The 134,908-nt window shown below is 39.7% G+C and overlaps 28 protein-coding genes across 28 annotated transcripts; 15 read left to right on the top strand and 13 right to left on the bottom strand.

Annotated features, from left to right (window-relative positions):
- Positions 1-35,278: 35,278 nt before the first annotated feature.
- GCK72_017877 (uncharacterized protein) lies at positions 35,279-37,367 on the bottom strand (the record flags this gene model as incomplete). The annotated part of the gene is made up of 7 exons (XM_003112403.2): positions 35,279-35,460; positions 35,504-36,095; positions 36,143-36,316; positions 36,366-36,485; positions 36,534-36,647; positions 36,706-36,994; positions 37,243-37,367. The coding sequence occupies 7 exons, from the start codon at positions 37,365-37,367 to the stop codon at positions 35,279-35,281; spliced, it is 1,596 nt and encodes a 531-aa protein (XP_003112451.1).
- A 10,781-nt stretch (positions 37,368-48,148) lies between these two features.
- Positions 48,149-59,405, top strand: GCK72_017876 (uncharacterized protein; the record flags this gene model as incomplete). Its single annotated transcript, XM_053732290.1, has 20 exons — positions 48,149-48,283; positions 49,534-49,668; positions 49,807-50,889; positions 50,938-50,982; positions 51,067-51,238; positions 51,288-56,701; positions 56,748-56,831; positions 56,885-56,995; positions 57,047-57,153; positions 57,196-57,313; positions 57,359-57,420; positions 57,471-57,633; positions 57,682-57,790; positions 57,860-58,032; positions 58,078-58,217; positions 58,273-58,338; positions 58,424-58,503; positions 58,553-58,699; positions 59,222-59,292; positions 59,346-59,405. 20 exons carry the CDS (start codon positions 48,149-48,151, stop codon positions 59,403-59,405), a joined length of 8,475 nt encoding a protein of 2,824 aa, XP_053581203.1.
- Positions 59,406-59,906: 501 nt separating this feature from the next.
- On the bottom strand, positions 59,907-67,098 carry GCK72_017873 (uncharacterized protein; the record flags this gene model as incomplete). Its single annotated transcript, XM_003112658.2, has 12 exons — positions 59,907-60,167; positions 60,221-60,385; positions 60,433-60,683; positions 64,674-64,792; positions 64,839-65,436; positions 65,485-65,599; positions 65,650-65,742; positions 66,150-66,314; positions 66,365-66,586; positions 66,636-66,740; positions 66,789-66,854; positions 66,937-67,098. 12 exons carry the CDS (start codon positions 67,096-67,098, stop codon positions 59,907-59,909), a joined length of 2,322 nt encoding a protein of 773 aa, XP_003112706.2.
- Positions 61,071-62,622, top strand: GCK72_017875 (uncharacterized protein; the record flags this gene model as incomplete). Its single annotated transcript, XM_003112325.2, has 4 exons — positions 61,071-61,322; positions 61,367-62,053; positions 62,159-62,436; positions 62,484-62,622. 4 exons carry the CDS (start codon positions 61,071-61,073, stop codon positions 62,620-62,622), a joined length of 1,356 nt encoding a protein of 451 aa, XP_003112373.2.
- GCK72_017874 (uncharacterized protein) lies at positions 63,068-64,599 on the top strand (the record flags this gene model as incomplete). Its single annotated transcript, XM_003112335.2, has 4 exons — positions 63,068-63,319; positions 63,375-64,061; positions 64,120-64,397; positions 64,443-64,599. 4 exons carry the CDS (start codon positions 63,068-63,070, stop codon positions 64,597-64,599), a joined length of 1,374 nt encoding a protein of 457 aa, XP_003112383.2.
- Positions 67,099-69,915: 2,817 nt separating the features above from the next.
- On the top strand, positions 69,916-70,597 carry GCK72_017872 (uncharacterized protein; the record flags this gene model as incomplete). Its single annotated transcript, XM_003112487.2, has 4 exons — positions 69,916-70,034; positions 70,084-70,257; positions 70,389-70,494; positions 70,538-70,597. The coding sequence occupies 4 exons, from the start codon at positions 69,916-69,918 to the stop codon at positions 70,595-70,597; spliced, it is 459 nt and encodes a 152-aa protein (XP_003112535.2).
- A 1,294-nt stretch (positions 70,598-71,891) lies between these two features.
- GCK72_017871 (uncharacterized protein) lies at positions 71,892-73,184 on the top strand (the record flags this gene model as incomplete). The annotated part of the gene is made up of 3 exons (XM_003112435.2): positions 71,892-72,212; positions 72,264-72,887; positions 72,939-73,184. 3 exons carry the CDS (start codon positions 71,892-71,894, stop codon positions 73,182-73,184), a joined length of 1,191 nt encoding a protein of 396 aa, XP_003112483.2.
- Positions 73,185-73,892: 708 nt separating this feature from the next.
- GCK72_017870 (uncharacterized protein) lies at positions 73,893-75,663 on the bottom strand (the record flags this gene model as incomplete). The annotated part of the gene is made up of 4 exons (XM_003112391.2): positions 73,893-74,135; positions 74,184-74,854; positions 74,904-75,431; positions 75,528-75,663. The coding sequence occupies 4 exons, from the start codon at positions 75,661-75,663 to the stop codon at positions 73,893-73,895; spliced, it is 1,578 nt and encodes a 525-aa protein (XP_003112439.2).
- Positions 75,664-76,036: 373 nt separating this feature from the next.
- Positions 76,037-76,730, bottom strand: GCK72_017869 (uncharacterized protein; the record flags this gene model as incomplete). The annotated part of the gene is made up of 3 exons (XM_003112613.2): positions 76,037-76,193; positions 76,239-76,577; positions 76,630-76,730. 3 exons carry the CDS (start codon positions 76,728-76,730, stop codon positions 76,037-76,039), a joined length of 597 nt encoding a protein of 198 aa, XP_003112661.2.
- Positions 76,731-77,051: 321 nt separating this feature from the next.
- Positions 77,052-78,340, bottom strand: GCK72_017868 (uncharacterized protein; the record flags this gene model as incomplete). Its single annotated transcript, XM_053732289.1, has 5 exons — positions 77,052-77,119; positions 77,165-77,395; positions 77,443-77,749; positions 77,796-78,031; positions 78,079-78,340. The coding sequence occupies 5 exons, from the start codon at positions 78,338-78,340 to the stop codon at positions 77,052-77,054; spliced, it is 1,104 nt and encodes a 367-aa protein (XP_053581202.1).
- A 607-nt stretch (positions 78,341-78,947) lies between these two features.
- GCK72_017867 (uncharacterized protein) lies at positions 78,948-80,220 on the top strand (the record flags this gene model as incomplete). Its single annotated transcript, XM_053732288.1, has 4 exons — positions 78,948-79,183; positions 79,236-79,590; positions 79,637-79,964; positions 80,015-80,220. 4 exons carry the CDS (start codon positions 78,948-78,950, stop codon positions 80,218-80,220), a joined length of 1,125 nt encoding a protein of 374 aa, XP_053581201.1.
- A 491-nt stretch (positions 80,221-80,711) lies between these two features.
- On the bottom strand, positions 80,712-81,939 carry GCK72_017866 (uncharacterized protein; the record flags this gene model as incomplete). The annotated part of the gene is made up of 3 exons (XM_003112585.2): positions 80,712-80,862; positions 80,912-81,472; positions 81,590-81,939. The coding sequence occupies 3 exons, from the start codon at positions 81,937-81,939 to the stop codon at positions 80,712-80,714; spliced, it is 1,062 nt and encodes a 353-aa protein (XP_003112633.2).
- A 1,743-nt stretch (positions 81,940-83,682) lies between these two features.
- On the top strand, positions 83,683-88,970 carry GCK72_017865 (uncharacterized protein; the record flags this gene model as incomplete). The annotated part of the gene is made up of 13 exons (XM_053732287.1): positions 83,683-83,815; positions 83,994-84,081; positions 86,821-86,913; positions 86,973-87,186; positions 87,233-87,440; positions 87,487-87,599; positions 87,654-87,778; positions 87,911-87,994; positions 88,042-88,280; positions 88,326-88,449; positions 88,499-88,712; positions 88,761-88,882; positions 88,928-88,970. The coding sequence occupies 13 exons, from the start codon at positions 83,683-83,685 to the stop codon at positions 88,968-88,970; spliced, it is 1,800 nt and encodes a 599-aa protein (XP_053581200.1).
- Positions 88,971-90,108: 1,138 nt separating this feature from the next.
- GCK72_017864 (uncharacterized protein) lies at positions 90,109-91,825 on the top strand (the record flags this gene model as incomplete). Its single annotated transcript, XM_003112302.2, has 5 exons — positions 90,109-90,200; positions 90,710-90,830; positions 90,903-91,085; positions 91,132-91,281; positions 91,490-91,825. The coding sequence occupies 5 exons, from the start codon at positions 90,109-90,111 to the stop codon at positions 91,823-91,825; spliced, it is 882 nt and encodes a 293-aa protein (XP_003112350.2).
- Positions 91,826-92,057: 232 nt separating this feature from the next.
- GCK72_017863 (uncharacterized protein) lies at positions 92,058-92,330 on the bottom strand (the record flags this gene model as incomplete). Its single annotated transcript, XM_053732286.1, has 1 exon — positions 92,058-92,330. One exon carries the CDS (start codon positions 92,328-92,330, stop codon positions 92,058-92,060), a length of 273 nt encoding a protein of 90 aa, XP_053581199.1.
- GCK72_017862 (uncharacterized protein) lies at positions 92,158-93,532 on the top strand (the record flags this gene model as incomplete). The annotated part of the gene is made up of 6 exons (XM_003112394.2): positions 92,158-92,441; positions 92,489-92,707; positions 92,756-92,915; positions 92,968-93,076; positions 93,128-93,218; positions 93,424-93,532. 6 exons carry the CDS (start codon positions 92,158-92,160, stop codon positions 93,530-93,532), a joined length of 972 nt encoding a protein of 323 aa, XP_003112442.2.
- A 589-nt stretch (positions 93,533-94,121) lies between these two features.
- Positions 94,122-95,291, top strand: GCK72_017861 (uncharacterized protein; the record flags this gene model as incomplete). Its single annotated transcript, XM_003112716.2, has 5 exons — positions 94,122-94,195; positions 94,248-94,391; positions 94,438-94,861; positions 94,911-94,999; positions 95,048-95,291. The coding sequence occupies 5 exons, from the start codon at positions 94,122-94,124 to the stop codon at positions 95,289-95,291; spliced, it is 975 nt and encodes a 324-aa protein (XP_003112764.2).
- Positions 95,292-95,610: 319 nt separating this feature from the next.
- Positions 95,611-97,052, bottom strand: GCK72_017859 (uncharacterized protein; the record flags this gene model as incomplete). Its single annotated transcript, XM_003112286.2, has 3 exons — positions 95,611-95,853; positions 96,650-96,727; positions 96,942-97,052. 3 exons carry the CDS (start codon positions 97,050-97,052, stop codon positions 95,611-95,613), a joined length of 432 nt encoding a protein of 143 aa, XP_003112334.1.
- Positions 96,108-96,482, top strand: GCK72_017860 (uncharacterized protein; the record flags this gene model as incomplete). Its single annotated transcript, XM_053732285.1, has 3 exons — positions 96,108-96,173; positions 96,218-96,300; positions 96,347-96,482. 3 exons carry the CDS (start codon positions 96,108-96,110, stop codon positions 96,480-96,482), a joined length of 285 nt encoding a protein of 94 aa, XP_053581198.1.
- A 1,265-nt stretch (positions 97,053-98,317) lies between the features above and the next one.
- On the bottom strand, positions 98,318-98,934 carry GCK72_017858 (uncharacterized protein; the record flags this gene model as incomplete). Its single annotated transcript, XM_003112498.2, has 3 exons — positions 98,318-98,518; positions 98,571-98,782; positions 98,829-98,934. The coding sequence occupies 3 exons, from the start codon at positions 98,932-98,934 to the stop codon at positions 98,318-98,320; spliced, it is 519 nt and encodes a 172-aa protein (XP_003112546.2).
- A 1,705-nt stretch (positions 98,935-100,639) lies between these two features.
- Positions 100,640-101,249, bottom strand: GCK72_017857 (uncharacterized protein; the record flags this gene model as incomplete). The annotated part of the gene is made up of 3 exons (XM_003112618.2): positions 100,640-100,840; positions 100,893-101,098; positions 101,147-101,249. The coding sequence occupies 3 exons, from the start codon at positions 101,247-101,249 to the stop codon at positions 100,640-100,642; spliced, it is 510 nt and encodes a 169-aa protein (XP_003112666.2).
- A 4,871-nt stretch (positions 101,250-106,120) lies between these two features.
- GCK72_017856 (uncharacterized protein) lies at positions 106,121-109,679 on the top strand (the record flags this gene model as incomplete). Its single annotated transcript, XM_003112751.2, has 8 exons — positions 106,121-106,255; positions 106,500-106,583; positions 106,776-106,898; positions 107,316-107,416; positions 109,113-109,223; positions 109,280-109,360; positions 109,411-109,551; positions 109,598-109,679. 8 exons carry the CDS (start codon positions 106,121-106,123, stop codon positions 109,677-109,679), a joined length of 858 nt encoding a protein of 285 aa, XP_003112799.2.
- Positions 109,680-113,971: 4,292 nt separating this feature from the next.
- Positions 113,972-116,950, top strand: GCK72_017855 (uncharacterized protein; the record flags this gene model as incomplete). The annotated part of the gene is made up of 2 exons (XM_053732284.1): positions 113,972-114,127; positions 116,678-116,950. The coding sequence occupies 2 exons, from the start codon at positions 113,972-113,974 to the stop codon at positions 116,948-116,950; spliced, it is 429 nt and encodes a 142-aa protein (XP_053581197.1).
- GCK72_017854 (uncharacterized protein) lies at positions 116,669-117,338 on the bottom strand (the record flags this gene model as incomplete). The annotated part of the gene is made up of 3 exons (XM_003112702.2): positions 116,669-116,960; positions 117,110-117,213; positions 117,261-117,338. 3 exons carry the CDS (start codon positions 117,336-117,338, stop codon positions 116,669-116,671), a joined length of 474 nt encoding a protein of 157 aa, XP_003112750.1.
- Positions 117,339-117,631: 293 nt separating this feature from the next.
- On the top strand, positions 117,632-119,103 carry GCK72_017853 (uncharacterized protein; the record flags this gene model as incomplete). The annotated part of the gene is made up of 4 exons (XM_003112588.2): positions 117,632-117,794; positions 117,841-118,061; positions 118,106-118,828; positions 118,879-119,103. The coding sequence occupies 4 exons, from the start codon at positions 117,632-117,634 to the stop codon at positions 119,101-119,103; spliced, it is 1,332 nt and encodes a 443-aa protein (XP_003112636.1).
- A 381-nt stretch (positions 119,104-119,484) lies between these two features.
- GCK72_017852 (uncharacterized protein) lies at positions 119,485-120,435 on the bottom strand (the record flags this gene model as incomplete). Its single annotated transcript, XM_053732283.1, has 3 exons — positions 119,485-119,676; positions 120,066-120,277; positions 120,330-120,435. 3 exons carry the CDS (start codon positions 120,433-120,435, stop codon positions 119,485-119,487), a joined length of 510 nt encoding a protein of 169 aa, XP_053581196.1.
- Positions 120,436-121,884: 1,449 nt separating this feature from the next.
- GCK72_017851 (uncharacterized protein) lies at positions 121,885-127,592 on the bottom strand (the record flags this gene model as incomplete). The annotated part of the gene is made up of 7 exons (XM_003112281.2): positions 121,885-122,003; positions 122,056-122,254; positions 122,309-122,818; positions 122,881-122,994; positions 125,057-125,196; positions 125,247-125,316; positions 127,326-127,592. 7 exons carry the CDS (start codon positions 127,590-127,592, stop codon positions 121,885-121,887), a joined length of 1,419 nt encoding a protein of 472 aa, XP_003112329.1.
- GCK72_017850 (uncharacterized protein) lies at positions 127,352-127,772 on the top strand (the record flags this gene model as incomplete). Its single annotated transcript, XM_053732282.1, has 2 exons — positions 127,352-127,523; positions 127,744-127,772. The coding sequence occupies 2 exons, from the start codon at positions 127,352-127,354 to the stop codon at positions 127,770-127,772; spliced, it is 201 nt and encodes a 66-aa protein (XP_053581195.1).
- Between the last annotated feature and the right edge of the window lie 7,136 nt (positions 127,773-134,908).

Raw genomic sequence — 134,908 nt, 5'->3', positions numbered from 1 at the left:
AAGACAAAGAAGGAAGCTGACGATTAAAGCCAAGAAGGAGGCTGATGACAAGGCTAAGAAGGATCTTGAAGCCAAGACAAAGAAGGACGCTGACGATAAGGCCAAGAAGGAGGCTGATGACAAGGCTAAGAAGGATCTTGAAGCCAAGACAAAGAAGGAAGCTGACGATAAGGCCAAGAAGGAGGCTGATGACAAGGCTAAGAAGGATCTTGAAGCCAAGACCAAGAAGGAAGCTGATGAGAAGGCCAAGAAGGAGGCTGATGACAAGGCTAAGAAGGATCTTGAAGCCAAGACCAAGAAGGAAGCAGACGAGAAGGCCAAGAACGAGGCTGATGACAAGGCTAAGAAGGATCTTGAAGCCAAGTCCAAGAAGGAAGCTGACGATAAGGCCAAGAAGGAGGCTGATGACAAGGCTAAGAAGGATCTTGAAGCCAAGACCAAGAAGGAAGCTGACGATAAGGCCAAGAAGGAGGCTGATGACAAGGCTAAGAAGGATCTTGAAGCCAAGACAAAGAAGGAAGCTGACGATAAGGCCAAGAAGGAGGCTGATGACAAGGCTAAGAAGGATCTTGAAGCCAAGACCAAGAAGGAAGCTGACGATAAGGCCAAGAAGGAGGCTGATGACAAGGCTAAGAAGGATCTTGAAGCCAAGACAAAGAAGGAAGCTGACGATAAAGCCAAGAAGGAGGCTGATGATAAGGCTAAGAAGGATCTTGAAGCCAAGACCAAGAAGGAAGAAGACGAGAAGGCAAAGAAGGAGGCTGATGACAAGGCTAAGAAGGATCTTGAAGCCAAGACCAAGAAGGAAGCTGACGATAAGGCCAAGAAGGAGGCTGATGACAAGGCTAAGAAGGATCTTGAAGCCAAGACAAAGAAGGAAGCTGACGATAAGGCCAAGAAGGAGGCTGATGACAAGGCTAAGAAGGATCTTGAAGCCAAGACCAAGAAGGAAGCTGACGATAAGGCCAAGAAGGAGGCTGATGACAAGGCTAAGAAGGATCTTGAAGCCAAGACAAAGAAGGAAGCTGACGATAAAGCCAAGAAGGAGGCTGATGACAAGGCTAAGAAGGATCTTGAAGCCAAGGCCAAGAAGGAAGCAGACGAGAAGGCCAAGAAGGAAGCTGATGACAAGGCTAAGAAGGATCTTGAAGCCAAGACCAAGAAGGAAGCAGACGAGAAGGCCAAGAACGAGGCTGATGACAAGGCTAAGAAGGATCTTGAAGCCAAGGCCAAGAAGGAATCTGACGAGAAGGCCAAGAAGGAGGCTGACGAGAAAGCTAAGGAGGATCTTGAAGCCAAGACCAAGAAGGAAGCTGACGATAAGGCCAAGAAGGATCTTGAAGCCAAGACGAAGAAGGAAGCTGACGATAAGGCCAAGAAGGAGGCTGATGACAAGGCTAAGAAGGATCTTGAAGCCAAGGCCAAGAAGGAAGCTGACGAGAAGGCCAAGAAGGAGGCTGATGACAAGGCTAAGAAGGATCTTGAAGCCAAGACCAAGAAGGAAGCTGACGAGAAGGCCAAGAAGGACGCTGATGACAAGGCTAAGAAGGATCTTGAAGCCAAGGCCAAGAAGGAAGCTGACGAGAAGGCCAAGAAGGAGGCTGGCGAGAAAGCTAAGAAGGATCTTGAAGCCAAGACCAAGAAGGAAGCTGACGGTAAGGCCAAAAAAGATCTTGAAGCCAAGACCAAGAAGGAAGCTGACGATAAGGCCAAGAAGGATCTTGAAGCCAAGACCAAGAAGGAAGCTGACGATAAGGCCAAAAAGGATCTTGAAGCCAAGACCAAGAAGGAAGCTGACGATAAGGCCAAGAAGGAGGCTGATGACAAGGCTAAGAAGGATCTTGAAGCCAAGACCAAGAAGGAAGCTGACGATAAGGCCAAGAAGGAGGCTGATGACAAGGCTAAGAAGGATCTTGAAGCCAAGACCAAGAAGGAAGCTGACGATAAGGCCAAGAAGGAGGCTGATGACAAGGCTAAGAAGGATCTTGAAGCCAAGACCAAGAAGGAAGCTGACGATAAGGCCAAGAAGGAGGCTGATGACAAGGCTAAGAAGGATCTTGAAGCCAAGACCAAGAAGAAAGCAGACGAGAAGGCCAAGAAGGAGGCTGATGACAAGGCTAAGAAGGATCTTGAAGCCAAGACAAAGAAGGAAGCTGACGATAAGGCCAAGAAGGAGGCTGATGACAAGGCTAAGAAGGATCTTGAAGCCAAGACCAAGAAGGAAGCTGACGATAAGGCCAAGAAGGAGGCTGATGACAAGGCCAAAAAGGATCTTGAAGCCAAGACCAAGAAGGAAGCTGACGATAAGGCCAAGAAGGAGGCTGATGACAAGGCTAAGAAGGATCTTGAAGCCAAGACCAAGAAGGAAGCTGACGATAAGGCCAAGAAGGAGGCTGATGACAAGGCTAAGAAGGATCTTGAAGCCAAGACAAAGAAGGAAGCTGACGATAAAGCCAAGAAGGAGGCTGATGACAAGGCTAAGAAGGATCTTGAAGCCAAGTCCAAGAAGGAAGCAGACGAGAAGGCCAAGAAGGAGGCTGATGACAAGGCTAAGAAGGATCTTGAAGCCAAGACCAAGAAGGAAGCAGACGAGAAGGCCAAGAAGGAGGCTGATGACAAGGCTAAGAAGGATCTTGAAGCCAAGACCAAGAAGGAAGCAGACGAGAAGGCCAAGAAGGAGGCTGATGACAAGGCTAAGAAGGATCTTGAAGCCAAGACCAAGAAGGAAGCAGACGAGAAGGCCAAGAACGAGGCTGATGACAAGGCTAAGAAGGATCTTGAAGCCAAGGCCAAGAAGGAATCTGACGAGAAGGCCAAGAAGGAGGCTGACGAGAAAGCTAAGAAGGATCTTGAAGCCAAGACCAAGAAGGAAGCTGACGATAAGGCCAAGAAGGTTCTTGAAGCCAAGACCAAGAAGGAAGCTGACGATAAGGCCAAGAAGGATCTTGAAGCCAAGACGAAGAAGGAAGCTGACGATAAGGCCAAGAAGGAGGCTGATGACAAGGCTAAGAAGGATCTTGAAGCCAAGGCCAAGAAGGAAGCTGACGAGAAGGCCAAGAAGGAGGCTGATGACAAGTCTAAGAAGGATCTTGAAGCCAAGACCAAGAAGGAAGCTGACGAGAAGGCCAAGAAGGACGCTGATGACAAGGCTAAGAAGGACCTTGAAGCCAAGGCCAAGAAGGAAGCTGACGATAAGGCCAAGAAGGAGGCTGATGACAAGTCTAAGAAGGATCTTGAAGCCAAGGCCAAGAAGGAAGCTGACGATAAGGCTAAGAAGGAGGCTGATGACAAGTCTAAGAAGGATCTTGAAGCCAAGGCCAAGAAGGAAGCTGACGAGAAGGCCAAGAAGGAGGCTGATGACAAGTCTAAGAAGGATCTTGAAGCCAAGGCCAAGAAGGAAGCTGACGATAAGGCTAAGAAGGAGGCTGATGACAAGTCTAAGAAGGATCTTGAAGCCAAGGCCAAGAAGGAAGCTGACGAGAAGGCCAAGAAGGAGGCTGATGACAAGTCTAAGAAGGATCTTGAAGCCAAGACCAAGAAGGAAGCTGACGATAAGGCCAAGAAGGAGGCTGATGACAAGGCTAAGAAGGATCTTGAAGCCAAGGCCAAGAAGGAAGCTGACGATAAGGCCAAGAAGGAGGCTGATGACAAGTCTAAGAAGGATCTTGAAGCCAAGGCCAAGAAGGAAGCTGACGAGAAGGCCAAGAAGGAGGCTGGCGAGAAAGCTAAGAAGGATCTTGAAGCCAAGACCAAGAAGGAAGCTGACGATAAGGCCAAAAAAGATCTTGAAGCCAAGACCAAGAAGGAAGCTGACGATAAGGCCAAGAAGGATCTTGAAGCCAAGACCAAGAAGGAAGCTGACGATAAGGCCAAGAAGGATCTTGAAGCCAAGACCAAGAAGGAAGCTGACGATAAGGCCAAAAAGGATCTTGAAGCCAAGACCAAGAAGGAAGCTGACGATAAGGCCAAGAAGGAGGCTGATGACAAGGCTAAGAAGGATCTTGAAGCCAAGACCAAGAAGGAAGCTGACGAGAAGGCCAAGAAGGACGCTGATGACAAGGCTAAGAAGGATCTTGAAGCCAAGGCCAAGAAGGAAGCTGACGAGAAGGCCAAGAAGGAGGCTGGCGAGAAAGCTAAGAAGGATCTTGAAGCCAAGACCAAGAAGGAAGCTGACGATAAGGCCAAGAAGGATCTTGAAGCCAAGACCAAGAAGGAAGCTGACGATAAGGCCAAGAAGGATCTTGAAGCCAAGACCAAGAAGGAAGCTGACGATAAGGCCAAAAAGGATCTTGAAGCCAAGACCAAGAAGGAAGCTGACGATAAGGCCAAGAAGGAGGCTGATGACAAGGCTAAGAAGGATCTTGAAGCCAAGACCAAGAAGGAAGCTGACGATAAGGCCAAGAAGAATCTTGAAGCCAAGACCAAGAAGGAAGCTGACGATAAGGCCAAGAAGGAGGCTGATGACAAGGCTAAGAAGAATCTTGAAGCCAAGACCAAGAAGGAAGCTGACGATAAGGCCAAGAAGGAGGCTGATGACAAGGCTAAGAAGGATCTTGAAGCCAAGACCAAGAAGGAAGCTGACGATAAGGCCAAGAAGGAGGCTGATGACAAGGCTAAGAAGGATCTTGAAGCCAAGACCAAAAAGGAAGCTGACGATAAGGCCAAGAAGGATCTTGAAGCCAAGACGAAGAAGGAAGCTGACGATAAATCCAAGAAGGAGGCTGATGACAAGGCTAAGAAGGATCTTGAAGCCAAGTCCAAGAAGGAAGCTGACGATAAGGCCAAGAAGGAGGCTGATGACAAGGCTAAGAAGGATCTTGAAGCCAAGGCCAAGAAGGAAGCAGACGAGAAGGCCAAGAAGGAGGCTGACGACAAGGCTAAGAAGGATCTTGAAGCCAAGACCAAGAAGGAAGCTGACGAGAAGGCCAAGAAGGAGGCTGATGACAAGGCTAAGAAGGATCTTGAAGCCAAGGCCAAGAAGGAAGCAGACGAGAAGGCCAAGAAGGAAGCTGATGACAAGGCTAAGAAGGATCTTGAAGCCAAGACCAAGAAGGAAGCTGACGAGAAGGCCAAGAAGGATCTTGAAGCCAAGACCAAGAAGGAAGCTGACGATAAGGCCAAGAAGGATCTTGAAGCCAAGACGAAGAAGGAAGCTGACGATAAGGCCAAGAAGGAGGCTGATGACAAGGCTAAGAAGGAACTTGAAGCCAAGATCAAGAAGGAAGCTGACGATAAGGCCAAGAAGGAGGCTGACGAGAAGGCTAAGAAGGATCTTGAAGCCAAGACCAAGAAGGAAGCTGACGATAAGGCCAAGAAGGAGGCTGATGACAAGGCTAAGAAAGATCTTGAAGCCAAGACGAAGAAGGAAGCTGACGATAAGGCCAAGAAGGAGGCTGATGACAAGGCTAAGAAGGATCTTGAAGCCAAGACCAAGAAGGAAGCTGACGATAAGGCTAAGAAGGATCTTGAAGCCAAGACCAAGAAGGAAACTGACGATAAGGCTAAGAAGGATCTTGAAGCCAAGACCAAGAAGGAAGCTGACGATAAGGCCAAGAAGGAGGCTGATGACAAGGCTAAGAAGGATCTTGAAGCCAAGACCAAGAAGGAAGCTGACGATAAGGCCAAGAAGGAGGCTGATGACAAGGCTAAGAAGGATCTTGAAGCCAAGTCCAAGAAGGAAGCTGACGATAAGGCCAAGAAGGAGGCTGATGACAAGGCTAAGAAGGATCTTGAAGCCAAGACCAAGAAGGAAGCTGATGACAAGGCTAAGAAGGATCTTGAAGCCAAGACCAAGAAGGAAGCTGACGATAAGGCCAAGAAGGAGGCTGATGACAAGGCTAAGAAAGATCTTGAAGCCAAGACCAAGAAGGAAGCTGACGATAAGGCCAAGAAGGAGGCTGATGACAAGGCTAAGAAGGATCTTGAAGCCAAGACCAAGAAGGAGGCTAATGACAAGGCTAAGAAGGATCTTGAAGCCAAGACCAAGAAGGAAGCTGACGATAAGGCCAAGAAGGAGGCTGATGACAAGGCTAAGAAGGATCTTGAAGCCAAGTCCAAGAAGGAAGCTGACGATAAGGCCAAGAAGGAGGCTGATGACAAGGCTAAGAAGGATCTTGAAGCCAAGATCAAGAAGGAAGCTGATGACAAGGCTAAGAAGGATCTTGAAGCCAAGACCAAGAAGGAAGCTGACGATAAGGCCAAGAAGGAAGCTGATGACAAGGCTAAGAAGGAGCTTGAAGCCAAGACCAAGAAGGAAGCTGACGATAAGGCTAAGAAGGATCTTGAAGCCAAGACCAAGAAGGAAGCTGACGATAAGGCCAAGAAGGAGGCTGATGACAAGGCTAAGAAGGATCTTGAAGCCAAGTCCAAGAAGGAAGCTGACGATAAGGCCAAGAAGGAGGCTGATGACAAGGCTAAGAAGGATCTTGAAGCCAAGACCAAGAAGGAAGCTGATGACAAGGCTAAGAAGGATCTTGAAGCCAAGACCAAGAAGGAAGCTGACGATAAGGCCAAGAAGGAGGCTGATGACAAGGCTAAGAAAGATCTTGAAGCCAAGACCAAGAAGGAAGCTGACGATAAGGCCAAGAAGGAGGCTGATGACAAGGCTAAGAAGGATCTTGAAGCCAAGACCAAGAAGGAGGCTAATGACAAGGCTAAGAAGGATCTTGAAGCCAAGACCAAGAAGGAAGCTGACGATAAGGCCAAGAAGGAGGCTGATGACAAGGCTAAGAAGGATCTTGAAGCCAAGTCCAAGAAGGAAGCTGACGATAAGGCCAAGAAGGAGGCTGATGACAAGGCTAAGAAGGATCTTGAAGCCAAGATCAAGAAGGAAGCTGATGACAAGGCTAAGAAGGATCTTGAAGCCAAGACCAAGAAGGAAGCTGACGATAAGGCCAAGAAGGAAGCTGATGACAAGGCTAAGAAGGAGCTTGAAGCCAAGACCAAGAAGGAAGCTGACGATAAGGCTAAGAAGGATCTTGAAGCCAAGACCAAGAAGGAAACTGACGATAAGGCTAAGAAGGATCTTGAAGCCAAGACCAAGAAGGAAGCTGACGATAAGGCCAAGAAGGAGGCTGATGACAAGGCTAAGAAGGATCTTGAAGCCAAGACCAAGAAGGAAGCTGACGATAAGGCTAAGAAGGATCTTGAAGCCAAGACCAAGAAGGAAACTGACGATAAGGCTAAGAAGGATCTTGAAGCTAAGACCAAGAAGGAAGCTGACGATAAGGCCAAGAAGGATCTTGAAGCCAAGACCAAGAAGGAAACTGACGATAAGGCTAAGAAGGATCTTGAAGCTAAGACCAAGAAGGAAGCTGACGATAAGGCTAAGAAGGATCTTGAAGCCAAGACCAAGAAGGAAACTGACGATAAGGCTAAGAAGGATCTTGAAGCTAAGACCAAGAAGGAAACTGACGATAAGGCTAAGAAGGATCTTGAAGCCAAGACCAAGAAGGAAGCTGACGATAAGGCCAAGAAGGAGGCTGATGACAAGGCTGAGAAGGATCTTGAAGCCAAGACGAAGAAGGAAGCTGACGATAAGGCCAAGAAGGAGGCTGATGACAAGGCTAAGAAGGATCTTGAAGCCAAGACCAAGAAGGAAGCTGACGATAAGGCCAAGAAGGAGGCTGATGACAAGGCTAAGAAGGATCTTGAAGCCAAGACGAAGAAGGAAGCTGACGATAAGGCCAAGAAGGAGGCTGATGACAAGGCTAAGAAGGATCTTGAAGCCAAGACCAAGAAGGAAGCTGACGATGAGGCCAAGAAGGAGGCTGATGACAAGGCTAAGAAGGATCTTGAAGCCAAGACCAAGAAGGAAACTGACGATAAGGCCAAGAAGGAGGCTGATGACAAGGCTAAGAAGGATCTTGAAGCCAAGACCAAGAAGGAAGCTGACGATAAAGCCAAGAAGGAGGCTGATGACAAGGCTAAGAAGGATCTTGAAGCCAAGACCAAGAAGGAAGCTGACGATAAGGCCAAGAAGGATCTTGAAGCCAAGACCAAGAAGGAAGCTGACGATAAGGCCAAGAAGGAACTTGAAGCCAAGACCAAGAAGGAAGCTGACGATAAGGCCAAGAAGGATCTTGAAGCCAAGACCAAGAAGGAAACTGACGATAAGGCTAAGAAGGAGGCTGACGATAAGGCCAAGAAGGATCTTGAAGCCAAGTCCAAGAAGGAAGCTGACGATAAGGCCAAGAAGGATCTTGAAGCCAAGACCAAGAAGGAAACTGACGATAAGGCTAAGAAGGAGGCTGACGATAAGGCCAAGAAGGATCTTGAAGCCAAGTCCAAGAAGGAAGCTGACGATAAGGCCAAGAAGGATCTTGAAGCCAAGACCAAGAAGGAAACTGACGATAAGGCCAAGAAGGATCTTGAAGCCAAGACCAAGAAGGAAACTGACGATAAGGCCAAGAAGGATCTTGAAGCCAAGACCAAGAAGGAGGCTGATGACAAGGCCAAGAAGGAAGCTGACGATAAGGCCAAGAAGGATCTTGAAGCCAAGACCAAGAAGGAGGCTGATGACAAGGCTAAGAAGGATCTTGAAGCCAAGACCAAGAAGGAAGCTGACGATAAGGCCAAGAAGGAGGCTGACGATAAGGCCAAGAAGGATCTTGAAGCCAAGTCCAAGAAGGAAGCTGACGATAAGGCCAAGAAGGAGGCTGATGACAAGGCTAAGAAGGATCTTGAAGCCAAGACCAAGAAGGAAGCTGACGATAAGGCCAAGAAGGAGGCTGATGACAAGGCTAAGAAGGATCTTGAAGCCAAGACCAAGAAGGAAGCTGACGATAAGGCCAAGAAGGAGGCTGATGACAAGGCTAAGAAGGATCTTGAAGCCAAGTCCAAGAAGGAAGCTGACGATAAGGCCAAGAAGGAGGCTGATGACAAGGCTAAGAAGGATCTTGAAGCCAAGTCCAAGAAGGAAGCTGACGAGAAAGCTAAGAAAGATTCCGAAAAACAAGTGGAGATCACTTCTCTCTTGAAATGCAAGCAGCAGTCTATAATCGTCTCCAGAAACTTTGCACCACTAGAACGATGTTCTTTCACTGCAGAGGAGCCGTACACTCTGGAAGTATCTGTTGATGCGGTGAGTAAAATTAAATCTGTCTTTTGTCATTCATTCTCATTCCAGGCATTCGTAAAACAGCGAACAGATAAGATTGGAATCGGAATTATTTGGGAGCGGTCTGGAACTGTCAAGAAAGATAAAACTAGACCAGATAAACTTGATGATAGTAAGGTTAACATTCAAAAATGTTGTAGCATAAATTTTGTTCAGATTGTCTGCTGACTGATGTAACAGATGGATTGTCGATTCTGAGTCCACCTCCGAAAGCAAAGAAACACCTAAAGAAGAAGAAGAAACATCACAAGAAAGAGAAGATTGCTGTTAAGGAAACCGATCAAGATGAGAAACCAGTTGCACATCTCAAACCAGAAGTCAGTGGAATGGAGAGGAAACGTAGCAATTCCGGCTCCAGTGACATTTTCGTTGATGTCGACATCGAAGCCGGTGAAGAATCGATCCACACTGATGCACTTGTTGATCTCAATTTCTACGACTACGATCAAATGGAGCTGAGCATTTTCGAAGATTACGATTTTGATGAGGACAGTGCTTCAATTGATTGTGACGTCAGTCTTAGCAATGTGCCAGCTGATGATGGAATAAATGTATTCCCATCGGATGAGGATTCACAAGAAGTTCAACAGAAAGTATTACTTCCGAAGAATAAACAGGAAGCTGATGAAGACATCATCCGAAAGGAAGAAGAGAGTTTGGATACATCTATCAGCTATGGAAGTACGGAAGAAACTGTTTCCTTCACTATTGGCACTAGCCAGACAATTATCGAACATCCGAAATCTCAAGCAATTGAACAAATGGATTCGGAAGTCATTCTGAAATGCAAAACTTCTCTTCCTATATCAGATGCAAGATGGTTCTGTAATGGAATGACCCTATTATCTGATGATCAGATGTCGATAGAGATAGTACAATGTTTTACAACTCTTCGGTTGACCAAGTTCTTGCCACAAAACAAAGGAAATTATCACGTTGTGATTGATGGTTCGATCGGAAGTCAACCTGCAATATTATCCGGGCCAGTGCCACCTGTAATCCTAAACAAGTGAGTTTTTGTTGTTGTTTTCACGAACTTAGTTAATGATTTAATATTTTTTCAAAGTATTCCCACCAAATTTCAATTGATTAGGATTTTTTGAACATTTGATTCCTCATTCCATTTCTTTGCAGATTGACAAAACCAATCACTCATCAAGCTGGAAAGTCATTCACCTACAAGTTCAACTTTATCGGTGCTCCTGCTCCAAGACTCCGTGTTCTTCTGAATGGAGAGCCAGTTTCGTTTGATGTGAAGTATGAAATCTACGACAATATCGCATCGCTTTACATTCCAAATATGAGTAAACGAGATGGTGGTGAATACACTGTTGTTTTGGAGAACAAGTACGGAAAAGACGAGTCAGACTTGCATATTTCAATGGTGGACACTCCATTGAAACCACGAAAAGCACAACTTGTCACTCTCACCGATACTTCAGCTACTTTCAAATGGCTTCCACCGCACACTGGGGAATCCGATGTCCTTCATTATATCATTCAGAGAAGATCTACTGAAAGTAGACGCTGGAGAAATATAGGTCATGTCCAAGATAAGGTTTTCACTGCTGTTGAACTAGTTCCAAATGAGTTCTATGCTTTCCGTGTTGTCGCCGTAAATGGATTCGGAGAAGGAGCTCCAAGTGATATTATTGAAGTAAACACTTTGGATTACGATCAAGAGGAAAGCTTTGATTTTATCGGAGAAGAAGAAACTACCGCCACAGTGGATATTCCAGATTCTGAACCAACTGTTGAAGTCACTTATGAAGAATCTGAGGAAGTTGTCACTGTTGAAAAGAAAAAGACCAAGAAGAAATCAAAGAAATCGAAAGAAAGTGAAAGTGAGCCTAAAGCTGTTCTGGAAATTACATCTGAAGTCATGAGTTCCGTTGATGTCACCAAGGATGCAGCCGCATCAGTTATTGAGGGAGCACCAGACGCGTCGAAATCGACTTCAGATGTTACCACTGCTTCTGGAACCATTTCCTTAGAAGCCACTGCTGAAATAGTTGAAGAAATTGTGGAGATCAAGCACAAGAAGAAGGTAATGAAAAAGAAAATGGAGAAATCAGATTCTTCAATTAGTCAAACTTCTGATGTCTCTTCTGAAGAAGTTATCATGCAAGCTGAAGTTAGTGATGTTGAAATCAAGAAAGAAACAGAAATAGAGACACAAGACATGAAGATGCCAGTTGACGAAAAACAGAAAAAGAAGATCATTAAGAAGAAAACCGAGAAATCTGATTCTTCGATTAGTCAAGAATCATCTGCCGACATTTCTTCTGAAGTCACACTTCAAGAGAAACCAGTTCAAACGGTTGAACAAGCTTCGGAAGAGTCATCTGCAGTCACAAACAAGAAAGATGTTAAGAAAGTGGTTGATGAAGAACCAGGCAAAAAGGATCTTGATGTTAAATTTAAGAACGATGTTGGTGAGAAGTCGAAACTAGAAACCGAAGCTAAAATTCTATTAGAAACTGAAGAAAAAGTACAGAAAGATCTTGAAGATAAACTGAAGAAGGAAGACGAAGCCAAGAGAGAATCTGACAAGAAATCGAAGAAGAAGGTTGATGAAATCGCAAAACAAATAACCGATGTTAACGTAGAATCAGGCGTAACTGCTGAGGCAGATACTTCAAAATCTGCTGACGACAAACCGAAAAAGAAGGTTATGAAAAAGAAAACAGAAAAATCAGACTCCTCAATCAGCCAAACATCTTCAGTCGAAGTTTCTTCTAATCTTACTATTCAAGAAAAATCTGAACTTGAGAAGGAATCTGACGATAAGGCCAAAAAGGATCTTGAAGCCAAGACCAAGAAGGAAGCTGACGATAAGGCCAAGAAGGAAGCTGATGACAAGGCTAAGAAGGATCTTGAAGAAAAGACCAAGAAGGAAGCTGACGATAAGGCCAAGAAGGATTCTGAAGCTACAGCTAAGAAGGAAGCTGACGAGAACGCTAAGAAGGAAGCTGACGATAAGGCCAAGAAGGATTCTGAGGAGAAAGCTAAGAAGGATCTTGAAGCCAAATCCAAGAAGGAATCTGACAAGAAGGCTAAGAAGGAAGCTGACGATAAGGCCAAGAAGGATTCTGAAGATAAGGCCAAGAAGGATTCTGAAGCTAAAGCTAAGAAGGAATCTGACGAGAAAGCTAAGAAGGATCTTGAAGCCAAGACCAAGAAGGAAGCTGACGATAAGGCCAAGAAGGAGGCTGAGGACAAGGCTAAGAAGGATCTTGAAGCCAAGACCAAGAAGGAAGCTGACGATAAGGCCAAGAAGGATTCTGAAGCTAAAGCTAAGAAGGAATCTGAGGAGAAAGCTAAGAAGGATCTTGAAGCCAAGACCAAGAAGGAATCTGACGAGAAGGCTAAGAAGGAACCTGACGATAAGGCCAAGAAGGATTCCGAAGATAAGGCCAAGAAGGATTCTGAAGCTAAAGCTAAGAAGGAATCTGACGAGAAAGCTAAGAAGGATCTTGAAGCCAAGACCAAGAAGGAATCTGACGAGAAGGCTGAGAAGGAAGCTGACGATAAGGCCAAGAAGGATTCTGAAGATAAGGCCAAGAAGGATTCTGAAGATAAGGCCAAGAAGGATTCTGAAGCTAAAGCTAAGAAGGAAGCTGACGAGAAAGCTAAGAAGGATCTTGAAGCCAAGAACAAGAAGGAAGCTGACGATAAGGCCAAGAAGGAGGCTGATGACAAGGCTAAGAAGGATCTTGAAGCCAAGACCAAGAAGGAATCTGACGAGAAGGCTAAGAAGGAAGCTGACGACAAGGCCAAGAAGGATTCTGAAGCTAGAGCTAAGAAGGATCTTGAAGCCAAGACCAAAAAGGAAGCTGATGAAAATGCTAAGAAGGATCTCGCAGCCAAGAACAAGAAGGAATCTGACGAGAAGGCTAAGAAGGATTCTGAAGCTAAAGCTAAGAAGGAAGCAGACGATAAGGCCAAGACCAAGAAGGAAGCTGACGAGAAAGTCAAGATGGATCTTGAAGCCAAACAGATTGTCGAACCAGAAGTAGAAGGTTCGAAACACTCCGATGAAAAACCGAAGAAGCTCGTGAAGAAGAAAACTGAAAAATCAGATTCTTCAATAAGTCAAGCATCAGAAGCTTCTTCTGATTTCACTCTCCAAGATAAGTCAGCACAAAACGTGGAACAAGCTTCTGAAGAGTCAACTGCAGTCACAATCAAGAAAGCTGCTAAACAAGAAGAATTTAGCAAACAAGATGTTGATGAAATTGAATCAAAGCTAGAAGTAGAAGCTTCGAAACCCTCCGATGAAAAACCGAAGAAGAAGCTCGTGAAGAAGAAGACTGAAAAATCAGATTCGACCATCAGCGAAGATGCATCTGAAAAACTTGTAGATGACAAATCACAAGAGCCAGTGCAACAACCAACAGTCGAAGGAGAGGCAGATAAGTCTGGTTTGGAAACAAAACAAAAGAAAACAGTTGTAAAGAAGAAGAAACCATCAGAGAAAGCAATGGAAGAAGTCAGCTCTGACGAGTCTCGTAAAGATATTGAATCAGATGTCAGTCTCAGTTTGGACACTGTTACTGAATCGGATGATCTGTCCACTGCATCGACTATCAAGATGCAAAAGGAATCAGACGAAAGTGGAATTGATAGTAGAATGGGTCAAACTTCAGAAGCGGAAGGTAGTTTTTGTATTTTTTTTTCCACTAAATGAATGTTATGTTTTCAGATTCTCCATTTATCGGACAACCAGAGACCACCACAGTTACTGAGATGTCGGGAGAAGCCAGGTTCACAGTGAAATTCTCTCGAAAGCCAATCTACGTGAAATGGATGAAAAACGAAAGAGAAATTCGTGTTGCTTATGGAAAAACTTCTGTAGAAACCACAGATGACTCCTCAACACTGGTGATTAAGAATGTTGATGGAAAGGATGTTGGTGACATTTATGCAGTATTCGACAGCGAATACAGATCGAAAATGGCAAGACTCGAGCTGCGAGTCCCATGCAAAATCAGTTTGGAATCACAACCAACCTCAGAAATTGTTGCTGGAAAGAATTTGGATCTTTCTTTCAAGGTTTGTCAATTCACATAGAATATTTTTTGTTGATATCTTACATTACCCATTTCAGTTTGCCGGATATCCACTTCCAACACAAATCGAACTTCTTCATAATAATGAAAATCTTCGGACCAGAGCGGATGTTACCGATTTCGACGACACGATTTCTATCAGAATGAAGAGATTGAAAATCGAAGATTCCGGAGAAATCAAGGTCATCGTGAAGAACGATTCTTCTCAAGATGAGCTCAAAATACCAGTGAAAGTAATTGATGTTTCGAGCAAACCAACTTCTCTCAAAGTCTCTAATATCGAGAAGGAAACTATCTCACTACAATGGTCAGTACCAACTGAAATCAACGGATCCAATGTCGTGGAATATCTTGTGGAAAGAAAGACTGTTGACGGAGGAAGATGGAGACATGCTTGTTCTGTAACTGATACCAAGACTGTTGTTGACGGTCTTTTCTCTGGAACTGAGTACGTTTTCCGTGTAACTGCTGTCAATGGAGCTGGTGAAAGTGCTCCAAGTGACGCTATTGAGGCAACGACTTTGGCAGAGGAAGAAATCGGTAAGTTATTTAATTTTTCAATTGAATATTCCTGAAGCTTTCCGAGTAGAAATCTTTGCTCATCCATTGCGCAACATAAAGATCTTGCCCCCCACGCATTATTGACTCTTTTTGCCCTTTCCTCCTTTTCTTTTCCTCCTCGTTTTCTTGATGTTCTTCTCGGTACGATACGAAATCCAAATCCCTCACCGCGTGTGCTCTTTCTCTCGAATCTCACTAAACCATACGTACGTAATAAGCACGATCCGCGCCGCGTTCCTGCGTCTCCAACATCCCACTTTTCCGAGCATTCTTTCATGTAACTTGTCTCTCTTTCTTCTCCAATGCGTGCTCTTTTCTTCTCCCTTGCGCAATATCTCCCACTCACCGGAATGTTTTAATGCTTGAGATTTTCTTCCAACTTGAACACTTTAAGACTATAGCAGAGATTTCAAAAGTTGAGAAAATTTTGAACCAAGATAAGAAACAATTGCTCTCAACATCTGAATATTCATAGATACTTGAAGTTTTCAGTCTTAAAGGTGGACTAAACTCAACTCTGATATTTTCATAGAATAATGTATGAGTACCGGTGAGTTCATTTTCATACCGAAAATTTTTTTTAAATCGGTCTGGAACCCGCTGAGAGCGATCGCCGGTGAGTTTGGGCATTTCGGTGGCCTAGAAATTCGACTTCGGCCATGTTGAATTTTTCAAATTTTAACGCTATTTTCGGTCATTTTTTTTGTTTTCTTTCAATAATTTCGAAAGCAAACGGCAAAAATTGATAGAATAAATATAAAAATGATAGAAAAAACGAAGAAAACTCGAGAAAATCAACATTTTCGAAAAAGTTCTAGAATGTTTCACGCCCACTGAAATGCCCAAACTGTTTTGCCGCTCGTTCTCCGCGGGGAATGAACCGAATTGAAAAATTCTTGAAATATGAAGATGAACTCACGGAAATGAACAAATGAACATACGACTGAACTCGAATTTCTGAGCCATACCGCCAATTTTCACCAGCCAGCGAAATGACCAAACTCACCGGCGATCGCTCTCAGCGGGTTCCAGACCGATTTTTAAAATTCTTTCGATATGAAAATGAACTCACCGTTACTCATACATTATTCTATTAAAATATCAGAGTTGAGTTTAGTCCACCTTTAAATGAATTTCCTATTTGTTAAAAATTGTTGGTTTTTCAAAAACCTTAGTTTTTTGCACAAAGGCTTACTATTTCATGACCTGAGTTCTTAAAACTATTCTCCAGAATTTTTTGAATCCAAAGATCTATTTCTCAAGAAAACTTCAAAAATTTAGAAACAAATTAGAACGTTGCAAAACTATGTGTAGACAATAAGTTGATCCTATTGTGTCCTATTTATTTGCATTTCTCGCTGTCTTTCCGATTTTTGATTCGATGAATCACAGTGTGAATGGTATGGGATATCCCTTCTTTTCCTCCCACCAATTTTTTCTGATACTTCTTTTTTATTTCTGAAATCCTTATAAACAGTGAGCAAACAATGTCACGAAGTTCCATGTTTTTCATCCACTTGACATCCCTGCCGCTACTCATTTGTCCTCTTTCTTCTGCTCGTTCCTACAGATATATGTGATTTTTGTTCTATTTCCTCTAGCAAATTATCAGGACATTCAAGAATTATTCATTTTTGGGTACATTTCTTTGATAGTTTTTGTTCTAATCAACACTTTTTGTTACTTTTCTGGATACCATTCCCTTCTTCTGGATATCAAAATGATAAGTGAAAAGTCAATAACTGTACAAACAGGTGGCGGGGAGGGAGAGACGAGTAAAAGAGAAATATTTTATCTTTTCGTTTTAGTTATCTCTGATTGTGTATCATCTGGTACGTTAATCAATGATCAAAGTAAATCTTGTAATATTTCGATGTAGTTTCAACTGCTCGTTGAAATGTTTTTTTGAACTTCTAGATTTTTTACGTCGTCTTTATTCAGATTTAGCAAGAAAAGTTTTACTAGTTCAGGTTAAGCCAACCAATAATATCACAGGTTGTCTGAGTTTTAAACTGATTCTCAAAGTGTTTATTGAGAAAACCTGGATTAGTCAAAAAACTTAAACAACTCTTGCTTCTCAAATCCCCTCCAATTATATCCGAACATTGTAATTTCCACCAATATCTTTTTTCTGAAATTCTCGAAAACTTTCTGAAATTCTCGAAAACACAAAATTTTGCAATTCTCGCTGTTTTTACGGTAAATTCTCTTTTTCAATCCCAATTGTTGACTTTCACTATGTGAAATCCTCAGTTTTTTAGTTACTCATGAATCTTTTTCAGAATTATAACCGTTATTATTTCCGTAGATTATTGTTTTTACTCAATACTCGTTCTCAAGCTATTTTCCTCAAAATATCTCTGATCTTTTGAATTTCCGATCTTTGTATTTCGGATCTTTGCCAAAGTCTTGTTTTTTTTCATCCTGATTACAAACCAACAAATCAGCGATTTTTGAGTTTTCCAAATCCGAAAAAACCCAAGAAAGAAACGGTTCTACTTATCATCACGTTCTTTCCCACTTTGCCCACCATGTTCACTCACTGTTTCTCACAATTGATTGTCTCAAGCTCTCGCTCTTGTTAAATTGTCGGGATTGAGTATGTGTCAACACATGTTCGAACCAATCCTCTCGTTTCTCCACAACTTTCGACTCGAATGCAAAAAAACGCGCAAAAACCAAAGATTCTAGATCTCTCTTTTCGAGTTGTGAAATTTTACGTTCTTTGTTCGTCGAAAATCTTTTTTGAAAATTGTTACCATTTTCAGAGTCACCAACTGAACAAGTCAAGGAGCCAGGTAAGTTTAAAGGAGCAGAACGAGGTTACGGTATATCAATGATCACTGAATCTTTGATTTGCATGATGTGTGTTTCTGTTTGCATGCAAAAAATAGATCATAAATGTTTTTCAGAGTTTTCAGATAAGGTTTCAGCAGGGAGTTTTCTTTTCTTTTTTCCTGACTATAAATATACTGGGAATCACATTTTGCTAAACTTCTATTATTGCTTTTTGACAAAATTTAAAGTTTTACCCAGTCCAATCTGAAAACAATTAATTAAAATATGAATTTACAGTTAACAAAAAAGCTGAAAAATCGAAAGAATCTGAAGGAAGCAAAAAGAGAGACAGGAAAAGTGAGGATTTTGATCGTGAATTTGGAATGAATTGAAATATTTCAGAAAGCGAAGACAGAGATGGATCAGATATTGGAAACCCTGAGAAGGATGAGGATGGTGCAGCCGGGGAAAGTTCTCACAGATCCAATCAGTGAGTTTTTTGGAAATTCTGATTATCACTTTCAAGTTATGATTCAGTACTTAGATTTCTATAATTAAGACTCACTAGATTTCTCTGATTTCATTTGCTTTCTTTCCAGAATCGAGGAATCCACTCAACTCAATTCAACATTCTCATCTCCGGAACAACACGGTCAAACCGAGAAACAAGTCAGAAAAGGAACACGGAAAAGTCTCACCCGAAGTTTGAACATCAAAGAATCAGATATTGATGCGGATGTTGTGGAAATCGAATACGATGAAGAAGGTGACGACGTGCCGAATGATCCGACAACAAGTGGAACGTATGCTTTTGAAAAAATTGAGGAAGAAAAAACTTCTGAAGATGCTAAACTTTCTGAAAAAGATTCTGACGCCATGGAAATCAAAAACTTAAATAAGAAGCTGTCCAAGAAAGGAGAAAAAGCTAGTGCTTCCACTGAAAAATCGGATGGAAAAAAGACAAAAGATGAGGAAAAGTCAGCATTGAGTGTTCAAGAACTCAACAAGTCAATGAAAAAGAAGAATGAAGAGGAAGGTGTCGAAGTTGATAGATCGGAGACTGAAAAATTGAATGAGAAAACTGGAATGTCGATTCAAGATGTGAACAAAAGCATGAAGAAGAAGGCACAAAGCGAAACAGTGGAAACTGACAAATCTGGAAAATCCAATGAGAAAGAATCAGACAACTTGTCCATCCAAGATTTGAACAAGCGAATGAAAAAGAAGAAAAGAGCATCAGAATCTGAAGCTGTTAAAAACTTTGGAGCTAGTGAATCTGATCAAGATCAGCTTTCTATTCAAAATATGAAAACAAAATTGTCGAATGAAGAAGGAATAGAAGAAGCCTCTCATAATATTGGATCAAAGGCATCTGAATCTGAATCTGACAGCCTTGCCATGCAATCAATCCGTAAAAAAATGAACAAGAAAGACAGTCACGGAGAAGTGGAATCGAAGTTAAGAGAGAAACAAGAGGAGTCGGATAATTTCACATTGCAAGATCTTTATGAAGAGTTGAAAGCAAAGGAGAAGTTAGAGGCGGAAGCTGGAGCGTCAAGTGCGATGGCTGATAAGAAGAATGAGCAAGAAAAGACTTCGATGGAGGTGAAAGATGTTAACAAAAAATTTAAGAAGAAGCAGGGATCTGGAGCAGCTGAAGTAAGCGGATCTATTGGAGAATCGAACCGTGATGAGACTTCAATGGAAATTCGTGAAGTTCAATCTACTCATGACCAGAAAGGTGATTCTGAAGGTTCATCAACTTTCAATTTTGGAGAAAAAGATCAAGAAGTATACTCAATGGTGATGAAAGATGTAAACAAGAAGTTGGCTAGACAAAATGCTGAGGAAATTCAATCGGGCAAGCTGATTCCAACTTCAAATGATGAGAAGACTGGATTGGCAGTGACTGGAAAGAATAAGAAACTGAAAAAGGGTGAGCAGAAGGAAAGTGTTGAATTTGGAGCAAAGACAAAACAACAAGAATCTGATTCTTTTGCTGAGTCAACACTGAGATCTAAAAAGTCGAAAAAAGGAGAATCAGGAGAATCAGAAAGTGACATTCAACTGAAGAACCAAGACGAAACTTCCCTTGCAACGACTTCTCTGAATGATGAATTGGAAAAATCTGGAAGTGCTGAAGACAGTGAAGCTGAACATCTTGTTGCTTTGAAGAATAAAGAGAAGACTTCATTGGCAATGAGAAGAAAAAGAGTAAGCTTCGATTCTTCTACAAAATCTGAATCGATTGAAGACGTTATTCCGGAGAAGAACAAGGAATCTGAGCATATGAGTATTACTGGAATGAAGAAGAAGATTTCACGGAAGAATGAAGAAGCCGAAGTTCAGAAGAACAATGCTCCAGAAGTCAAAGAGAAGTCGTCATTCGATGAGAGAACACTTATATCTACCAAGAAATCCAAAGGTGATAAAGATAAAAGTGAAGGAGTTGAAGCCAATCTAGGTGATAAAACGACTGATCAAGACTCGCTGTCAATCACTGGAAAAAAACAGAAACTTGGAAAATCAGATGAAACAAAGAAAGCTTCGAAAACTGTCCCACAAAAATCAAAAGTCACTACTAGCTTTGCCGAACAAAGTCTCACTTCTGAGCTTGATCGACTCATGGCAGACGAAGAATTGGCTGAAATGATGTTTGCTGAAGATGAAAAAGCAACGGATTCGATGAATGTAATTGGTAAAAAGCAAGGAATGAAGAGAAATGACGAGGATGAATCTGGAGAAATATCAATTCAAGCGAAGTCAAATATCAAAGATGGTGATAGTTTAGCAAGTATTGGCAAGCGAGAAAGTTTGAAAAAATCTGGAAAAGATCAAGAAGCTTCGAAAATAATTGGTGAAAAAGATCAAGATTCATCTAGCTACGAAGAGAAGACTAAGAATATCAAGAAATCCAAAAAAGGAGAGAAGTCTTCTGAAGCTGGCGCTGAAACAACGTTCGGAGAGAAGAATCTAAGAGAAACTCAATACGCTGAGATATCAAAGAACGATAAGATTTCTAAACCTGAAGAAACTTCAAATGTTTCAAAGGATTCAAATGAAATGGTAGAAGGTGCTAGTTCCCAATATGCTGAAGTTTCGAAAAACCGAAAGTTCAAGAGAACTGAACAGATCGGAGATGCTGAAGCATCGTTGAAGGCTGATGGAGATTCCAGACAACAAGAATCACTATCCGTTTCTGATGTCAATCCGGAACTCCGCAGATCTAATGTGGAGATTTCTGCTTTTGGACAAATTGACCTCACAGCTGAAGATTCAACAAGTCTTGCTGACATCAATAAAGAAGCTCACTTGACAAAGAGCCAAGACTCAAAGAAGAGTACATCGAAGAATTTGAAAACGGACAGCAAGAAAGATTCCGATTCCTTGAGTATTGCTGAAAAAGATGGAGCATTCGGAAAGAAGTTTGATTCTGGAGAGGCGTCTGCAACAGTCGAGCAGCAAGGTGAAGAAAAAATATCGAAGAAGCTGAAGCAGATGAGATCAAAGAGAGGCGATTCTGGTGCAAGTGCCAGCTTTGAAATTGACAATAAACAGGAAGACGAAACCGCTGAAAAGTTGTTCGATGCTGCTGGAATTTTAGCGAAAGATGCATACAATGAACGCAGTTTGGATTCATCGAAAAGGAAATTACTGGAGTCTGCCTCAACAGAGCAAGATGTTGCAGAGGGAATGAAAGACTCTTCCGGTCTTTCGATCACTGATACTGAAGCAAGTTTAAAAAAGAAAAACGATGAAGAGGAATCGAGTGCATCTGTTGGAAAATCAAGTGGAAAGGATAGCTTCAGTGAGCAAGAACTGAATTTGAAGAAGTCAAAAAAGCAGAAAACAGAAAAAGGAGCAGAAAAACTGATTGGCTCAACCAAAGAATCTGAGAACCTAGCAGTTGCATCTTCTGAAGCAAACTTGTCAAAAGATTCAGAAAACAAAGAAACCTCATATGGAGCTGGAGCAACTTCAGATGCTACTTCCCTCTCTCAATTGGACAGTGAACACGCCGTCAATCGAGTCGGTGAAAAAATGAATGCATCTGAATCTATCGGATCAACAGGAAAGAAACAGGGATCTGATTCTCTTTCTGTTGCTGATGCTGATGCTTTGTTGAATCGAGATGAGTCGCACGAACATTCTGAACAAAATTTGGGAGAAGCCGTTACCGCAGAAGACAAGTACTCTGAGAGTAGAAGAAAAACAACGTTGAAGAAGAAGCCGGAGAAACATCAAGTATCGGATACCCTGGCTGCTAATGATGGTCGTCACGACACCACATCACTTTCAGTAGCGGATTCTGGTGTTTCTTTTGATAAATCAACAGAGAATGAGCTAGCTATTTCTGGAGACAGAGATGTCACTTCTTCAGTTTCTGCTAAAGTTGAAGTAGGAAAAGATGCCAAGACGAACTTGATTTCTAGTTTTGAAAAGCCTGATGAACAATCAAAGACGTCGAAGAAGATTTCTGGAAAGCAGAAGAAAACAGAGAAATCATCGTTTGCTGAGAAAAATGCCGGATTTGACATATCTTCGAAAGAAGAACGTGACTCTGCTGAATCCAGTATTGACAAGAACAAAGAGGCGGATTCATTGGAACTGCGAGGTACAGATTTATCGTTCTCTAAACCATCGAGTTCAACTGCAAATGCTCACGTTGACTTGCCACAAAAAGAGTTAACTCTCCGTATCTGTCAAGCAGAGACTGTCGATTGGTCAGATGATTCAGAACAAGAGGAGGGAACAAGCACTTCGGCTCCAGGAGAAATCAAAAAGAAGAAAAAATTCATAATTTCTGCGATTTCTCAAGATGGAGAATTCAGTGATGCAGAGAGTATCACATTCGATGAAAATGGAGTTCGAGTTGAGAAGAGAAGAAGAAAGAAGAGAGATCCAAAGGAGTATATGGGAGCTGGTGAGCTGGCAATGAGGATTCCTGCCTTTGCTAAGAAAATGCAGTACATTGGATGTATTGAAGGAGATGTGGTGATTTTCACAATCAAAGTGGTTTCAGATGATGTTCCTTTGGTGAGTTATTTTGTTCGTATTCATAATATTGACAACATTTTGCTTCTTTTCAGATTCGTATGTACCGAAACGACTACCCTGTTGCAAATTTTGAGAAGATGGCATTTGAGGGATTCACGAGAGGATCCGAGCACTCGTTCAATGTCACCATCAACGACATCCGTAAGTTGGACGGAGGAAAGCTCGTGTTCGAAGCGAAGAATGATTATGGAGTTGACAAATGCACTATTCTTCTGGATGTCCGAGATTCTGGGTCCTTCATCGACGACCTTTCTGAGACTCATCGTTCCGCCGAAATTATGAATCCAGTTGGAGATGTTCAAGTGAAAGAAGGAGAAACTGCCACGTTGACAGGAAAAGTTGATGGATTCCCACTTCCAGAATTGATATGGATTAAGAATGGAAAGGAGATTGACATGATGGTTCCATCTACCAAATATCAACTTGATTACCATTCGGACGGAGAATTCGAAGCAAGAATTGCCAACTGTACATTTGAAGATGATGATGATTACAGTCTTTTAGTGGAGAACTTGGCTGGAGTCGACAGTTGCAACTTCCAAGTGTTCGTTGACTGCAAAGAGTATCCAGATGATGAACATTTCAATAGAAGAAGACGTCTTCAACGTGGACGACGTGTTGTCGAAGCATCTTCTGATTCTGAATTAGACGATGCGAAGAAGAGAAAGAAGAGAAGAACCAAGAGAGTTGTGGAGAGAAGAAACCCGAATGCTCCACGTCTTACACAACTGATTCCTCCAAGATTCGATAAAATCTTATCTGATCATGATGCGATTGTTGGAGAAAATGTAGTGATGATGGTGGAGACTCTTGGAGAACCAGAGCCACAAGTGAGATTCTATAGAGATGGAAAATTGATTGATGATGGTGATGGTGAGAGGGTAAGTTGCCAATAGTGAAAGAGGTTTAGTAATTTGTCTTCATAATTTTTCAGATGGAAGTCCGTCATGAAGACGAAATGAGAAAGCACTGGTTGATTCTGAAGGATATTTGCAAGGACGAGGAAGCTGAATATGCGTGTCAAGCAATTAATGTTGCTGGCGAAGCGTGGTGTTTCTCTGATGTCGTTGTCCATTTGTCTGAAGGTGTCGTTTTTGTCCATTGTGTATTCTATGTGTACTCGTCAAAATTTTTGTTTTGCTTTTCTTTTTGTTTAGCTAATAGGACAACTCTGTTTTTTGTTCTTTGTGAGAAGATTCAGTAGAAATTGATAGATCGAAACTTGTTTCAGCTCTGAAGTATGTTCTATAGAATAATCTTCATAATTGTAGAATCAAGAGACGATGACAAATCAATTGATCTTGGTTTGGAACCATCTGAGGAACCAGAATCAACTGCTCAAGATGAGGCTGCTGAAAATAAGACAAAGCCAAAGACAAAGAAGAAGGTGATTAAGAAGAAAGATGATGGTGAAACTGAAAAGGATGAATCAATCGCCGCCGCAGAGGCATCCGATGCAACCTCTATTGATCAAAAGAAATCTGAATCTGTACAAGATGAAGCCAAGGCGACCGCTGAACAGAAGGCTGCTGAAGCAAAATCGGATCTAGACAAGAAAAAGAAAAAACCATCAGAGGCTGAGAAAACGAAGACAGATGTCGAAAAGACCTCTGCTGAAGAGAAATCAGCAACTGATGAGAAGAAGCAGGCAGAAGAGAAAACCAAGAAACCAGTCGAGAAGAAGAGTGTGAAACCAAAGAAGGATGCCGCTGAAAAACCAAAGGCATCTGAAACTACTCAAAAGACTGCTGCTGAAAGTAAAAAGGAGACTTCGCAACCACCATCCAAAGAAAGTACACCACCATCGGATGGAAAGAAGAAAAAGCAGATTCCGAAGGCGCTGTTCATTCCAGATGAAATCAGTTCTCGTTTTGGAGATCCAAGTACAATGCATTCAGAGACAAATATCACAACTACTATTCGTGGTCGTGAAGGAAGCGCTGATGCAAAGACACCATTGGTCGAGCCACTTTCTGCTAGTGTTTCTATGAAGGTGAGTTTAAAATGCTCTTAAAGTTATAAGACAATGTTTTGAATTTCAGGTCGAAAGTGCCAAGGAAAAGGCTGAATTCTCTTTCAAGAGACGTTCTGAAACTCCAGATGACAAATCGAGAAAGAAGGAAGGCTTGCCACCAACAAAGAAGTCTGAAAAGAAGGTCAGTTTATTTATATTTTTGCATGAACATGTTTGGATGGAACCCAAATTTTGAACAAAATTGTTTTCCAAGACACCATGTTCCATTCAAACATTTTCAATTCCCCCGTGATGCACGAATCACGTTCTCCCTCGAGCACTTCCTGCTCTCATTTCCCATACTTTCCCCACGCACAAATGCACTCTTCCCTTTTTTAGGATGATGCACAAGAAACTGCTGAAGTTACTGTGAAGCATGAGACTGAACAAGTGGAAGAAGAAACAACACTTCAAAAGAAGACAGAAAAAGAGCCGGCACAGAAAACAGAAGCAAAAATCAAAAAGGAATCCGCTGATAAGGCCAAGAAGGAGGCTGCTGACAAGAGTGACGAAAAGGCTAAACAGGAAACATCGATGAAAAAAGAGGCTGATGAAAAAGCCAAGGCAGAAGAAGATACTTCGAAATCTGCTGAAGAGAAACCAAAGAAAAAGATCCTCAAAAAGAAAACTGAGAAATCAGATTCTTCAATTAGTCAAACATCAGAAGCTTCTACTGATTTTACTCTTCAAGAGAAGACTGCTCAAAAAGATGAACAGACACCCGATGAATCAACAGCTGCAACAATCAAAAAAGATAATAAGGCTGAGGACAAGGCTAAGAAAGATTCTGAAGCCAAGACCAAGAAGGAAGCTGACGAGAAGGCCAAGAAGGAAGCTGACGATAAGACCAAGAAGGGAGCTGACGATAAGGCTAAGAAGGATGCTGACGATAAGGCCAAGAAGGATTCTGAAGCCAAGGCTAAAAAGGAAGCTGACGATAAGACTAAGAAGGAGGCTGAAGCCAAGGCTAAAAAGGAAGCTGACGAGAAGGCAAATAAGGATGCTGACGATAAGGCCAAGAAGGATTCTGAAGCCAAGGCTAAAAAGGAAGCTGACGATAAGACTAAGAACGAGGCTGATGACAAGGCTAAGAAGGATCTTGAAGCCAAGACTAAGAAGGAAGCTGACGAAAAGGTCAAGAAGGATTCTGAAGCTAAGGCTAAAAAGGAAGCTGACGAGAAGGCCAAGAAGGAAGCTGACGACAAGGCTAAGAAGGATCTTGAAGCCAAGACTAAGAAGGAAGCTGACGATAAGACCAAGAAGGAAGCTGACGACAAGGCTAAGAAGGATTCTGAAGCTAAGGCTAAGAAGGAAGCTGACGAGAAGACTAAGAAGGAAGCTGACGAAAAGGTCAAGAAGGATTCTGAAGCTAAGGCTAAAAAGGAAGCTGACGAAAAGGCCAAGAAGGATTCTGAAGCCAAGGCTAAAAAGGAAGCTGACGAGAAGGCTAAGAAGGATGCTGACGATAAGGCCAAGAAGGATTCTGAAGCCAAGGCTAAAAAGGAAGCTGACGATAAGACTAAGAAGGAGGCTGATGACAAGGCTAAGAAGGATCTTGAAGCCAAGACTAAGAAGGAAGCTGACGAAAAGGTCAAGAAGGATTCTGAAGCTAAGGCTAAAAAGGAAGCTGACGAAAAGGCCAAGAAGGATTCTGAAGCTAAGGCTAAAAAGGAAGCTGACGAAAAGGCCAAGAAGGATTCTGAAGCCAAGGCTAAAAAGGAAGCTGACGAGAAGGCCAAGAAGGAAGCTGACGACAAGGCTAAGAAGGATCTTGAAGCCAAGACTAAGAAGGAAGCTGACGATAAGACCAAGAAGGAAGCTGACGACAAGGCTAAGAAGGATTCTGAAGCTAAGGCTAAGAAGGAAGCTGACGAGAAGACTAAGAAGGAGGCTGATGACAAGGCTAAGAAGGATCTTGAAGCCAAGACTAAGAAGGAAGCTGACGAAAAGGTCAAGAAGGATTCTGAAGCTAAGGCTAAAAAAGAAGCTGACGAGAAGGCCAAGAAGGAAGCTGACGACAAGGCTAAGAAGGATTCTGAAGCTAAGGCTAAGAAGGAAGCTGACGAGAAGACTAAGAAGGAGGCTGATGACAAGGCTAAGAAGGATCTTGAAGCCAAGACTAAGAAGGAAGCTGACGAAAAGGTCAAGAAGGATTCTGAAGCTAAGGCTAAAAAGGAAGCTGACGAGAAGGCCAAGAAGGAAGCTGACGACAAGGCTAAGAAGGATTCTGAAGCTAAGGCTAAGAAGGAAGCTGACGAGAAGACTAAGAAGGAGGCTGATGACAAGGCTAAGAAGGATCTTGAAGCCAAGACTAAGAAGGAAGCTGACGAAAAGGTCAAGAAGGATTCTGAAGCTAAGGCTAAAAAGGAAGCTGACGAGAAGGCCAAGAAGGAAGCTGACGACAAGGCTAAGAAGGATCTTGAAGACAAGACTAAGAAGGAAGCTGACGATAAGACCAAGAAGGAAGCTGACGACAAGGCTAAGAAGGATTCTGAAGCTAAGGCTAAGAAGGAAGCTGACGAGAAGACTAAGAAGGAGGCTGATGACAAGGCTAAGAAGGATCTTGAAGCCAAGACTAAGAAGGAAGCTGACGAAAAGGTCAAGAAGGATTCTGAAGCTAAAGCTAAAAAGGAAGCTGACGAGAAGACTAAGAAGGATTCTGAAGCCAAGGCTAAAAAGGAAACTGACGAGAAGGCCAAGAAGGAAGCTGACGACAAGGCTAAGAAGGATCTTGAAGCCAAGACTAAGAAGGAAGCTGACGATAAGACCAAGAAGGAAGCTGACGACAAGGCTAAGAAGGATTCTGAAGCTAAGGCTAAGAAGGAAGCTGACGAGAAGACTAAGAAGGAGGCTGATGACAAGGCTAAGAAGGATCTTGAAGCCAAGACTAAAAAGGAAGCTGACGAAAAGGCCAAGAAGGATTCTGAAGCCAAGGCTAAAAAGGATGCTGACGATAAGGTCAAGAAGGATTCTGAAGCCAAGGCTAAAAAGGAAACTGACGACAAGGCTAAGAAGGATCTTGAAGCCAAGACTAAGAAGGAAGCTGACGATAAGACAAAGAAGGAGGCTGATGACAAGGCTAAGAAGGATCTTGAAGCCAAGACTAAGAAGGAAGCTGACGAAAAGGCCAAGAAGGATTCTGAAGCCAAGGCTAAAAAGGAAGCTGACGAGAAGGCCAAGAAGGAAGCTGACGAAAAGGCCAAGAAGGAGGCTGATGACAAGGCTAAGAAGGATCTTGAAGCCAAGACCAAGAAGGAAGCTGAAGCTAAGGCCAAGAAGGAAGCTGAGGACAAGGCTAAGAAGGATTCTGAAGCTAAAGCCAAGAAAGAGGATGACGACAAGACCAAAAAAGACTTGGAAGCCAAGAAAGAATCCGAAGCGAAGAAACAGGCTGATGAAAAGGTCAAGGCCGAAGCCGATACTTCAAAGACAGCTGAAGAGAAACCAAAGAAGAAGGTTTTGAAAAAGAAAACGGAAAAGTCAGACTCGTCGATCAGTCAAACATCAGTTGCCGACACAGCTTCTGAGTTTACAGTGCAAGAGAAACCTGCTGAAAAGGTTGAACAAACGCCAGAAGAATCTGCATCTGCCACCATTAAGAAAGAGAGTAAGCCTGAAGACGCTGAAACGGCTAAAACAGATGAGAAGAAAACTGCTGATGGCAAACCTCCAAAACCAGAAGATTCGGATGCCACTCCAAAGAAGCGAGTCATCAAGAAAAAGACTCAAAAGAGTGATTCTGTTGCCAGTGAAGCAAGCCTTGCTGATGTTTCAAAGATTAGTGATGACTTGGAAGAGAAACCGAAGAAGAAGGTTATGAAGAAAAAGACAGAGAAGGCTGATTCAGCAATCAGTGAAACATCTTCTGTCGACACTGTCAAACCAGAAACTGCTGAAACTGTTGAGAAACAAGATACAGTTACAACAGACTCTGCAATGGAATCTGAACCAAAAGAATCTCAAAAGAAGGAAGCTGAGAAGGATGAATCTATGACAAGAAGAAAGTCATCTGCTATCTTCAGTGATGACGAGCAATCCATCTCCAGCAAGACATCTTCTGAAGGCAGGCGTAGACGTCGTCGCACTGGATTCGCTTCAACATTTGCTTCTGAAACTCTCGCTATGCGTGGAGATAATGTAGAAATTGAGATTGAACTTCTAGAGGAAGATGATAAGGTTACTTGGAAGGTAAACGGAAAAGATGCTGATTTGAATTCAAGATGCCATGAAATGTCTCATACATTCTTCCGTACTCTAATCATTGATCAAGTGGAACCAGAAGATTCTGGAATGGAAATCGTTGCGATTTGTGGAACAGAGTCTCATACAACTATTCTGAAGGTTGAAGAACTTCCAGTTGACTTTGTCAAGTTCTTGCCACGTAAGACATCTGGAAAAGAAGGACAAGAAGTCACAATCTCTGTCACTTTGAATCATCCAATTGATATCAGTAAAGTTGTTTGGCTCAAGGACGGAAAACCATTAGAAATCAATAAGGACTACTCGATTGATACAGTTGGATGTTCGGTCTCATTGACTCTGAGAAGAGCTAAATATGAAGATAGTGGAAAGTATACTGTACAGTGTGACGGTGTCAATTGCAGTACTCATCTCTCGATTCAAGGAAAACCGGTTCTGAAAAATGTATCGGAGAAGAAACCGGTTATCACCGTAAGTCACTTTCATTTTTCCCTCGCTTCCATCAAATCAAAAAGGTTATGCGCCTGTTTTCAGTTCACTTTTTCCTAGGCTTGCAATATTTCTCCCTTGCATTTTTCATTTCAATTCGCTTCCGTCCCTGAATCCATATCCAAATCCCAGTCACCGCGCATTCAATTCACTTTCAGAACACTTTTTCTCAATAACGTATATTCAGGTTGATAAGGATGACAAGTTCTCGATTCATGTTGCCTATGACAGTAATCCAGAAGCAACATTCTCTATGTCTGTCGATGGAAAAGATCTGGAATTCGATGGACGCAGTAGAATTGATGTTGTGGACGATGGATTGAAGTTGACGAAACGTGGAGTAAGCAAAGATGATGCTGGAGAATATGAAGTAAAGTTGAAGAATGAGTTTGGAGAAGTTACTCAGAAGTTTGATGTCAAGGTGGACTTTTTTTTTCAATTTTTTCGGTTTCTAACTTTGAAAATTTCAGGTCAATGACACCCCATCTGCACCAGGAGATGTATCTGTCGTAAAAGTGGAAAGTGATTGTCTTCACATTGAATGGACTGCTCCAGCTGAAAATAATGGAGCCGAAGTCACTTCGTATGTCATTGAGAAGAAGGAAAGTGGTCGCAGAAAGTTCCACAAAGTTGGAAGTGTCAACGGGAAGAAGACATCCCATATTGTTGATGATTTGGAAATCGAAACTCCATACATTATCAGAATTGCCGCCGTGAACAAGTTCGGAACCGGCGAGTTCATTGAGACGAAACCAGTTCAAACTGGATCACCATTCCAAGTTCCAACTGTCGAGTACCCACCAACCATCGATAATGTGACATCAACATCTTGCTCATTGCATTGGCCAAAACCAATTGATGACGGAGGATCTCCAGTGTATGGATATGATGTCTACAAGAGAGAGAATGGAGGAGAATGGCAGAAGATCAATGGAGATGAACTTGTCTTCACTGAGAGTTTCAATGTAAGAGCTCTCAATTCTGGAAAAGAATACGAATTCAAGGTGGAAGCATGTAATGAAGCCGGTCTTCGATCCAACTCAAATGTTGTTTCTGAGAAATTGACGGTTGAAGGACTCGTGCCTGAAACTATTTTGGATTGTCCAATGGTCAAGGTTCTCGATAACGATAAGGTTGAAGTCTCATGGAAGGTCGATGGAGAGAAGGAATTCGTTGTTCAATACAAGTCTGACGGATCTTCCATTTGGGCAAGTATCGATATTGGAGAGGCTGCTGCCGTTGCCGCCGATGCTAAATGTGTTATTGATGGTCTTCGTGAAGGAATTCCATATGTCTTCAGAGTGGCCGCCCGTAACCAACATGGTACTGGAGAGTTCAGTGAGCCAACAGTCCCTGTTGTGGTTCTCGCTGACGATGCTCCAAGAGTTCTGAAGGCCATCAAACCAGTCAAGATTCCAAAGAAATGTGAATTGAGATTGGAATGTCACGCTGCTGGACACCCAGCTCCAGAATACATTTGGTACAAGGATGGAAAAGAAATTATTCCGATGGATGAGAACACCGAAATCGTCAACGAAGGATCTATGAGTGCATTGATTATACACGAATTGGCATCAGAAGATGTTGGTCTCTATAAAGTGCTTGTTGAGAACATCCATGGAACCGCTGAATCAGAAGCTGAAGTTTCAATGAGTGACGTTCGAGCTCACTTCAATTCTTCATTCTCAGAACTTACTGAAGTCGAAGAAGGACATGATATCGAATTGACATGTGAAGTATCAGATGAGGAAGCAGTGGTCAATTGGTACAAGGATGGAAAGAAACTTGTTGCCAGTGATCGTGTTCAATTCTATGCAATGGCCAGAAAGAGAACTCTCCGAATCAAGGGATCAAGAGATGCCGATAGTGGAGTCTACAAGTGTGAGACTACTGATGGAAGAAGTAGAGCCGAAGGAGAAGTTATTGTGAATGAGCAGGAACCACACATCCTCGTTGGACCACAAGACGCTATCGTCAAGACCTTCGGAGAAACCATGACCTTGTTCTGTGAGACATCGAAACCAGTTCGTAAGGTGAAATGGTTCAAGAATGGAGTAGAAATCTGGCCACAAATGAACAAGGCAGTTATGGAGAACGACGGAAAGCGGGCGACACTGGAAATAAAGAACTTCGATAAACATGATATTGGAGCTTACACTGCTTCAGTTTCCGATAAGGAGACTTCTGCACCAGCCAAGCTCGCGTTCGAAGTTGCTCCAAACCTCGTTATCCCAGAAGAAATCCGTGAAGGTGTCACTGTCCACGCTGGAAATGAATTTGACTTCACGGTTGAGTTCACTGGATTCCCAGTACCAACAATCCATATGGCTAACAATGGAACTCCATTGAAGGCCATCGCCACCGTGACAGAATACGATGACTCCGTAAGTGTTAGAATGAAGAACGTTACACTCGACAACTCTGGAACCGTTCGTGTCATTGCTGAGAGTCCACTTGGTCAATGCGTCAAGGAGATTGCTTTGAAGATTGTCGACCGACCATCTGAACCACTCGATTTGAAATTCAAGGAAGTCACAGAAGACAGTGTGTTCCTCTCCTGGCAACCACCATTGGAAACCAACGGAGCTCCTCTTACTGGATATGTTATTGAAAGAAAGGGAGTTGATAACAATCGTTGGAGACCATGTGGTCAAGTGAAACCAACTAAACTCACATTCGTTGCTGAAGATCTCTTCTGTAATCAAGTGTACGGATTCCGTATTCTTGCTGTCAACGAAGTGGGAGAGTCTGAGCCATGTGAAACGGTTGATGTGCTCACATTGGAGAGCTCTGAGCCAGTCAGCGAGTCATCTGAACTATTCGTTCCAAAGATTGCTATTCTTACAACACCACAAGTTAGTGTAGCTGTTGATGGAACTAAGGTTACATTGAGATGGGAAGAATGTCCAGAGACCAGTCTTTACAAGGTTGAGAGAAAGAAGGTTGGAGAATCGGAATGGTTGGAAATTGCTAACACCGATAGAAACAAGTTCAAAGATCGGTCAGTGACAGAATCTGGTGAATACACTTATCAGGTTACCGCCACTGGAATTCATGCAATTTCTAGTCCAAGTGAAGAGACTGAGCCAGTGAAGATCGTCGTACCAGGATCTGAAATGCCAGAGACAACGGCTGAGAAAAAAGCTGATGTAGACTCTTCTGCACAAAAGTCTGAAACTGCTGAAGCTACTGAGAAGAAAACGGAAGAAGCACAAGCGTCTTCTGAAGTTCCAACTGAAGCAGCAGAAGAGAAGAAGACGAAGAAAGTAGTAAAGAAGAAGGTTCCAGAGAATAAAGGAGAAGAGACACTGCAAGAAGTAAAAGAGAAATTGAAGAAGGGAAAAGCAGTAGAGAAAGTACAAGATGAGTCGAGAAGAGGTTCCCTTCAAACTTCTGATGCTGAATCAGTTGCTACCACATCTGAAAAGAAGGAGGAGACTGAGAAGGAATCAGCAAAGAGTGCCGCCGGAAAGACGGCCGAGGAGAAATCTGGAAAAGCTGAAGAAAAGACCTCCGAAGATTCCACCGAAAAGAAGAAGAAAGTCGTCAAGAAAGTTGCTAAAAAAGGTCTCGTCAAAGCAGAAAAATCCAAAGTCGAACTGATTGCCGGAAAATCTGGAGAGATTTCAGCTCAAGTTGCTGAAACTGGAGTATCCGTTGAATGGAAGAAGGATGGAAAGTCTCTTGATGCTTCCTACACCATAACCAATGGTGGAGGTGTCTCTACTGTCAAAATTCCAACTGTTGACGTTAATGCATCTGGAGTCTTCACATGCAAAGTGAAGTCTTCTGAAGGAGACGAAGAAGAAGTGTCGATTGCAGTCACAGTCAAACTTCCAGAAAGTCCAAAAGTTGAAGCGGAGCAATCAGTCGTTGAAGTGAAAGTCGGAGATACTGCAAAGCTCTCTGCCAAGATCTTAGAACCAGTTGCATCAGCTAACTGGACTAAAGATGACAAACCAGTTAGAGAAGATGGAAATGTGTCCTCTCACATTTCTGCAGATGGAACCGCTCAATTGACTATTTCAAAGACCGATCAAGGACACGCTGGAATCTACAAACTCAACGTGGAAAATGACGCAGGAAAAGGAAAAGTTGAGATTGCGCTCCGTATCAAGGGAGCTGCCAAGGGAGCCCCAGGAGTTCCCACGGGACCGATCGTCTTTGATGATGTCACTGAGAGCACTGCAGAGTTCAGCTGGAAGACACCAGAGAATAATGGAGGTTGTGAGATCACCGGATATAATGTTGAACGGAAAGAATCAAAGAACAAAGGATGGAAACAATGTGGAAAGACCAAAGAATTAAATTTCAAAGTTGATGGTTTGGAAGCAAATACTGGATATGATGTGAAGGTATCTGCAATTAATACGATGGGAACTGGTGCTGCTTTGGAAGGAAAGTTGACAACATTGAAGAAGAAGGAAACTGAAAAGAGTTTGGAAAAATCTGAAACCGAAGAGAAAAAATCCGAAGAATCTGAAAAGACTGCAGACTTGAAACCAATCGGAAAACCAGAATTCGCATCATCAACTGCCACATCGATTGCCTTGAAATGGACATCTGACAACGATGACGTCACATACACTGTCCAAGTGAAAGAGTCCAACTCGAAACGTCCATGGTCTGTTGCTATGAAAGATTTAACCGAATGTTCTGCTACGATTTCTCAACTCAAAGAGGGAACAACACATCTTTTCCGAGTTATTGCACAGAACAAGGCAGGACAGACAGTGACTTCCGAACAGAGTGAAGGAATTGAGTGCAAGGATACTAAAGGTGAGAGTGGGGATTAGGAATCTATTACGGTGTCTGTTTTCATTTAGAATTGTCTTTTACAATAGAAAAAAACATTAGGAAGAATTTGAGAAATTTTTACAGAAACATTTTAATTTAAAACTTGTCACCAGTGAAGCTTTATGGCCAGTAATGTTTGTTTATCCTTCTTTTTATTCCAGAATCTCAAAAGCCTGCATTCACATCTGCGCCAGCCGACTTGACAGCAATCAAGAACGCTAAAAGTAAAATCACCGCCGAGTTCACCGGACACCCAGCTCCAGAAGTTCATTGGTTCAAGAACAAAAAAGAGATTTTCTCTGGAAAACGACAATGGATTGAGACGACGTCTGGTGTGACTTCGTTGACAATTGGAGAAATGAGAGAGGATGACGAAGGTAACCGGAAACCCGAACCCTTCAATGTCAAATATTTCTGTCACTCCAAATTTGAATATTCGCCCCTTTCTTTCCCTCCTTTTTCTCTATCCTCAACAATATTTTTCTTCCAGGAGAGTACAAGATCGTTATCAAAAATTCAGCTGGATCTGTTGAGCACTCATGCAAGGTCACTATGGATCAACTTCCGGAGATCAACCGTGTCGATCGATATGCCTCGACCCTTGTCTTCGATAAGGGAGAGACTGTAAAATTGAGACTTTCATTCTCAGGTTAGTTTATTTAAATTGAATTAATGTGGGATCTCTTATCAAAATTCTTTCATTCATTCATTTCTTTTGGATTCAAAATTGTGAGAGTGATATGTAAACGAACAACAAAATCCATGAGAAGTGTCTTGAGAAAAGAGAAAAAGAAAAGAGGAAATGGCCTAATGTCTTCTCGTCGTTTTTTCTTTGGGCTCTAACGTGTTCTCGATGTTTTCGTATGGGATAGAAGAGAGATGTGTAAAGCGGCTTTGAATCAAAAAATATGCCAAGAAAGAAATTGGAATCATCTCATCTTCTTCTTCGTTTTTCTTCATAGTCAGATGTCGTCAGGAAAGAAAAAGAGGGATGAGAGAAAAAGTGCACTGAAAGGAAAGAAATTCCCGTTGAATTGGATTTGAGTAGAACTTTCGAAAAGTAGAGAAAATTGAATTTTATGATAAAAATTAAAATAACCAAAGCATACACTTATTATAGAAAAAGATAAGATTTCGGGGACAAATAGTTACTCGTAATTTTAAAATCAATGAAAAGAAATATTCGATATACTAGTCATGGGCGTTGAGCATCGCTTCTAGCGCAAGTTGCTCACTGTGTTGATCTATTTTCTGTTGCTCCGCTTGCTGTTCATCTTGAGCCACTTTGATAAAATTGTCGACAATGATAGTGATAGGCAGAGCAAGTACAAGTACTCCACACATGATTGCTGCTGATGCAATGATTTTTCCCACTAAAAATCAGTATTTTTGAAGAATTAGAATTGAAAAACTCACTAGTTGTAGCAGGCACTGCATCACCATATCCAACAGTTGTCATTGTTACAATACACCACCAATAAGCTGCTGGAATACTTGTGAACGGTGTACTCTCCTCGTCTTTTTCCAAGAAATATATCATAGTTGAGAAGAATACAACTCCAGTCAAAAGTACAATTGTCATCATTTGAAGTTGTTTTTGTGATCTTTGAAGTGTCATTCCGAATGTTTGAAGTCCAGATGAGAATCTTCCTAATTTGATAATTCGAATGACTCGAAGGACTCGAAGGATTCGAACAACTAAGAATGCCCATCTCAAATCTCTCAATTTTCTATCGTCAACTCCGCAAAGAGTGAGCAAAAGTTCCAAATAGAATGGCACAATTGCGAGAAGATCCACCAGATTCAATGGTTTCAATGCGAATCTTAACTTTCTCGGAGCAGCGAAAAACCGTAGACAATACTCGACTGTGAAGAATGCGATACATATCCGTTCCGTAAATACAAAAGCTGGATGCTCCACTCTCATTTGTTCCACTTTTTGAATGACCGTAACCGTTCCGTTTGGTAAGACTATTGTTTCGTTGTGAGGAGGCATTAGATGCGTTACCTGAAATCCAGAAGTTTCAGATTTTTAATTTAGTGAATATGACTTACTTGAAAATCAGGAATTGTACCGAATGAGAGACCCATAACTGAAATCGCCACGAATAGAGTAGATGAAAGTTCAAAAGCTTTTGCCTGCATTGAAGACCCGGGTCTTTCGAGAAATGTCCACATCCGCCGCCTCAATTTTCCACACATTAATTTATCGAAAGTAGTGTCATCCACCTGAAATTTCTCTTATTTAGATTTTAATCGTAACTTGATCAATAATCACTTTTTCTTCTTCTTTCTCTTCTTCCCGTTTTTGAGGAATGACATCAGCACAACACGAGCCAACATGTTGATGCGATATCCTCCAAAAGTCGAGTTCACTAAGAAATGAAGCAGGACAAATCTGAAATGTTTTCGCATGTTTCCTTCCACTTGACTTATTTATTCAAACCTCAGAAGGTCGATGAACTACTCCTGTTGCATAATATTGAAAAACTGCCTCAAATGAAGTTGGCGACCGTTGAAAGTAGTAGGCGTCTTCAGATGAGATGTAGGCATCGGCGACCTAGAAAAAAGGAAAGATAACAGGATGAGATTATCCGCATTTTCTTCTTCGGACTCACTTTTAATCTTGCCGTGTGCGTTAGCTGAATGAATCTTGAGAGAAATGTGGTTGATTCGGCACGAAGAATCGCATCGATCAAGATCATGAAACTCGTTCCACCGATATTCAACCTTAAAAATTGGGGCTGCCCGCTTTCCGTTGCACTGTTCGCCGTGACTTGTTGAAAACAATCAGATCCACCAGATCGAAATATATCATCAAGAATCTGATAATTCCGACGCTCGGCCAACGTCATTGCGTCGGTCCGACGCAGCGGGATCAGCCGCTTTTTGTGTTGTTGTGCGGCCCTGAAAACAATGAAAAGATTAATGATTTTTAAAGAAAAGAAGAAGAAATAATTGTGCACTTCAGGGTTCTTTTCTTCTGGTTTAAAGTTCAGTTGTTTTAGTGATAGGGAAGTGGAAAAGCTAAGACATCAAACAACACGTCATAACAAAAAGAGGGGAAGCATCATGCATGAAAGAATAAATCTTATCGATCTTTTGAGTTAGATTCGAGAGAAGTGCAAGCATTTGAAATATCAATCACAACTTACCCGCTGATCATGTTTCCGGTTACCCTGTAATTATGGAATTTGAGTTGCTCCGTCGAGCCAGGGACCGTAAATGTCGCTGCAGAGTTTCGATGCGCTAGAACCGCTTGCGATATTGCGATCGCCATGTTTTTAGGGGAATTTCAGTAGTTTTTTCAGCACAAATGTAGGTTTAGGAGAAGGAGAGGTGTCACCAAGTGTGCGTGACAAGATGAGAGGTGTCAAGGATGATGAGAATTGGACTGACACATTTAAAGTGAAGCTTCTACTTTTCTTTTCTTTTTCTTCTAAGATAAGAAAGAAGTAGTAGAAAAAAGAAGAAAAATGACTAGATAGAGAAAGAAGAAGATGATGTGATGAGGATGCGTGACGTGAATCTATGATGAAGTTAGAAGTTTCCGGTGGTAGAAGAATGCCGATCTAGAGAGAAACTTACTGTCCATTGTAGGCAAGAGCCGAGTACGAAATACTAGCACATGCCATTGCGGCGGCTTGAGGATCTTATAGGTCCGACCTCGGAACACCAATTGATAGATGGCAGGTGATAAGGAAAGGTCCTTTCAACTTTTATGAGTAGTTGGCAGCTGGAGATGGGCTCGTGGCTCCTCTGGGGGCAGGTGTGAAGATATGAAGAATCGACACCGCAGAGAGGGAGAGTGAAAGAGTGACAGCAGGTGGCCAAATTGACGCCTTGCCTTCTCTTTTTCTTCGTCGCGTGGGAAACCGCGCTCGGCGCTCAGGGCTTACCGGAGGGAGCCCCTGGTGCTTAGAGGGAAAAAGATATGCCAGGTGTGTTGGAGAATGAGAAGATGAAAGTTTGTGTCTGGCTCTCTCTCACTCTTAAATCCACACAGCTACATATATATGAATATGTGGAGTATTAGCCACCAGATAGAGAGTCAAATATTGAAGATGACAAACCAAGACGGCGAGGAAAAGCAACTAAATTTGTGGTGTCTCGGTTGGCCCCATTTTTCGACATCCATTTTATCCACTTACTAGAAGAAGCAAGAGATGGAGATGGAAGGAAAAGCAACATGATTGATTTACGGTGATGACTCTCCTAGACTCAAGACTCGCTGACTGCAATTCTAGAATAAAATATGAAGGAGAGGAAACGCGGGGACCCGAAGAAACAAAAATGAAATGCGAATTTCATCGCATTCAATCAATCGAAAAAGCCGCAAGCAGATAAAAACATATGTTTTCAATCGGATTCTCTCTTCATCAATAAGAAGAAGAAGAAGAAGCAGAACGCTAGAAAGAATTGTCAAGGCAAAGTGTACTTCTTGTATGATAAACTTCTGTCCGCACGTAAGATTGTATAGGAGCGAAAGACAAATATGTGATATGGGGATGATCTGGACGGTTAGTGGGGGCATAGGTACACTTGTAGGTTTACATTGTGAAAATGATAGGTATTGTTTGCTTGAGAAGAAGACAATTGTGAGGAATGTAGAGAGTGACAAGAGTATGACGCTACTAGACTCAACAGAGATTTGACCGATTTGACACACTGATCAAGTACAATGAATTACAGTAATCAGATGGAAAAGATCTAGAGCTTTCGAATAAGTTAGAACCAAAGTTTCTAGAATGATCCAAATAGTTACCGTATACTAGATCATCACAGGCAATACAATCTGGAATCCTGACTTTAATCTTTCAAAAGTTCATTTCAAAATATACAATAACCCACTAAAACACATGAATCTACTTTGCTACCAGCACCTACTCGATTTTTTTTATTTCCCTTTCCGGATTATGGAAAAAACAGCAAAAAAGAGTTGAAAACAACTCGTACCTACCTCGCCTGTGCCATTTTCATTTTTGCCTCTGACACCGGTCCGCAGAAAAAAGCGAACACCAGAAGAATAATTGAAAAGTCAAACTTTTCTATTTCGCCCCACGATCTCGCTTATTTTTTTGTTTTGCTTCTTCGCATATGGACCCGTTTAGCACCTCTTCTACCCCAATGTCTCCATCTCCAGGGGTCCCCACCCCTACTCGATTATAAATTTGCTTCCAGTAGACCGATTCCAGATATTTCGCATTTCTCACTAGCAGAGATCGAAAAAAAGAGAACTGCGAACAAAGGAAAAAGAAAACAGCGTGGTGGTGGTGAAATTTGAGGAAAATTCAAATTATTGGTAGTCTCTGGAGAAGAGAATAAAAGAATCATTTGACCCAATGTGAGTACCCACTTGAGTCCGAGCCTTTTAGGGTCTAGAAATTTAGTAAAAGAGAACAAAAAAGAGAGTAACGATTTTCTTGAGTAAAAAAGTTCTCACTACGATCTTTGCTCCCTTTGAGACAGTAACGATGATAGAAGAAAACGAGAAAAAACACAACACGGGGGGAGAGAGCTTGAGTTGAACTCTGCCAACATAATCATTTAAGCATACAACAAAATGAGGGGGCTCTTTCGGTCTTTTTGCTTGCAAGTTAGATGATTATCTACTGACAAGGGAATTGACTTTCCGTACCCGTTCAGAATTTTCTATAAACTTGCACACTGATAGTTTCGAGTCTGCTCTGAACAATGATGATAGTCAAAAAGTGCAAAACTCCCGAAAAAGTGGATTTTTTTGCTCCGAAAGTTTGCTCATTTTTCATCATAGAAAACGCGAGTGCCACTTTGGGAGGACTATCGGGTTTGTGAAGGCAACTAGCTGCCCTCTCGGTCAGCGGTTGAATGGCCACGTGGCAGAGTGGGGGACTGGTAGGAGGAAGGTCTGGGGATCGACCCCTTCCCCTTTTTCTTTTTTTTTTTGCTTTTTGAAAACCGACTGTGGAAAGTTAATTACAGCTTTTTCGACCTATTCTATGAAGTTTTTATTCCGTTTTGAACTATTTTCTACATTATCTGAACATTTGGAACAAAAATTTTTTTGAGAAAATTTTGTGTTCTCATGATTATTCGTTCATCTCCTCGTGTGATACCCGCTCATTTTTGAAAGCTTGTCAACCAAATTTTCTCATCTACTCTCGAACCAGATATTTATTTAGAATGAATAAGGCCCTGTACAGCAAGAATCCGGCATACCTACTTAAAACCATGATTCATTAAAGAATTGGCAAAGAGGAGTGCCCACCATGAACGAATGATCATGAGAACACAAAATTTTCTCAAAAAAATTTTTGTTCCAAATGTTCAGATAATGTAGAAAATAGTTCAAAACGGAATAAAAACTTCATAGAATAGGTCGAAAAAGCTGTAATTAACTTTCCACAGTCGGTTTTCAAAAAGCAAAAAAAAAAGAAAAAGGGGAAGGGGTCGATCCCCAGACCTTCCTCCTACCAGTCCCCCACTCTGCCACGTGGCCATTCAACCGCTGACCGAGAGGGCAGCTAGTTGCCTTCACAAACCCGATAGTCCTCCCAAAGTGGCACTCGCGTTTTCTATGATGAAAAATGAGCAAACTTTCGGAGCAAAAAAATCCACTTTTTCGGGAGTTTTGCACTTTTTGACTATCATCATTGTTCAGAGCAGACTCGAAACTATCAGTGTGCAAGTTTATAAAAAATTCTGAACGGGTACGGAAAGTCAATTCCCTTGTGAGATTTTTCCTGGATTTTTTGATTTTGATTCTAGATTATAGAACTCACACAGAAAAAATAGAATCCATTCAGTGGATTTCTTCATAATTTTGAAAATAGTGAATTCGAATCAGGCTAACCGGGAGCTATGTAGTCAGAAGACGTCTGGGTCGCCCCCAAAGAAAAAAGAAACAATTCATACGGATGAACGGTTGCCAATTGTTGCTAACAAGCTTTAGGAAATAAGAAACATCAAGAGACTCCTTCCACTTCCGAGTAGAGATTGGGGTCAGAATCAAAATTCGGAGAAAGTTGCAAAGATTTGTGTGCAAGGAATAGATAGCCAATGAGCAAACAATGTAAAGGTTAAATTTAGATAAGAAAAAAAGAGAACAAGTGATACATATTTTATATTTTATATCAATATTGTCTGACTACAGTTACTCTGAAATCTTATATCAGAATCAGATCACAGGAAATTTGAAGGAAAAAAGTAAGATTCAATCCAATTGGACTTTTTCTTCCATCACTAATGCATATATCTGATCTTAGAATTATTCATTTGAAATCTAGGCTCCATGTTACATTAACAGACACGAAAACATCTAAAGTGCCAAGTGAAGATAAGATTTGCTTCGCTTTTTCCCATCCGGATGGGCGGAAATAGGGGCTCTCGTAAGTCAGAAAGTCTCGGAAAGATGAGAGAGAGTGCAGAGTACTCCTCTCTCATTGCGTACTGTCTTCCTCCTATTTGCTATGCTGTTGTCCTTCTTCTCTCGCGGTTAGAGTTGCTTCTTCTTCTTGCTTCTGCTATTCCCATTCGCTGAGAAATAGGTAGCCAAAGGAAAAAATGAAGAGATAGACTATCCGTCGCGCACCAAAATGTTACAATCCTAGAGACGTCTGGTACATAAACTATAGGTCAAAGATCTATGGAGAAGGTTAGAAAACGGAACATCCAAACACAGAGGGGAAGAATCAGAGGAATCTGGGAGGCAAGCAATGAAGGATAGGAATATTTTTTCTATCTCTATCTCTATCCTTTTTCCCGAACAGAATAATGTAATGGGAGTAAATGTCCCTTGGGGGTAACACAGTCTAGAGAACTCTAACTCTTTTTTTCTCTTTTTTCTTATTCACTTACTCATCTTCATCGTATACTCCGATACTTGATTGTTGGTGATGATGGTGTGGATGGTGATGGTTGAAAGAAGTGGTACGAGATGCACGTATCATTCAGAGTGGAACTGGTAATAAGGATACGGTGAGATAGAAGTTAGAGAGAAGACTTCGAGAGTTATATACGGATAATAATCAGGGTGAATTCTAGAACTTTCGAGTACTGTGAAATATTTCTGTAATTTTTCCGAATTTTGGTTTCAAAGTTCAAGATTCACAGTTTAGTGAAACTTGCTTCAAGCTGTAAATTCCAGATACTGAAGAAGAAGTTTTGAAACGTTTTCCAGATTTATTCAAACTAATTCTACAGTATTCGTTGGGATTTCAAAAAAAAATCTAGAACCTGGAATTCCAGTTCAAAAACTAAAAGATTCCAGTTGTTTCAAGTTTCAAAAATATATCATCTAAACAATTTCATATTCAGCAAAAATTGGTTCCAATATAAATGAGATTTGGCGGGGATCTTTCTATAAATTGTGTGCATAGTATCATATTCCTAGTTCCAATAAGAACACTTGAGAAAAAATAAAATGTACTAAATGTCTCCTATAAAATAACTATTAAAATTGCAATTTCTGCTAAAATCCTCTCTTCCAGATACACTTAAATGATGTGATCAGGAAGTTTTAGAAAAGAAAAAGAAGTCGAGAGCACCGCCCTCTGGTTTTCTAGCTCTCAGGCAATCTTGATGTTGGGGTAGAATATGAGAAAAGGTACCTACCTCGATTGCGTGTCACATAGATCTGAGAATGATAAGATGAAGAGTTGGGATTACGGTAGCTAGAAAACTTTTTTGTTTTTTTCAAACTGGAAATTGACAAAAAAAAAGAATGTGAACAAGATGGTCTTGTCGAAAAGTGCTTGACCACTTTGGTGACTTCCAAGAAAAAAAAGAAATAAGCTTTTTTTTTTCTTTTTTCTTATGGACCTGTTGCCCGCCAAGTGTCAAAAAATTTGAAATTTTCAACAGATGTGCTAGAAATTTGCATAAATTTTCACTATTGTTGCTCTCTTCTCTCCTTTTCTTCCCATCCTTAGAAAATTCGCTCTGGAAAAGGTTGTCACCCCATAAAACGATGCGCGGTCTCACGCTGATGTCGTAAGGAGCAGAAGGCATGGGGTTCTTCCGGGATTAGGTCCATTTGCTCAAAAAGGAGTGATTACACTGACGAGGCAGAAGTCGTAAGATGACACAGAATTGGTTGAAGCAAAAATGGGAAGAGAAGAGGAGATGACTTCATTCATTTCTTTGATTGAGACCGCCTTTATGATGATGGTGTGTGGAAAATGACCTCTTGTTTTGGAACGGAAATTTGTGTTCTTTATTTCGAATTTTAGTATAGAATAGGTGGAAAACGATGGATAACAGGACCTCTCAAGATTCTTGAATTCTGAAAAGTGCACTAACATTAAAAATTCATTCCGTGAGCAGAATATCAAGGTGAATTCTGATGTCTTTCAGTCGGGAAATTAGATTATAATATGATTGATGTCTTTCAAAAACGAAAATTTGATAAGTGACACCTGTCTCCACACTAAATCAAACTTTCAGATGACGAGTGAATTTTTGTTGAATGACGGAAATGAGGTCAGGGATTGAATTGGCGGACATCCGATACTTTCTTATCTATTTTCGGGGTCCCACCCTCCGATTCCCACCAATTCAGAAAATAGACAGATGATGAAGAAAAAAGAAGGCGTCATCTTCTTATTCGCATCATTTTCCTTCTTCTTTCCTTCTCCTTCTTCTTCAATATGAGTCTTCCCCTTCTTCATAATACAAATAATAATAATTCTAAAACTAAAATACTTCTTTGCTACGTCCCCCAATTATGGATTATGTTAGTTTTTTCTGGGCTCATGGAGCACAATTTTCTGTTTTTTTGGAACGGAGTTTTCAAGTCAAGACAAGAGAAAAGAAACAGATAGGAAGGAAAACAAGTTGGCTTAATCTGAGTTACATTGTTCAAGAAGCAAAAAAAAATATTTAAAGAAAAGCTAGAGTAGGAGAGACAAAAAAAGGCTGAAAGTCGAGTTGAACAGATGGAAGACGAGTTGTGTTGTGCTAGTAAATGGTGGTAAATGCATTTGACAGAAGCGATAATTGGTGTGTGAAAAACGGAAGAAAATAGAGAGACAAAAAGAATAAAGGATGAGCGAGTAGGACCTGAAGATGACGAAAAAACAAAAAAGAAGTTGGAGGAATGAAGCGCCGCGACTTGGTGAATGTACTCAAAGATTCATAGACTTACATTGTCGGCATTTTTGACAGATTTAATGGTTCCTAGATAGGAAACCTCGGCGTTCAGGGATCTGATTTGTTTTACAGTAGTAGAAGAGAATATGAATGCTATGTAGTGGTTGTAGTAGTCATCCGGAGACGACGTCGGTCATCAATCAACACCAACTTGTCAAGAAAGTAGTCTCTAGCAATGTTTTTCCTCGTCTTTGACTTCTTCAGAGTCAGGTGATGGATGAATAAATGAGTTCGATGTGCGTGTAAATATGTCGGAGGATCCGGATGAGGTTGGGTGGTGTTGGAAACGAATGGCTCCCGGGCAAACGGAGAGAGAGGAAGGAGGAAAGAAGAAGAAGACGTAGGAGAAGACGTGTCTTTCTTCTCACCACCATCCACCGCCACCAGTGCGACCGAGAAGGAAGAAGAAGAAGAAGCAAAAAAGAAGAAGAAGGCCACGCCTTCTCTTCTCCCGTTTTTCTTTTCTTAGAAGGAAAAGAAGAAGATTTTGAAAAAGATGGGGTCCCGGGGCAAAGTCCCAAGGATGATGGAAAGATGTTTTAGAGATTTAAAAATCAGAATTTTCGTCCCGCTTATGGACGTGGGGACGCTTGGCGCACGCGCTTCCAACTAGATTATCTTTTTGGTTATTTTGGAGAAATATTGGGAGGGCAAGTGAACTTTTTAGGAGAGAAGCGCTTACCTCATCGGATATATTTCGAATTTTTTGGATAGAGACTTTTTGAGAGAAGAAGAATAAGAGAAAGAGAGGTACAGCTCATTTCTAATCACACTATTTCACCTGTTTGGTTTTTGTCGTTACCTTGTAATTGAGAGAAACTTTCTAGAGCTCACCTTGATGAATGCATATCCTTTTCTTGATACAAATTAATCAATATTCTGTTTTAACCCTGGAAAATCATTGTAGAACAAAAAGAAGAATGAGACGGATGAGGATAGGGTCCATTAAATTAAAGGGAATGAATGAATGAAAAGGATTTGACAAAAAGAGAAAAGAAGAAGACGGAGAATGCCATGGATACAGATGGGATTTGGGGAATATGTATTTTTGAAAATTAGAAGAGACATTGGGGATGGATCTATGGAATATGTAAATTTGATCATTTATTATTTCAGGTCGTCCACAACCCGAAGTGATCTGGATCGACAATAACGGAAAAGTGATTGAAGAGTCGAGAAAAATGAAGGTGAGGAGACTCAATCTAGATTCAATTCAATCAAAATATACAGGGTGCGGCAGAATTACCCGCACAAGCTATATGTGCTATATCTAAAAAAGTAAAAGTCAGAAAACCATGGGAATCAACAAAAAGTTTATTCATGACCATATCAACAATTATCAGCTAATCTTGTTCCATCCGACCTCCTCTCTTTTCGATGACAGCACGAAGACGTCTAGGGTAGGCATCGATGGTTGCACGCAGGTACTCCGGAGACAAAGCGTCCCATTCCTTGACCAGGGTCTTCTTCAGCGCCTCGATACTTGAGTGGGGTTTAGCGTTGACCTTGTTTTGTAAAACCCCCCAGATGGAGTAGTCCAAAGGATTGAGGTCTGGCGAGGACGGTGGCCATTCGTCCTTCGGGATGAACGCAGGCAAATGGGTTTCGCACCACTGTTGCGACAACTTGGCAGTGTGTGCTGGTGCGCCGTCTTGTTGGAACACCCAGCGACGTCCATTGAAGTGCTTCTGGGCCCAGGGAAGAAGTGTCTTTTCCAAAATCTGCGAAATGTAGACTTCTTTATTGATTTTGACTCCCTGATCGACAAAAAGCAATGGTGACTTGCCATCAGCACACACTGCTCTAAAAACCATCACACTAGCGGGGTGAGAGGCTTGATGAATTGTCCTTCCGTTGGCAAAAGCTTCCTCAGATGTCTCAGCTAGTACTCGATGATTTTGAGGATTGAATTCGGCCTGTACCGTGAACAGCTTCTCGTCGGAGAACACTGTCACCAAGTGTTCACCATTGCGCGTGCGCTGAAGGAGCTTTTTTGATCTTTCGAGCCGTTTCTTCGTTGTAGCTTCCGAGAGAATGGCTGCTTTTCTTACACGGTAGCAGGTAAGTTTCAGCTTGTCTTTGACAATCCTTCCCATCGAACGTGAACTAATTTTCATACCTTTCGCCATTTTTCTGATGCTCCGATGTGGATTTCTTCTGATTCTCTCTTTCACAGCTTTAATCCGATCTGGAGTCACGACTGTTGGTTTTCTGCCTCTCCCACATCTATCCAAAAACGTGCCAAGCTTTTTGAAACGAGAAATCGAATCATAGACGGTTCTACTTGGGACTCCGAGCCGTTTAATGATGTCAACCGGAGGGACTCCTGCTTTGAAAAGGTTCAAAATAGAAGAGCGATGTGGACTCGGCGGTGCTATTTACCTAAAACAAAACCGATCAATCTGAAATTTGGCACAATGATAAAAAATGAAATAATTAACAAAAATTTAAATAATACGCGCGCCAGAATTGCGTCAATCGCCTTGCTTTATGGCGCCAAACTTTTGTGCGGGTAATTCTGCCGCACCCTGTACTTTTATATGCTAGTAGGAAACAAGTCAGAAGAGTTAACTGTGCAGAGACTGAATAATTTCCTAGACAAGGTCAAACAGTTATAATACAGTACTGCTCCAAAGGTTATCAACTTTGACCCAAAAAAAATGGACAACTACAAAAATGATGTGCTATTTCTGCTCTGTCCAACCCATACAAAATAACGTTTGTCGGACAATCAGGTGACACCAAAATATATTGGCAAAGTTGGTTATTTTCCAATAAAAACAGCCACAGTTGATAATCTTTCGAGCGGTACTGGATGTAATTCTGAGTGTTTTTAAATGGTTCTCTGGGCAAATCTAGGTTTTTTTCTAGTCACAACCTGTTGGGGGAAGATCCAGAAAACTGGAATGAGTCCCGAAAAGCAGAGATTTCTGAATTTTCGAATATTTTCATGTGCTGAATCCTTATCTATTTTGAAAAACAAGGTCTGAGTTTGTGAAGTACAAGAAATTGGAAAAGCCATGAGACCCAGACAAACTCTAAAAAATTTACAGTAAATTAGATTAATTTTTGGCTAAAATAACTGAAAACCATAGAAACTCTATCGAATGTTTTTGTTTCTGGAGGAATTGTCATAAGCATTTTCAAATGTCTAGATTACGGTATCAATTTAGAACTCGAATTTTCAAAGATTTCCTTTGACGTAAAACTAAAAAAGGTTCCCCGTTTTCACCTGTTTTTCTGAATTCCAAATTTCTTTTCTGTTTGCAATTAGTGATCAGTCAAAAATCCCCTCCACGTTGTTTTTTTCAATCACCACAATTTCTAGACCAAGAAGTTAAAAGGTTTTTTTGAAAAACGGAACTGACGAAAGTTCCTATATTTTTTCCATCAAAAAAATATAAATTTCTGTTTGGACCCCCTTAACCCCCTGGTCTAGAGATTTTCAAGTGGTAAAGAGGGAGCTTCTAGTGGCAATTTATGCACCTGCCGCTTGATTTTCGTAGACGTCCTCCATTGCCTGGATATAGAATATTTTATGGACACCGCGTATTTTGGCATTTTATGATCCGCAAAAAAAGGAAAAACCACAAAATGGAACAAGTGAGCAATTGAACATTCGAGAATCCGGAATGCGATTTTGTTTTCGAAAGGAAGACAGGTACTGTAATCTAGGTACCGAAGTCTGATTCCTTAGGATGATACAAAACTGAAAAAAATAGCTATGGGTAAAAAGAGAAGAAAAGCAAAAAGAGAGTTAGTTTAATTTGATGGCGCATCCGGAGAAAGGGGTCGATGTTAATGAAGTGAGAGAAGAGAAAAAGACGTCTGTCTCGTTCTTATTATCTTTGGGCAAGCTAAATGAGACATAGCCCTTTTGTTAGCATAATGCGAAATTATACTCATATTTTTTCTCCTCATATTCTATACGAAATGGTTCGACAGATCGAAAAGACTGCTCTCAACACTGTTCTCACTATCAATGGAATCGATTCTCAAGATCAAGGAGAGTTCGCGTTGAAGATCAAGAATCGGTGTGGAGAGGACAAGTATGCTATCGGTATTCAGGTGAGATTTCGTTGTTTTTTAAATGAAAACTTAAGTAAAAAGTGAGTGATGACTTACCAGTTCTTCATAGAATACTGATGGTTAGGCAGTTAGATTCAGTTCATTTAGTTCATTCAGTGAGTTAGAATCAGCTCAGTTCAAGGTTTCGAGACATAAAATAAGGGAAGAATGGATGAGAATGAAATGCGATCCGGCATACAACCACCACTTATTATGCACTTTTGCGAGCATTTTCTCAATCATCATTCATTACATTGAGCATTCCGAAATATTTGAAAATATAACAACTTACCACTCCCCGCCGGCTCCCACCATTGTGTTGTTACCCTGCAAAATTGATGGAGATGAGTTTCATATTTTCAATTATTTCCCTTGATTTTGGTTTTGAAATTTTGGTTTTCAGTTAGATGAGATGAAAAATAACTTAAACTTCTAATTTTAGACAATAAACCTACATATTGCTCTTGCGATTTCTAACTTTAAGTTATTGTAGAGACAGTTTTAAAACGGAACTGGACAGTTTTTCTTTTATATTGATACATATTTTCTAGTCAAATTTCTATCAAATTTCTACTCGTCTTGATCCAATTTCCCTATCCACCTTGTCACATGGTATCTTCCCTCACTTGCTCCAAAAAAACCTTTCCAATCGTTTGGATCAGGGAGAAATCATTCAGAGAGAAATCATGTTGACACAAAACTCATAGTAGTAATAGTAATCACCAGTAATCACTCTTGTTTTGTGTTGACTCTTCCACTTTTATCGCTTTTCGAAAGAGTTATATGACCTACCGTCGGAATCACCATTGATCAGGTGTTACGTGTATTGTAGAATAGAATAAAGATGTAGTCGAAGTGATGACTGAATCTAGAAGTGGATGAAGAAGAGTCTGGAAAAAATGAAAATGGGAATGGGGAAAAAAGAAAAAAGAAGAAAGTTTGTTATCGTCTCAAGAAGAGAAAAAGGGACGGAGTAAATTCGATGGGGGCGATTGGAAGTAAGCCAATTCGGAATACTTTGTGCAAATTGGAGAGAGCGGCCCAAAAAACCAGCTCCACCCCCCTCTCTCACTTTATTTCTTTATTCTCTCTCTCTCAGCCATCTTGGCACCCTTCCTCTTTTTCATCGATGTGCGAATTTCTTCGCAAACTTCATTTGTTGGTATTGTGAGATGATGAGGAAAACGAGAAAGGAGTAACAAAAAAAGAAAGAAAAAGATAAGAACACAGAAAAAACTAGTGAGTTGCAGGTCACCGATCGTCCGGCACCACCTGGAAAACCAGCTGTGGAAGATCAGAATTTAGACTCGGTCAGACTGAGATGGGCGGCACCGACTAATGATGGAGGATCACCAGTCAGAAATTATACTGTGGAGATGTGCACGGTGAGTTAACAAATAGAGGATTTTGGGAAGAGAAGAACATCATTTGGCTAGTGTATTTGTGAAACAAATGCTGGCTTCATTCGTCCGTATCCACGAGCAACTCCACGAGCAACTAAACCATGAATATTTTTATTGCAGGAAAAGAGCAAAACGTGGACGAAGGCTGAAGTGACTAAACAAGCGTTCATCACTCTCTTCAACTTGGTACCTGGAGAAAGTTACACTTTCCGTGTACGTGCTGATAACACCTTTGGGCTCTCCGAGCCATCAGAGGAATCTGAAGTTGTATTCGTCAAGGATAACAGCAGAGTTGTTGAGGAACCAAAGAAGAAGGAGGTGAAGGTAAAAGAGCAAGAATCTGTGGACTACGAGAAAGTTGCAAAGGAAACTGGACCATCTGAATATAAGACAATTGATATTCACAGACTTCCGAATGATCTTCAAGCTAAATATATTATTCATGAAGAACTTGGAAAAGGAGCGTATGGTACAGTATACCGAGCAACTGAGAAGGCGACTGGAAAGACATGGGCTGCTAAAATGGTTCAGGTCAGACCAGGAGTGAAGAAAGAAAATGTCATCCATGAGATTTCAATGATGAATCAACTTCATCATGAGAAACTTTTGAATCTCCATGAAGCATTCGATATGGGAAATGAGATGTGGCTCATCGAGGAATTCGTTTCCGGAGGTGAACTTTTCGAGAAAATCTTGGAAGATGATTCATTGATGAGTGAAGAAGAAGTGAGAGATTACATGCATCAGATTCTCTTGGGAGTATCTCATATGCATAAGAATCAAATAGTTCATTTGGACTTGAAACCAGAGAATATTCTACTCAAAGCCAAGAACTCTACTGATCTCAAAATCATTGACTTTGGACTTGCACGCAAACTCGATCCAAAGAAGAGTGTGAAACTTCTCTTCGGAACTCCAGAATTCTGTGCACCAGAAGTTGTGAACTACCAACCAGTTGGACTTTCAACGGATATGTGGACAGTTGGAGTCATCTCTTATGTACTTCTCTCTGGCCTTTCTCCATTCCTTGGGGACAGCGATGAGGACACCCTGGCGAATGTTTCGGCTGCTGATTGGGACTTTGATGATCCAAGTTGGGATGATGTCTCTGATTTGGCAAAGGATTTCATTTGTCGATTGATGATTAAGGATAAGAGGAAGAGAATGTCTGTTCAAGACGCATTGAGACATCCATGGATTACGGTAGGCTTAAGTGTCTGATCATTTGTGTTCATTGTTTTGTGTTTTTAGGGTCCGTTATTGTCTGCGTTCAATGATTTGTCCGAATATGTTAAGGTACTGTTAACATGTTGTTTTCTCAGTTATTTGTATACTAATTTAACGTTTCGAAATTCTAGATTTTCATTTTCTAATTTTCAGAAAATGCAACCAAAACCAGACAAGAGTGGAGTTCCAGCCAGACAAAAGAGAAACTTCTTATCTCTCAAGAGATGGTCGGATGATCTACTTCCAATCGGACGTCTCGCCAAGAGAGGAGCCATCTTCCGACGACTCACTATGGATGGAGTATTCGAGAGAAATATCGCTTTCGGTGAGTTCATTTTTCTAGATGATCTTTTTCAAAACTTTGTGATTTCCAGATACTGATGCTGCTCCAAGTGTCAAGAAACAGCTCGAAGACATTGTTGCCAACGTTGGAGATCTCATTGCCACTCTTTCTTGTGATGTTGATGGAGTTCCAAGTCCAAAGGTTCAATGGTACAAGGATGACAAGGAGTTGACAGTACCTTCTATGAAGTATGACTCATTCTACAATGAGGGACTTGCTGAGCTCACTGTCAAGAATATCGTTGAGTCGGATGCCGGAAAGTACACTTGCAGAGCTACGAATGACTTGGGAAGTATCATGACTCATGCCAAATTGTCTGTCAAATCTGATGATAAGAAGAAAAAGAAGTCTGAAACATCTCCAGCTGTCATTGAGAAGAAGAAGGATCGTAAGACTTCGAAAGTTGTCGTTGTCGAGGAAATGATTGATATGCCACCAAACTTCCATCATTTACTTCAAGACGATGAAGCTAAGATCGGCGAGCCAAAGGTTCTCGTTGTCACGAACACAACACTTCCTGAGCCAACTGTTGAATGGTATCACAATGGAGAACACATCAGTATCAATGATAGCAACTATCTCCGAAAACACGATAAGGGACGTTATGAACTTCATATTTTGAGTGTCGACGCTACAGATGAAGGAAAATGGAAAGCTGTTGGAAAGAATGCCTTCGGAGAATGTGAAAGTGAAGCGAAGCTAACTGTAGTCATCCCTGATGGACAGTTTGCTCCATCGTTCGGAAGACAGCTCAGTGATGTCAAATGTTCTGAATCAGACATTCTCAAGCTTGAGGTCAACATCAAGGCAAATCCAGCTCCAGAGATCAATTGGTTCCGTAACGAAGCTGAAATCGAGCACTCTCAAAGACACCGACTTCAATTTGATGATGGAAGTGGCAACTACTCGCTGACTATCATCGATGCATATGCCGAGGATAGTGGAGAATACAAGTGTGTCGCTAAGAATAAGATCGGAAAGGCTCACACAGTTTGCTGCGTCCGAATCGAGGAGTTGTTATCCAAGAGAAGCAAGAAGATCGATGGCTCAAAGGCGCCAAGATTCAGAATGCAACTACCAACTCCAAGAGAAGTACCACAAGGATCTGATCTCACTCTGGTTTGCTCTGTTTCTGGAACACCACATCCAAATATCAAGTGGACAAAGGACGATCAACCAATTGATATGACCAACAAACAAGTCAGACATGAGAATGGAGTCTGCACTCTTCACATCATTGGAGCAAGAGATGAAGATCAAGGTCGCTATGTTTGTGAAGCTGAAAACATCCATGGAGTTGCCCAGAGTTTCTCAGTTGTTGAAATCAAGGAGGCAGTTGATAAGGATCATATTAAACCAAAGTTCTTGGAACCATTGGTCAATTGCTCGACTTGTGAAGGAAACGAGATTGTTCTCGAATGCTGTGTCACTGGAAAACCAATTCCAACTATCACTTGGTACAAAGACGGACTCAAATTGATCATCGAGAACAGAATGCTCCAGTACACTGATCGTAAGGGAGTCTCCAGATTGAACATCATGAATGTTGTGATGGATGATGCTGGTGAATACACTTGTGAAGCAGTCAACACTCTCGGAAAAGATTTTACTCATTGTACTGTCAAGGTGGTTGATATGGGATTGGCTAAAACGAGACTGACGCCTGTTAGAAGCAGAAGCAGAAGTCGAAGCAGATCTCCGTCAGTTCTCGGAGGAGAAATTCAACGTCCACCAGTAGTAACAAGACCATTGGCTGATGCAACTGTCACTGAAGGAAACCGTGAACTTCTTGAAGTGGAAGTTGATGGATACCCAACACCAACAATTGAATGGTACCATGATGGAAAACTAGTTGCTGAGAGTCGAACACTGAGAACTTACTTTGATGGACGTGTCGCATTCCTGAAGATTTATGAAGCACACGATGAGCACAATGGACAGTACGTTTGCAAAGTGAGCAACAAATTGGGAGTTGTTGAGACAAGAGCTTGTGTTGTTGTCGAGGCACCAGATGCAGCTGAGCACGTCACCCAGATGCCAACGTTCGTCAAAAAGTTGCAAGACGTTGTTTTGAAGACCGCTGGAGAGACGGCCACGTTCACGTGTCAGTCATACGCTAATCCAGCCGCCCAAGTAGTTTGGCTGCACAATGGAAAAGCATTGCAGCAGACGAAGAGCAATTATAAGACGCGGCTGTTCGACGACAACACTGCGACGCTTGTCATTGAGAACGTCAGCGATGAGCTATGCGGAACCTACACAGCAGTAGCGACGAATCAATTTGGAGATGTTCACACTTCGGCACAACTCACGATTACTGGAGGTGAAGCGAAGAAAGTCGCCGCATCACTTCCCTACTTCATCATTGAGCCAAAGCCCAAAATCAATGTGGTTGAAGGCGCAACCCTTTCCATTCAAGCCGACTTGAATGGCTCACCTACACCGGAAGTGGTTTGGTTGAAGGATAATAGCGAGCTCGTTGAAAACGATCGCATTCAAATGAAGTGCGACGGCGTCAACTATCAACTTGTGGTGCGTGATGTTGGATTGGAAGATGAGGGAACTTATACGATCACTGCTGAAAATGAAAAAGGAAAAGTGAGACAGAATACAGAAGTCTCTGTTACAAAGTCAAAGGATGTCAAGGACAAGAAAGAGAAGAAGAAGGTTGAGAAGAAGGACGAAGATAAGAAGAAACCAGGACGTCCAGGACTTCCAAGACCATCTGGTGCATCCAAGACAGAACAAGTCACCATTGCATTCGACGCCCCTTCAGAAGGCCCAGCTGACAGTTATGAAGTTGAAAGAAGATGTCCAGATCAACGAGAATGGACCAAGTGTGGAACCACGAAATCTCTGGAACTTGAAGTCAAAGGATTGACCCCAAACACAGAGTACATCTTCCGTGTTGCCGGCAAAAACAAGCAAGGACTCGGAGAATGGGCTGAAATGACAACGACCTTGAAGACAGCATCGATCGGACAAGCTCCACAATTCAGCATCCTTCCCCAACAGAAAATGATTGTGAATCGAGATGATGAATTCGAAATTGTCGTGGAATTCAGTGGAACTCCAGCTCCTTCTGTCAAATGGTACAAAGAAAATGTTCAAGTTGTCTCTGATGATAAGATCAATGTGACAACAACATCAACATCATCGATCCTCAACTTGAAATCTCAAGAAGAAAATGGAACTCTCACTTGTTTCATTGAGAACGAACTCGGACAAGCGTCTGCTTCCTGCCAAGTCACCGTATTCAACAGAGCCTCTTCCCTACAATCCACTCCAGATCATTCTCTAGAACGTAATCTGGTTCCAAATGTTCAAAAACAATTGAACAATGAAAGTGCTCAAGCTGGACAACAAATCATGTTGACTTGCCGTATCAGTTCAAGATCTGAAAGCACAATCGCTTGGTTCAAAGATGACGAGCGTATCGAATCAGCTGGAAGATACGAGTTGTCAAGTGATAAGAAATCAAATCACAAGCTGGTTTGCCACGCTGTTCAGTCTCAAGACGCTGGAAAGTACAGATGCGTTGTCACCAACAAATACGGATACGCTGAAAGTGAATGCAGTGTCACCGTAGAAGACGTCACTAAATTCATCGCCCCATCCTTCTCATCAACTCTTTCTGACTCCACTGCAATGATTGGCCACAATTTTACTCTGGAGTGCAAGGTCGAGGGATTCCCAACACCTGAAATCAGCTGGACAAAAGATGGAGAACGAATCTCCACGACCAGAAGAATTCGTCAGATTGAAGAAGAAAATGGAACCTGTAAACTAGTGATTTCCAAAGCTGAATCAGAAGATATGGGAGTCTATGTGTGCTCAGCTACCAGTGTATCTGGTGTTGACTCTACATCCAGCATGGTTATGATTGCCAAAACCACTGGAACTGATTCCCATCTTGTCATTGCTCAAACACTTGATGACAAACAAGAAAAACCGAGATTCATCAGAGCCCCTCCTTCTCTTATCGAGGTTAACGAAAGCGGACAGTTTACACTTGTCGCAAAAGCAATTGGAGAGCCAAAACCAACAGTCACATGGCTAAAAGACGGGAGGGAAATTCTTAGAACCAACCGAATTTACCATCATTTCGTCACAGGAGACGGAGAAAGTCATCTGATCGCCGAGTGCGTCGTCTCCAAAACTTCTGGAATTTTCAGTTGCAAAGCTGAAAATCCAAATGGCACAGTCATCGCCGAAACTCAAGTCATCGTACAGAAAATGAAACCAACGAGTGACCTCGCAAACGTCGCACCGAAATTCATCATTCCTCTAACTGACATGGGAATTGTGAATGGACATCCGACTACTTTAAGCTGCAATGTAACCGGATCTCCTGAACCGACTCTCGAATGGATTTATATCGATGACTCTGGAAATAAGACCAATTTGACAAGCTCTACGACTAGCTGGACTGAATGCAGATTCGGAAAAGTTGCTGAGCTGAAATCGGAGCGTGTGATGAGAGAACAACGCGGAACATATCAATGTGTCGCTACTAACTCATCTGGACAAGCCACCACACAATGTTATCTTCTTGTTGGTGAACTGTCGGATGAGCCAGCAGGACCACCACGTTTCGTGAAATGTCTTCAAGACACATGGACACCGCTCAAAGAATCCATTGAGTTCTCCGTGGAACTCGCTGGATTCCCAACTCCAGACTTGACCTGGTATCATAACGAAAAGAAGGTCGTCGAAGGAAAAGATGTCAAGATTACTTTCCCTTCGGACACTACCAGTGTCCTTTCCATCAAGAACGTTTCTTTAGCAAATCTCGGAATGTATTATGTTGAAGCATCCAATATCCACGGTGTGCTGCGAACCGCCGGAAGATTGAATGTTTCAGATGAACGAAGAAAAGCTGAACCACCACAGTTCAAACACGTTCTTGAGCCAGTACTTGCCGTACAACCAAAAGTTGCGTTCTCAGAAGAACATCCAAGAGCATCATCATCTGCTGCCACTGCAAGAGTCAAGAAGGGAGCTGCGCCCATGTTCTTGCAAGGGTTAGAAGATATGGACTTGAAAGCTGGAGCATCTGCTGCAGTCGCTGGAAAGCTCGGAAGGAAGCTGCGTCCTCACCGAAGCACCACCAACGACGCCGACAAACTTGCGAAGGCCCTCGCTCAAAGTCTGAAACTCGAAGAACCAAGGCATTCCATCGATAGTCGACCGGAAAGTGCTGCGAACACGGCGCTCGACGAGGTTCGTGCTGCAATCAACTCTCGTAACAAGCGTACGTGTCGCCCGAAATTCATGGTGAAGCCAAAACCGAAGAAGGTTCTCGAGGAGTACAAATCACTGAGACTCAAAACAGCAATCAGTGGTAACCCAATGCCACAAGTTCATTGGGACAAGGAAGGTATCATTTTGGAGACTGGTAACAAGTATTCTATCTATAATGACGGGGACTTTTACTATCTGGAGGTAAGTGAATCTTATTTGAAATGGAAAGTCTCATCTTTTACTTCAGGTCCATCACGTTTCGACTTTCGACAAGGGATTCTACAATTGTACTGCTGCGAACAATGAAGGAATCATCACTTGTACATCTGAGGTATTCATTTTCAGATTTAGATTCAGCCTATCTATAAACTATTATTATTACAGATCGATGTGCTACCCAATAAAGAAGATTCGGCTGCTCAGGTAGCAAAACGGAAAAGTCGGAAGGAGGCCAAAGCCCCCAACTTCATCGAAGTCCTGCCTGGCAGGTCTCAGGTACATATAAATTTCAGAACGGGCTTCCACATATGTTTAATTAAATTTCAGGCAAATCTAAATGAGTCTCTATGCGTGGAATGCTCGGTCAGTGCATACCCATGCGCGTCAATCATCTGGACAAGAAACTCTGTTCGTCTATTGCCACAAGCTGACCGGTATGTTCTGAAATTGAGTTACTTCTCACCCAAGCTTTTCAGATACACCATGTCGTACGATGGTGAATGTGCCTCACTGAAATTCATCTCGGTGGCGCCAGGTGACGAAGGAACGTACTCTTGTGAAGCTGTCAACGAGCACGGAAGTGCTGTTTCAACGGTGAGTATCCTTGAAACACTTGAATTTAAAATATTCAAATTTCAGATGAATCTGCAAGTCAGTGGAATGGATCCCAATGCTGCTGAAGGAATCCCTCCACTCTTCAGGTATACCGATCAACTTCATCCAGACGAAACCTTTTTAAACTCTTTTTTAGATTCGAAAAGATAAAATCGGTGCGAAAAGTTGTGGACGGAAGTCGGGTCGAGCTAGCTGCTGAGCTCATCCAGGCGTCCGAACCACTCCAAATCCGTTGGCTTCGCAACAAGGTCACAATTGTTGACTCACCTTCGTTCAGTTATTCAAGATCTGAAAAGATGGTATGACACTTTCTTCTAAAATATAGTTGATATCTAACTGATTTTCAGGTTTTCCTCACTATCGCCGATGTCTTCCCGGAAGACGGTGGCGAGTACACTGTGGAAGCCAAAAACCAATCTGGTATTGCGCGCTGCACAATGCAACTTGATGTTAGAAGTGGGTTTTGTTTCCTTATTTCTTGTTTTGCAATGTTTCTTTTTTATCAATTAATGTATTCTTTTTCAGATAACGAACGATCAGTAGCTGAAGAAGCGCCACGAGTATTTGACTTTGAGCGAACAACAAGATCGGATCCTGGAGCCAGCGTTGAGCTGCGCGCTAAGGTTATCGGGCACCCGGATCCAGTTATCTCTTGGTCGAAGGCCGGTCAGAAATTGAATAATGAGGAACGATATTTGGTATGTTTTGTTTTCTAGGATCACCCAAAGAACAAGAATTTTCAGATGAGAAACGAGGGTGACACGTTCATCCTTCGAATTTCCAATGTGGCTCGTGCCGATGCTGGAAAGTATGTGTTGACTGCGATCAACTCATCCGGACAAGCAAATGCTGAGCTGGAATTGACAGTTGTACAATCTACAAAGTAAGTTATTAAATTATTAATTGAAGATTTTCAATAAAAATGAGTTATTTTTCAGAACTGTCGGAGAGAAACCGAAATTCCACGAGTCACCGATTTCAGTACAAACGTGCGAGAAGAACAGGTACGGTATAGGTTTACAGGGTTAATGTAGTGATCCAATATCTGAAAATCTAATGATTCGATTCCATTAATTCATTTAATTTCAGAGCAGAGCTGCGCGCTTCGTTCTCTGGCACACCAACTCCAACATGTCGGTGGTTCTATAATGGAAATGAGTTGATTGATGGTGAGTGGCCTCAGTATTCAAATAAACTTTCAATTCTAATTTGTTCTAGGTCTCGATGGATACACTATCTCAACATCTGAAGCCAATTCGTCACTATTGATCAACTCAATCGACAAGAAACATTTCGGTGAATACCTGTGCACAATTCGTAACCAAAACGGTGAAGAGTTGGCGAATGCAATGATTCTATCCGAAGGTTGGTTTTAGAGAAATTAGGAGAATAGTGGAAATGAAGAAATTTGGGTTTGGGAATAAAAACTGGTTTTCTGAATTCGGAATGAAGAATTCGGAAATCAGAATTCACACACTATTTTCTAGAACTCAACATTAAGAAAATGAGATCAGAGTCATTGGTTCTCTATTATGAATGTGAAATGTCAGTATTCGGTTTAGGGGTTCAAGATTCAAGATTCAGAATTTGAGATTCAGAGTTAGGGATTCCGGAACTCAGAATTCGGAAGCCAGGATTCCGGTTTCAGTATTGGAGTTTCAAGAATCAGGAATTTAATTTTAAAAAATCCTATTTCATGACTCTAAATCCTGAAAACCAGATTCCTAATTTCGAACGTAAAATATCCGACTCCATACCCAGAATTCCTGATTCTGAAATCCGAAATATCAAATTCCAGATCTACTGATTCAGATTCCAGTTCCAGAATCTATGTTTCAAAACTCCTTTTTTAAATAAAAATCCGTACTGTTTGTGTTTTGTTTTCAGTGTTGTCCTTGTTCCTCTCATCATCGTCGTCTTCAATTGTGTTCGTTTCTATGTTTGTTCAAGTCTATATTGTATGTTTTCTGTCCAAAAATAATCGAAATTTCTAATTTTCTCCCGAATTCAGGCTCGTCTGCTGCACTTCCTCAACGAAGAACGATTCGTCGGTAGAAACATTTTCGCTTAATTTTTTAATTTTTTCTTATAATCATTTACTTTTTTATTGGGTAGTTTTCGCCATTTAGTTGTATTACCTTGCCGAGATTAGTTTCCACAAACACGAAACGAAAGGACCATTTAAAATATTATATTTCTTTGATACTTCACGAATTCTTTCAAAATTGTTTTTCTTTTTCATTCAATTCAATTCAAACCATGTGTATATCCCGTTTTCATCATTTTTGACACATCATCAGACCCCTATTTTATTGTGCCCAATTTTTAGAATTGTTCCATTTGAAGCTGAAATTTCTAAATTGAAGAGAATATGGTTTGACCAATAAATATAATTAAAAAATAATGTACACTTTTTGACACAGCGAGACGGAGAAAACGACGAACCATAGATTTCACAGAGAAAACGCAAAAAAGAGGCAATCATTAGAGAAGAGAAATAAGACAGAAAAAGTTAATAAATATAATTCTGAATTTAAGACAAAGAGAAAGATCAAAATCATTAAAAATTAATTTAGTCTGAATCATCATCTGCAGTGAAATCGAATGGCTTGAAATCTGCCTTCAACTTGTTCACAAGCTCCGTTTCCTTCTCTTTCGATAAGACACACGATTTCCAGTCCACTTTATCTTCACAATCAAGAATCGGAGTGGATGAGAGAACTTCCCGTCCGAATTGCAATGGAAATCCTTTCATGTTTCGAGTGAACAATTTGGATCCATCTGGGAGCTCAGCGACGAAATACGGGCATCCCTCGTTGACCATGTCAAGGAGCTGAAAACGGTTGAATAACGAAATATTAAACAAGCTTCTGAAAGTAAACTCACATTCTCATCAGGTCCCATCGTCACCAACTCGAACCCAGCACAAGCGGCAGCGGAGGTGAACGATGACTTCAACGCTTTCGTTGATGTTTTGTCTATCATAACCATTTGAACTTGTAAATGTTGTGTGCGGAAGTTCCGTTCAAATGAGACCAGTGCTTTGCCTTGCTGAAAATAAAAATAAATATTAGTTATTTCATGTACTTCTCTCTAACTTTATTAGCCATCAGTGTAAACGCATTCTTGAACTTTTCAATCTCATCTCGAACTTCAACGGGAGCAGATACTTGTGACTGAATATGTCCAACCGAGAGCACCATCACATGGTCATCTGTGAGAGGTCCTTTCGGCATTGCTGCATAACAGCTACTTCCAATAGCGACAACAAGATGTTTCTCAGCATCAACATTCGAGAGACAGAACCAACATGGTCCGGCTGGTTGCTTGTTTCGTGGTCCATCGTTACCTGGAAATAGGAAATTGTTTCGTTTTCTACCATTCTTATATATAAAATACATGTGGAGTTTGTCTGAATCTCTGTCACAATGTCGGCATTTTATTTTTATTTCCGAAAAGGTATCATCGTAATAAGTTTTCACGTAAACTCGAGTGGCGTAGCCGTGATAAAACGCGCCGACGGCGCGCCATCCTTAGCTGGTATTCGATAAGATTGGAGAACAGTTTTTCATTGATTTTCTTTTCCGTCTCTCTTTATATAACAACGCCCTACAAAACACAGACAAACTACTATCTTGACAGCGATAAGGGCAGGTATTATTTGTATTTGAAGTGTAGTCAACGTAGGACAGTAGTATAAATATCAGATTAGTTTCCATTCTGACATCGACAAAAAATGTCTCTTCGTCGTTTTCCCAATGCTGTCAACATCTCTTCTGAGATCCTTGGACAACAACTGAAATTCCGTAATGGCCGAGTATCTCAAAATCGTTTTTTGAAAGCAGCGTTGACCGAAATTCTATCGACTTATGCTCCTCAAGAACCGAAGAAACACGGACTACCAACTGACACCATCTTGAATATCTATGACAAGTGGGGGAATGGAAAGTTCGGAATGATTCTGACGTCAAATGTTTTGGTAGATCCAGTAAGTTTATTCAATTGAATAGTTTATAAAATGTTCGCTTTCAGACCAATCTGGAGGCTGCTGGAAACGCCATTGTCTTCAAGGAGGGTGATTCTCATGAACGTCGAGCTCTCTTCAGCCACTGGGCGAAAATAATGAAACAAGACGGAGCTCTTGCAGTAATGCAACTTTCTCATGCTGGAAGGCAAACACCAGAACTGGTGAATCCAACTCCATGGTCTGCTTCTGATATTCAATTGGTTTCTGCTGCTCGTTTCACTACTTATGGAAAACCGAAACCGCTAACTACGGAACAAGTGAAAACAGAAGTCGTAGATCGATTCGTTTATGCTGCTAAATATGCATACGAATGTGGTTTTGATGGAATTCAGTTACATGGAGCTCATGGATATCTTTTGTCTCAATTCACTTCTCCAACTACAAACAAAAGAACTGACAAGTACGGTGGATCCCTCGAGAATCGTCAGCGTGTCATTATTGAGATATTCGATGCAATTCGTGCGGAAATTCCTGCGTCTACAGGATTCTTGATTGGAATCAAAGCAAACTCTGTGGAATTCCAAGCAGAAGGAACAACTTTGGAACAGGCGAAAGAGATGTGTCGTGTTTACGAGAGCAAGGAGTTCGACTTTGTTGAGTTGTCAGGCGGAACTTATGAGAAGTTGGCATTCTGTTATGAACGAGAATCAACAAGAAGAAGAGAAGCGTTCTTTTTGGAGTTTGCTGAGCAGGTTCGAACTTTTTCTCTTTTTTTAATACTCTGATCTTTGTTAATTCAATAGGTCTGATTCGATTACACTTTGACTAGTGACACTAACTTGATGTGATTGTTTTAGATCCGTCCAGTATTCAACAAGACTGTTGTCTACTTGACCGGGGGTTTCCGAACAGTTTTCGCAATGGTTGATGCTATCAATAACAATGCAACTCAGGGAATCGGACTCGGACGACCAATAACAGCCGAGCCAGATCTTCCGAAGAAAATTCTGGAGGGTTCTGTAAATTCAGCGGTACAAGATGGTTTCAATCAGAATGATATGGCTGCTACTGCTATGGCAAGTAATTCTCAAATGGAGCAGATGGGAAGAAATAGTTTAAACGATGCTGGTAGAAAGTGAGTGATGAAAATGATCTTCTGATTCCATAGAATACATTTTTCAGCATCATGGATCAAATATCCGACTTCAGCAACGATGAAACAGTTCAAAGATTTGGTCAAGCTTTAGCTGATCATTTGGTGCAAGCCGGAATAGATATCGCTGATGGAAAACGTCCGAAACCTATTGTCGTATTCAACTAGATTTTTCGAATGATGCAATTCTAGAAACTACCACATCGTTATTATTACATTCAAAGAATGAAATATTTAGATTCTTATTATAATCGGCTTGTAGACCAGAGTAGAAACTTGATACTTTCATTCTTTCAATTTGTGCCCAGTCATAAAAATTTGATTGAATTCGCCTTACATAAAAACAAATTCTGAAAACATCATACATCTTTCTTCGTTTCTTAGGCAACCAGGTGCATATTTGTCATCATTCTCTGCGCGACCAACTAGACCACATCGTAACAAAACCGACTTTGTCATCTTTTTAGACGGCATTTTCGTTTGCCCGCCTCCGTCTCCTCGGTATATATGCACTTTTCTTATTTGCCCAACAACCTGGCCGATCAAAAAACGCACTATATTTGACCCGTGTACACGGCAGGGAGTAACATTTTGTTCTTCATTCTTCACGAAAATGACTGCCAAACGTTTCTGCGATAATTTATCGGTTTCTTCTGATATTCTCGGAGAGCAATTGAAATTCCGTAGTGGAAAGACTGCTCAGAACCGCTTTTTGAAAGCGGCGCTAACCGAGCGGGTCTCTACTTATGACCCGGAAAATCCAAAGAAGCACGGACTTCCAACGAACTTTATTCTGAATTTGTATGACAAATGGGGTCATGGAAAGTTCGGAACCATTCTCACTGGAAATGTTCTTGTTGATCCAGTAAGTTGATTTTCTTTGTTCATATTTTAGGTTTTCAAATTATTGCTTGTTTCAGACTAACTTGGAGTCAGCAGGAAATGCTATAATTTTCAAGGAAGGAGATGGTGAAGAAAGACGAGCTCTGTTTTCTCAATGGGCCAAGAATATGAAACAAGATGGAGCTCTTGCAATCGTTCAACTTTCCCATGGAGGTCGTCAAACTCCTATTACTGTTGAACCAAATCCATGGTCTGCTTCTGATGTCAAGTTAACTGGAGAACGTCGTTTCACCCCATTCGGTCAACCAGTTCCATTGAGTGTCAAACAAATCAAAACTCAGGTTATCGATAGATTTGTGTATGCTGCCAAATTTGCTTATGAGACTGGATTTGATGGTGTTGAGTTACACGGAGCCCACGGATACCTTCTTGCTCAATTTACTTCTCCTACTACTAACAAGAGAACTGATCAATATGGAGGATCTATTGAGAATCGACAAAGAATCATTCTTGAGATTTATGATGCTATTCGTGCTGAAATTCCAGCTTCCACCGGTTTTCTTGTGGGAATCAAGACGAACTCAGTGGAATTCCAAGAGCAGGGAACTACGGTAGATGATGCCAAGGAGATGTGTCAAGTTTATGAAGATAAAGGTTTTGATTTCGTTGAGTTATCTGGTGGAACTTATGAGAAGTTGGCATTCCATCACATGAGAGATTCTACTCGTAATCGGGAAGCTTTCTTCTTGGAATTCGCAGAGAAAGTGAGTTTTTCAAAATCATTTTCGAGATGCGACTTACAACAACAAATATATTTTTCAGATCCGTCCAGTTTTCAAGAATACTGTTGTCTACCTGACCGGTGGATTCAGAACTGTGAAAGCTATGGTTGAAGCTATTCAGAACGGCGCCACTCAAGGAATTGGATTGGGTCGTCCGATCACTGCTGAGCCAGATCTTCCGAAAAAGATTTTAGAAGGATCAGTTGCATCATCTATCAAGAACGCTCTTGATGAAAATGATTTTGGAATCACTAACTTGGCAAGTAACACTCAAATGCAACAAATGGGAAGAACTAGTTATCAGCAGACGGAGCAGAAGTGAGTTAGCTTTCTAAAAGTTTTGAACTGATTTTCAAATTTTAGACCAACTCATGGAATCAGCGACTTTTCTGATGAAGAAACAGTCAATCGGTACAAAGAAGCTCTCAAGGAGTACACTGTCTTCATGAAAACTTTGGCTTCTCAAAACAAACCAATTCATGGTGTTCTTGTTTTCGAGGGAATTCAACAACAAGCCTAAATATTTTTCTAGTGTAAAATATTCTGACTCATTATTTAATTTTCGAAAAAAAAAGTTTACAAATAAATACTTACCGCCATCATTGTATCGTTTTCTTCCATTTCCTCCGCCATCCTCTCCACCACCCATTTCGAATCGGTACTGTGAACCTTCTGGTCGCTGCCCTTTGCCATTCATCCGTTCGAGGGTTTCTCTTTAAAAATAATTGCAATAAATATGAATCACGAATAAAAACTCACTTCGCAGCAACTTCTTCGAGTAACTCTCGATATGGGAACTCCGAAGCATTTGGTGGTTGAGCAGTCAGTTCTTCCTTCTCCATCTTTCTCATTGGTTTCACATTGCAAGCGTACAGCCATTTCTGTTTCTCTTTATTCCCAACAGGAGCTAATCCGATAAACCGTGTAGTGTGTCTTGCTGGTTCCAGAAGTACTCGATGATTTCTATACGGTTGTCGTTCATAATGAACTCCGAGTCCAGCAAAATGGTAACGAGGTTTCAGTTGAGCGGCTAGCTTTGCTAGTAATATTGATCCTGCTGGTGGTTTACTTGGTTGATTATGAGAGTGACGAGCAACATCGGTAGGCCACATTGAGGTTAGAAGAATGTCAGTTCCAGAAAAACCGACTTGAGTGCCCAGAGGAATCAATAACTCTTCGACATCAGATTTATCGAAACAACTCATTTCCTTAGATGTTCCTTCAACACCACTTAAATAAGCAATTTGTAAACCAGATGCTGTGTTTAGAAGTCCTTTCTTTCCGAGATATGTCAGGTTTGAGGAGAATTCGATGGACTCTTCTGGATAGAGGTAACTGTACCGTGGATTTGAGGGGCCTGGAAAATTAAAACATGCAATTTTTTAAATTAAATCTGAAACCTTACCTAAAATATATGTTGGAATAGGAAATTCAATATTGCCATTGATCACTTTCTCGTTTGCTTCATCGTCGTCACCAAAAAATTCTCCAACACAGAACAACGAATCGAATGGACCATTCTACAAGTATTCATAGTTTTAATATTGTTTCATTTATATTAACAACTCACTTTTTTCTCGGTTACTGTTAGTTTTTTGATTAGCTCCACGAAATTTCCGTTTACATCGCCACAACACAATATCTTCGCTTGTTGTGTTGTCATCTGAAAGTTTAATCGATATTTTATCAATTCCTATCGAAAAAAATAACAGAAAAATAGAGAAAACGACAACTTTTTGGCAAAAAAAATGGAAAGGCAACGTTTGCAAAAATCGAGGAACGCCTCCCGTAAATCTACATACTGCGGAGAATTCTAGGCCATCAAGGTGAAATACTAGACCGCGAGAAATAATTATGGCGCGTGTTCAAAAATAATTGTTGTTTCTAATAAAAAGAGAACGTTTTATAGAAAGACTTATTACAGTTTATTTCATTACATCGGTTAATTCATTTGATCACAGAAATTCACGATTTTTTGGAGTACTGGCTCGACTATTCAATAATTACAAACAAGTGGGGGAAAGGGATGTTTAGAACAATTCAAGTTTTTGAAGAGTTGCTAACAAGTACTGTACTTCGAAGAAGCGATGATGGGGGAGGGGTTGTGGGGATTTTTAAAGGAAGAGGTGCAAATATTTGACTCGTTGTTATCACTGAAGATGGAGATTGTGTAGTGAGAAGAGTTGTAGGAGCTAATTGAGTTAGCGGAGCAATTGGATGTAATGGTATAGGAATCTGGAATATTTCAGCTTAGAATTGGAAATTCGACAAATAATTTTACTCACTGTAATTGACGTCGAAGGTGTCGTTAATATCAGTGTTCTCAACTTGTCAGTCTCAGCTCTCAACTGATCCAATTCAACTCGAAGTAACATGTTCTCATGTTCCAGATTTGCTGCTCTCAAAGCCATTTCATCTTCTTTTACTCTCCGCTGATCACGACTTCTTTTTGCTGCATCATTGTTCTTTCGTCGACGCTCCCAATACGCTTCATCTTTTACTTGATCCTGCAAATCAAAGGTTTAGTTTCTCTATTTCAAAGGGAAAATGACCTACCTTCTTCCTTTTTGATTCGTTTCTCACAATCACATTATCCCGACTGCTTCCTCCTGTTGAGGTGGGGGATGATGAGTCATGACTACTATCTCGGGATGAGCAAGACTGAAAATTTTAGAATGTGGAGTTGAAGTAAAAAATATGCAAACTTACTTCAGCTTTCTCACTGTTATTATTGTTTTGTTCGAAGAGTCGATCAGTTGGATCATAGGATGTTGGCTGAAAACTAGGGCGTTCGGTTACTGTAGTCAACTCTTGATTAAAAATGTATCAGAAAGATATCTCTGAAATCAAAACTTACGTTATAAGTATTCAGATGTAGCAGATGTGAATTCGACAGAAGAGCTGGATGAATGGGAAGATGAAAAGCTGAGGAATAGGGTGAAACATCGAATGGAGTTGTGAGAGTTGATGGATGAGCACAAAGACTCTTGAAAGTGGATGGCTCGTGACATGAAGCCATAAGTAAATTACTTTCAGAACCTTCTTGTTGCCAAAAGGTTTTCTCGAAAAGAGAGAGGGAAAGTGTCCGGTGTATAAGTGTGTTGGTGTGTGGGGGAAGAGAGAAAGTATGAAATTTGGAAAACGAAAGTCGTCCTCTCACTGACCTAATTCTCTTGATTTCACTGCTTCCCGTTGCGCGCGCGCCCTCCCGCAAAAGGGGTCATCGGTCGCCACGGACGGTCCGCGACGCTTCGAAGGGAGGGTGATCCCCCACATCGTTGGATTCGTCGCCGACGTCGTCGTCCCAGTGCGTACGCATTATGCAATGTTGTGTTGGTACGGGTCGGAACGAGTGAAAGTTGCGTGAAAAGGAAGCGGTGCGGATTTTGACTGAATGACGGATAGTGACTGACCAACACACCCTTCTCCAGCTAATTGTTCAAGAGGAATGATGATGATGATGGAGAGTGGAGAAACTTCTAGAAAGTTCTAGTGAACTATGAACTGTAGGAAGACCAATTTCTGGGGTTTTGCAATTTTTGTATAAAGAATACTGTAGAAAGGTTACTGTAATTTGGTAAGCTGCTACCGGTAACATTCAGAAGACCTGAACGTCATTTCAGAAGTTCTTTATCAAACAATCTGATCTATCAAGATCACCCACTTTTTTCAGGAAAATCACATGTTCTTATGTTCCAAAAGAACATATTATGTACATCATTCCATTGACGAATTCGAGAAAATAACGAGTTTCTTTCTCGAGAAGCTTCCTCCGTATCATGTGTTATGTGATGTTTATTAGTCATGAATTCGGACACATAACACATGCATAATGCAATGTTTCAATGTGTCTAGAGAAGATAGGATGGAGAGATGTTCGATTTGTTTTCGATGGAATCGGGTTCTGGATCAGAGTGTGATTCCTTAGATGGCATAACGATTAACCTGGAAATCTTCCCGAATAACTTGTGTATTGGAAACTGAACAAAGCATTAAAAGTAGGCAAATACTCATTGACTACGGTACTCATTGCCTACGGTTACTCATTGACTACGCTGTCTCATTGCCTACTCATACTCATTGCCTACGGTCAGCTCATTGACTACGCTTGGCTCATTGCCTATATATACTCATTGCCTACGCTTGACTCTTTGACTACGCTTGGCTCTTTGCCTACTCTTGCTCATTGCCTACGCTCGGCTCATTGACTCCCTTTTTTTTACTTTATAGCAGAGATTTTGGAACTGGTAATTGGTGAATACACGAGCCCAAGGAACGTTTCATGAAAGTTTGCAATAACAATAAGGAGTACGCAATTTAGAAACTGATACCATTATCCTGAAGGTCAACTCTCAATGCAGATGTTTGATGGCGTAGGTTTCTGTATAAGTTATTTCATTGTGGACTCAACTTCTATTTAGGGAGCTGCGTGATTCAGGCAATGTTTTTGGATAGGATAATACACAGCTGTAAAGCCTAGAATTACTATTATTTCTGGTTATGATTGTTCAATCGCTCCCTATTCACAACAACTTTAACTAAATCATTTGTCTAAAATTAGGACACAATCTGGAAAAATCTGAATTAGGTAGTTAAATTCAACTTCAATGAGTTCTGACAAGAGAAGGTCCCCGAGTGTACCCCCCGGATTCGGCTTTTCTTTTTAAATTAAAAGTTCTAGAGTTGGACAGAACTTTGTAAGCTCGAACCTATACGATCTGAATGGGTAATTATAGAGTTTACATACGAAACTATAGGGTTCAAATATGAAATAATTTAACCAAGGAATAATTTAGGTATTGGCTATTTATCAAATATAGGAAAGTAGATAAATGTAGTAGTATATGAGTCATCCAGAGAATTGCTGCCAGATAGAGGTACCCTCTTACTGCAAGAAGAAAAGAAGAGGGAGAGCTTCTTTGTTTTCAGTACAAGACATTGGACTTGATCTACCCTATGATAATCCCACTGAAGTACCCATTATCAGAGCTCCGAAAATTACCCACTGGTTCAACTTATTCTATGATCAGGACCCTTCTTCGACTACTTTAGATTGTACTTCACAATCTTGGGAAACACATGCTCTTATGTCCCAACAACAAATCTCAAATTAACCAGAAACCTATATATAAAGTGTAGGTATTCACCAATTACCAGTTCCAAAATCTCTGCTATAAAGTAAAAAAAAGGGAGTCAATGAGCCGAGCGTAGGCAATGAGCAAGAGTAGGCAAAGAGCCAAGCGTAGTCAAAGAGTCAAGCGTAGGCAATGAGTATATATAGGCAATGAGCCAAGCGTAGTCAATGAGCTGACCGTAGGCAATGAGTATGAGTAGGCAATGAGACAGCGTAGTCAATGAGTAACCGTAGGCAATGAGTACCGTAGTCAATGAGTATTTGCCTTAAAAGTATCGAGATACAGTTCCGGTATTACGCAATATTCAAGTATTTCCAAATCTCCAAATTCTTCCAAACTCTGAACATTTGACCAAAAAACCATTTTTCCACATCAATAGATTGATGCATCAATCTATTTTTCTTACGTAATACACATGTTTGTACGCTTACAGATTCCCACTACTGTATATATGTATTTCAGATGATCAATTTATGATTATTTTCCAGGCAAATAGTGCAAACTATGAACAGTTTTCTGAATATTCCTTGTACTTCTTCTACTTCTTTTAGTCGTTTTTCATATTTCCATGAAAGTTTCTGTTATTTTTACTCTTGGATTTTATATTCTCGAGATGTGCATTGACTGTGTTAGTTGTCTTAATGCTCTATTCAATTAATCAAGTAAAAAGAGTTCAGGTGAATAGTTGTCATTCTGTTCAAATGTTTCCTAATCTTCCAACTCTTCCGAGCAATCCAATATTTAGTGGATTTGCTCCAATTCTTTCTCAATTTCCTCTTTTTGCTTCTCTAGTTCCTCGACCTCCTCAAAGAGATCATGTGTAAGTTTCAAATTTAGTTTATTCCAAATCAAATCTAAACAATTTTCAGTATCACCACCGGAAAATGTGCAGGAGGAGAGACCAAAATAGTCACTGTATTTCCATGGAAAAACACAACAGTCAACAGAAATATGGGGCATATGGATTACGAGTTGAGCAGATTACAAAAGTATTCTGGGATTTCAACAAACGAGTTTTGTCCGGAAATTACAAAGACACCGGTGTATGTCTGTTGCTTTTTTTAAAGAGTTTTTAGAAATGTGACAGGAAATTAATAGCATGTATGCCAAAAAGTAGCTATTTCCCTTTGTCGTAGATTAGGTTTAACTTCCGAGAAATTGTTTTCAATTCCAGACAACACAATTCCAACTTCGCTGTAATTTACCGATTTCCTTATCTCACTTCAACTTGTGATCGACTTCGTCTCTTCGTTCGAAATGCAGTTTCATGGAGTTCTGAAGTAAGTTGAAAACTTTACAAAACAGATAAACCTTATTTTTCAGGTGAGCCGAGCCCGTGTGGCTTGCGAGTGCGACAAAACAGTGGAACTCATACGTGGCTAACGAGTAACTCTCAGTTTTTCCTTGACCAGTCCCCTCCCCCAAATAAATATTTGAGAAGACTTGTGTTTACTTTCATTGCGGATTTGTTTGCAATGTACCTTGCAGTATCGGTCGAGAAAAATCACTAATAAAATATGCACTTTTTCAAACGTTTAATTTAACAATCATAGTTTAAAACTATTTCAGGCTTTGTAATGATATCAAGTAAGGGTGGTGTACTTTTATTAGAACCATATGATAAGGACAGTTTACTGCACTTATCAATTGATAAGAACGAAAACTTTGAACTGTGGAAATATTCTATTATCCCGTTGAATTTCAGTAGTCGCAATAGAGACAAGAGCTAAAACTTCCAGAAGTACTACGGTCGACAACCAAAAGACCGCAATGGACGCAAACACAAATGATCGGCGCGAAAATAAATGCGAGCCCGGGTTTGAACAACCCAGATGTTCGTTTCACTCGATGAGCGCGTTTTTCAACGTTGTCACTCTATTTCTTTTCTCTAGTTTCCCTTTTTGCTATTTTTTTAATTGCAGCCACTATGTTTCCTGGTTTGTGATTTCTAGTAGTTTCTTTATTTTTCTTCTGAAAATTAGGGTAACAGAAACAGTTATATTTTCATCTAATCAACTTATTGATGTGTTAACTACTCAAATCCTTCTGATAAAGATTTGAAACGATTAGGGAAGCATTGAAATCCGCATAACTGAAATATACTGCTCTAACGGCGACAAAACGCTAGCACACATTTGTTTTTTTCCCATAGTCTTCATCTTCTGTTCGATGACCCATCTCTTTGCTGATCCTATCATAAAACCCTCTGTTGGCCTGCTGTCCAACTGCCAAGGTCATTCTTCTTGCCTTATCCCGAATGCTCTTTATGCGTCTCTTCCACTCACATACTCTCTCGTCCACTTTTCGCAGTGCGAGGCCTACACGCGACGTGGCCTCGCGTTGGTTTTGCCCCGCCTTCTTTAGATGTGTGGCGAGCGTTGATTGGTCGCAGGCAGACGTGGGCCAATCAACGCGCCGCACCTCGAGCCGTGTCAGCCACGCAAGAGACACGTCGACTTACTCGGTGGATGCCGCAGTCGAGCTCAGTACACCATCAGTTTCAGTTTTGCTCCTATCAAGGGTTTGTTTTCAGTTCCCTTCTCCTGGAATTGGTTTTATCGTTTTTGTCGTGTTGTTTTCACCGCGCATCTCAATTTCTCGTTTATTTTGGTACCCTTTCAAAATCAAAACCGTTTTTTTTACAGAATCAACTTGGTGTCGTTTTATCGGAAACGAAATGAAATCCCTTTGCCTGTTAGCGATTGTCGCCGCCGTAACGGCCGAAGTTTACTTCAAGGAAGAGTTCAACGACGCCTCATGGGAAAAGAGATGGGTTCAATCGAAGCACAAGGATGACTTCGGAACTTTCAAGCTCTCCGCCGGAAAATTCTTCGATGTTGAGTCCCGTGATCAAGGAATCAAGACTAGCCAAGATGCCAAGTTCTACTCTCGTGCCGCCAAGTTCGACAAGGAGTTCTCCAACAAAGGAAAGACCCTTGTCATCCAATACACCGTCAAGCACGAGCAAGGAATCGATTGCGGAGGTGGTTACGTCAAGGTGAGTACCTCGTTGATATTTCAATATAAAATTCTAATAATCTCTTTATAGGTCATGAGAGGTGATGCTGATTTGGCTGATTTCCACGGAGAGACCCCATACAACGTGATGTTCGGTCCAGATATCTGCGGACCAACTCGCCGCGTCCACGTCATTCTCAACTACAAGGGAGAGAACAAGCTCATCAAGAAGGAAATCACTTGCAAGAGTGACGAACTCACCCACCTCTACACCCTTATCCTCAACTCTGACAACACCTATGAGGTCAAGATTGACGGAGAAAGCGCTCAAACCGGATCGCTCGAGGAGGACTGGGACCTTCTCCCAGCCAAGAAGATCAAGGATCCAGACGCAAAGAAGCCAGAAGACTGGGACGAGCGTGAGTACATCGATGACGCCGAAGATGTCAAGCCAGAAGACTGGGAGAAGCCAGAGCACATCCCAGATCCAGATGCCAAGAAGCCAGAAGACTGGGATGATGAGATGGACGGAGAGTGGGAGCCACCAATGATCGATAACCCAGAATACAAGGGAGAGTGGAAGCCAAAGCAGATCAAGAACCCAGCTTACAAGGGAAAATGGATCCACCCAGAAATCGAGAACCCAGAATACACACCTGATGATGAGCTTTACGCTTACGATAACTGGGGAGCCATCGGATTCGATTTGTGGCAGGTAAGAACAAAATTTCATTTGCATTCTATTTTCTAATTCACAAATTTTCAGGTGAAGTCTGGAACCATCTTCGATAACGTCATCATCACCGATTCAGTTGAAGAGGCCGAGGCTCACGCCGCCGAGACCTTCGACAAGCTGAAGACTGTTGAAAAGGAAAAGAAGGAGAAGGCCGACGAAGAAACTCGTAAGGCTGAGGAGGAGGCTCGTAAGAAGGCTGAGGAGGAAAAGGAGGCCAAGAAGGACGATGATGAGGAGGAGGAAAAGGAAGAGGAAGAAGGCCATGATGAGCTCTAAGCTATAAATGTCTTCTCTACTCGTTCTATATCAGCACCCCGCCGTCCCATCACAATCCCCCCGCGCCTTCAAGTCTCTCCTATTCTCTCGGGTTAAATGATTGTTTTATTTATTTATTAGAGCAGCCAGTTTGGGTTTATTGCTCGCCAATTTATGTTTTTAATTAATAAAGAGCTATATGATAGTCAGGTTCACTGGTTGCTAGAATATGAAGTTAACGATTGAGTTCATTAGAAGACATCTACAGATAGAAAAAGTGCTCTAAATTTCTTCTTTTTGCTCTCTGCATTGTGGCTTCCTAACAAGTTTTCTTTCGCGTCCTTTGAATTATCATTCTGAAGCTTCAAACTTCAAACTGCTCAAAATTAATAAGGAGATTCATCTGTTCCGATGGTTCTGGGATTTCCCAATTCCAAATGGAAGCGGCTTCTCAAGGAAGGTGGTCTGGGCAAAAGAAGTGAACAGAGCATGAAAAAAATAGTCGGATCATTTAGATTTTTACCAATTATCTGCCTTTAATTGATAGAGGATCGGTTACCGAGGGTCTCATATTAATAGTTTTTGATGGCATCCTCCACCAACTGCGTACTTTCTTATTGATAATAGCAAAAATACATAAGAAATTGTAGCCTCATGGCAGGTAAAATACAAAATAGATTAAGAGATACATTTTAAAGCATGGTTCACTACGCATAATTAATTTGTTCACTACGCATAATCAAAATCCTGTGGGTGACGCGATCTGAACCATTGTTTCAACCATTCGGGAATTTCTTGTTCGCTTTGATCCATGAATGTGTACAACTGATCAATGATAGCAGCCGAGCGTCCATTGAGCAGTGTATTATGATCAATCAATACGGTCGCAGTACCTCCATTTCCGTCCCGTCCGACACGTCCAATACGGTGCTTATATGTATCAAATTGGTTCGACATCTCCATGATGATTGTCTGAAAAGATACAGCCGGCGATGAATAACATTGATATTTAACACTCACATGTTTAATGGATGACACGTCGATTCCTCGCGACATGATATTTGTGCAAACGACTCCGTGAATTCGCTTGAACTCCAGATCGTTGACTGTGACAGCTTGTTGTTGCTTCGTGAGAAGCCTACAAAGAGGTGAAAAGTTGTATCCCAGCAAACGGAGCGCAGTGGCGACTTGTGCGGCTCGTCCAACAGTTTCACAGAAAATAGCAATGGTTTGTTCGTAAGGTCCCTCTTTCTTGCAGTTAGTTTCTTCTAGATCCTTATCTATCAGACTGCGAATGACATTCATCTTTACAATCCAGTCATGAGAAGCTATGTCTTTTGTAGGTCTCGGTAGTCTTATAACTTTTTGAGTTATATAACCCGGCATTCTCGGACAATAGACTAGCCTCCATGGTTTGTCACCGAGCATTTTCTCTTGTATTGTTGTCAACGCAATGGAACCGTCGGAATCTCTCGGATAAGTAGCTGAGAAGAAGCATGCTTGGAGATTCTCCTTGACTTCTTCACTCAACTTGTTCATAATATTATCAATATCCATTCCGAATGCCATGGGGTCTATCATTTTATCTGCTTCATCAAGAATGATCATCTTCAAATTATCTAGGATGACATCTCCGGCTTCTATGGTTGCTTTCAACTTGCCCATTGTGGCAAAAGCAATGTCGCACGCGTCTGGAAGAATCGTGTTCTTTACAATCTTTTTTTTTTCAATTTTTCAAACCTCTGGTAAAGTGATGCTCAGCGATCAGCATGTCGATCTTGACATCATGCATCGGTTCGACATCATCCATGCATTTCAATCCGAGGATTAATTCACATCTATCGTAGACTTGTTTCACGAGAGTTCCGGTGTTAGCAATAATCAATACAATAGGAGCAGGTTTCTTCGGCTCAATGGAGCGATTTCTTTTCTCTTCAATAACCTTTTCGATTGCAGGAATCAAGAAAGCGTACGTTTTGCCGATTCCAGTTGGGGCCTCGACCATCAATCCCAATCCATCACGAATTACTCTCACTGATTTCCTCTGGACTGCATTCAGAGATTTGATACTGACTCGGATCAAGTTCTTTGACAGCCTTTCGTCTGTAATCGAGGTTTTCAGATCTTTATCGATATCGTAGTCATCTGAGACTTGAGAGCTGTCATTGTTGAGGACTACAATGTTTTGTTCGCAGAATTCATCGAGACGGTCGCAATTCACTTTCGCCGAAGAAACGGTTTCTCGATTCTTGAAGAGAGTGCCGCAATCTGAAAATTTTTTGATACTTATCTGTATTAATTAGGTTCTTGTAATAGTATTCTCAATGTCGTCTTTTTGCTAATAATTATGATTGAATTACTCACTTTTGCGGTAGGAAAACTGATCAAGCTGCTCAATAGCCACTGGATTTTTGATGACTGGCGCTTCTACGTTTCCTCGAAAAACAGGTTCCGTTGTAGCTGTTTCTTCTTCCTCTTTTTGGGCCCATGGTAATGGCATAGTCGAGCTTTAAAAAATATATAGGATAAATCCGGCAAGAATATTGGAAGAAAGGAATAAAATTTCGAGACCGGAGGATTAAGGAATAGAGCAAATTGAAGTAAAATAACATCAAAAGTTCCTTCTTTACTACTCTCTCCGTTCTTATAATCTCTCATTCCCTTTTTCATCGACAAGCTGATATACATATACAAGCGTATTATCTAAAAATAGGTATAGTTGTGAAATAGAAACACAAATAAATTGAAAAGTAGAACACAAAAATAAATGTTTTTAATTTGAAGAATAGAACAAATATAACAAAAATACACGAACTTTGAGAAAACCGTTGTATAAGCAATTTGAAATATGTAAAATAAGTAATTGATAGAGATCAAGAAGAAGGTGTCTCTTTCGACAGAATCGCGTAATCCAGACCAGAATCGTCAGAGGGGCACGTAACGTCACTGACATATCCGTGCTTGTGGAAGAATCCGAGCGATGCAGCGTTGTAAAGGAAGACAGTCGCCATCACCTTTGTCATGTTCGTTCTGAAACATTTCAAATTAAGTTTTAATTTTATAAAAACCACTTACTTCGCGGAGAGACGTTCCAGTGTGTCGAGCATCATTCCGCCGATTCCTTTGTTTTGATAATCGGGAAGAATTTGAAGCTCCCAACAGTAAGCCACTGGAATATTGTGATCTACGACAAATCGGTACGTTGTGTATCCAATTTTCTCTCCTTTTGAATTGAGAGCGATGATGAATCGAGATGTTGTTGCGCGGAGCTCGTTTCGCTTTGAATTCTCATCATATCCCCATTGTGACATATGGTACATTTCGTACATGTTTGCTTTGAAAAGAGCAAACGCCCATTCAAAGTCCTCATCGCTGAGATGGGTCGCCCACATGTAGTCGAACTTTATTGTTTCTCTGAAAATAAGAAAACCATTCGTAATTTGAACCATATTGGTAGATAATTTACCCATCTGTTGTCGTGTTTCTTGGGGTTTCACAATCCAGCTTTTCCACTGGTTTCAGGTGTTGACTGGCTTTTTTAACCAGTTTTTTCGCATCGACTGGCATTTACTTCTGTAAGAACCATGTTTTTAAAAATGCTGACAGTTGATAAAAAGTAAATAATGAGAAGAATAGAAAAATATAGCAAATGAAACATCCTAGGAAAACAACAAGAACAGAGAACTTCGGCTATTGATTTCAGCCACATTAAAAATTCCAGTAGTTTTTTGTCGTCAACTCTGGTGCCCGGTCCGCGAACACAGCCACGAAATGCTTGCACAGTTTTTATCAAGATTTTTTTTCATTTCAAGAGCAGCTCTTCACTTCAAAACTATTTATTTTTATTTAAAAAAAGAAAAGAAGTAGTTTAAAATTATGACAAAACTTCTACACTGCAGCATCGGCAGACAGATCTTTCCCGTCTTCTCCACTTTTCAAATCTTTTTTCAGAGATTCTGAAAGAAAACGAATTTAGAGTATAAATAGATGGTGTCACTAACTTATCGATCCTCCACCAGGTCCAGTGGGTCCTTCTGATCCCAAATCAGTGATATTACCCATTTGAGAATTCGTCGTTACTGCCACGTCGATAATTTCCTGTTTCGGTTCATCCAAATTCTTCACAGGAAATATCGGTTTTTCATTTTTATGCGCATCGGCTAATAGTATTTCCTCAATATCTTTCAGATTTGGATTCAAAAAGTGACCTAGTTCGTTCCGATGTTCGTTTCCTAAATTAATGTGATCAATTATATCGGAAATAAAAAGAGAAACCAACCACAAGAGCATAGTGGAATGATGCACATAAAGAAGAAAGAAATGAAATACGCCAAACCAAAGAGCCAAGAGATAATGCTTTTGAGAGAAGTTTCAGGTTCAGATTGATTTGTTTTCAGCTTTGCTCTACTCATTCCAATTTGTATAACCGATGGAGGAGCTGTCCTTTGTGTGCCATTCTGATATAAAAAGTTCTCAACAATCGAATGGAATGCAGTCAAGACACATTGAGTTTCTTGCAAAGAAGTCGATTGCTTGCATCCCGATTGGATACTTTTCCCGTTGCGGATGGATCTCATGATCAATGACTGAAATATTAAATGTTATCTGATAAGGAAATTCTCCAAAACTCACATAAGTTCTCAATGGGATCAGCGTATTTTCGGTGACATGCACCTCTTCATTATGACAGTAATCCTCCGAACAATAAACCGTCGGCAGTGCTTTCCCCTGTTTTCCACACCTCAAATCAATGGCTAATCGAGTGTTTTTTGCAAGCGGTTTCAATGGCAAGGATTGGGTTGTTTTCACTTCCATGATTGCGTTATCTTTACATGTTATATCCCAGAGTTTTTGTGCAGGAGCGAAATCTGAAATAACAGAAATAAAGAGAGGGACAAAGAATATATATACTCACTGCCAATACGTAATTGATATTTTTGGAATCCTTTCAGAATACAATCCACTTTATTCTCGAATTCCAAATTCACATCTTTCGTGTGCTCATCAACAGTACTCTCGTGATCACGACGCCATTGATACAGTGCTTCTGCCATTGCTCCAGAACTCAGACATCCAGCAAAAAATGCTCGACTGCAGAAACATTCGATTAACAGTTTTGTTCCTTTTCCTCCTGCAGACATGTAACATTGTGGAGTATCAATTTGATCTATTTTCATATTTTCCGCAAGTTGATGGAATGACGTTTTGTTGAAGTCGACTGATTTGGAGGAGACACTCAGGAAAGAACAGGTTTTTTCAGTTAGGGAAATTGTAGTGATACAATCCTGAAAATTGAGATTTATATTTCTAAATGGAAGTACCACACCATATCTTTCTGACATGTTTGCGCCAATGGACCGTTGAGAAAAAGTGAAAATATGAGCAACTGAAGCAATAGAAACATCGGGAACAATCTTTTATTGAAACTGATGTAATTTGAATTTTGATTTCACGAAAAAATAAGAATTTTTATTTATCGGTTCTGTAAGTTCACGTTTATTTGTTCTATATTAAAATTGGAAACTCTCTGAAATTCTGAATGTCCTCCCATTTCCATCGTGCAGTTCCACTTTTTGCTCTTTTAATCTTCGAGGTTTCAGACTTATTCAGATCTTTTGCGAACAAAGATCTCAATTATGCAGAATATGAAACGTGAAAAGAATGAGATTCAATTTCCTTGAAACCCACAATTTATAATTCAATTCTAGTGTGAGTATACACAATACTTTTATGTACTTTTTCAAGGAGATCTCTATATCTAGATGATTTCTATCTTCTTGAAAAATGAGTTTCTTCCCCGAAGTTTCAATTCTTTCCCGGTCATTCGATGAGTGGATGAATCTCATTTATGATAATAGAGAGATGTGCAAGAAACCTGCTCCAATAGGATACAATTATGGGTTAACTGGTGCTCATCTAGTTGCATTTCCTATTTATGTTATGGCTTTTTATACCTTATATGAAGAGAAGTCTCCGAATTTCAAGATCTACAAAAAGTATCTGGCCACTCATGTTGTCAGGTAAGTTGAGTTACAGTATCCCTATCTCCTTATCCAATGAATTTCATTCCAGCAATTTCCTATTTGAACTTCATCTATCTGTCGTCATGAAACCTGTTCTCTACCTACCGTATCCCACTTTACGAATGACCGGAGCATTCTTTTTCACATATATAAATGGATTCTTTATGTTTTTCATATTCTATTTCTTCATCGCTTCTACTGGATGGTCAATTCTAGAACTACTCTATTACCGGTTCAAGTTGATTTCAACCAACAATCTCTGTTCAAAATGGGTCAGGAAATCTGCTTCAATTGTTGAAGGTGGCCGACATACCCTCGTTGTATTCTCCGGGTGCACCTTCTGTTTTTTGGGACTTTGTGTCACTGGAATGTTTGAACAAACTAAATACAAACAGAAACTAGAGGTATTTCTTAACCTTTTGAAGTTTCAGTTCTCTTTTTTGCTTTCAGATAATAAACGAGTACCCGGAACTCCTTTGTACTTCTGCAATAACACTTCCGAAAACCACAAATGATGGCATCAAGCCAATCCATCTTTTCAACGTTTCTGTTCTTGCTTCTACAATTCTCGGCTCATTTTTATGTGCAACAATGGGAGTTGTTTCCTTCTTAGCCCTGGATGAAATGGTCAAAGAATCTCAGTCATCTATGAGAACTATCGCAATGCATCGATCGTTTCTTGTCAGTTTATTCTGTCAAATTGGTGTTCATGGAGTCATGATGGGATTCCCGTTATTTATTTATATTGTTTCAATTATTTTCCATTTCGAGGGTAACGGTAAGTGCTTCCTCATGAAGTCAAATCAAAACCATTTCCTGAATTCCCAGAAGTTGGATACGTGGCTATCGTATTGGCATCTCTCCACGGGGCAATGAGTACATTGGCAATGATTCTGTTCAATCGACCACTTTTTCATCTGGCGAAATCAAAACTTCAATCCATTTTCTTTCCAAGAAACATATCAGTTGGCGATGTGTCTTTGGTGTCCAGTAGTTTATCAAGACCAAATGATAGTGTTCGAAACGGAAGTTGAAATAAATAATTAGCAGTTTTGAGTTTTCCCAGAATTTGTTTTTATTCCCAGAAAAAAAACTATCGAATGTTTTTTGATCTGGGAGAAAGAAAATAGCAGTTCCTTTTAAAACTTGGCCCAGTCAGAAAATCAATCTCCAGTGACAACATCCTACACAACGACTAAAAATATCCGAGTTAACTATCAGACATAAACTGGTGCAACAAAATTTATTCAGGTCCAAAATCAAATTAAGTTTTGTCGATCGAACTAGTTTCAGCCACATTTACAGCAAAATCTAGATTTTTCTGCAAGAGCCGGTTCTGAGTTTGAAGCAAAAAGTTATGTGTCTTCATTATTGAAAAAAAAAACTTCAAAAACTTCAAAAAATGTATACAACAGTAGTAAGGAAATTGAAAGCGGAAAAATCATTGAAAAATGAGACAAAGCAGTGAGTGAAGGATTATTGAAATTTTTGAAGTAGTTTTTTTCATATTTTCAGATTAATATAGTTAGAACTTAATGTAGTTCCCAGTTGAACCAAAAACAGCAAGATACACCACTTTTGGTGTAATATTTACATATGCTCGTTTTCCATCACTTTCCCTTATTAAATAATCACGAGTAGTTGTAGTAGTAATATTGTCTCCTCCATTATCATCGCTGAAATTCAGATAAGTTTTACGTCAGTTCAATTAAGAAAAAAACGAACCGTATGTCCCACTCGACGAACTCCCATGGGTTCAATGATTTGTGACCAACTTTCCCCAATATTTCGTTCTTGTCTAAGTCAAACATAGAATAGATAGTGAGAACTTTCAAATTTTTACATCTTTCGTTGGATTTCCACGCATTCAGGAATTCGACAATTTCAGTATTATCGAGAGATGTGTGATTACAACGAAGATAGTCTCCCTTGAAGTGGATCAAAAAATCGCCAATTCTGAAATGGTCAACCTCCAAGTATTCGGTTTTATAAATCACAGAATTCGAACTCAGATTGCCGTTCAAACGACCTTCAAGCCAAACATATTGCTGGATTGGAGATTTTTTGAAGCATGCTTCCAACTCTTTAGGTTTTGAGTTGTCAGGCAAAAATATGTAACTGCGTCTGATATTTTCAAGGCTCGTTGGCAATTCGTTAAAGCTCTCGATTTCATAGTATGTAGACGGTCCGAAGAATTGTTGAATGTATGAGTGAACTCCTTGGATAATGGAATCTCTTCTCTTCCCATCATAGTTATATAGTGAGCAGGAGGGCGAACGATTCCAACTGTAATATCAAAACATTGTAAATCCATAGCATGTATGTATCACGAAAACTAAGACTGTGAGAACAAGCATAGCTTGTGAACAACAGTCAAAACAATCGAATCGATGAAATACTTACCAGCATGGTGTCTCACGGCTCATTCCAAATAATTCCATCGGCGTTATACACGAATAACCTTCATACAATGTTAAATGGAACAGCGTTCCTGCTCCAATAGAGAACTTTCCACGGGAGAAAGTATACGTGATTGTTTCAATCTGTTTAAGCCGATGTCCTTGAATTGATTGGATTAGATACTTGAATCTTTTGGAACAGAAAGATAAAAATAACAGCTCTTCAAGCTTAAAATGTCCAAAGATTTCTCTTTGAACAACAGTCGGCAAGCTTAAAATTCTCATTTCTGTTTCAGAAATTGGTTTTATTAATTGAGACTTCATGACGTTATTTAAAAGAAGGATGAGGTCCATCTGAGAAATCCTTTTTTCTGTGTGTACGGTTTCTTGTAGATGACGAGACAGACTAAACGAGTAAATCAATATGTGTGGATCCAATCTTATTTGCTCTCTCGACGCATCACTGTGTTATCTTGATGAATAAATTATAGATATATTTTGGGAGTACTGTATCTTGAATAGCTCTGCAATTATTTATCTGAATTAATTCAAAATAGAACCAAGTTTCCGAAATAGAGAAAACTTCGAAATCTCGATGTCTGTGTAAACTTTATTGGATAATATGTTCCCTGAAAAAAGTGTTGTGGTTTTCGGTCGGAAATCAGGAAAAGAAGGGATTGTAGCATACAAAAGTGTTTATAAAGAGAGAAAGAAAAAATAAACAGAGGCCTATATTCGGAAATATTTATGTTTACCGTCATGAAGCATTCCTACCGGAAAGAATAATATATTGTTGAGATTTCCGGGCACCGAGGTCAATTTGCAACCCTTTTGAATTTCAGTTTTAGTTTTCTTGATTTTTATTTCATTGGTAAAAAGTTCTCAAGTTTTCCCAGCTCCACAAATGTTTCACTTGGCTTGGAATGTAATTATTTTTCTTTAACCATGTATTTCATCTGTTGGGGGTACTGTAGTACTGTATTTATGTTTAGAGTTTTATTCACATTTTTGCAGAATTCACTGTGCCTACCGTAGCACGGCCTCCCACAGAGGCCCTCTCAAAGTACTGTGCGCAGTGCATTGAAAGGGCCTCCGCTGGAGGCCGTGCCGTAGTTGTATAATAACTCTGTTCCAAGTACAAAATTCCGATACTTCATCATAACTTCACACATCGCACGACACCACCCTACACACTGATTCCTAAAAATATCCGAGCAGACAGAAACTTGTTCACCAAAAATTATTCAGGTACAAAACATGATTGGATTTTCTTGATTGAATTCATTTCAACAACTCTTGCAACTATGATCCAACACCACTCAAAGTATAACAAATAAATTCAAAAAGAAGTTCAGGGATTCGAAAAATTATTTGTTAAAAAGGAAGTTCGTTTTGAAGGAATTTAGGTTGAACGGATCCAGTCCAAAACGGGAAATAATTGGGAAAGTTCGAAAGTTTCACATCGTGTTCAGTTTTTGTCGTCGTCACGCAAGCGTGCGCAGTTTCAACTCACAATCTTTCAAAATCTTTCAAAATCTAAATTGGAATACGAAACATGAATTGGAATACACTATCGGAAAAGGAAAGAAAGCCTGACGAACGTATCTTTCCTAACATACAATAACACGTCTCCTCTTCTCCTTCTCGTCGTCCCGCCGCTTCATCTCCTTAGCATAAAACGCGATCCTGCTAGTTGTCGTGTCTTCTGCGTTGCTTCATCTTCCCAATCATCCCCGTCTCCGATTCTTTTCCTTCTATCCATTTCTCTCTCTATGCACTTTCATTCCGTCTCTTTTCGGTTTCTTCTCAATTTTTCCTGGCCTTTTGATAAACCCGCCCACAGTGTCTTCTTCTCCGTCTCTTTCTACAACCTCTTTTTAGTTTCATCTTTCCGATCCACACCGTTTTTTCCCTCACTTTTTGGCAGTTTTTTTGTCGAGTTCAGGATAGATCCGATTCTAATCTCACATTCAGTTAAAACGCACTCGTTTATAACACAAAATTCGGCTTGTTTCTTCATTCAGTTGTTCATTTCGTGTCCGTTTTCTGTTGCAGAAGTTGGAATTTTTCAGTTTAAATTTTGAAACTTTCAGTAAAATGATTCAAGCGTTACTCCTACTTGCTTCAGTTCTTGGAGCATCTGTATATTATTGGCAGCATAATAAAGAATGGTCATACGTTCAAACATTAGATGGAGTGGATCGAGGAGAAATTATTCAACCAAATTATAGTGAGTTGGGATCAAGCACTAAGCACCATGACACTTTCAGAATAGGTTTTCAGCCGTTTTTGTAATTTCTAGTCCTGGAGTTAACCATTCGTAGTCCTCGGGTTTGTATGTATCTGCCTGAGCGTGACAGTACCTCCACCTAAAGATTTAGCCCTTCCAACGCTCTTTCCTTTTCCAGATGTCCATCCGATCCTCTACAATGAATGCGTTTGGCCAATTCTAGATCCGTATGAGCCGGATATTCTTAAGTATATTAAGAAGAGAAAGTGAGTTTCTCTTCCCTCTTTTAAAAGCCAACAACTAGTTTTTTTCTAACTTTTTACTTCTTCCTAAATGGATTAAAAAACCAGAAGATCAGAACACACACATCATTTTTTTTCCTTCTTTAGTCCGTCACCCACAGCGTTTCCTTTTTAAAATTCCAAGCGATAAAAACCCGACTGACTGTAACGTCTAGCCAATGAAGCCGTCTCCCCCAGTATTCATCCGCCACATTGAATTTTCTTCTGTCCATTCATGAATCCCCTCTCACGTCTATCAATGGCAATTACCATATTGAACTTGTTGGTGATGACGGGAAGCCATTCTTAGATAATGACAAAAGATATGAAGAGGAACAGGATAACGATGCAACTTTTGTTTTTGTTGCGTTTCGATTATCGAATCGTTGTGAGAACGGAGAAGTGCTGGTTGTGAAGGGGGATGGAGAAGAAGAAGGAGAAACTGAAGAAGCGAGACTGAAGTCGTCAACACGCAAAAAAGTAGAAAATGGATATGAAACACGCTGGGATTTTCTGTTTTTCATTGTGTACACGTTCTGGATCTCATAGGAATGTCCGATAGTAGTTGATCTTTGGAAAACTGACAGATATTGATTGGGGGAACTGTCAGAAGAAATTTCTTTCGTTTTGGTTATGTCTGAAAATCGAAAATTCCTTCCTCCAAATGCGACATGATTTTGTCTCCATTTCATGAAAACGCAATAAAAAACCGTCAGATTTTATATCTTTCAAAGCTTACGCTTCGCACGTAGACATCATAGAAACAATCGGAATTATTCAGAAGGGAAATTAGATGGCATGACAGTGCGAAGAGTTAATTGGAAAGTTTATAAATAGAAGGAGCTCCGAAGCCATGGGGATAAATTATAAGTTTTCTAGGACTAGATTCTAGAATTATCTTTTGTGAGATTTGATAAGAATTCAATTGATTCTGATATGAATTACAGTTCTGTTAAGCTATCGAGCATTTATGAATGTAGAATAGTACATAAGCTGTAAGATCCGGCTACTAAGAAACGATGGTCACTAACTTTTCAGCTTTTTGAATTTTGCATTAGACGACTTTAAATCTTCATTTTTATAGTGATCACCGTATTTTTATAACCTCTTCCAAGTTAAGTATCCTTCAAAGCGAGGTGAATCTCGGATCTCATCATTTAACTTCCCGAAATCATAACCGAGAATTATGAGACTCTGTGGCACCCTTTCCCTAGATTTTCTATCAGCCAGGCGTACCGTACAACCAATTTTCCCATCTATCAATCCATATTTCCCAGTTATCTTACAGTACTCCTTGGTTCCTCTCTTCCTAATAACATTCATTTCAATGAAAAGTAGGTCAATTATATGGATTCTCACATTCAGGACGTTGAGAATTGTGTGATGGTGTGAGAGAATGATCTCATCATTTCCAGTTTTTTCTTCTCCCGTTTCTTTTCTTTTTCCTCGAATATTAAAATATTCACCTTGTTCTTTCACGGACAACAAGATATCGCTAACATATCTGATCTCCCCTTTATACAGCATGTGTGTGTTGTTTCGTACGGAGATTGAATCATGAAGAAGAGAGAAATCCAGCTTTCTGTGAGGCTAATACATACACTCTTATCATTTCTCCATCATTCGTTTGTCTCTTTGTCTGGCAAAAAGTGTGTTTTGGGTAGAAAGGGGTTAAGAAGTTTTTGATCTACAGTACCGGACAAAAAGGTATGAACTTTGGCTGTTTTCAGTGGAAAATGACCAACTTTGAGAGTGTGCCATAGTAATTCTGATTGTCACACCAAGAAAACTTTTAATGGATCATACAGATCAAGGGTAGAACTTTATTTTTGTAGTTGACAACTTTTTTGTACGGACACTCCCTAGCAAGTTAAATATCGACAAAGTAATTTCTCCCTCAAATCGACCAATTTTAGTGCAAAATAGTGCGATTTTTGAGCTGTCGTCTTAAAATGATTATAACTCTCCAGAGAGTGTCCGTACAAAAAAGTTGTCAACTACAAAAATGGAGCTCTACGTTCAATCTATATGATCCATAAACAGTTTTCTTGGTGTGACAATCAGAATTACTATGGCACACTCTCAAAGTTGGTCGTTTTCCACTGAAAGCATCCAAAGTTCATACCTTTTTGTCCGGTACTGTAGGTGCAAACAGTTTCGAACGGAGAATCAAATTTTCTGGTTTTAAGAAATTGGGTGGATTCAAATTTTAATTTTTTCAATTTTAGTTCTCGAGCGGTTTTGAATTTCAACTTTCGAAATTAGAATTTCGGATAGAAAGAGGAATTTCTCTGACTATGGGATTACTGTAGACTCTTGATTTCTTGAATCCAAAATCCAAACGCCCTGTCTCAAAAAGGTTCTGACTCCTTATCCTATTGACAACGTTTCTGATCATTCACTTTTTTTACCTAGAGTATATTCGTATGTTCCATTAACTTTTGGCCTGTTCAGATCAGTCACAAATATTTTCCAGTTTTTTATTCTCTTATCCGCCTTCTTTCTTCCCTCAAAAATCGAATCTTTTCTCTTCCTCATTCTTCATCCCGCCGCCTCCGCTGTCGTTTCTGCCGCCATCAATGAAAGGGCATACGATCACATTTCATCACAGAAATCAAAAGAGATAAAAAGGAGATATAACAAGCTTTTCGAAAACACTAGAGTGGTTGAGAAGACAAAAAACTCTTCTTTTGATTTATAGGTTCCTATTGTAATGGTTTTCAGGCGCCGTCTTGCATGCCGCCCATCTCCAGAAGTAGAAGTGGAATGGATCGATGCAAAGATTCAAATCACATTCAAATCCGAAATGGCTATGAGGTGGGTCAAGAAGTCTTCAAATAATAGCAACAAGCATCCAATTGAAATTATGTTTATAGTTGCGTCGCGTCGGATCTAAGCGGCTTCTCCGCTAACGATGATGTCTTTGTCTCGCCAGCGATAAAACTAGAAGCAGATTCGCCGTTGGAAATACCGTACACAAATTTCGCAGTGGAATGTGAGCAGAATGGGAAGAGAGTTTACAGGAAATCTTTCTATAACTATAAGAAAGATCAAGCAGAGAAGAATATCCAGGCGATGGAGTCTACTCCAGTGAGCACTAGATTTTATTCCTGAAATCTAATTGAAAGGTTTTCAGACAAGTCCATCGCTTGCAGTCCTCTATTTGAGATCAATGTCTCATTCTCAACTCAGAAGAGAATTCCCAAAAATTGTGAAATCTACGAATAGATTTGGATTCTATTCCTTCCCAATGTTCAACAAAATCTCTGATAATATTACGGACTTGGTGAATAGAACATTCTGGCATGACGAGGTGAAGCTGACCGTTGGACAGTACATGAAAAGTTTGTTTCACTGGAAAAACAATCTATCTATAAATTTCATTTTTAGATGAAAGATACTGTAAAATATTCAGTAACACGAATCTATCAGGAATCCCGTCTGACTATGATCTTTCTAATTTCGGACAAAGTTTGAAATCTGATTCTTGCTCTGATGACGACGTAAGACTTCGTTGAAGTTCCTGGATGTATTACAACCGGTCTTAAAATTTCCAGAGTGTTGCTGAGAGACTCATCGAACAATGGGCCCAGTTCTCGATTCAAAACACAGATCACTGCTATCTATCTCACATTTTCGTAAACAACACAATCTGGTCGAAGTCGCTGGACGACACACTGAGGTTTGGTGAATGATCGTTAGGGAAGATCTAGGAGATTTCAGAGAGGGGATACTGTAGTTCTAAGAGGGGGACAAAGGAATCTTGAATACGGATCACGATGTTACGACGATAAACAAATTTAGCTTGTTTCAGTGCGGTTATCGAGCAATTCCAGTTGAATGAAGTCTTCAAAAAGACGCTTGTTGTTGTGGTTTCAGCTGAGGGAATTCCTGTCGGGTTAGTGAAGAATTAGAAGACGTTGACGTCATTTGTTATGCTTTTAGAACATTTGGAAACAGTTACACTGGAAAAGTGGAAGAAAGAAACCCTATTCTATTGGCACATATCCCGGATAAACTGAAGAAAATGTATAATGACCACATGTTCCATTTGGAAAGCAATCAGAATAGATTGATCACTCATTTGGAAGTTTTTGATCTACTAACCAGCTTCTCGAGACTCTCCAAAGATCAGGCAATCGTTCCAGTACGTGATGACTTCATGGAATGGAAGAGAGATCATGGTAGGTTATTCTGAAATATGCACTCTGTATTTTTGAGAATTTCAGTCCGCGGAATTTCCCCATGGCAAACTCTGATTCCACACAACAGGACTTGTTATCATGTTCCAATTGCTGATGAGTACTGTCTTTGTATGGAGAACAAGATTGAAATCGAGAAGGAATATAATCAGTGAGTTTACAATTCTTGAAGTATGTCATCTCACTCATCTGAATCTCAGAACATATGCGATCGCCTCAAGATTATATGAAAAAATGGAGACAGAGATAACAACAAACTACACCTGTATACAAGAGACCACGTGGATTGAAGAGAGAAATTATACCTCTGTGTACAATTTAAACGAGAAGGTGTTGAATGGAACAGACCCTTACACTGAGTTCTTGATTTTTGGTGTCAGAGCGTACACGAAGAAGACTAACAGTAGAAAGAATGTGAGTAAATTCCTTTTTTTATTTCCAGTTGTATGTTCCAAATTTCAGTTCTTTGTGAACGTACTGGGTCTCTTCAAACATGATGTGAAAGACGACTACAACTTTGACAAGATGTATCCATATGTGACGGATACATTGAAGAGTGGTTGTTTAGCTGGATATATGGAGAGGTAAGACAGAATCGTAAACTCTTGTTACTAATTCATCCACTACAGATTCTGCGAAATGTGTCATGGTGCTCACTTCTTGACATCGTAATCCATAATTAAAATCAGTGTCAGCCAACCATCATATGTAGGATCTGGAGTACAATCTATTGGAAGCTTTAATTATAAATTGTCTGTGTATATAATCAATTTCTCGTTCACTTAATTGACAAATCTGTGGAATTCCTCTTCCAAAACGGGCTTTGAACTTCGTTTGATCGTTTCAATTTGTTTTTTGATTTGGTCTAGAATAAATAATAAACTTGAATGAGTTTCACATTTAATCCCCTCTGCGAACGAAACTGTGAATAGGATGGCCTCCAAAATGGAATCTCAAAGATTAATCGAAGTTTCAAAACAATTGTTTTGTTTGGTTTTGGTTAGAAAGTCGTCAACATGTGAAATCGGTTTCTGCAAGTAGCTGTTTTTGAAGAAAATGCTTTCATTTTATCTATATTATGAGTTTTCTGTTCTTCTTTTGAAAAATAGTTGTTGAAAAAAATCTACTGAATTCTCCTTGAAAATACTATTTTCGTGGCGAGAGTTTTCAACTACAGTAAGCAATTTTAAAGGCGCACGCCACCTATTCTTCTTCTTCTTCTTCTTTGCTTTTTCTTCTTTTCTTTTCAACATTTATTTTTCTTTTCTAGTTTTTGTACTGAAAAAGCAAAAATAAGAAACACTGTAATATTTCTATTACAACGATAACCTTATTTATCAAAATATCTCTTCAAATTCCTCAAAATTTCACATTTTGCTGCGAAACTCACAAAAAACAATTTTTCCCAGAAGAATTCGATCGAAAAGCAAGATTCTCGAAAACTGTTTAACTGTCTACGTTTCTCATTTTTCAATGCAATTGCGCTCCAATGTACCCTCAGTGTTATTTCATCGCCTTCCGGTGCTACATAGTGTTTGTGTGCACATCTCCGCGTCTCTATTCATCTCATAATCTCTGCTCTAACAATTTTCTCTATCTCTCTTATGCTTCTTCATCTTTCCATCGTCGTTCTCGTCGACTTCTTCTCCGTCTTTAATCACTTTTTCTCTCCCTCTCAAGCTTTCTAATTATATTCAAGCGTCAAGTGAGAGCACTTCGATTGCTCCCAAAACGATGATTTATCTTGTTACACTATCACTTATGTTAACAGACTGGAACAGAAACGACGAAAACAAATCGTCGTTATGCGATGAGGCCGTTCGGAAAAGAGTGCCTTTTGTCGATTCTTTTTGAGCTCTGTGTCGTCCTCTTCATCGCTGCTGTCACGCCGTTGCTAATCCGGTTCGTTTTTCGCTTTTCTTTACGTTTTTGTTGCTCAGCGTGACTTTTGTTCACATGGTGATTGAAGTGGTCTTCTCTGTTTTAGCTTTCTGCCGAAAAATATTTTTTGAAACATGTTTTTGTTTAAACATAAGAAATTTTCATTGAAATATTTTCAATTCCCTTCAATTTTATAAGAACAACGTTTTTCTCTCAAACAGAAAACTCAAATTGTGTAGCAGACAGCTTGGCAGCAGCTGAAACGAAAAAGAAAGTGATTTATCTCCTGAAAAATAAAAAGTTTTTAGTTCACTCTATTATTATATTCCAAAATCTTTCCCCTGTCTTTGAATGTAACATAGAAAACATTCATTATAATTAATTGCCCCTTTTCAATGACATTCATATAAAACCTCTCCTTTTGCGCCAAACGTGTCTCAAATTTCCCTTGAAAATGCTTCTCTTCCCTTTCGATTTTTCCATATTTTCAAATTGAGACTAATATTTATTAAAACCATTCCAATTTTCAGATATGCTCTTCTTCCCACGTCGGTTCATCATCAATACCCTCTCAACGTCGTCTTCCATACATGTGATCATGACTTGCACAGCGTCTGTTCATTTCCTGCCGCCACTCTGGAGTACGAAAAGGTCGTGTCTACTTCTTCACTTTTCTTTTCGTCTCTTTCCCTCTCTTTATACATAAGTTTTTTTTTCTTTCAGAACTCGCTCTTCTCTCCGAATGTCGCCTACTACCTGAATGTTCGTCTGAAGTTTGCTGATATTTCTAACTCGAAGCAACTTGGACTCTTTCAAAATGTTATCACAATCACTGGAGAGAATGAGCGCATTTTGAAGCAGTACACTAAAACAGCGTATGTGAAAGAGCCAGGGCTAATCACGAAGGTTTGATATTATTTTTTGTGGATTGAAATAAATAAAAACATTTCAGGCATCACGAGTATTCCTCTTCCCACTCTATTTCCTCGGATTTTTCTATGATTATAGTACATTGGCGATTCCGATGAGTGCCGATTATCTGGAAAAAATTGATTCACCATCGACGAAGTTAGTCTTCACTGTTCAGGATAAATTTGCAAATGTAAGTATTTTCTGAAGATAGAAAACATACTATTTTGTTACGATTGCTGTTTTTCTTTTCGAAATATGTAGAGTTGTCTGCAAATTGTTTTGAAATATATCATTTTCAAGGTTTGATAGAATTCTATATTAGAAATTGTATAGAATTAAACTGAAACAGTTTTCTACGATTTTTACAAAATTACAAAATAAATATATAATTCTTCCAGATCGAAGAAGCCGAACTAATTGTGACTGCTCGCTTTGGATTGATTCGACATCTTCTTTACTACTGGCCCACCACATCATATGCTGCAATTTCTTTATCTTTCTTCGCATTTGGAGTCTTTATGATCGTTGCGAAATTAGGATATCAAGAATATTCTGCTAGAGCGAAAAGCTTGATAGAACGAGACAGACTGCAAATCACGAAGTCGAAAGGAGAAAAGAAGACTGAGAAAAATGAGAAAAATGAGTTGATTCCGGCAAAAAGAGCGACGGAGGAGATAAAGAGAGATGTCAAAAAGGAAATTCCAGATGCTTCAGAAGTTCGGAAACGGAAATAATAACTGAAATTGTGTTCTCTAATTTGTGTATTTTGTATTCATTGTTGTATAGAATCTGTTCTTACTGGTATATCTTCTCGCTGGTGATCTTCATCTTCCCCATGTTGCCTTATTACTCATAAACGGTTTCATTTTTTATTATATTAGTCTGTTTCAGCTTGTTTTTCTCGGTCTAACAACCACTCTGTTTATCTATTCGATCACATTACTTTTTTTGTTATTGCTATCAGGATTACAATATTTTCTCGACTGAGAATCTCATCAAATGCATACTTCCACTAAATATAATAATTTTCAGTTTGATATGTGGTAATGTCAGCATTGCCATGTCAATGTTGTCTGGCCACGCGTCCACCACACAGCCAGCATGTCTCGGTTTTTGTGGCCGAACCCTCCTCCTCGGAAACCATTCAGAAGACGTGGCGACGGCGACGTCGACTTCTGATTCAACGTTCTCAAGGTGTGGACCATGCTCGTTTGGGTATCGGAGCAATGCTGCTTCCATCTGCGAGTCATGCGACAATCCATTACAACCGTACGACTGGATGTACCTGTTATTTGTTGCCCTCCTCCCATTGCTTCTTCATATGCAATTCATTCGAACCGCCAGAAAATAGTGAGTCAGAAAAGAAATGAATCATTTTTAATAATTCATTGTTTCAGCTGTCGAACCCGCTACTACGAGGTATCCGAATACCTGTGTGTCGTGTTGGAGAACGTCATCGCATGTGTCATCGCAGTGCTCATCTACCCACCTCAATTCTCATTCTTCCTCAATGGATGTGAGAAGACTGGAATAAAAGAATGGTATCCGGCGTGTTACAATCCAAGAATAGGATACACGAAGACAATGCGATGTACTTATGAAGTTGTTTTTCCATTGTAAGTGTTTTTTTTTCTTTTTTTCAAGTTTCAAATAATACATTTCAGATATTCGATCACATTTATTCACCACATAATCTTGATAGCTGCGATTCTTATTCTACGATCCACGTTGTACTGTGTGCTCCTTTACAAAGCGTACAACGGGAAGCCATTCTACTCTGCTATTGTTTCGGTGCCACTTTTAGCTGTGATTCATTCAATTTTCGTGAGTATTCATTTCTAATATTCTTACTTTATCCATATCATTTGTATTTCAGTCCGGCGTAATATTCTACTCATTCCCCTACATTCTTCTCATCGGTTCGCTTTGGGCAATGTGCTTACACCTCGCATTGGAAGGGAAACGACCATTGAAAGAAATGATTGGTATGATTAATTTGATAAAACTGTCGAGAAAAGTAATTTCCGAATTTCCAGTGCGCCTCGTTACGTCACCAACACATTGGGTGTTCTTATCGATCACAATGTTGATGCTGTCATTTGGAGTCATTGCACTAATAACTCCACTGTAAGTTTTAGTTTGAAATGTTTCTTTCTCTCGATCCTCTCATGCCAATTACAGAAGAATTTGAGGCATAAGAGTTCTGGTCATCAAATGATATTGTGTTATTACTTATCATTATTTTTACTATCTGGTCCAAATTTCAATTCCCAATTCCATGTTCTGTTATCACACAATGGCAGTCATGTAACCGATTCAAGTATCATTCCAGAGAAATAGCATATCGATGGACACTCCTCTGTGTGGTGCCGGTGCCATTCATCTTCTACTTGCTAACAATTCCATTCAGTAATCCAACGACGACGATGCGTCTCAGCTAGTATCAGATGATTAGAAGGCTAATTCAACCCATAATATAGAATGTGATACTCTGTAACCCTGTCCGAATAGTGATATCAATCAAATCTGTAGTCATTTCATGTAAAATAACTATTCCATTTTTTATCTCAAAAACACATCATCATCATCATTATTATAGCTCTCTTTTACTCCCAATTTATTCATATTATCCGGTCTTTCTTTTCTCTTTCTTCCTTTCTTTTCCCCTGTTTGTGCTCCTGTTCGTGATCACAATTTGCCATGTTTCAACCTGTTGTTTCCCAAAGAATGCCCTCCCAAAAATTCCCCGTTATCTCGTCAATTCTTCCTTCAATTTTTTCGAAGGTTTTCAGTCTTTTTTTCTATGTAAAATACCTATTCCAACCCAATCCCCCCGACGGGTCAACCGTTCGATATTCCACGCGCAATTTGTTTTGTTTGGAAAGAGTTTTTGTAAAATATCTGGATTAGTTTCATTTTTAATATAAACGATTGAATTATAATAATGTTTTAAAGCTTTCATAGAACGGACCTCCTTTATATATCTTCTCAAAGCTTCGCAATCCAAGCTATTCTACCGTACTTTTACAGATGATAATGAAATGGGTGGCGGTTCTCTTGATCTCATTGTGCACTGTAGGAACAGAAGCTTCTCCAGGAGACAGGTACATTTCTAGAGATTATTTTTAAACTTCTAACGTCTCTCCCAGTTTTCAGAAGTATCTGGTATCAAGAATGCACACAAATCTGTATAAACAGATACAACTGCTCCAGAACATTTGGAACATTCGACTGGGTTCGTGGAGATTGTTTTTGGTGTCGATACGAATGTATGTGGGAGACAACGGAACATTTTGAGAGGTGAGCATTCAATAAAAATTGAAAATCTAATCAAAAACTCTTTCAGTAACTTCGGAAATGTTCCACAATTCCACGGAAAATGGCCGTTCCTTGCCATTCCTCTCCCCTTCGGATTCATCATTCAGGAGCCCGCCTCCGTCATTTTCTCACTTCTCAATCTCTTCACTGTATATAAAATGCTTCAACGATTCAAACGAATGAAGGATCTTCCGAATCGAACAATGTGGCTTATCTATGCTCATGTTGGAATGTTCACCTGGATTTCTTCAACTCTTTTCCATATGTTCGATTGTGATATCACCGAGAAAATGGACTATTTCGGAGCTTACACCTTCGTCCTATCGGCCTTCTATGTCTCATTAGTGTTCACAAGTCCTCAATTACAGTATTCGCTAATAGGAAGAAGGCTCATCAAACTGATGCAACTATTGTTTATCGGAGTATTCTTGAAACATTTCAAAGATATGGCGGTTAGTTTCTCTTTCAAATCATCTAAATTTAAAATTTCAATTGTTACAGACCCACTTCGACTATGGTTACAACATGTTCTGTTGCATAGCATTCTCTCTCTGCGCCACCGCTCTCTACGCCCATCATCTCTATAGAAGGTTCGCCAATTTATTAGATGAAATCATATAAAATCATTTCATTTTCAGAAAAATAAATCTCGGTTCACTCCAAGAGCCAGATATTCTCCTCATGCGACTCATAATTTGGGCGAATCTCGCTACTGGCCTGGAACTATTGGATTTTGTTCCAGTCTTTTGGATTTTCGATTCCCACTCGCTGTTCCATCTGGCAACTATTCCGATTCCAATCTGGTGGGCTGACTTCTTGGATATCACGTATGACTTGGATTCAACTGTCGATAGAAAATCAACGATTCTGAAGATAGCTTAAAGCTTTAATAACTGAATGTTTTATCATCAATTTTACTTGTATATTTCGTGAAAACTCAATGCATCTAGTCGTCTTCTTGTACCAATGTGATCTAATGTGATTTTCCTGTAAGGGCATTTATTTCTGTTTTATAACTGTTTTTCAAAGCATTGTGTGATAAATAAATCTGCGTGAAGCGGAAAAGATATTAATGAAGAATGATTTATGTACAACTCGTTAAAGGCATCAAAATGATCATTGAAATGATTACACAAAATACAGAAAATAAATGGAATTTTGTTAGGAGTTGTTAGGGGGAAAAGTGAATTATTGAAGATTTTCAGATCTGCTCATCGGCAGAAACGTCACGAACCTTCTCGACGGTGAATTGCTCGAAGTTCTCCCATGGCTTCTCCCAGACGGAGACTTGATAGATTGCACGGTTGCCTCCGTCCTTGGCCTGACAGTTCGATGCAGTCAACTCGTGAACTTGCATCTCGCCCTTCTTGCACGATGACTCTCCGACGAGAACCTCGAGTTTCGTGTTGACTCCAGCGACGACTTGCGTTTGAGCCTTGATGACCTGGAAAAGTATTATGTTTTGTCATCACAACATTTGATTCTCCCCGATTTGCCAACCATATAATCCTTTTTAACGTTCTACCCTCTTTCTCTCCAATATTTATTGATCAAAAACACTTTGTTCTCTCATCATTTTCATGTCTTGTTTGAAATGTTTGCTCTTCACCTTATCTAGCCTCTCAATCGATCGTACTATCACTTTTAAATTCATTTTCTGTCTTCACTTTCTTTCATTTCTGTTATTTTTCAGGAAAAATGAGAACCGACACGTCAGAATCTTCTTACACTGTTAGCTCGGAAGTATCTGTCAAGCAGAGAAAAGTATGAGATTTTTGAAGTTGAAAAATAATATATAAGTTTTTGAGGTCGTTGAGGAGTTGCCACAAATTGGTTATTCTCTTGATGAGCTGAATGCGAAGAGAGTTGAGCCAAAATGGCGTATTGCTAGGTTCGGTTCACATAAACATATTATTTTCTAATTTCTGATGCTTAAGATTCACAGCGATTGGTATGTTCTGGGCGATTTGGGGAGCACTACTCGCTGGCTCCATCCTTATCATTGTTCTCAACAATCATGATGTAGCGAGTACCACTTCGGCTCCAATCACCACTACCACCAAAGGAAAGTAAATCATTTGCATGGAAAAAATGTTGATTATCACCGAAATTTTTGTTGTAAAAGTGTCAAAATGAAGAAATTTCCACCACTTCAATCAACGTTATGAATGTTTGCCGAGCTTCAGAAAACATACTGCTTTCTTTTTCAGTCACATATTCTCACGAGAAAGATCACAAACCTTGATCGGAACGAAGTAGTAGGGTCCGTTGTTCGATGCTTGATCGTTGATACCCTTCACGGCCTTCCAGGCGTGAGCCTGCAAAAAAAGAAATGGATTGACGTAGTCACAACTTCTGAATAGAATTCGCAGAGCCAGAAATTCTAGAAATTGACAGAGCAGTACAAAATAGAAGTTTTACTTCCAGTTTGACTTTTTGCTCATTTCGAATGTAACAGGAAACGGTTACAATTCGAATACTGTATTATTCTGATGAAGTGAGGACGGAAAACAGAGTAAATTAACAACTTACATGATACTCTGGCGCAGAAGCGTCTTGATCTTTGAATCCACCAACCATACTTGCGTTCACTGTAATTGTAGCACAACTGACAATGAAGGCGACGACGAGAATGGCTTTCATGGTATGTGTTGTTTATCGATCCGCGTGGTGTCGGGTGTCTCTCTAAAGTAAACACTATTTCGTTTGTTGTGAGTCACGGGAAGGCGGGGACACGCGAGGAATTGAGAAAAAGTGGAGAGTCTTGTGATATGAACTGAACAGTAAGAGACCACAAAAACAAGTTTTAGATAAACAAACATTGCGAATTTCATTGCTTATAGCAACTGAGCAATAAAACAATTGTGGAGAGAAAGGAAAAAAGTAAACGGGCATGAGGAATTGGAGAAGTAATTGGGAATCGTAACAGGTGAAACGTTGTGAAATTGAGAAGAAACTGGGAAGAAATATTTCAAGACTTTTAGAAGAATCGGGGAAAGAAAGGTTTCGAAATAGTTGCTCTCAAAAATGGTCGATTATTGTCATCGTATTACATTATGATAGCACTATTGTTTACATAACATTTAAAATTTCCAGATTGTTTAATGCTAAAAATAACATGATCAATAACAAGAATCGTAGATGAAAGCGCTTAAAGCCAGATGTCGTAAAATGAGCTGCATTTTCCGTAAACAGAAAGCGGTGCTCAAAAAAGCGCGAATTTAAAATTTATTTTTGAAAGGTTATATATCAGATCTCGGATCAGATTGATAGGGGAAGGTGGATCCCAATTAATTATCAGAAATTTTTAAAATGAAATTCTTTCTCGTATTTTAATAACTGCAGTAAGGAATAAACACTACATAGAATTGTCGATGAAAAGATGTTCCAAATGAAATGAGGAAGGTAGATAGTCACTAGTCACTATGAGAAGTCTTGCTGAGGAGATAAAAACCACTCGAACAAAAGAACTGATCCAACTGACATAAGTGTATTTGTGGGAGATAAGATCCACTGGACACGAAACAGCTGACATCAGAGTGACTCAAAAAAAGTTAACTCTGATTCTTGTTGATGAATGATTTTTTCTGTGACCTATTGTCGAAATAAAAAAAGTGATACCCGGTGTTTGCGGACTCAATGCTAATTTTTAATAATTTTGCATTGAGTCCGCAAACACCCGGGTATCACTTTTTTTATTTCGACAATATTTATGTTGCATCGAAAACCCTGTTCTGCTTTATCGATTATGAAACGGGGTAAACAATTCAGAATCCGTAAGGACTTATCCAGAATGTCTCTAAGAAAATGCTCGTAGCGAGCGAAACGCTTTCATTGACACTATCAACACTGTTAACTTCTGACCATTTATTCAAGTGTAGCAGTTTAAAGAAATTTTACAATTCTTTTCAATATGGCAAAGGAATCTTTGTGAGAGTAACATATCCTCCATCCATTTGATGAATAATTTTTATAGCAAATTTGGGTCCTTTGACTATCATCACTTTCCGATTTTCGCCATCATCGAAAGTCGGGGAGTCATGAGGAAACCAGTTCATTTCGGCAGCGCTCAAACGAATGTACTCAAAAGTATCAAGTTGGAAGTAGTGCTAAATGTAAGTGATGGTTTAGTGTAAAAGAATAGTAAATGAACTTACGAACCTGAATGAGTGAGTTCACTTCTTGAAAATTTATGTTAGTTCGCGCAAGATGAACAATTGGAATATTCCAAAATGACTCCAGTGGCATCCTGTTTCGCGGAATATTTCTGATCTTAATTTCTTTAGCTTTTACCACTTGAGGAAGGTTCATAACATTATCAAGAGAAGCGTCTCCAGTACCACAATTAACTAATTCAATTTTTTTCAAGTATCCTGCAAATCTATCAATATTTAAAACGTGGATTTCGAGTCAACCCACCCGGTTTGAGAAATGGTAAGAAACACATCACTTCATCTTGATTCCCACAATAAAACATGGTGAAGTTCTCCACGATAAGTTGATGATTCAATGAAGCCAACATCATTTTAGACAAGTTAGAAACGAGGTGTATTTGTTCTTGGGTCACGTCTTCCATTCCAGGAACTTTATGAATAACTGTAAGCTGATTGAAACGTGTTTTATTAATTTGAAAGAATAGCTTGCAGTTCCGGCATGGAATGTCTATATTATATTATAGAGGTCTCATTACCTCTTGATGACTTTCTGTGCTAACAATAAGATTGAGGAACTAAAAAAGAAAGAGTTAATCCACATTTTTTGAAGAACAATCCATGCCGAAAAAACTTTATCGACCTTCTAACTTTAGAAAACTATTTTATCTGGAGCTGTCGATGGTCCGGACACTAAAAGTTGAATCTCCGTTTGGAAACGTGTTGAGTTAAAAAAGAGTAAAAATAGTGTTTCGGATTCTCAGCTTTGATCAATTAATTTGAAGCAGTGTTGCCAAGTAGGAAGTTTTTTAGAAACGTTCCGTTGAGATAGTCAACTAACAGAACAACTGCTATGTTTCTGACATTTTGTAAACGTGCAGCTCCTTCCAGTACATACTTCTACTGACTGATAGAACTTCAATTGAAATGCTTCTGGGAAAGAGGTGTCAATTAACAGAAAACTCAAGTTCTTTACTTTTGATATTTAAAATCATAACAACCGATTTCTGTCTTCAAACTTACATGAAACAACTAGATTCTTTATTTTGATATTGTTGTCCTGGAGGACCATTCCCATCTTGTTCACAGTCTTTTCAATAGTCGTCTCATCTACAGTTCTGAAGAAAATTCCGAGTAATGCTTCCCACCAAATAATGTGAAGGAAATTTGTGAGGCTACAGTCGAATCTTCTTCCTGTGCTCTTTTGCCAAAATTCCATAGAAAACGGATAAGTTGAGAGTCTCAGACTCGTGAAGCACGCTGGAAAAATGTCCACCAAGTTTTCAGTTCGTTTGGAACATTTCCGTAGAGATAATCTGTTTTAATTGTTAAATAATCACACTTGAATATTAGATGCTTACCTTGTTTCATAATCTAGAAAATCGAAAAGCTTCTTGGAAGCAACATACGGTAAATCGCAGAAAAAATGCATATTTTCAAACGAGGAATCGATTGTCGGTTTATTGAGCTGTGTACGTAATGGTGCAACGAGGACTGGGAATCTTCCACGTCATCTGGCAGTCCGTGTTGACATTAGAAAAATGTAATAGAATGCCCACACCCGTATCACTTCATACACACAGTACCGCACGAAAGATTATGAACGTTTGGCTAAATTACAAATATTGTTTTTATCGCAAAATTAGAATGTCCAAATTTTGAGATTCATCTTCAGGATAACTAAATAGTTTTTTTTTAAAGTTTTTAGTTATCCAGTTATCTGCAGAAGTACATACTTGACGAAACTGTGAGAATATTCAAATCAATGTGACCTCAAATCAACGTGGCCATCCAATGTGCTTTTATCAGAATTCATTACACAATTACACTCACAGTAAAAAGAAAATAAGAAATGCTTCTTTTTTCTGTGATCTACCGTATATATATCCAGAACCGAATTCTTTTGAAACGAGGTAAACAATTCAGAATCCATAAAGAGTTATCCAGAATTTATTAGTTACAGAATGTATCTAAGAAAATGCTCGAACCGAACGAAACGCTTTCATTCACACAACCAACACTGTTAACTTCTGACCATTTATTCAACTGTAGCAGTTTAAAAACATCTTAAAATTCTTTTCAATATGGCAAAGGAATTTTTCTGACAGTAACATATCTTCTATCCATACGATGAATAGTTCTTATAGCAAACTTGGGTCCTTTGACAATCATCACCTTCCGATTTTCGCCATCATCGAAAGTCGGGGAGTCAGGAGGAAACCAGTCTTTTTCGGGTGCAGAGAAACGAATGTACTTGAAAGTATCAAGTTGGAAGTAGTGCTAAATGTAAGTGATGGTTTAGTGTAAAAGAATAGTAAATGAACCTACGAACCTGAATGAGTGAGTTCACTTCTTGAAAATTTATGTTAGTTCGCGCAAGATGAACAATTGGAATATTCCAAAATGACTCCAGCGGCACACTATCAAAATTGCTAATATTAATTTGTTTAGTTTTTATCACTTGCGGAAGGTTCATAACTTTATCAAGAGGAGCATCTCCAGAACCACGATTAAATAATTCAATTTTCTTCAAGTATCCTGCAAGTTTGCCAATATATTAATAAAATTGATATTGAGTCAACCCACCCGGTTTGAGAAAAGGCAAGAAGCACATCACTTCATCCTGATTCCCATTATAAAAAATAGTGAAATTCTCCACGATGAGTTGATGATTCAAAGAAGCCAACATCATTTTAGACAAGTTAGAAATGAGATATATTTGTTCTCTGGTCACTTCTTCCGCTCCATGATGCTCACAGATAACTGTAAACTGATGAAATTTTATGTCTCATTACTTTGTACTACGTAAAGAGTAACTCGTAGTTTTCTCATAAATTTTGTATTACTTCTCGATCAGAGTTTTACTGGCTGTTAAATTCTTAAAAGGTGGCTGATCTGGAGATAGCAATTTACAAAAAAACTGCAATAGTTTTGCCTAGATCAACATAATAATACAAGAAGACGCGTTTTTTGGTCATATGGACTCATAGCAAAATATTTTTTCCTCCAAACTTACATGATATAACTAGATTCTTTATTTTGATTTTCTTGTTTTTGAGGATCATTCCCATCTTGTTCACAGTCTTTTCAATAGTCGTCTCATCTGTCGTGTTGAAAAAAACCGCGAGAAACGCTTCCTTTAAAATGTTATAGATCCCGTTCGAGAGACTATAATCAACCTTTACTTCTGAACCCATTTGCCAGAGTTTCATTGAAAATGGATCAGTAAAAATTTTCATATAATCGAAGGAAATAGGAAAAAAGTTCACTAAGTTTTTCGTTCATTTGGAACATTTCCGTAGGGATAATCTGAAATGTTATTAAATAATCACACTTGAAAACAAGATGCTTACCTTGTTTCATATTCTAGAAAGTCGAAAAGCTTCTTGGAAACTACATAAGGTAAATCACAGAAAAAATGCATACTTTCAAACGCCGAATCGATTGTCGGGTTATTGAGCTGTGTACGTAATGGTGTGACGAGGACTGGGAATCTTTCACGTCACCTGACAGTCCTTGTTGACCTAAGGAACATGTATTTAAGGGACTTTCCTCACCCGTATGAGTTCATATACACAGTCCCGTCAAAAGATAATGAACATTTGATTCAAAGCTGATAACAACCAAATTAAATCAAAAAGTTAAAACTCAAAAATATTTTCCGGATACACTCATATCATCTGTTTACTTTCATAACTTTCAGCACTACTTCCAACTCTTTCAAATGCTGTATCATGAAGAGAGTTGAAAAACTGGTATCCCACATTCGATAATGACAGAAATCGAGAGTGAAGACAGCCAAAACTTTAAAAGGTGATATAAAGTAGATCTGTATAGAGAAGATGTTGTTTTGAGAACAATTTTATTGTCGTATTGAAAAAAGTAAAAAAGTTGTATTATTGGTTGAAATGATAACATTGATATAAGATATACGAATAAATTGCTCTGAATTGTCAAATCAAATTCTTCCAAATTTAAGTGTTGTTCCACATGATTCAGACTCTTTGAGGAGAGATAAATCATCTGAGTTTCTGAAATCCAGAGTTTTGGTCGGGGCATTTCCATTGAACTGATATTGTTTCTGTTCTTCACTTCCAAAAGATCAACTCTTCAACCCATTTTCCAAAACACACTCTTTGAAAAGTATGTCATGTTTATATTTCAAAAAGTCACAACTCTTTTTTCTCTTCTTTTTCTTCATCTCCTCCTCAATTTTCATCCGTTTTCTGGTTCCGGAAGGGACAACTCCCCAGTGACACTTGTCGCTTCGAACTCTCTCTGTACTCCGTTTCCCTTTTTTCTTCTTCATTTTTTCAACTAACCCATGACCAAATCTGTGTATGTGTGTGACAAAAAGACTCAAAAAGAGTCATTTGGCTGAGTGCCAACAACTGCTTTTCTCGAGTCTCTATCCTTTTTTCTTCCTAAATACACAACATTTATGTCTCTGTTTTGGCTAGAGTAAAAGGATAAAATGCATTTTTTCTTCTTTTTCTTCTATAAATGGCATTTCTTTTTTCCACTTTTTCCATTTTTATGCCTCCTATCTTCTCGAATTTCGTTTATTTAGGGTCCCCTTGCAGTCTGTGTTTTTTCGTCTTGCTTTTTCGTTATTCTGTTTGTTTTTTTGAATTTCGAAAGAGGAGAGATCAGATGAACTTATCTGATCACATTCTGACGTCGTTGTTGTTCGATAGTCAAGGGATGGAAAACCTGAATACCTACAGATAACTAGGGGAATAGTGGACTTGATACTGCATATCATTTCTACATCTGGAGTTTTGTTGCATAACTTCCATCATAGCCGCTTCCTCATGGAGAAAGTGTTTCGATAGAAACTACAGTAATCGTACAGTAACCTAATCTCCAAATTGTAAGCAATTTCAAGAGAAAGGGATGAAGAATTGTGTAATCGAAAAGTACCAACCCAGGTTACTTTTTTTAGAATAAGTTCCAGTTTTGAAAAAAAATGTAGCGATCGATTTGAATGGTTTTTTGAAAATGGGAAACTTTGAGAGCCTGTCATTGCACCAATATCGTATCAAATTGCTCCAAAGGAAGACTTTTGGATTGAAATTAATCCGATCTTCATGGTTGTAGTTAAAAACTTATTTCATAGAAATCTGTTTTTTTATATTCATGATTGTCTGATTTTACACACCAATCCTATAAAAGGGCTGGCTTTTTTCCATTTACCCTAATGCATGTTTACCAAAAAATGTTCCCCCATAACGCCCACTTCATATCTGAAACAAAAGAAAACAATTTATCGAACCAAAAGTTATTTGACCAACTCATATTCCCAATTGTGTCGACAAGTCATTCTTCATCCACTCTCTTCCTTCTTCCACTTGTTTCTTCTATTCCATTTGGCCTCATCTTTTCTTCTTGTCCACAACCATCAATACCAAAAATAGCTCTAAGAAAAAAGGAGAAGAAAAACCTTCTTCTTCGTCGTTTTCTTCGTCTTCCAATTGGCCTCGCGGCTCCCCTTTTCTTCTTCTTTTGCTCCCATTAATTCATTTTTTCATGTGCGCGTCTCTGTTTTTCCTCGCTTCTATCGTCTTCTTGGAATCCCAGAAATGTGCACTTCTTTCTATGATTTTTTGTGGGTCAGCAAGGGAAATGGAATTGGTTTTAAAGCTAGCTCCTCATCGGCGTGTTTTTGTTTGTATTTTGATGGAAAAAGATTCAGAATGAGTCCAGTTTCTCGTCCATTTCATAGAGTCTAGATGATTATAGAGAGCTACCAGAATCCAACTCGCCTAGTTTTTCTCTTTTTGCATTTTTATATTTTTCACCTTCGCAAATTCAAATTCAAACAAATTCTGAAATGACATGACAGCAATTTTCGGTCGGTTGGAAGTCGGAAGTCGGTGCTTCCGGAAGTCAAACATTTGTGTGGGAGTGAAAGCAACAAGTCACATGTGGAAGGCTTGACTCGTATTTCCAACTGAGAAAATTGCTGTGTCACGACACAGGACATGGACCATTTCTCTTTTGAACGTCAACTTATTATTTCTTTGTTGAGTTTTTTCTTTTCTTCTTGACGAGAAGCTCTTCCTTGTAAGGTACAAAATACACGTCTTTTTGAAGAAAATGGGAGTAGTATTTGGGAAATCCAGAAAAATATGTGACTTGTATCAAAATCTTTCATAAAAAATGTACGGTAGGACATAAAGAATGCTACAGTTTCAGCTTTCAGTTGAGAATTATGAACTGGCCAATAATGTAAACTTTTGTAGGTTATAACGTAGTAAGGTAGTTCTTTGTTTTTGTAGTTGACAACTTTTTTATTCGATTCCTACCTAGGGAGTTATAGATCAGCAAAGTGTCCCCTATTTAGGGAGTTATAGATCAGTAAAGTGTCCCCTATTCATTTCTGTGTAGCGTGGAGCAGTCTGTACTGATTGCCTATAACTTTTCCGGTGGGCCTCTTACCATAAAGAGGAAAACTACCAAAATAAAGCTCTATGTTTAATCTACAGATTCCACTAATCGCTTAACTTATGGAACAGTCAGAAACATCTTAACAGCCCTTCAAAGAACCTCAATTTCAACTGGAAACTACATGTATTAAAATTTAATGACCAAAAGTTAAGCTGGTTTTTTAAAATAAATTTAACTCTCTAAAAAAGAGAATTCAAAATATAACACTGGTTTTACAGACAATATCAGTTCTTCGAAAAGAAGTCTAGCTACTGTAACAGTTATTTCAGTTTCTCTTTCTCGGTGTTCAATTCAGACAGTATCATTTTCGAGATTGGTAGGGGTACTCTTCAAGATTTTGTCAGAATCTCGTACAAATCTAGAAACTCTAGAAAAAATTAAACCATAAATCCTATAAAAACTCTATATGGTTGCTTTTCAAGTACCGTTCCGAAAAACTAGACAGTAATGAAAACCTAGATTTTGAGGACAGAAAAGTCTGAATTTTGTGATATAGAGCAGTCCCTGTTATTACAGGACCCACAATTTTACAGATTTCAGATAGATTACAAAAAAAACTTGTCTTCTCTTCCAGTCTGTTTGAACCCAAAATGAACTCGCCAAAAAATATGACGTGCACTTCGAATGGATGTGATTGTTCATCTCTTTGGAGTCAGTTAGATCTCTCTCTTTTTCGTTCTTCATGTTTCCAAATGTCCATCTTCTCAACTTCCTGTGTCCCTTCTTCCACTCTTCTTTCCCATCACCACCATTTCCGTTCCTTTCTATTCCTCCATCTCTCTCTCTCTCTCTCTTCCCGATTCCCATTCCCCTTCTCTCTCTATCTTCCGTGTCGCTCATCTTCTGTTGTTGCTCGCCGCTTCAAAAATGTTCGAAAAATGGGCGTGGTCCCCCTTCTCCCTCTTGCTCCCGGGTGTTGTGCTCCTTGGCATTTCGAGCCAAGGCTCAGTTTTCTTTTTTTCAAGACCACACACACACACATGCTCCATCACAACAACTGGTGTGAGTGTGGGTGCTCTTCAACAACCACGTGGAAACGTATTTTACCCGCCTTCTCTAACTTTTTTCTTAAACTAAAAAGTGATTAACTTCAGGTCAAACTTGTGAAAAATGACCACCACTTACAAACGGACAATTCTAATCACTGGAGCAACTGACGGAATCGGAAAACAAACGGCGTTGGACCTCGCTGCTCATCCAGATAATTTTGTGATCATTCACGGAAGAACCGAAGAGAAATGTATTGTGAGTGGATAGAGGAGATATTTGATACTTTCTGATTATTACGAATCTCTCATTTTCTTATCAGGGAGATATCACATTCTATTCTTTTTCGAAGCCTTCTAGTATTTTCTTTCCCATGTTGACCAGTTTCGTCAGACTCCCTTCTCCTCAAAACAAGCTAGATTCTCTCAACAAGTAGACGATGTTCCTCTCATGAATATTCATGCATCTTCTACCAATTCTCAATTCTTTTTTTTCATTTCAGGCGACCAAAGAATGGATCGGGAAGGAGAATGGAAACAGTTCAAACATCGACTATGTGGCAGGAGATTTCGCAGTTCTGAAAGAGGTAAACTCTTAAATTTACCATAAATAACATGCCAAATGACCCCAAAAAAGGCTGTTCTCTGATATCTGAAAATGTGTTTTCTCCGGTTTTTTGTCTTTTCCTATTCATCATAAAAATGGGGCAGACGACTGAAAAACTTGAAAAAGCTGAAAAAAAAACATGTTTTGACCGAAAATGTCTCTCGAGTTAAAGGTCGCCATCATTGCTGAAGAGGTCGAACGTCGATTCCCAGAACTCAATATCTTGTTGTGCAATGCTGGGGTACTGTACCCGCGGAGACTGGAGACCAAAGATGGAATGGAGTCCACTTTTCAGGTAAGGAACGGTGGGAGATCAGGAAGGAATGGAGCTAGGGTAGGATTCCTTGAAAGACGACCTGTAACTGAATCGACAAGTTCAAATTTGAAAGAGAGGGTTCTAACAGAATTCTGTAATTGAAGATGAACTTATGACAAGTTTTTTTGTTGGAGAAGACTGTATTAAATTCAGATTTCTGACTACGTTTGATACATCCGTATGTTCTTTCACTGAAAAGTTATGAGTTTCGGAAGAAGATGAAGTACGATTTCTAATTATTGTGAATCTTGGATCCTATAACTACAATCCTTCTGAAACAGTTGTTTCGAGAAATCAGATCGAAATCCAGGACTTATCTGTCACTTATCAAACCTTGTCTACCCATAAGTAGATTATTTCTGTAGATTGAGTGTTCCAAACCCTTCCGAATTCCAGGTCAACTACCTCGCCCACTACCTTCTCTGTAACCTCCTTCTCCCAGTTCTCAGCCACAATCGATCAAATGTAATTGTAGTTGGCAGTGTACTTCATACGTGGTAAGTGGTATCTAAACACACATAACAGCTGCTTCTGAGTGCTTCTACAGTACTCGTGAAATCCAAGATCTTTGACCATTTCTAACATGTTTTTCTGTTTATTTGTCTGGAAAAGTTTCCGTTTTCCAACTCGTTTTCAACTCCCTCTGAAAATATTTTTTGTTGGTGTTCTCCAATGAAAACACCATGTTCGGAAATCGCAGACTGACATGACATTTCTCAAGACAATCTAATTGAACGTTCCCTTCTCGCCTGTTTTTCTTCCTTTTCCTTTTCTTTTTTTCCGGTTTGCAACATGGTTTTTTGAGAAGAAGGCAGAGATTGGAGTTGACGAGAACAAAGAAAAGAGCACCATTTCAAAAGGGGAGGAAGGGGGTCAATTTTTGAAATTGCATCCGATATTTCCCCTGGGGGAACACACACACAAACACACAAACCAAAAAGGAATAGGACGAGAAAAAATTGAAAAGGAGAAATGGAGCACTTTCTGAAATTCTCTCTTGAAGAGAAAGGGAATATCAAAAAACTTTGATCTGGATAAGAAGATTCCTTTCCTTGGATGACGTTTTTCCGAGAAATTGTCGATTTGAATTTCAAGAAATAATAGAAGATGATAGTATCTGTATACCAAGTTCTGACACAACTTGCAAATATTAATGAAATCTGTCTGTCGTGCCTTTAACGCTCTTATAATACAAAGTATCAGAACGAACGAGCGGTTTAGAGAACAATTCATAAACTTGGATTACTGTAGCTACAGTAATCCTGCATATCTTTTCCAGCTAAAACCGTTTAAGTTTGAGACTTTGCGGTGGTCTCAGAAGTTATGATTTTGTTTCAATTTTTTTTGAAGATATAAAGCCAATCTAGAACTTCACTTTTGATGTTGACAACTTTTTTTCAGAAAGACATCCCTAAAAGTTACAGTCATTTTACAAGGGAAGTTCATGACGAGGTGAGTTGAACTTTTTCTAAAAATTGGACCCCTGGTACTTTCGACCCTGCTGATTCCAAAAATGCAAGAAAAATCAGCGAAATGCTCACGTGAACCGAGTTATGACCCGTCAAACTTGCAATTCTACAGCACAAGTGTCGATGAAAACGTGAAAAGCTTAACCACGTGAACAAATTGTAAAGTTTGACGGGTCATAACTCGGTTCACGTGAGCATTTCGCTGATTTTTCTTGCATTTTTGGAATCAGCAGGGTCGAAAGTACCAGGGGTCCAATTTTTAGAAAAAGTTCAACTCACCTCGTCATGAACTTCCCTTGTTAGTAAAACCACGCTAAATTGTGGAAATTTTTCTGAAATCTGTAGATTTCAAACGGTCAGAACTACCTTGAATAATTCTTTACATAAAAGTTGTCAACTATAAAAATGTAGATCCAGAGTGTTCCTTTTTTGACAAAAAAGATTCAAAATGAAATCTTTACTCGTGACGTAAAAAATGAAGTCTGAAAGTTGATTGTTTTTCAAGGATTACGAAGATTACTGTAGCTATCCTAGAGTGTACTTTCAATCTTTTTTTGCTTTAATTAACGTTCCATGCTGCTCTTTTTTTCGAAGAATAGAGAATCATGTGCTCACCACAAAGCTCTCTCTTTCCGCCATCTGTGATGTAATTTCCGTAATCGGAAGCTTTGGTTTCCCGACACAAAAAAACAAGAAATTAATTGAATTCCTCTCTGTTTTCCAGGCCATCGTTGGATTGGGCAGATGTGATGGCTGAAAAAGAATACGAGAAGTATCTACAGTACTCAAGATCTAAATTAATGTGTCATCTGATGGCTTTCGCTCTTCATCGAAGGTAAAAGAACACCTTTGAGTCTCGGAGAAATGAAATTGAAACGTATCGGTTTTCAGAATGAATATCGCTCGACAACATGTCAATGTGAATATTATCGAATTGGGAAAGGAAAAAGAGTCGAACAATAATGGGAAATTGTAAGCATGTCGTAAAATTAGAGGGGATTCCTAATATTCTGAATTTTCAGACGCACCACATCTGCCCTCTCTTCTTCAATGTCCACATTATCCATTTGTCGTCAGGCTGGAAATCTTGCTCAACTAATCGAAGGTCCCTGTCTGGAAAAGATTTCTGGAAAGTATTTGGATCCGAGTGGAAAACAAATGAGGTTAAAAAAAACATTTTGAAACTTTTTCAATTTAAAATTCCTTCAGAAGCGGCTCTGACGCCACCGATGAACGTCTTCAGGAGCGTCTTTGGGCTTATTCAAAAGAGCTTTGTCATGATTACATGTAAATGCAACAAGTAGTGCTGTTATTCGATTAATTTTCAGCTAGAACTTTCAGCCATACCATTCCAGATGTTTAGCATAAAATGCGTAAACCGGTTTTGCTTTGTTCTCAGAATACACTCTCTCCCACACCCAAATGTTCTCGTCGTCGTCGTCCTTCTAGATTTTTTCTCTGACTGTACATTTTGAAAATTCCAAGTAAATAATTGTAAATGTTGTTCATTTTTCTGTTTTAAACATTTTTGTGATAGCATCTATCAAAAGTCATGACTAGAAGGTTAAATGGGTATCAAAGTTGGTGAAGACAATGTGAAAAATGGGGAAAAGAGATACATTTGTTGTAACGGAAAAACGGTTTCCAACTGGGTCAAGGGTGGCTATTACTTTTTTGATTAAACATGATGTTGTAAATTATTATTATTATTCTTTTCGACGGAAACACTTCTATGGGCGGCTCGCGTTGAAGAGATCAATGTGGTTATGGGACGGCAGGATTCAGATGCACTTCTCATTAACCGAGGCGTGCAGTCATCATCTTCGAAATGTGTGAGAACTAGTGAGGAACAAACTGGCGGAGCGATTTTCGGAGGCATTCGAGCACTTTCCTTTAAGGTGTCACTGGCTGATGTGGCTTCTTCTTCGATTCGGGATAGTGATCGGACTTCGAGATTCCCGATTTCTGAAATAAATATGTAATTAATTCGAAAGCTCCAAAATATCTTACCAATCTCATCACCCATTACGAAAACACTATCAGCATCGGTGCCAGAACTCGCATACGTTGTGCACCCGGAAGAAGTCATCGTGCTTGTCATCGAATCGAACATAGCACATTTATCATTACCAACGATATGAGACGAAGATGCCGAAGAGGTTGTCATAATCGCCTTGTCCCCCATATTTCCATCTTCACTGTTCATCATCAACACTTCTTCGCCAAGCCACCCACGTTCAATGATCGTCTTCTCGTCGCAATCGGAGCCGACATTTGATGTTGAGTTCCAGAAGCTTTCCTAAATCTTTTTTGCAATTAATGCGAATCTTTAATCTACAACTCTTACGTGATTCTGTGACATTTCGAGATGTTTGATACGGTTTTCCAGCGATTGAATATATCCCAAAAGTCGAGATCGTTCTCTTTTCGAAACTTCTCGACGTTCTTCCTCTTCTGATGGTTCAGAGCACATCGATGAAGCCATGATACGTCGAAGTGTTGATTCTTTGTGTTGGTTGAAGCACTTACTGAACTCGTTGAGTTTCTCATCGTCGTTATGGCCTTCAGATCCACCACTCTGTTCACTGCTTCCACACCCCAAATCTTCACTTTCATCATCGCAATCATTATGTGCAGCGGAAGCAGCATGAGACATAAGACTTTGTCTCTGTTCATCAAGATACATACACAATTGGCGAAGCTCATCAACTTCTCGCTCTTTCGTGCTCAACTTCTCTTCAACGTTCACCATTTTCTGGTGGTACGAATGGACTTCTTGTTTCATCAGATTACTTGTGTAACGACCAAACTTCTGCCATTCACGAGCGAGTTTTCTGGTTTTTTGTCGATCGTCGTCAAGAAAACAACACAGGTCACGAAGTTCTTTGTTGCTGACTGTCAGCTTCCGATTGTCTTCTTTTAACATCCGAATCTCGTTGACATGCATCTGAAATTGAAGAAATTAACAAATTAATTCGTTTAGAAAGAAATTAACAGCCTTATTGAATCTTACTTACGCCATTTTTCTCTGTTTGAAAGAAGTTTTCAAAAATCCAAGAGCACATATTTTCGAATAAAAATAGAGAAATTGAAAGCAAGAATCTATTAATTAAAAGCCGGTCACTATTGGTGTGAACCGGTCGTTTCTTGAACAAACAAAAGCTATGCTGTCCGGCGGAAAGAAAGAAATTGATATAGAAAAATGAGGGATTAAAAGTCAAGTGGCTACTGACCTGAACTCTCCTATTCGCATCGTTCACTACATCTGATTGCATTCTCATCAGCTTCTGATTCTCATCGTCCAACATTTTACACCGATGACGCATGTGCTCGTATTGAAGTTTTGAAGCCGAGTATTGCATTTGCTGAAACACAATTTATAGATGGGATTCTCTTCTTGGCACAACTTACATTTCTAGAAACGGGAACAGCGTACGAAGGTGTTGCTTGAGGAGTAAGTGAAGTGGGTGACGAGAGAACCGAGTTATTGCTCACCACGACTGTAGGATATCGAATCACCGGAGATCTTGCTGAAAACAACGATATGATTGAGAATTTCAATTACAAAACCTTACGCGGTGTCTGTTTAGATGTCGACGCACAAGATGATGATGACGACGAAGATGATCCGAGTGATGATGGCGTGGTGCTGCTGGCAATCGGAACATGGCGAAGTACTGGTTTGGCGTAGTGGACAGTGGATGCCGAACTGCCGCTATCGGACATTTTGGCTGTAAGACATGATCATTATATCAGAATGATAAAGATAATGATTGCTGGGCGTGGGAAAGAGGAGGAAAGATATAAAGATATAAACTGGCACTTTGAGAGGAGGGGAATTGAGATATACTTCTTTCAGGGAACATTATTGACTTTGGATAGTTACAGACAAAAGTTGATGCAGGAAACTACAAAAATAGATAAAAGTTGGACTTCACTGCGAAATAATACTTCACAGCGGATACTACAGCGTTTGGAGGAAAAAGTGAAGAGAAATGGCATGACTTATCAAAGGGCAAATAGTTGATGATCCAGAAGGATTATATGGGGAATAAATAAAATAACACACATATTTCCACAAGAGTTAAACGTTGATGATGCGCTTTTTCACACACGGGCCCTCTGCATTGCGGCACACGCCGGATAATCCGTCCGGAAATGCGTTTACTCAACAGCTCACGCTACGCATCCATACTGGAGAAGAGTCACTTTTGCAGCATGAGAAATGTGAGAAGACTTTGAAAATACTCGGAAGGCGCTAAGGATATTCTAGTGAGAGGGTAAATCACATCTGGTTCAATTGTCCAAGAGAAGAAGCATATGGAGAGTGGGTCAAAAATTAAAGGAGACACCGAGAACCATATGGATTCAATGAGTTAGTTTTTTTTCGAATGAGAACTTACAATGTTGCGTTTTCTGAAGATTGGAAGATGGGAAAAACAGAATAACAGAAGACGAAAGGTTCTAATCGGCAGTGTAAACGTGGTCAAGCTTTACATCTGCTATTTTCGACTTATGCTTCACTATTCTTGCAATTATTACGATAAACCTCTGTGAAAAATGTCTCTGACATTGTTTTGGGTATACAAAGGACAAAAACGTTGACATTATCTCTACAGTAACCTCCACATTATCAACATCATTTGAAAGTGTGATATTCAATCATTAATGGGTCATTAATGTGGAGAGAGCATAAAAACTTTCCACATTAGAAACAATAAGGTTATTTTTGAAAATGTTCCTTTGTAGGAGAGGGCATCCAAGTGTTTGAATCTGACAAACAGTTGTGATACAGTTTCACGTGGCAGATGTCTCTATCATATTGCGTCACCAAGGTGATTGTAAAAAAGAGAGAAAGAACATGCGCAATGTTCCATAACATCAATAGATCAAAGACTTCCGCGCAACACTTCTCCAGTTCACAATTGATAAGTGGTGGCACACAACTGAAGAAGATGCCGCCACACTACAGGCACAGCAGGTGAGAAGATTTGGTGAAAAAAAGGAAAAGAAAAGCGGTACCTCTTCTTTTGTCCTCCGACATTGACACGACGGTGAAAAAAGAAGCGGTATGTTAGCGCCACGAGGCTTCTTAACCTTGACGTGGGGCATGAAAAAACCAATGAAATCGACGACGGTGATGGACGATGAATTACCATTCTTAGTGGTCGTAGAGTAAAGTTTTCATTGAGAGAGCAGATAGAGAGGGATGAAAAAGAGGTAGCAGATGCGGCAAGATGAATCAGAAGAAAAGGTGAAGACGGCGTTTTGAAACGGTTTCAGAATAATTTCGCAGTGACCGAAGATAAGATAACCACTGCTCGTGACTCTAGAACTACCCGACTTGCCCAATATCTTCGAGAAGAGGTAAACGGTGGTGAAAAAAACATCAGCTGTTGCCTTCGCTTCTTCTGGCCTGATGTCGTCGCCAAGCCATAAAAAATCATTACAAACAAACGGAACAATAGGGTTGACCGAACGAAAAAAGGAGAAAATGATGCCTCCTTTTTTCTCCGTTTCTTTGTATTCAACCCTTATGTGAGATTTATAGCCCTAGCTGGCACATGAAGGAGGAAATGAGGAATGGAAGGACATAAGGATGCGCAAAAAGGAGAGCATCAAGAGGAAAAGAACAGCATGTTCTGTGTCGGAAACGATAAAGACGGAGATATAGAAAAACGGTGTACCGGAATGGCAATTAACGATTATAGGGAGGAAGTAGGACAGAGTGACATGTTGGTAGGTGGGTATTTACAAGAATGGGAAGAACTCTGAATGGGTTGAATGCGGATTCAAACAAAAGGACACATAACGGGATATCATGGAAAAACACTGATGTTCTGTTCATTTTGACCACACAGATCAACAGAACAAAACATTGTAAAACTGATGCGAAGCGCAACAGAAGACAAATGAGCAGAAGTGGGAGGAGTCGAAGTTGATGTCGGTCAGAGCAGGAAGGAAGGGGAGGTGGAGAATGAATGATGGATGATAGGCACAGGCACAACGGCGGAATGAATATGCATTTTCGAAAATGATATATGAAGTGTGGAGAAGAAGAAGCAACTAATACTGCTGAGGTGGGATTTGAGAAAAAAGAAACGGACAGAATGCCCACACACAATTATAATAGTATGAATTACTCATGGCTAGTCGAAACTTTCCCCGGCTGACTTCTTATTATAATACAACAATGAAAATAATAGGTTGAGGATGAGTAGTGACTAAATAGACCGACTAATTTCTTCTGGATCTGAAGCTTCAACCGGAATAAAGTAGAACAGATGAAAGTGTTTATTCAAGTTGGCAATAGTACGTTGACTTCAGAGAAATCGTATTTATAGAGTTGGAACAGAAGGTCGAAACCACCTGTACCTTGTGGGAAAAAAAATGACACAAATTGGAATTGACTATGTGGTACAGTACCAGTTTCCTGTGGGAAGTTACTGTGAAAACTGTCATATACGATTTGGCGCAAAAACGGAAGTAAATGCGTGACTGTGTGTCGAACGGTGAGCGAATGAATGAAAATGGACAACAGTCAAAGGTCTCGCTTCTTTTGGAGGTGTTGATGATGATTTGAGTGGAAATTGAAAAAAGGATTTGACGAGATAAGGTTTTCAAAGGGGAAAAGAAGAAAAAAGAAGAAGAAGGTCGTGAAATAAAAACTGAATAGAAATAAGATGGTATCGGTGAATGTTCCCACACGGCTAATCTGATCTAGTAGGTACATATAGAAGGGGATTAAGTCCACGATACATTGTAACAATCTCTCTTCTATGTGCACAATGTTGCAATGATGAATAATTGATTGTTGTTAATAGACGTATTCAGACTATGGAATGAGTACACCGTCGTCACGTAACCGGAAAATGTGGAGAAATGTGTGCACCTGCTGTTCGCACTCTACAACAATAACAAAACAAACCAATTATTATAACAAACGTTCCGAAAGAGGTGATGGTGAAAAATGGCGAGAGAAGACAACGGTCCGTCTTCACTTTCCAACGTGTACCGCATTAAAAACTCGAAAATATTACACAAGCGGAAACTCCCGGTTTTGGTTTCGCTATTTCGTTGCGGTTCGTCATCTGCCAAAACAGAAAGGTCGCCCAGTAGTCTGACCTTAAAATGCAAGTCGTTTGGTGAGAGAACAAGAGGAAAGAACACGGCAGGGTGCCAACATTTACACTGTCTTCACCTCTTTCAGGAACAATGTCGAACTTGGTTTGGCATGTAACGATTCTTTCGGGCAACTGTTGTACTTCGGAAATTATTTTTGTTCACGAAATGAGACAGAAAGAAAAAGAATCCGAAAAGTAGAAATTGATAGAGTTGTCGTAGAATATGATTTCTCTATTTAGTAAAGCAATGTACTGAAAACCTTTTTAGCAGTACCTTCACTAGAAAACCAAGAAAGGAACGTATGTGTGCTCTTTGAATTCCTAATCAGAAGCCTCAAAAACTAGCGAAAAAAGAACAAAAGTGCGGTTGTGAAGTTGGAGCAAATTGTCGGATACTTGAGAAAAGGAGTGAATCCGCGCGGAAACATTTTCCACTCTCACCGCTTTTTGCTGTCCTTGCCCAACGTAAAACCAAAAACAATGGAAAGTAAAGTGAATGGGAGGAGAAAGAAGCATTGGGCAAAGATGATGTAGAAGACACAAACACCTACTGTACGAATTGGACGGCGAATTCAAAATGATTGGCGGAAGTATTAAAGAAGGTTATAGGAATTTCCGAAGAAGCATCGAGAAAAAGTGATCATTTTCCGGTATTTGGTAACCAGATAAAACTGATCAAAGTTTCAAGTAGGTCGAAACCTTTGTTTTGTAATCGAACAAATGACGATTTTGCCAAAGGTGCCAATCATTCTCTTCGTCTTCTCGTTCGAACTGACATGTTACACTGTGAACGTTTGCATATTACCCCTGTTCAATTCTCCTTGAACCTCCTCTCTCGTGTTTTACACTTATCTGCGGGAAACTCGGGGATTTTCGTATTAGCTCACCTTGAGTTGGTGTCGTGAAGAGCATCTGTTCTCGACCTGAACAGATTTACAACTAATAAAACAACACACCACTCAGCAGTAACACAATCATGCATTGATGTTGACCAATAAGTTTGAAAAAATAAACAATAAATATGTTTCATTATGTTTCATTATCTTATTCACATGAATATTATCACAACCAGAGCTCTAGCAAGGGAGGGAGAGTAAAAGGAATTAAAAAGATTGAGAAGCGGTATAAATAAATAAGATATAAGAAAATTTTTACATTATCCCAGACCATGATCTTCGAAGAATCCTTGTGGAGTCTCCTCTTCTTGAATAAGGTCTTGAGCGGCAATCGCTTTGAGAACTTGCTTCTTGCTAGTCTCCTGAATCTCACCAGCAAGAAGGAACTCGTCAAGAATGAAGTATGCTTTCTCGAAGTTGAAGATGATATCCAACTCGCATACACTTCCGAAGTATTTGTCGAGAAGTTCGACGTATCGGTGAATGACTTCCAACGTGATCAACTCGTTGTCGTTTTGTTCGATGGCACAGCAGAAGTATAGAGATGCGTATCTGAAATTTCATATTATTGCTTTATGTTTAAAATTTTTCAGAATCAGAATGGGCTTAGAACGGAAAAATACATTTGTCAAACTCAACAAAAGACTTTTTAAACCATCGTGTTTCACTAAAGAATTGTTTTAAAGTTTGAAACAACTCACCGTTTGTACACAATCTTCAGATCCTTGTATTCGAGAAATGCGCACATTTTTGGTTTTCTGGCCAAGATTTGAGTGATGAGTTCTCGGCAGATCTTCTTCTTTTGCTGAAAATTGAGTTTTGTGCATCAGAAAATTGACGAAAAAGTATTACCTTATCGGGATATGCGGTGTACCATTTCTGAAGTCGCAACTTGCCTTGGCGACTGAAGAGGAGCATATACTGCATCATGACGGCTGAAAAAGAAAAGTATATAGTGAAATATAATGAAAAAAATTCTGAAAATTAACGAAACGCATGAGAATTCGAGCGAAATTCTGAAAATCAGCAGACATGTGGCTTCATCGATATTTACGAGACTCCGAAATTCCGCGAGCGCGTGTTGTTTAGTTAGTGTTTGAGCGCTCTTACATTGTCATCATCGGCGCTATTTTTTGGATAAGTTGGTTCGATTTCGCTCATTTTATCGTTCCATCCACTACTTTGTTTTTTAACTTTTGAAATCTCATTATCTTTTTCACAGAATGGGACAACAACAGTCCGGTTTCGGTGGAAGAGGCAACGACCGCGGTGCTGGAGATGGTGACAAGAAGGAAAAGAAGAAGTACGAAGCCCCAATTCCATCAAGAATTGGAAAAAAGAAGAAGGGATCAAAGGGTCCGGACGCTGCTAGCAAACTTCCAGCAGGTATGTCATTTTGTGTCTTTATTGCAAAATCATGATGAATTTTCAGTTACCCCTCATGCCAGATGTCGTCTGAAGTTGCTGAAGAGCGAGCGTATCAAGGATTATCTCTTGATGGAGCAAGAGTTCATTCAGAACCAGGAGCGGCTGAAGCCACAAGAGGAGAGACAAGAGGAAGAGCGTGCCAAGGTCGACGAGCTTCGCGGAACACCAATGGCTGTTGGATCTCTTGAAGAAATCATCGATGACCAACATGCAATCGTGTCGACGGTTAGTTTGTTTTGTTAAATTCTTTTCTTAAGATTTTATTTTAGAATGTTGGTAGCGAGCACTACGTCAACATCATGTCCTTCGTTGACAAAGAACAACTCGAACCAGGATGCTCCGTTCTTCTGAATCACAAGAATCATGCAGTCATCGGAGTACTTTCTGATGACACGGACCCAATGGTATCCGTCATGAAACTTGAGAAAGCCCCACAAGAAACATATGCTGATGTTGGAGGACTTGATCAACAAATTCAGGAAATCAAGGAAGCAGTTGAGCTGCCGCTCACTCACCCGGAATACTACGAAGAGATGGGAATCCGACCGCCAAAGGGAGTCATTCTCTATGGTTGCCCTGGAACCGGAAAGACCCTCCTTGCTAAAGCTGTTGCCAATCAAACCTCAGCAACATTCCTTCGTATCGTCGGTTCCGAGTTGATTCAGAAGTACCTCGGAGACGGACCAAAAATGGTTAGAGAGCTTTTCCGCGTTGCCGAAGAAAATGCTCCATCAATTGTTTTTATTGATGAAATTGATGCTGTCGGAACGAAGCGTTATGACTCTAACTCTGGAGGAGAGCGTGAAATTCAGCGTACTATGCTCGAGTTGCTCAATCAACTTGACGGATTTGACTCGCGCGGAGATGTCAAAGTTCTCATGGCCACGAACCGTATTGAATCATTAGACCCCGCCCTGATTCGTCCTGGTCGTATTGATCGTAAAATTGAGTTCCCGTTGCCTGATGAGAAAACGAAACGCCGTATCTTCCAGGCGAGTTTAAAAAATCATTTTAGGAAAATTTGAAACGAATTATCTTTCAGATTCATACATCCCGAATGACTCTCAGTGAAGATGTCAATCTCGAAGAATTCATCACAGCTAAAGACGAGTTGAGTGGTGCTGACATTAAGGCCATGTGTACAGAAGCTGGTCTGTTGGCTCTTCGTGAACGTCGGATGCGTGTAACAATGGAGGATTTCCAGAAGTCGAAAGAAAATGTTCTCTACAGAAAGAAGGAAGGAGCTCCAGAAGAACTTTACTTGTAAATGTGGTCTTTTTTATTTATTGTCTTGTCCCCTTTCCACTCATTTCTTTTATACCCACTCAAAGGAGTCCCGCGTTGTCTTATAACTGATTTAATGTATTTCTTGGATCTTTCCCGATGAGGTAAATATTTCATGATTGAAAAAATGGTTATGTGACATTGGAAGGTTGGAGAAGGAGAGGAGAACTGAATTTGATTGACAAAAATACAAATTACCAGTGCTGAGAGGGTGATGGTTTGGGAGAGGACAAGAAAGTTATTGAAAGCGTTGAATGAAGTTTGCAAAAAATGACATTAAAAAAAACGATTTTAGAAATTGAAAATTTGAGGCAAATGTGGATTTGACGAAAAAACTAAGTTGATCGGGAAAAATAAAGTCATTTCAAGGAACTCTAGTCAGAACAATAGCATTTTTTTCCAACTTTTGAACGAATTTTATTCCGAATCTTGGTCCTCGAAGTGTCATCGCTTTTCTGTTTTCTTCATCCATAAAAGTAGTGGAATCGTTTGGAAACCAGTCATCACTCACGCCTACAACAGCCAAATATTGGAAATTGTCATGTTGAAAGTAGTGCTGAAATTATGTGCATGAGTGTGTGTCTCGCTCTAACTCGGCCCCCACTGGACCAATTTTTCCCGAGTTTTAACTAGGTGATGAGAAATTCCTGTGATATTAAGTCTTCTATTTTTTACCCAAAAGCGCTGCATAAACAATCGATATTGTGAGACAATCAATGAGGCCGTGGCACACTCACAAAGTTGACCATTTTCAATTGTCTCATTCTTTATGGTGGCTTGGGTTAAAAATTTGATTCTCAAGTATTTCGGTAGTTGTCATTTTCTAAGCAGAAATATAGCAGTTAACGGGAATAAATTTATGTTGTCTTGAGATGTTTGATATGTTGTTCGGCTTTGAAATCCAACTTGCTATTATCTAGTTGAAAGTTGGATGGGCTTACAAACCTGCACGAGTTGATTCACTTCATAAAAGGTTAGTTCAACCTGCCATAGATTTACTTTCGGAATATTCCAGAATGACTCCATATAAGTCCGAAAACGTGGTAAACTTCTGAACCAAACTTCTCTAGCTTTAACCATCTGTGGAAGATTTACAATTCGATCAAGAGAAGCATCTACAGATCCATGATTATCAAGCTCAATAGTTTTCAAATATCCTGAAAAGTCATAAATATTATCAAATTATGTATATTTGAAAAAAAAACTAACCTGGTTTGAGAAATGGCAAGAAACACGTAACTTCATCTTGGTTTCCACGATAACGAATGGTGAAATCTTCAACGAGTACTTGTCGATCCAAAGATGCCAACATCATTTTTGAAAGCGCGGAAACTAGGTATATCTGATCCTCAATGACTTGCTCAACTATAGGAAATTCCCAAAGTACTGTAATGTAATTAGAAAATTATAGATTTTGACCCTGGTTCATGAAGACCAGAAGAATGGATACTGAAATTCGTACGTAGTGAAATACCCATTCTTCCAACAATAAGTTAATATAAAACAATTTGTGATTAAAACAATTCTGAGTTTTGGAAACAAGTCTGTAACATAACCATCGAGGAATCAGATCATGATCACGTGCCAAAGATAGAATTGCATTCATAATCGAAAACTGTCAATGTCGTTTTTCGGAAAACCATCTTGATATAATCATTTTTGGAAAACTTACAAGACACAATCATTCTCTTCACTCGGAGATTCTTGTTTTGAAAAATCCCTCCCAGTTTGCTCATGGTCTCTTCAATTGTTTTCTCGTCTACCTTGTAGAATAAAAATACCAAGAATGCTTCTTTCAACGCATTGTAAATGTGATTAGGGAAATTGTATTGAATTTGTGATCCGGCGAAATCTTGCCAAATTTTAATGGAAAACAGATCGGTTGATATTTTCAAAACGTCGATATATAGTGACATAATGCCTTCTAGTTTTCCGATTCGCTTAGAACAGGCTTGTAGAGACATCCTATATAATCAAACATTATTCTCGCTCAATAAAGCTAGAAATATCCTACCTAGTACCATAATCGAAAAATTGGAATAGGTGTCTTGCTGCAACATACGGTAGATCACAGAAGAAGTGCATTTTCAAGATGCGAAATAAGTCTCTTCAATCGATTGATATTTGCAAGAAACAACAAGAAATATTAAGGACCTTACACAAGGTATTGATTTAAGAAGGTAGTGGGTGAAAGGTTCGTACTATTTGGCAATGCAAACACACCAAACAATGAGGTGTGATCCCTCCGAGTCTCTTCAAGTCAGTCTTACAAGTTCACTCGAAAATTTCAGTAAAAATTTGTCCAGTTTCAGCGAGAGCCGCATCACTTCATTTCTATCGACTTGTTTTACAAATAATTCAATGTATTCCTTTTCCGGTGAGGTAAATATTTCATGATTGAAAAAATAAGTGGTAATGTGACATTGGAAGGTTGGAAAAAAGAGAGTAGAACTGAATTGGATTGACAAAAATAGAAAATTACCAGTGTTGAGAGGGTGATGGTTCCGGGGGGACAATGATAGAAAGTGCAGGATAGTTGAATGAAATTGTATCAGTTATCACAAGAGTTGGGATCAATAGGAGAAAAAAGGAATTTCAGAAGCTAAAAAGTGAAAACTAATGAGAATTCGGGGGAAAAACTGGCTGGGATCAAAAGATATGAAAACGTGTGGGATAGTGAACATGGAAAAAAGTGGTGTTACGGGGGAGAACTATGTAAATTCAGTGATGCTCTTTGAGGAGCTGAAATTAGAAACATATGTATCTAAAGTGGGCGGAGATCTGCATCCGGGAGTGGTTGAATCGGGGTCGGAGTGGAAACAAAGTTCATCGTTGGCTGGCCTGAAGGCGTTAACCCGGTGTTTGAGGCAAGGAAGTCACTTCCTGAAAAATGGAGAAAAATGAGAAAATCCGTGTAATAATTTCTGAAACATACCATCTGCTCCTCCTCCAATAAATAGGCCTCCTTGCGCTCCTTGCGGTGTTTGATAGTGCTCTCCATTGAAACGGAAAATTCTTCCAGGAGTTGTTATTGGATGATTGACAGGAGTTCGAGAAAGCATCGGAAGTGTCGACGGGCGTTCCACGTCTTCTGCCAACGAAGCAAGTGTTCGATCCATTTCGATTTTTGGAATCTGAAAAAACTAAAAGGCAATGCGAAAAATTGAACGGGGAGTTTTTTTCCAAACCTTTAGCTCGGGTTCCACGAAAATGTTTTCTGATCGATTGATGATTGGGATGGATACAGAGTGTGAAACTGGAATCGAAGTTATAACTTGCATTCCAGCAGAACTTGTACTCGCAGGCAATGGAGGTGGTGGCATCAAGTTGTGACTCCGATCCTTGGGTTGTTGGATACAGGAAATCGGAGGGAGTTGTAACTGATCAATTGATGGCTTGTAGTCCTCAATTGGTGAGTGTTGTTCTGATGAAGAGGATGAGTGACCGGATTTCACAGAATAGGGAACAGAGTCCGCTCTTGGTGGTTGAACCCTCAATTGGTGATGGAGATGATGATGTTGTGGTGGTGGTTGGGATGGTTGAGGGATTGTCAGATGACGCATTTGATTCATTCTCTCTTCTGGACTCAGTTTACAGTCGTGAGTTTCCAGATAGTTTTTGAGACTGTTTAGTTTGTTCCGGATATCGTTCGCCTCTGCCGTCTTCTTCTCATTGAGATGCTTGAATCCGTTCACTTGCTGAAATAACATTGAAATTCTATGAGTCATATTTTATTATAGTCATTTTTTTAAATCCTTACATCTTGCAACTCTTTCATCAAATCGATTCTTCTCTGTCGACACCGGGCGGCTGCTTCCTTGTTCCTCTGACGTCGTTTCAGCTTCTTATCATCATCATCATCGTCCATATTATCCTGCAATCCTCGAAATCTTAGCTCCCAGTTTCAATTTTTCTCTTTTGATTACTCAAAAGATTATCCATTTCTTATTCTCAAGTGGCTCCATCTCATTTCCCTCTCGCTTCTTTCTCTCTGGCTAGGCGAGGCTTTTAGGTCAAGACTGTAAAGGTGAGGGGCGCGTGTGTTGGGTGTACGATAAAGAAGAAGAGATGTAGATACAATATTGCGTGATGACTAACATATTTACTTTGCATAGTGTACCTGTGGGTGGGTTGGGATAGGCGATAGAAAAGAGAAGAAGAGACTGGGTCTCTAAAAACTGAAGAAGAAGTGTGAAAGAGTATTTGGTGTGAAGATTGTTTAATTTGATACAAATATGAAATATGAAAAGTTTGTATTATTCCATAGTTTTCCAATGGTACAAAAATGGACGCAAATTGGAATAACTTGAGTGTGAAATTTCGATTCAAAAAGAGAGTCTGAAAACTTTTTCTCAAGCAACTATCAAGTTTGACATTGAGTTATGGAGTTTATAATGATTATATCGTCTCTCTTCTTATTTACAAATAAAATACAAGTCTAAATCTCAATTTTCTTATTTTACAACCTTTTGTGCAGAATTTCCCTAGAATATTACAGTTCGGGTAAATCGAGTGAAGTCAAAACAAAATTTATCGGTGTTTCTGAAGTCACCATTTTCCCTGAACTGTAACTCTTTAAGAAGACATTCTACAATGATTTAGTCAACTACTGTCGAAAAAATAAAGTTTCGACAAGGATTTCAAAAAAAAATTTCGCGGGCTGGAACAAGCAAGCGCATAAAGTTCTGGGCGGAGCTTAAATCTGCAAGCGGCGCGGTTCTTAATTTGAAAAAAACAACTGAAATTAGAAATGCGGATATTGCAGTTTAAGCTCCGCCCAGAACTTTATGCGCTTGCGTGTTCCAGCCCGCGAAATTTTTTTTTGAAATCCTTGTCGAAACTTTATTTTTTCGACAGTACAAAATTGTAAATCTAGATTAGTCCAAGATTGTCAGTTAAAAATTAATACTATTTGACTGCTTTGTTCAGAAATTGACATTATCAAACTTTTAGGATTTCAGCTTTCTGTGTCGTGTCCCTCTTTCCATGTTTGTATTCTAGAAAATTCTGAAGACTTGAAAGTCACGAAACTTCAAACAACGACCACCATAATAGGCAGATAAAAGTAACATCCTTTTGATCTAACCGCTACCGTAATCCCACTAAAACTTTGATGTTAATCTACAGTATCCCTTTTCTTCCACTCCGTTTTCTCTCTTATTTTAATTTGTTATCAGTACACGTAAAGATGACTCACTACTCACTTTCAGCAAATAGCCAACACGTTTTTCTAGCCTTTTAGGTTCTTTTTTCAGATTCAAGAGCCCCATCTTACCACAAAGTATGCAGTATCATCTCGGTACTGCCACGTCATCTTTCCCAATTCTTCTCAAGAAATACCATTGGCGCCAAAACAATAATAGAAAACGAATAGTAGAGAGTTTCCAGTGAGTCAGAAATTGAATGACTAGCTTTGTTGATGATGAAATTGGGAATAGAGAGACAGTGAAACGGGGTGTTTAGAGAGAAGTGACAGTATGAGTCAAATGAACGAAAAATGAAAATTGAGTGAGTCATTGAAAAGAGGAGTTGAAGGTGTTGCCATGAACATACACACTCGAATCTCCACCCACTTTTTAGTCTCAACCTCTTGTTTTTTCGATTGGCGGGTTCCCGTTGGCTTCCCATTCGTCTGTTACTACTGTTTCCATTTATCTATTCGCCCAATTGTGCTTGTCTACTGTAGAAACTTCCCTATGCTTTATATTGTTTTTCAAAGATCTCATCATGCTTTCTAATTTTCTTATCAAGCCCTCTTTCTTAAATTTGATTATGTAGTTTGATCCCTTGAACTCAAAAGCGCAGCTACAGTCCCTTACAGTACTCTTGTGCTCTTTTTATCAGATTTAGAGTCCGAACCATTTGAAAATAAGAAATTTCAGTTTTTTAACCCTTCAACTAGCCTCTTCAAAACGGTCCATCGTTTTGAAGCTCACCTCCTCCTTTGGTTTTCTACCAGCCGACGATTTCTTGCCCGTACTGTATTGTACCATAGGCGAAGACGATGTCGCCGCGTAAAAGTCCGGGAACGAGGAACGGTTATAGAGTTGGTTTGTGGGGATTCCTGGGATCTGACCTGTAAATTTTAAAATTATGAGTTTTGAATTGAACTTTCGAATTACTTACCGAACGGATGCGGCGTGAGCGGCGAGCTGATGTTCGGCGTAAGAGGAGATGAGAGGTCACTTGGGGGAAACTGAAAAGATTTCAAAATCAATCGATAATTGGAAACTATTCCTTGTATTTTTGTGTCTTATACTCCCAATTTTTTTCCTAAATTCCATCAATCCAAATCTATTTCCAGTGTGCTTACTTCATAAAAGTTCCTAAAACCATCGTTATAATGGGCTCCATCGTACACCCATGACGTTTCTTGATGAGTCATTTCAGTGATGACGTGGCACTACACCAGTTCCACTTCTAGAGAGAGGTGAGCAATGACTCTTGAGTATTATGATAAGGATTTAGATGAATAAAAGGAACGGCAAGTGATGATGATGATAAAGATGATGATGATGAAGTGTGTATAAGGATAGTGAGAATAGAGAAAAGAACAACTCCGCCCATTCTGGAGAACAGACGAGTGAAAAGGTACGGTATTTGTTTGACGATTGACTATAGGACTAAAGGCGGACTGAGGAAAGAAAAAACGGTATCGAGGTGGTTTATGACCGACGACACTTCAGAAACGATAATTTTTTTAGCTGAGGAAATTAGAAAAAGTGGGAAAAGGGGGATGGTTGTGTACGAATTGGCACTAAGAATGACAGGGTTTAAAATAGAAATAACCATAACTTTTGGTTCTTTTGACCTAAATTTCTGGCTGCGAATATCTTGTGATTATATGATAAAAGGGGAGATGTCAATTAGCTGCTTCAGGGAATTTCATTAGCTAATTGAGTCGTTTTCATTTCGAAAAAATAAATTCGTGTGATGTTTTCATTTTACAACTGATATGTTGAAAATAAAACTAGAAAGTGATCTTCGATTAGTTTGAAGTAGTTTCATGAAAAAATAGATAATGCTGAAATCATGAGGATTCCGAATCTGTTTCCAAATTTAGCTTCAGATCAAAATAAATAAATATACATGGTTCTTAAGATCAAAGTTAAAGAGTCAGATAGTCGAAATGGTGAGTATTTCATTTAAAACGTAGAAGATAGATTCAGAATCCTCAGTTTCTTATTCTGAGACCACCTGGCCAAGAAATTGCAAAAAGATAGTTTAGAAAAGAGAAGAAAAGCTAACAAGTGCGATGTAAGGGGTGTCAAGAAATTAATCTTTTCTTATCAAGGTCAATATCTTCTCTTGCAATTCGCGAATCGTTTTGCTAGTTTTTGCGAGACAAGAACAGTAGCGTTTAGAGATGTTCCGAGGGATCTAAAGGGTTCAACTTTTCTTTTTTTGCTTGCAATACCAAAATTCGGATTATTTTCAGAATCGAACTCAAGAGATGCACACGGAAACAATCTTTGGGGATTAGTCGGTACTCGAAAGGTGAGGAGGAAGAAGAAGAACACATAAGTAACAAATGGAGGGATAGATTACTGTAGAAGTGTGTACACACATACACATAGACGTCGGCAACTTCTTTTAGGATCCTTTTCACCTATCCTTATGCTTTTAATCTCAAATCAAACATATTCCGGAGTGAGCTCTCCGGAAAGATGGCTGGTAGGAAGGGAGAGTCTTCTAAAAGTTTGAGAATGGGGTTGGTTACTCTCAGTGAGCAAGATTAAAAAGATCAGAAAAGAAGAATTTAAACTCATAAGCGACTTTTCGGGTGGTAATCGGGAGATTAGAAGGGGGATTTCGACTATAAAGTGGAGGGTAAAGAGGTTTATCCATTAAGGAAATCAAGTAGAATCATTGAGCACATTTTTGCATTTTCCAGAGGATAAAGCTAACTTTCATTAATTGTTTTGTAGGTGTTCTTAAAGACTAGTGGTATAAATTGTCCGTTCTTTTTTTTTGGAGTGTTTCAGTTAAAAAGCTGGATTCCTTTTCCCACTTTCATTTTTACCCAAAGATCGAACGAATTAGTTGTTGGCATACTAGAATCCCATACTCACACTAATTCAATTTTCGAGCCCCTCATTTTCTAATGAACCCATGCGGACGGGTCCCTTGATACTTTCAAACACATGATTAGTTTGATATAGAAGTTGGAGTAAACAGGTAATTAGAGTAGTCTCTGTCTCATACCTGCAAGAAGTCAGTCCCCAAAAACAATGGAAATCCATATCCATGTGTTGGGTAATACGGAGTACAAGGAGTTATTGGGGACGAGTCGTTCTGTTGATGTTGATTATTCAGATGATGATGTTGTCTTGGCGGAACTATCACCGACGTCGGATGACCTTGATTCGCCGGAGTTCTCGGCGCGCCCAACTCAAAATAGTGGTTAGTTTCGGAGCCAGAACCACCAGAGCTCGTCGTGGTGCTAGTCGTCGACGATGGTTGTTCGAACATTCCACTTTCTTATATACAGCAGAGAGGTGCTGACACACGATCGGGGCCAAACACAGGAGGTGAGTAACCGAGAATAGCGAATAGAAGTGAGAAAAAAGAAGGGGGAAGAAGGAGAAAAAAGGATTCTGATTCACGAAGATGACTCTTCCAGGTGATGATTGTGGTGATGGTGAAGAATGATGTAGAGTCAAGGGACCAGGTAGATTGGGTGTGTAACAAATGCTTGTTGGGTGGTGAATGTTTGAGAGAGAAGGGAAGAAGAAAAGACGGTCGAGCAGCAGCAGCCTACCGCCGCGTACCGTGCGCAAGTCCCGCCCACTTTTAGGGACGACGCCAAATTTGAATTGTCAAAGGGTGCCACCGCCAATGATATCACCACGGGGAGATGATGACTAGTGCACCTCTGGGTGGGAAGAGAAAAGTGCAAGTTAGAGAACTCGAATCTTTGAAAAAAGTCCGGGGGACTCTATGTATACGGTATCTTTGCAATATATAGAAACAGAAAAAAAGAGCCATTGGGTGTCTCTCTGTGTTTGGAAGATGTTGATGATGAGTCAGCAGCATCGAAGAAGAAATGGGAAACAAAAATGGTATTGTTTGGGATGGAGAACCGGAGACGTTGTCGTCGGTCTTCTATTATTGTTCGGAAAATGCCAACATATATATTTTCTTTGCGAGGTAGAATCAAAGTGTTTCAGACTTTTTCTATTATAGATTTTATTATTTCAGAAGTTTGATTCTCCATTCCCAACCGTACCAAAGAATTCATAATCCATCGGAATGCCACCATCAGGTATGTAATTTTGTTGACCCAGAGCAACATTTAAATGTGTATTTTTCTATGACTATTTGAGTTGATAAATGTAGAGAAAATTGATTTGAACTTTCTAATGATTTTGTTTTGAGAATAAAAGTTTGAATGGTTCGCCTCTAATTATGCATTTAATTTTAATGCTCAAGTATTTAAGCACAGACCGTTTCATAGCTGGTACGAAATAGAATTTATCAGTTTGTGAGCTCAAAATTGCACAGATTTTGATGCAAATGGCTCTTTATTAGGTCTCAACCGGGATGTTTCAGTCCAACTTCTCGATGTGTAGTTTGAGTTTGACTGAAGTCAAGGCTCATTCGTTTGAATCGTACCGATTCTATACGGATTCTGATCAGGACATTTTATATTTCCAAAGATTTGAATTCAAATCTGAACTCTCTGAGATTCGAAATTTCTCCTCAAAATCCTTCTAGAATCCTTATTCGCTTATTCCATTTATGAGCCTCTCCCATCCACCCAATTTCAAATTCTCTCCCTATTATACCCAGCTTTCTACCCTTCTTTCCTCTCCGTCCCGATCACCTCTCGACAACTTCCATAGAAAATAGCATACCAATCAGTGGAGACCCAGACAATGCACTTTTCTCATTTTCCTTTCCCTTTTCTTCTTCTTCTTCTTTCTTGAATGACGTGATTGCGGTGTGTGCGCACCACCGCCACCGGTGCCAAAAGAACCAAAAAATGGAAGACAACGGGAATTTGAATTTTTGGAACGTGCGGAACGAAAAAGGAGAGAGAAATGAGAAGTAGGACAAGGAAAAAGAGAACGAAAGCTTGTACTTTTTGGATACAGGTGTTTTCTAGGATTGGATAACATTTCTTCAGGAAATTTGAGAGAATTTTTGTGAACGAGGGAAGAACTATTTAGCAGGAGATTACCTATTTATTGAGTTCTTGTTAGATTGCGATACTGTACATGAACATAAAATTTTACGATCTTCCTGGGATATGTCCCCTTGAGACCGGTGGTAGCTAGACAAACTAAATGTTATTCCTGACTCGCCCACCTACAGTACTTCTCAAATTCTAGTTCCAGGTCTATTATATATTTTCGCTTAACTTTTATCCTTGGAGACTTCTTCCTCTCCATTTACAAGTAAACACGTGGGTTATACATATTACGCACTTCTACATTATTACGTAACTTGCAATCCATTATTCAGAGAACTCCGTCGTCAGATTCCGTAATGAAATCTTGGAGAATTGAGTTATCGAGTAAAAGACAACTAGGTGACTTTCATTGGAAACATTTCTGGGTGTTAGGAAATGGCGGAGCATAAGTTTTGAGCACGATTTGATTACGGGAAAAGGTTAAAATTAGAAAGCAAGAGTTTCTAGTGAGTCTGGAATCTTGAGAAGGAAGAGTAACAAAGTGCTAGAGCATCAGGATACATCAGGAGGAACTTATTTAGAAATAAAACAATTCATACAATAAGATATTTTAGACTTTTGATTCATGTTGAGTACTAGTACTATCCTTCAAATGGGTGCCGAGTTACAAACAATATGAATTCACGGACTACTGTACCCGAATCTCCGAACGATCTCCTTGAAATGCACCCAAAAAGTTTTCGAAAATCGGGTGGTAAGTTATTCTAATTCTTTTTGTTTTCTAGGGTTTTCAGCCTATCTTTAATAGTTAACCTCTATATGAAAGTCTATGACTGTCTACAAGTCTGCCAACTTACCTCATGTTTCCCGAAACTCGTAATAAAACTTAGTAGTGTGGCGTTCATTGGAATACTATTCTCTTTGATAATGATGATAATAATAATAGTAATGGATGAATGCTTGAGGGGAGGTATAACTCTATTTTTCAGTGAAAAAAAACGAACTCGGGGTGAGGTGACGCCTCTTTTGGCTCTCAAGTCTCCCGTGAGACACACATCTAGATAGAGACAGAGTTATTCCTTCTGCTCATTGTGCTTGGGTACGTGTAAAGCCTGTGGAGCTAGCTCACGCCCTTTTTGAGTTGTTATACTGAAAATACAAAGTAGAAGAAGAAGATGAGAATATCTGTAGTTCTCGGTTTCAGCGAACACAAAAGAGAAAGCGAAACGGGAAAGTTGAGAAAGGGAAAGAGGAGCCAAAAATTGAGATTTTTGGGTTAGAAAGGATTCAAATGATTGAGTAAATCTAGCTAAGATCAAACCTAGTTTCTATCGGAATTTAAGAAAAGTCCAGCTACATTTCGATGGGGTGCATTCGCAACTTCTCAGCTCGGATGGTACAATCTCAAAAAAGAATTCGTTTTTAACTTTCTAATACCAACCAATCTGACCTCCGAGTTAACTTTCCAGTTTTTTTGTTACTCTTCAATCATAGTTTTATTGATAACTGCACTCTCAAAACTTCAAAAAACCCTTCACAAGATTCTCAGAATTCTAATACTTCCTAATGTACTTTAAGCGTCTAGATATACTTAAAACATTGATCATAATTTACTGAAACGATCACAAATCCATCGAAACAGATATCTTCTCAGAAAATCGAAGTGAAGATGTCCTTTCTTGTTGAGCCACGTCACATCACGGCCTAGATTCCATTCAAGTGTTACTAATGAGCATCCAACTGATATGGTGTATGATTTCAGAGTTTGTTTTTTACTTGTCCTCTCATTAACACAATCTTTTTAGTACAACTATATACATATTTGTCAGCACTTTGTTTCTCTCATTAGGTACTTTTTACTTCTGCACAGATTTCAGAGAATAAGAACTTACCTATTTTGTTGATGGAATGTTTTTCTTAATTTCCAGCAATAATGCACAGCAGATGGTTTCGTATCCTGTCTCCTATTATTGATGTAGTGCTGGAATAAGAAAAGAAAAAAATATATTTAAAGAAGGGGGGAAATGAGAAAGAAAAGCCAATAAGATGGACAAAAATGAAAGGATATTTGGCAGAGGAGATTAATGTCAAAAGTAGAAAAGAGCCATGTGAAAAAAGAGAAAAATAGAGGAAAAGAGAAACGTTGAAATCATAAGAATCAAATATAATTGAGAGAAGAGGAAGAGGTGAAAACAACAAGAAAACGGGGAGAGGTTGTTTGTCAAAATAGGAAACTAATGAAGTTGAAATCAAACGAGCAAAATATCAAAATTTAGTATAGTTTGGTGAGATGAAAGGGGATGTGGTTTTAGGGAAATTAGGGAAAGAATAATATGAGGACTTCTAGGAAGAAGCAGTCTGAAACTGTTTCTTTGATGTATTTTCTTGATGCATTTTCAGATAAAAAATAATGAAAGAAGCCTAATTATCGTGAAAAAACAAGATTCAATTTTGTTTAAATGTATTTCAAGCACGATCTAAACTTCGCGAACACCACCTTCTGACTTGTGAATTTCTGCCAAAATTTTGACTCAAATCGATCTTTTTCTAAACGTGCTATAAGTATTTTTTTTTCATCTTTTCAAATACATGAACCTGGAATTTTTTTTGGAAAAACTCGATCCGTTTTCCGATTTTGAATGTCCCTGTCTTGCTAATAACAGAAAGATTCAGACGAGTAGAAAATTGCAGAATTTTTTATTTAAAAAACTTACAATTACTTCCAAGTGCTGTTATAGAAAATGGTGACTGATCCTTATTTGTAAGAGTGGTCTTCCCAAACTGAATCACGAAAAACTACAAAAAATATAAGAAAATGAAAAATACGAGAGATGAATCACTTTCTTGAGGATCACCAAATCCTAACCAATCCTCACTTATCCCCAGATAAATAATAATTTCAGATTTTCAGATCGTTTTGAGGTTATCAGGAGGAACAGATACGGAAAGGAAGAAGTAAAAAGAAGACGTTGAGGAAGATCAGAATGCATTTTATTGTTTGCTTTCAGAAGGCAAACATGCAAAAATAAGTACGAATCATAAAAGAATCAGAGGGAATTCAGTTATGACATTTCTTCTCTTTTTCCTTATTTTTCTATTCAGAACTTGGGTTGTTCGAATGTTCTTAAAAAGACAGTTTTGATTGATAAGGGAAGGAGAGTAGAAGTTATAAAATTCAATTTTTACCAGTCGATCCAGAAAAAATCTAGATCTTCATTTTTGTAACTTATAACTTTTTGGTAGTTCTGCAATTTCTGTTTTTAATTGACTACAAATTGGATTTTTATAACAAAATGAAACATTGTAGATCTAGATTTCAATGTAGTAAATCTCAAAATTTTGAAAATTTTGGACAATCCGTAACATCGTAAAACCTCTCAAACTCAGAATTCTATCAATGAAAAGTCTCCAGACCAATTCCCTCTCTCTCAAAGCCGTAAAGGTAACCTCCATGCAAGTATTTTATGACACGACCAGTTTTTTTGGGACAAAATGTACTTTATCGTCTGTGAGGTCTTTTGAACTTGATCGCTTCGTGATAGAGTGAGGAAAATTAATTTCGGATTTGAACGATAGAGACAGGAAGTAGAGGTAGAGAGAGAATACACATAATTCACATTTGACGTGGCAAATCGTTCGACTAAAAACTGAAGGATATGGAGGGATTTGTAGGGAGAGAAGAGCTGTGTTTATGCGTCTTGTCTGCTTTTTCGTCGTCTTCGTCGCGGAAAAATAACATATGTTCTGATTAATGAGTCATTCACAAAACTGAGCTTTTTCTCTCTGTTTCTCGCCTCACGTCTTCTCATTTTTCTTCTTTTTTTTACTTATTTTTTTTCACACATACAATTTTTGGACGAGACGAAAAACAGAATGATTTTGACCATAGTTTTTGAGCGGAGATGAGAAAAAGTAAATGAGAAGATGAAGGTAATAAAGAATTGTATCGAGATATAAAGACAGAAGCTCGATAGCGAAAAATCTTTTATTTTGATGACTAATCTCTCGAAAGTAGTGCTTGTTATTACCAGGAAAAGGACTAATCCACAAAAAGTAGAATAAATATCTAGTTTGAAAATTCGAAAAGAAATTATATCCATCACTTCCTGGTAGACTGGAATTCGAGAGTTCACTAAAACAAAAAAGTATTCCCAGAATTTAGATGAACTTGACTGGAATTTCAATAAACTTTGAAAACTTTCTTTCTTTGTGAAAATATTTTTCCAGATTTAGACAAAATTTCAATAAATGAAATGATTGAATAGGTTCGAAAAATGTACCAGATAATCAAAATTTCAGTTTTGCTACAATTTATCATTATTATTGTATTAATGAGGAAGAAGCCTTTCCATCTATTTCTCAAGGCCCATAATCCAAGGGTACATCGAAAAAGGGTACATCTATGAAAAATTTGATCATAGGGTACATTGAATCGAAGGGTACAGTGGATCTTAGGGTACATCGAGTAGCTATGATCATGGGGTACATCCATAGGGTTATCATAGGGTACATCGAGTCAAAATTTTTATAAAATTTCAGAAGTCTCACAGTTTTCATCAATTTCTGATAAAAACTTTACAGACATAGTTCGAGGAACATATTACTGCTGTTTTCAGAGGAATGATATACATATAAATTACTCTAATAACCATTTGCAAGATGATCATGTTGGAGTTTCTATAATTGATTCGAGCATTGTCTTAATTGCTAAATCTTATTATGTCATCCCTCTGAGAACAACAGTAATATGTTCCTCGAACTAAGTGTGTAAAGTTTTTTTTCAAAATTTGATGAAAACTGTGAGACTTCTGAAATTTCATGAAAATTCTGACTCGATGTACCCTATGATAACCCTATGGATGTACCCCATGATCATAGCTCCTCGATGTACCCTAAGATTCACTGTACCCTTCGATTAAATGTACCCTATGATCACGATGTACCCTTTTTCGATGTACCCTTGGATTATGGGCCATTTCTCAATGAAGCGAACTTCAAATCCAAGAGAAAAAAACAGTAGCTGCATCTGAGCCAACTGCCGAAAAATAATTATTTTTATACTTTTGAGGTGACAATTAGCAAATAAAGAGTTCAATTGAAGACAAGACGATCAGGACCAGTTATTATGTGTTCCAGAATTTCGAAACATTACCAAAAACATGCGACAACCCCAGTCTTTCAAAAAGAAAAAAGAGAGATCTTATCCCCGAAAAATAGTCATAACGAGTGAATGGCATTAATGAAGAACACAAGTATTACAAATTATAATTACATACAAAAAAGTGAGTGGTTGAAATTCATTCGAGACGCGACACACACACACGATCATTTGGCGCTGAGTCATGCGCGCGACGACGAGGACGGCGGTTTGTGTGTCAAACAGAATGAATATTGGGACACAGGCAGTCAGAGAAATGTTGAAATAGACGGGAACCGATGAGAGATTCAGATGAATGGAGTGAAAATAGACCAGCGCCAGAGAGAAGAGATAGAGGAGGATGGGAAGAACTATCGCGTTGAAATGCTATTTCTCTTCAGTGGGGAAGTTGAAAGCGAATCGGGATGACGTCATCCCGTGATGACTGTGTGTGTTTGTACCTGGACGAGTAGAGAGACAGGAAGCAGCTTGCCCCGGAACATAACTTTTATAGAT

Source organism: Caenorhabditis remanei, chromosome V (assembly GCF_010183535.1).
Source record: "Caenorhabditis remanei strain PX506 chromosome V, whole genome shotgun sequence".
NCBI classification, from domain to species: Eukaryota; Metazoa; Nematoda; class Chromadorea; order Rhabditida; family Rhabditidae; genus Caenorhabditis; species Caenorhabditis remanei.
The sequence above is the reverse complement of the archived record's forward strand: the minus strand, read 5'-3'. Positions and strand labels throughout refer to the sequence as shown.